This window comes from Microcaecilia unicolor, chromosome 6 (genome assembly GCF_901765095.1).
Source record: "Microcaecilia unicolor chromosome 6, aMicUni1.1, whole genome shotgun sequence".
NCBI lineage: Eukaryota > Metazoa > Chordata > Amphibia > Gymnophiona > Siphonopidae > Microcaecilia > Microcaecilia unicolor.
Genome location: NC_044036.1, coordinates 342,455,342 through 342,599,520, shown reverse-complemented (window position 1 = coordinate 342,599,520; position 144,179 = coordinate 342,455,342). Strand labels below are relative to the sequence as shown.

At 46.3% G+C, this 144,179-nt stretch overlaps 2 protein-coding genes across 7 annotated transcripts; one reads left to right on the top strand and one right to left on the bottom strand.

Annotated features, from left to right (window-relative positions):
• Positions 1-25,640: 25,640 nt before the first annotated feature.
• On the bottom strand, positions 25,641-83,558 carry TBC1D16 (TBC1 domain family member 16). 6 transcript variants are annotated; one of them, XM_030208611.1, is made up of 12 exons: positions 83,503-83,558; positions 69,514-69,747; positions 68,205-68,814; positions 45,107-45,304; positions 43,425-43,572; positions 34,995-35,162; positions 34,739-34,887; positions 34,398-34,532; positions 33,818-34,004; positions 33,546-33,725; positions 30,964-31,110; positions 25,641-26,206 (listed from the first exon to the last, which is right to left on the bottom strand). In XM_030208611.1, the coding sequence occupies exons 2-12, from the start codon at positions 69,683-69,685 to the stop codon at positions 25,964-25,966; spliced, it is 2,337 nt and encodes a 778-aa protein (XP_030064471.1). In that variant the 5' UTR covers positions 69,686-69,747; positions 83,503-83,558; the 3' UTR covers positions 25,641-25,963. The 6 variants fall into 6 exon arrangements, 5 of the variants coding, with proteins under 5 accessions (XP_030064471.1, XP_030064473.1, XP_030064472.1 ...); XM_030208613.1 differs by having other exon boundaries at positions 34,995-35,159; XM_030208612.1 differs by lacking the exon at positions 83,503-83,558 and adding an exon at positions 71,274-71,305.
• Positions 83,559-83,892: 334 nt separating this feature from the next.
• On the top strand, positions 83,893-143,480 carry CCDC40 (coiled-coil domain containing 40). The gene is made up of 19 exons (XM_030206607.1): positions 83,893-83,909; positions 89,028-89,094; positions 90,415-90,568; positions 92,759-92,931; positions 97,501-97,584; positions 98,469-98,688; positions 103,428-103,585; positions 106,914-107,036; positions 107,631-107,752; positions 108,833-109,076; positions 111,740-111,922; positions 112,464-112,709; positions 126,135-126,348; positions 128,602-128,771; positions 134,734-134,825; positions 134,939-135,059; positions 136,858-137,043; positions 137,362-137,520; positions 143,098-143,480. Exons 1-19 carry the CDS (start codon positions 83,893-83,895, stop codon positions 143,356-143,358), a joined length of 2,994 nt encoding a protein of 997 aa, XP_030062467.1. The 3' UTR covers positions 143,359-143,480.
• Positions 143,481-144,179: the final 699 nt, after the last annotated feature.

Here is a 144,179-nt window from a genome sequence, read left to right as displayed (position 1 = left end):
GTGGTTAGTGCAGCAGACCTTGATCCTGGGGAACTGGGCTTGGTTCCCACTGCAGCTCCTTGTGACTCTGGGCAAGTCAGTTAACCCTCCATTGCCCCTGGTACAAAATAAGTACCTGAATATATGTAAACCGCTTTGAATGTAGTTGAAAAAACCTCAGAAAGGCAGTATATCAAGTCCCATTTCCCTTATGACATCATAATATCAGAAGTGAGCCAAGTGTCGGGCAATCAAGCCATTGTGACATCACTGATGAAGTTGGCTCTTATTGGTGGAATGAGTGGAGGAGTAGCCTAGTGGTTAGTGCAGTGGACTTTGATCCTGGGGAACTGGGTTCGATTCCCACTGCAGCTCCTTATGACTCTGGGCAAGTCACTTAACCCTCCATTGCCCCTGGTACAAAATAAGTACCTGAATATATGTAAACCACTTTGAATGTAGTTGCAAAAACCTCAGAAAGGCGGTATATCAAGTCCCATTTGCCTTTCCCTTATGACATCACAATATCAGAAGTGTGCCGAGTATCGGGCAATCAAGCCATTGTGACATCACTGATGAGGTTGGCTCTTATTGGTGGAATGAGTGGAGGAGTAGCTTAGTGGTTAGTGCAGTGGATTTGATCCTGGGGAACTGTATAGGGCAATCAAGCCATTGTGACATCACTGATGAGGTTGGCTCTTATTGGTGGAATGAGTGGAGGAGTAGCCTAGTGGTTAGTGCAGTGGACTTTGATCCTGGGGAACTGTATCGGGCAATCAAGCCATTGTGACATCACTGATGAGGTTGGCTCTTATTGGTGGAATGAGTGGAGGAGTAGCCTAGTGGTTAGTGCAATGGACTTTAAGCCATTGTGACATCACTGATGAGGTTGGCTCTTATTGGTGGAATGAGTGGAGGAGTAGCCTAATAGTTAGTGCAGTGGACTTTGATCCTGGGGAACTGAGTTTGATTCCCACTGCAGCTCCTTGTGACTCTGGGCAAGTCACTTAACCCTCCATTGCCCCTGGTACAAAATAAGTACCTGAATATATGTAAACTGCTACTACTACTACTACTACTGCAAGTCGCTTAACCCTCCATTGCCCCAGGTACAAATAAGTACCTGTATATAATATGTAAACCACTTTGAATGTAGTTGCAAAAACCTCAGAAAGGCAGTATATCAAGTCCCATTTCCCTTTCCCTATTAAGATGTTTCATTGTATTATTCTGACATTGTGAGCATCATATCTATGTTAGTTGTTTGTTCTAATGATGCCTATTCAGATATTTCATTTTTATTGTGCTGACAATGTAAACATTGTATCTAAATTATATAAATGTTGTTCCATGCTGCCTAGTATGGTGTAATCATCTGGATTCTGCTGCCTTTTATCATATTTCTGTTAAATGAATGTTCTTTTCTGCTGTTTTAATATGAATAGTTCTGATACTGCATCATGTCACTGCTATTACTAGGATTTAATTTATCTATCTCCAAGTTTATCTCATAGATTGTATTTGGTTATTTCACTATTATTATACTATTGACACAATTGTTTATGCAAACCAGCTTGAGTGAATGAATCTCCTTGGAAATAAATTTAAAAAATATACTGCATATTGGAAGTGTCCCTACACATAGGGAAAGGGAAATGGGACTTGATATACCACCACTTTCTGCGACTACATTCAAAGCAGTTTACATATATTCAGGTACTTATTTTGTACCAGGGGCAATGGAGGGTTAAGTGACTTGCCCAGAGTCACAAGGAGCTGCAGTGGAAATTGAACTCAGTTCCCCAGGATCAAAGTCCACTGCACTAACCACTAGGCTACTCCTCCACTCATTCCACCAATAAGAGCCAACCTCATCAGTGATGTCACAATGGCTTGATTGCCCAATACAGTTCCCCAGGATCAAAGTCCACTGCACTAACCACTAGGCTACTCCTCCACTCATTCCACCAATAAGAGCCAACCTCATCAGTGATGTCACAATGGCTTAAAGTCCATTGCACTAACCACTAGGCTACTCCTCCACTCATTCCACCAATAAGAGCCAACCTCATCAGTGATGTCACAATGGCTTGATTGCCTGATACTTGGCTCACTTCTGATATTGTGATGTCATAAGGGAAATGGGACTTGATATACCGCCTTTTGGAGGTTTTTGCAACTACATTCAAAGCGGTTTACATATATTCAGGTACTTATTTTGTACCAGGGGCAATGGAGGGTTAAGTGACTTACCCAGAGTCACAAGGAGCTGCAGTGGGAATAGAACTCAGTTCCCCAGGATCAAAGTCTGACCGCTGCACTAACCACTAGGCTACTCTTCCACTCCTTGGGATTCCGGAATCTTGCTATTCTTTGGGGTTCTACATGGAATATTGCTACACTTTGAGATTGTGCCTGGAATCTTGTTAATGGGACAACACACTGTCTTTCTGTGGTTTTTGCAACTACATTCAAAGTGGTACTTATTTGTACCTGGGGCAATGGAGGGTTAAGTGACTTACCCAGAGTCACAAGGAGCTGCAATGGGAATCAAACTCAGTTCCCCAGGATCAAAGTCCGCTGCACTAACCACTAGGCTACTCCTCCACTCATTCCACCAATAAAAGCCAACCTCATCAGTAATGTCACAATGGCTTGATTGCCCATACTTGGCTCACTTCTGATATTGTGATGTCATAAGGGAAATGGGACTTGATATACCGCCTTTTGGAGGTTTTTGCAACTACATTCAAAGCGGTTTACATATATTCAGGTACTTATTTTGTACCTGGGGCAATGGAGGGTTAAGTGACTTGCCCAGAGTCACAAGGAGCTGCAATAGGAATTGAACTCAGTTCCCCAGGATCAAAGTCCACTGCACTAACCACTAGGCTACTCCTCCACTAGCAACAGTCCATGTAGAAGCCTGCCTTTGCAGATCAGCAATGCCGGCTTCGCAGGCTTCTGTCTCTGTGAGTCTGACGTCCTGCAGGTGAAATGACTTGAACAGTAGCTCTCAGGCTAGATTCTGTCACAGTCCTAACTCCTGTGGTACATTTGCATAACTTTATATACAATTGTACACCCCCCCCCCCCAAAATAAACAAACATTTTTATTGAAAACCTTGAACCTTTTGAAACTGTTCTTTTCTCTTGGCTATTTATCTAATTCTTTATGTGCATCAGAATCATTTTTATATTTTTGCTTTTCCTTCTTCTCTTTCTCCCATTTCCTGTCCTTTCTTCTTTCTGTTGCTAAGATGACTTTAGCATTGGGATTCTGCATCATTCTCGATTCCTCTCTTTCTTTTCTTCCACAAATCTGGCATTTAACAAAAATCACTTTTCTAGTCTTCTATCAACTTAGAGCTATTCAACATCTAACTCAAGCATTAATCCTTTCTTTACCTCACACCTAGATTATTGTAAAATTATTTATGCTGATTTACCTCACTCTACATCGGAGAAATTACAAACATTACAGAACACAGCTATCGTTTGGGGAGCGTGCCAGGTGCCCTTGACCTGGATTGGCCACTGTCGGTGACAGGATGCTAGGCTAGATGGACCTTTGGTCTTTCCCAGTATGGCACTACTTATGTACTTATGTACTTACATTATGCCGTGATGGCGCTCGCCATTTCCGGTACAGAATTTCAGATGGTATTACATTTCGGTGCATGCATATATGGTAAAAAAGAGTACATTTTGGTATTACATACACATGATTTTGCATTAAGGTGCATACATACATGGTACAGAGGAATGCATTATGGCATTGCATAGAGGTTTCTTAGTGATACAATGAGTTGTAGCATAACTTAGGTCATCGACTATAAAGATACCTTCTCCTTCCGCAGTAATAGTTCTTTTAAGACTTCTAAAGCTGAATTAAAAACTTGGCTTTTTCAACAGCCGTTCAGAGAGATTGTTGATTGATTGTAGCAGTAGCTACAGCATCCTAAGCAACCCTACTTTTTGATTGATCTCCCCCTGCCCATCCTTCCCTTTTCCCTTTTGTGTGATTTTTATACTTTCTCATGTTATAATGGAGTTCTTTCTTTCTTTCTTTTCGCCTGTACACCGCTCTGCTCTGCTGGTCCATTAGAGCGGTATAAAAAAGTTTTGGAAATAAAATAAAACAAAAACAGTAGCAGTACTAGAAAGAGTCCCCCCCTTCCCCCCCCCCCCCCCCCCCCCCCACAGGTCAGTGCACCACCGAGCAGCACACCAAAAAGAGATACTTCCACCAGAGGCCAAGCAAAACAAATTGCCACCCAAACTGAAAGCTTTCAACCAAAACCAAAACTTCAAATTTGCTTGTCTGAATGTGAACTAGTGAGGGCCACTAAGGATATCAGAACTTGCAGTTTGCATCACTCTGCTAAACCCACAGTATCCATAATAACTTAAATAATGAAAGACAGAATTTTACCTCCAAGCAAAATAACCTCCACACACATAAACCGCAGCTAATGAAAAGTGAAACTAAAAGCCGCAGTGCTTTTACAATGGCTGACTTTGAGGAGTTATAGCAGCCGTCACTCCCAGTGTGGCACAGACAGGCTAATTCTTAAGGAGTTTATCATCTCAAATTTATAGACTTAAATTCCTGCTGCAATTTTGTATCAAAGCATTTATTTCAAGCACTCTATTTGCCATATAAACTATTGTGCAAAATCATAACTGCATTACTTGCAATTGCAGTACAAAAATACAAAGGGCAGACCTCCCCCCCACCCTTTAGGACTACTTTACATTCTCAGTGGTCTAGTCAGAGCAGGAGCAATGTACCAGTCACAGGAGCCATTTTGAGAGCACTACAACCCTATACCACCAGGGATTCTAATACAGGGCTAACTCTTATTCAGTCCTTGGGACCCTCGGCTTATGTTTATGCTGACATCCAACCTTTAGCAGTTCATGAGTCTTAGGACAACCAGTCTTGGCAAGATTACATCCTGGATTAAGGATTCTAAACTCCTCAATCCAGCCCAATGTGAGGCATTTTGGATTTCTATCCACATTCCTACCCCTCCTGGGTTCTACCCCTGTTATATTTAAGAAGTAGATCTTGTCACTTGGGGTTATGATAGACCGCTCTCTTTTTCAGTAGCTCCCCCTCTTTCCAGAAGGGTTCAGAACTCTTGTTTTGCTCTTTGACAGGTCAGATCATGGAGACCATTTCTGGATCATAGAGATCTAAGGGGAGTGGTGAATTCACTACTCATAAAGTCAACTAGATTACTGTAATACACAACTTTTGAGTCTTCCATTAAACACATACAAGTAATTCAAAATACTGCAGTCAAACTTCTTTACAATGCAAGAAGGTTCAATCATGTTTCCCCTCTATTAACAGAACAACACTGGCCACCAGGCTCCAGTAGAATCGGGTATAAGAGACTCATGTATGAACATGGTGCTTATGTAGCCAATGTTTCAACTTCCGTCTTCTATGCTCATTCCATTGGAACTGCGGCTTGGCAACTGTACCAGAACACCAAGTATCCTGGCTCTGGCAGGAGTTTGCCATGCTCAGGTAGGGCACTTGGCTGAGAAGACAGAGATGTCAAAGGTCAACTGGGGTCTATGGCATTGCGATACATAGGACTGGCTAGGTCTTATGGTGGTTAGCTACACATTTAACACTGTGAGATGACATTAGGTAAAACATCTGTAGCACAGGATCACAGCTATCAATATCATAACCTTCACTTATGGTAGTTTTCTAGCCACATCTCTCCTAAATTTTTTTTGTTAATGCAACAAATAAAGCACATTACAAGTGATCTGAGCATCAGCAGAGTAAAAGCAGCCTCTCTGCTCTGGATGCAGTCTGAAAGAAGGGACTTTGTGGTCAGCTGTACAAGCCGATGGTCTTGGAGTATTAGCCAGTCACCTTAGAGTTTGATATCTTTCTCCCTGTTGAAGGAATATCACTAAAAATGAGGGTAGATCTCCAAGTGACACTGAGAACAGCAACGTTGTCCTTGCCTGTCTCCATGGTGATGCTCTATCTATATGAAGATCAGTATATCGTACGTGGCAGAGAGGATTTTCCATGCTCAGCGCAACACTAGGGTCTCCATGGAGATACTGTGAACATTGACAAGCTGACTTTTGTAATGTTATAGATTTTCATCAAATATTTTCTCATTGTGTAACCACAAGCAGTCAATTACAAACTGAAAAAAAAAAAAAACCTCCAAGAACACAAAAGCCCTGTATAATAAATACATTTCCATGAGCAGCATGGAGAAACACATTTAAATTGATGAATTTTTCTAGTTTTTTTTTTTTTTTTAACTTAGTTGCTGGCTCCCCTAATCTCACAGAATGCCAGTGTTTATAAGCTAAGCTCACTTCTAAATTTCATACTGAGATCAGGAACCATAGCAGCCGGTGCCGTGGGTGCTTGAGCACCCCCAATATTGAACAAACTCCTTGACTGTGTCTAGGGAAAGGTAATTTCCATTGGAATTAGCCCCCCTAATCATTTTGAAAAGTTGGCTCCTATGTCAGGAACCCATATCATGTGTAAAGAAAGACCCTGTTACCCCACTTTTGGCACAGTGCTCAGGTGTGAAGCCTGTGCTGGGTAAGGACTTTGAGAGGATAGAGGTGATGCAGACAAGGACTGCTTAGGAACAGGCAATTCTGATCGGACCAGAGAGCCCCAGGCAGGTCAGGTTTTCCCGGAATATCCACATTGAATATGCAGGAGATAGATTTACATACTAAGGAGGCAGTGCATGCAAATCTATCTCCTGCATATCCATTGTGGATATCCTGAAAACCTGACCTGCCTGGGGCTCTCAAGGACCAGAATTGCTACCCCTGGCTTAGATGGTACAGAGTCGGGAACACAGAGAGACTTAAGACAATCTCACTAAACCAGGGTAAACACAATGCACATTTTATGTGCAACAATCTCGGGCACAGAGCTGCGTTAAGGGGGTTTGCAGTATTTTCACAGCTAGCGTTGAGTTGTGTCAGCAGGGCATGGCATGGGCAGAGACTGAGTGTGGAAGTTAATGCATTGTGCTTACCGTGGACTAACTGCAGAGCTTACCCACCTGCAAAACAGGAGGCACTCCATCCATCCACATTAACCAGAAGCAGGTACAGCACATTTATCTCAATGTTAATGTCGGGCCTGCAATAGAAAAGAGTGGGAATGCCCTTCACAGGTGCCACCTTAAAAGATGCAGCTAAATGTGCCTTTGTTGCTTAAATGAAGAGATTTAAGGTTGGTGATCAGGGCACTCTCCAGATTTCTGTGGGCTAGTAAAATACCTATACTGAGATTGGATAAACTATATGGGATGTGGATGGCCAACCCAATCTGTATGGTTAGAATCAGGCTGAGACTGGCTATTAGAGGATGATGCTTTTACGCCTTTGGTCTGTGAAAGACCTTGGGTGGCAGTGCTACATATTAATTATATTTTGCATGACAGCTGTTCTGCAATTCCCCCTTCCCTGAGAAATAGTGCCTTAGTAAGACCTATACAGGAGGTGAGGAGGAAATTGTTTTGCCTATGAGGAGGTAACCCAATGTTCAGTGATTTATTGCCCATTGAGGGGACGCTTTTCCTCCCACATTACAACATAATTAGTGTAAAAAGTCCATAAACCACTACTAAATGGACTTGGGAAAAATCCACAATTCCAGGAATAACATGTATAGAACGTTTGTACGTTTGGGAAACTTGCCAGATGCCCTTGGCCTGGATTGGCCGCTGTTGTGGACAGGATGCTGGGCTCAATGGACCCTTGGTCTTTTCCCAGTGTGGCATTACTTATGTACTTATGTCCTCTACTTGGCTCACTTTTATTACATAGAGCAGTGATTTAACCTATTGTGATGTCATAGTGGCTCATTCCACCAATAAGAGCCAACCTCATTAGTGATGTCACAATGGCTTGATTGTATAGAATGTTTGTACGTTTGGGAAGCTTGCCAGGTGCCCTTGGCCTGGATTGGCCGCTGTCGTGGACAGGATGCTGGGCTCGATGGACCTTTGGTCTTTTCCCAGTCTGGCATTACTTACGTACTTAAAATCAAAATTGCTTGCTATTATTGAATTATAATAAACATAAACCATCAATGGGAAGATGGAGGTTTTGGATAATTGTGGAGGACTATAAAACTTAGTAGTAAAGCACAGTAGGGGATTCCAGTGCTGGGTTTAGTGGTGGTCTTGAAATGGCCTCCCAGTAGGGTGGAAGCTAACAGGGTAACAGAATGTGGACATATTTGGGACAGATATGGAGGGTAGTGGTAGACACAGGACTAACAGGTTGGGGAGGTGGAGAGCTGGTGCTGATTGAACTACAGGAATCTATAGATTCATCTACTCCAAGTCTTCAAAAACAGAGAGGAAGAATCTTAGTTAGGTAGATTGGATGGGTCTAGTCTCTATCTAACATCATGTATGATATTCTCATGTTACTTGTGTACAGACACCACAGTGACATCCAGACAGCATAGAAAGAGGTCCAGTGAGAAGTTCCACTTAAGGTTTAGTTCCTGATTGAAGATGTGAGTTTTGTGATGACACATCCATGGCTGAGGTGAATGTACTTCCCTGCATGAAACATCAGGCTGGCTATAAACATGGATGAGTCACTGCCAACACTCGAACTGTCTTACTCATGGTTCCTGGCTGACCACTTCTAAATTCTGCAGTGTGTAAGGACTATTTCTAGAGAAGTTAAAAAATTTGGGCTTGTTACAGAGGCCATGGCTATATGTCTGCATATTCCAGTGCGTCACTGCTAAGAAACTGCTGAAGAAGAAGGTCCAACTTCATCCTTTCAAAAGAGAAAATAGTACAAAAAGGTTTGTGAATACAGGACATGATGAACAGAGATAAGGCCGTTGTTTGCTCCTTGAGCAGCTCCTTCATGTAAAGACTCATGTGTCAATGACAATGGTAAAAGCACACCTCTATTATTTACACCTATACTGACACTACAAGAAGAAGACCGTCTCAGACAAATGTGATTCATTTCTTTGACTGAGTGATCAGAGAATTGGATCAAGGGAGAGCACCGGGGTCCTGATAATCAGAGGTAAATGAGGGCGCTAGAAGCATTTACAGCACGGGATGATCAGAGGGGGCTGACGCGAGCATGCCAGGAAACACTGCAGAGCTCATTTAAATTATATTTAAATGAGTTCTTTGGTATTCCGCCCGTATGATCAGAGCACTGTGCTCAGATCATATGGGTGGACTAGCACATTAACACTACACCAGCTCGGAGCTCACGTTAGGGTTAAGGATCTCTTCCACACCCTCCCCCCCCCCCCATCCATGTCTAGCAGCCTGGGCTGCCACAGTCCTGGGGGTCTAGTGGACCCCCCATCCCCCAATGACTAAGGCCTGCCCTGGTGGACTAATGCCCCCCCCCCAGATCCCTGAACATGGGGGATGGAGGTCCAGTGGACCTCCAGCCCTCCAAACCCCCCCCAGAGGCCCTGCTGGTCTAGCTCCCCTCCTCTCTGACAAAAGAGAGATCTGGAGGTCTGGTGGACTTTCAGCCCCCACCCTCCAGTGGTCTAGTGGCCCTGAACCCCCCTGAACCTTGAGATGACAGAGAAGGGAGTAGCACTCCCTCCTCCTTCCAGCACCACCTCCAAAATGGCAGTGCCCTGTCCTGTGCATTCTGGGGTGCGCTGGGCAGGGCTTCCCTATCATATAAGGGTTTCTTCCTTATATGGAATGGAAGCTCCACCCAGCACATCCCAGGATGCACTGGACAGGGCGCTGCCATTTTGGAGGCAGCACAGGAAGGAGGAGGGAGTGATACCTCCATGGAATAAATGCACAGGAGATGAGTTTCTTTCAAGTGAAAGGAAGCTCTGAAATGAGGAGGCATAGGATGAAGGTGAAAATGATAGACTCAGGAGCAATCTAAAGAAATACTTTTGTATGGAAAGGTTGGTGAGTTGATGGAATGGCCTTCTAGTGGAGGTGGTGGAGATGTAGACTGTATCTAAATTGAAGAAAGCTTGGGACATGCACTTAAGATCTCTAATGGAGAGGAAGGGATAGTAGATAGCATGGATGGACACGATGGTCTTCTTAATACGTAACCAGCACTCTTTCCTGCTGTACTTGGTGGGCACTTCTATTTGATACATTGGGGATTAGGAGAGGGCCAATTCTTTCCAATTCATTTTTGTTAAGATATTGGGGGTTGGGGATCCACTCAGCCACTACATTAAAAAATATTATTGTGGGTTGGAGGGGGGGGGGGAGTTCACTTAGCCCAGTACATCTTTTTTGATATAGTGGGAATTGGGGAGAGATCATTCAGCTGCTATATATTTTTTAATGGGAATAAAAAGGGGACAAGGTAGATGAAGAAGAATTTACAGATACCCGAAGCAGACAGAGCAACCTACGGTAACGGCTGCATTTCACTCCACCTCAGATCAAGAGTTAAATTCCCTGCATGAAGCTTGTGGAGCTCTTGAAGAGTCCTCTGCATTGGTCAGCTGCTTTGAAGAACCTTCAGTCAGATCTGACCTACCCACTATTCCCTTCATATTAGCTACAAGGCACAGGATGTCTTATCAGTGACATCAGTGTGCCATCCTCTCCCAGACGCTTACAAACTGCACAGCAAGTCTGTGTCACCAGATGTAAGGACAGCATCCTCCCAGGAGCTCTTCCTCAGCTGTGCCAGGCATCTCATCTAGCAGTCATTATTCCCTTTGTTAAGAAACTACGGATCCAGCATCCTCATGGTTGCTATGGCACATGAAGGAGACGTACAAGCAGTCAGGCACTTTCACTTCCTCTGATGCCAGGGTAACTGCCCAAGTTCCTTGAGCCCACCGCTAACAATCACATTCACCTGTTCTTACATCTTAACTTCCTATCTGACAAGTGCTGCCCTCAGCTTCAGGATCGCAGGAGGGCCACCAAGTCACTAAAGCCAGGAAGGCTTGCAAGAAAAGCCCTCTGCTTTTGTCTGTCAACAGAATAAGAGATACCAATTTTCTTTTAGGCTACTGCTGGATGAGGGGTCGAAAACCTCAGCTTTCACTTTGTGGCAGTCCATTTGGAAATAAGTCAATTGTCAATAAGAATTTTTGGTTGTTTTATGGATTGTCTGGATTCCTTGTTAAGTTTGTTTCTTTATTTACATATTTGATACCACCACCAATCATTACATCAAGGTGGTTTAGAAAATGGCCTTGATAAAATATGAGAGTGGCAGAACACACAGATGAAGAAGGCTTAAAAGGAAAATGAGTTCACAATTTATAAAGCAAAATGAGAACAAGACACAAAAGAATGGGTAATATGCAGCATCCGATAGAACTTAAGTGGTAATTTGAGCAAACTAACAACTTGGATCCCCATCCCTTCTTATTGTGCTACTAAATGCACAGGGCTGGCTCAAGGGCCCATGGCACCCACAGCCAACTTTTGGTTTGGAGCCCTCCCACTGGCATCCCCCCCCCCCCCCCGGCCTACCGTTAAAGGCAATTTCCCCCTCCTGAATGCTGACAGCATTTCACCTAACACTACCTGCATCAGCCCCTGCGTCTTCCCTCTGCCACGCCCTTGTGGAAACAGGAAGTTATGTCAAAGGAAGGATGGGGTGCAGCTGAAGGAAGACCAAGGGGCTGATGCGGGTAGTGTTTGGGAGAGGAAAACTGCCTTTAAAGGTGGGGGGGGGGGGGGGGGGGAAGGTGGCCCAAGACTGAAAGAGGAAGGGGATTACTATTTTTTTCTTTTCTCCCTGCACACGCAATGCCACCAGGTAAGCTCTGGACCAGTTTAATCTACAGGGCCAGTGACAACACAGGCTCAGTCATTTGGCACCCCTGGTGCAGAGCCTCATCTGGTCCATAGGTTAAGGCGGCCCTGTAAACGCCTGCCTGCCTCCATGGCACACCATAACAATATTTAGAGCTGGGGGCCAGGGCCACTCATAGGAAGGACCAGACAGCAAAGAGGAGGGGGAGGGGAGGCTTCGCCTCACACGCTCATAGTGTGGTCCTAAAGCAAGCAGAATCAAGCTCCTGTTTAGTGCAGGCATGTGGCACCCCAAGCGGCTGGCTATCTTCTCTAGGTCCACTAGTGTCTGGTGCAAAAGGAAGCAGGGGCTGGTGTAGGAGCCTTGAACGATTCATGCTAACATTAAGTGTGGGTGTTTTTATATACTGCATCGAATGTTGTATAGACAATTAACTTTGGGTAGGGATGGGAGGGAGGAAAAGTTGGCCAAAGCTTTCACAGCTGGAGGCTTCTGCTGAGGACACCTCAGCTTCCCTTCCTGGCACTGCTGTTCATGAAGTAAAGTCTTGTAAATAAAACACATGCTCTTTTGCTTTACTAGATTGAAAGCAATCTTTTGTTATAACTGTCTTTATTTCATTGGCCCTAACTTGATCACTGGAATTGTTCAGTTTATTTCATTTCCTAGACTAGGTTATACATATTTTGCATAAATAATAAACACATCAGGGGTGTTTATTTTGAGACTGCATGAGGCTGACTTTTTCCAAACATTGTCAGGATAAGCCCTTACACCAGGATACAGCATTAAACTGAAGAAGCCCTGTAAAGCAGCTGAAAAGCGGAAGGGTGTGAGAAACAGCACAGTCCAGTCAGCTAAAATACATCTCAAAGGCAACATGAGACCCTTCTCAATCAAAGAAAACCAAAACCTGCTCTTTAAAGATCAGACACTGAGCAGCTGCAGAAGACAGGCAGTGGACAGGTGCGCAGGGGGTAATAAACATGGAGGCTGCACTTAGGAATCTCATTCAGGTGAGGAAATCTGCCAGACCCCCACAGGGCCAGTCCCACTGAGCACCTTCAGTTCCCTTTCCCAGGATGAGGAAACACTTACATCACATTTCACTCCTGCCTGGTTCAGGGATTCAGTCCCCCCAGCAGCAGGTAACACTTAACAGGTATTGCACCAGCAAAGTGAGCCTGGAGCAGGGAAACCAGCAGGGAGAGCAATATTACCCACCCACTTGTGCCCTTCTAGCCTGCCAAGGATGGATAGCATAGGGCAAGCTCCTATTAACCCTCTGGTCCTGGAGAAAACAGGCTTCTCTGCTCAGGAGCAACATGAAAATATAAGCATAATATCAGGCTTGAGTATAAAGAGCAAAGCAGATCCCACTGCTAACCCCCTTGTGCTCCACAAAAACTGCTGGCATCAAGCTTTTTTTTTAACAGACAGCCAAAGTAACTGAAAGCACTGTGGTTCTATTCAAGAGGAGATTGAGAAGCAGGTGTACAGGAGACAGACACACACCAATTCTGGACCATCCTTCCAGCCCCTAAACTACATCATTTACTTCTGAAGCCAGGGCTGCTTCTAGTGGAGAAATAGCACTCACCGACTTGAACACCCTCTTCAGTTTGCAGAATGGTGGTTAGTGAGCCCAGGCAAATCCCTTAAGACCCCCTAAAACCTGTCAGCATGCTCTGTGGACAGAGGCCATTTAACCCCTTCACTGCTCTGACACACCAGATGGCTATTAGTAGTTCCCCCTTCAAACGTGCACCTAGAGAATGACACGGGGACAAAGTCTGTCCCCAACCCCACTCTGTCTAAGCAATAGTACAAAATTTCATTCCTACAAAAAGTGAGCGATAAAGCTGTGCAAAGGTGGAGTTTGAATTTATAAGGACAGGGTGGGGATGGAATTGGGAAGGGAACAAGCTTTGACCCCATATCATTCTCTACTTCAAATATATCAGATCAGCCAGTCAACTAAAAATAAAGATATCTAGAAACACAAATGGACATCGGATAAAGACACTACAACTTATCCAGTCTGTCCATCCACACCAACTACTAATCTCTACAATCCCTTCCTCTCCCTCAGAGATCCTCTGTATATAGAAACTGAGAAAATGATTCAGATAAAGACCAGATGGCACACCAGCTACTATCCATACCATCCCTCCCTCTCCCTCAGAGTTCCTCTGTACAAAGAAACACAGAAAATGACACAAAGACCATAAGACCTATCCAATCTGACCATCTACACCAACTAACCTCTACTATCCCTTCCTCTCCCTTAGAGATCCTCTGTGCCTGTCCCTTGCTTTCTTGAACTCAGATACAGCCTTAGTCTCCACCAACTTCATCGGGAGGCTGTTCCATGCATCCATCAACCTTTCCTTAAAGATTTACTTAGATTGCTCCAGTCTGTCCCATTTAACCTTCATCCTATGCCCCCTCATGTCAGAGCTTCCTTTCTGAATTTATGTCACAGAAGTATTTAAATGGCTATTATATCTTCTCTCTCCCACCTTTCTTCCAAAGTATACATATTGAGATCTTTAAGTCTATCTGTCCCCGTATGTTTTATGATGAAGACCACTGACCATTTTAGTAGCCACCGTGTGGAATGACTCCATCTTATACAGAAGCCCATCATCCTCTTTTTTCCTGCTGGCCATTCCTCTTCCTATGCACTCCAATATCCTTCTGGCTTTGGCCACCTTCAGATCATCACATACGATCGCCCCAAGTCCCGCTCCTCTTTCGTGCACAAAGGTACTTCACCTCCTACACTGTACTGCTCCCTTGAGTTTTTGCTGCCCAAATACATGACCCTGCATTTTTCAGCTACCAATTTCAAGACCATTATTCAAGTTTTGCTACATTCCACCCCCCCTCCCCATATTATCCACACCATTGCAGATATCTACCCTAGTACAGATTTTGGTATCATCCTTAACGAGACAAACCTTACTAGACAGCCCTTCACAATATCACTTACAAAAATGGATTAAGGTTTGATCCTTACAACAAGAGTCAACAACCTTTCCTCCAAGGGAACCTCACTTACCACTACATCCCACTCAACCAGTTTCTAATAAAGTCAGCCACTAGGGCCCACACTGAGCGCTCAGTTGATTTAGCAAGGAGGTCTGAAATAAGATCAGGGGCATACTGCACAGATACTAGGCATGAAGAAACCCATGACAGGAGGCGGCAAATCCCTGCTCAGTGCTCACCATGCCTAAGGCCAACAGCACCTGCAGCTGTCATTCATGTGCCACCAGGATTGCTAGACATTTCGCCAGTCATTAACAAGAGGCCTTAGTGCCCCAAACTTCTGCTTCCAATGCTTAGCCTCCTCTGGTCAAAATCGTTTCTGCCATTCCAGTGTTGCTATGGAAACAATGGCAGTGGCATAAGCAGAGGCCTCTCGGCTGCTTCAAGCACATACAGTTTCCATTCTTGCAATTATGGATCAGTAACGGCTGATGAGCAGGGCAGTTACAGGACCTAGACTTCTTTACTCACCTTTCCAAAGGAGCTGAAGCTTTACATTAAGGCACAGAAGATGTCTCCCTACCCCATAGAGCTATTTGCATTATTAGCAAATAGGTCACCTTCCATAAGTGCAGTAGTGCTTTAAGCAACACTAGACCTAGTGCATACCCCAGACAATGGAGGGTGATGTGCTTTACCCAAGGTCACAGCATCAGCATCTGGAGAAGTGGGATTTGAACTCCAGGCCACTCCTCCCATGTGCTACATTTATTACAGAGCATTAGGAAGCTAAGATGCAAAGAGCATTAAGATTATCACAAGTCCTTAAGGCATGTTAAAGGGCTGTTATGGAAGGTGAAGTGGCTGAAATGCTTCAGGTGGACTTTGCTTGCTTGTTTTTCTGCCTCAAGGGTTTAGAAAGAAAAGGGTACAAATTACATGCTTCCCATTAGCTTTATTCTTCCTGTAATGTGTATGCAGATTACTTCAAGGAAGGTATTTCAAATGTTTTAAAAAGGCAGCATCAGCACACAAACTAGCTTATGATAGTTTTTGCACAAATCGATACCGAGTTAATGAGTTGGAAAACTAGGCAAAACAGCTCTCCACCTTTTAACTCTTTGCATCACACAGAACACCGTTCTTTTGCCATGAGCTTGTTGTGTTGTGAACTCCTTTAGGTTGAGGGTTTTTTTTTTTTTTTAGAAAGATGGATCTCTGAGTCTACGTGCAATAGACTTGAATTACCTGTTATTAGGGGGATGCAGGACAAAAACGTTCATTCCATTTGGTTTTGTTTGTTGCTGTAATTTTAGAGGTTTAAAAAAAAAAAAAAAAACCAAATTTTGTTTTCTTCCTGTTTTGGGCTAAATGACATGTAGTGATATCTCTAAGAAGCGCCTACAAACCGTTTTGCACAAGCATCAACCTTAAATGTACCTTGGGGAAGGGGAGGGAGGGGGAATAGTGTGTGATATCAAGTTTTTGCCATATAGTACATGGGATACACACAGACAGTATCGCTTGCTTCATTTGCAGGTCGTGATAAATACCCGACATTCAAAGCAATTATGTGTTCACCTGTCAACAGTGAACAAATGCTGTAACACGCCTGTCTGTTTCTAAAAATATATACAGAAGTCCGGTCGTTTGAATTGCTAAGGGGTAGAGCAAGGGCAGGTGAAAACATTGCTAATATCCAGATGGAGGTGTTCAGGTAGACTAACACTAAATGAACAATGACCATACCATGTGCCGAATACAAAGAAGAAGTCAAACATGGCCTGTGAGTAGCCAGGGGTATCACTTCACCACCTGAATACTGGCTCCACATTTACAGCCTATGTTAATGCTCATTAGACACAGATGCCCCAGTGCAGGGCACTGTGAGGGGATTCATCATGTCACTCTGAATCCACAAAATGCAGAAGTCCATCCAGTGGTGTGCTGGAGCAGGCTCTCACAGGCTCGCAAGAGCCGGTTGTTAAGTTTTGAAGAATTTTGGGAGCCGGTTGTTAAAGTAGGGCCCTCCATGGCTACTTTAACAACTGGCTCCCAAAATGTGGGCTTGGGCCCCCTGCTGAATTATCTTTTACTTTGCTGGTGGGGATGCTGAGCCCTGCCGGCCGAGTAAATAGACTACTGCTGCTCCCCGCTCCTTGTTTCCAGCTCTGAGCAGCAGGCTGGGACTTCTCCAGCATGTGTGAGAAGTTTCAGCATGCTGCTCAGAGCAAGACGTTGGGAGTGGTGGCAGTCCATTTATTGGCTGCCAGCAAAGGTATGCCTAGCATGCCCGCACGAAGGGAGGGAGGAGAGAGAGTCAAGTGTTGCTCCCCCACCCCACCCCGGCCACCCCTGGCCCTTCCAACTGCAGAGCTGGCTACGTCCGGAGAAAGAGCCTGTTGTTAAAAATTTACCAGCACACCCCTGAGTCCATCTCTAACAGGGTTGGGCAACCACAGTCTTTGAGGGCCACAACCCAGTCAGGGTTTCAAGGTTTACACAATGAATATGCACAAGATTGATCTGTATGCACTGCTTCCATTGTATGCAAGAGAGCTCATGCATACTCACTGTAGAACATAAGAATAGCCATACTGGGTCAGACCAACGGTCTATCTAGCCCAGTTTCCAACAGTGGCCAATAGAAATCTTGGGGTTGCCCACCCCAATCTATAATAAAGAGGAAGGAATTGATCAGAACAGGCCTGTGTTACACTCCCAGGCTCCTATGGGCCACTGAAGTGTTTCAGAACACACCAGCTTTCTGTGGTTATGTCTGAGCATCTCAACCAGGAGTCACGAATTACAGCTATCAAAGTACAGAACATGAAAACGCAAACCCACATTTGGGGGCTTCAACCAAAATCTCCAGTATCAAGGCAAAACTCAAATGTTTGTTTGGACAAATGCCTGTACAAAGTCTCTGGAAAAGGCAGGGGGAATGAATGGTGTCTTCTCTGGCCAGGTCAGAGTCTCTCTTCTCGCCTGCCAGATCGAGGCAGTGGAGACGAGACTTCCAGCTAGTCTGCCCTGGCCAAGGTTCTAATTTCAATCTTGGTTCCTAACCTACCATACACGTTGCTTTAATTCGCTGTTATTTGTTCATAGAACACCTTTACCAAACCCAGAGGCACTAGGGCTGTTGCAGCAATGAACAGAATCTGCTAAAAGCAATTACTCTCGAGATAAGAGCACCCAGCTCCTACATGATGCATCACTGACAGTTATTCCTTCTCATGATGTTAAACATATAGACTTGCTGCTCTACAGTTGCCTCAGGCGCTACAGGGTTAATTCAGGTATGAAAAGGAAAAACCTGTGTTCCTTTCCAGGTTGCAGTGTGGGGGTAAGAGCTCAGTCAATGCAAACTGGGAATAAACAGACAGAAGGGCCAAGAACAGGCATAGGATTGTCCACCATTGGTGCGACCGTGTGCAAGATGAAAAACAGTGTGCAACTCAACCACTGCCACCTGAACACCCACCTTAGATATAACACCAAAGCGAGATTTGATTTTTAGCTACTCTAAGCACAGTTGTCTTTTTAGTAGATAAACTCATCTGGCCCACTTTGAGTACGGGATAAAAATTGAACTTATAGGCTTAGTAAAAGCCTTAGAAGGATGCTACAGTTTTACCTCAGTTTGAAGAGCTTCCAGGGTAGAGGACACCCATGTCTGTCCACTCACTGGTCCTGCCATCAGTCTGCAACTCATCCATTCCATATTATTTTAATTATAATTATAGAATGTCATATGTCACAGTAGTCACAAATTTACACACACAATAAATACATCAGATGGACAACACAGAGAGCAAGCTTTCCTTTCCTTCCTTCTGGAATTAGTGCAACACACCACACCATGCGCTCTCTGTCACGCTTCCAAAATATCAGTTCAAAGCTTTCTTCTCTCTTTCCCATCTTTTAATACATACCAGGTCAGTTTTGTTTACAGCTTTAAAGTGGAAACAGATATTTCATATTTCAAAGCAGAATACCCCCGCCCTTCAGGACAACATTTCTGTAACAAATATTCTCAAGTAAAGCTAAAGTTTGCATATGTGTGTGCAGGAGAGGCAAAGTACAGTCCTGGGATTTAGACCACGGCAGCAGCCTTTGATTATCTTATTAAAGTAGGTCTTCTATTACTGAGGTCATGATTACAGGGATGTTAAAGCCCAGTCACTTCCACTGTGCGGCAGGGCTTCTCGGGGCTTTACAAAGGCACAATAGTCACCTCTCCTGCCCCCATCGTCACGTACGGGATGGCAGGTCAGTTCCAAACCTTTTCGTAATACACTGGAACTCTCTCCACTGAAGACCTATACCTAGAATACCTTCTGAATTTAAAGAAAGAAAAAGTGCTCCAAAACAAAAACCCCAGCCTGTGAAAGAAGCATAATTCCTGTGCACTAAAATCAGGTGAAGCCAGAAGCACTTCGTGGCCCAGGACGCTGAAAATAAGCAGTGACCCAAAGAGTAAAAGCACAAAAGGATCAGGAAGAGAAGCAAATGCTGTTTATTCGGTGCAAGCTGGTTCACATTCTGGGACAGAGGTTTCGCCTGGGAAATATTGCCTGAAAGTACAACCTGGTTCTCCTGAAGTATCAGAATCACCTTCGGGTCTGACCCAATATCAGGCACAAGCAGACTAGAAAAGGTCCCTGACTGTGCTAGTGAACGACTTACAAACAGGGTGTGCGGACCACTCCACGTCAGACCATGACTCAGAGTGTGGTTAATACAATATGAGTTACAATACTGCAACAACCTTATTGCTTTAAAGCGCTGGTTAGCTCCTTCCTAAACGCTGTGCTTCCCTAGGCTGTAGTGCGGCGTGATATCATTTGGAAAAAAGAGACCAGGCTGTAGACAACGTGTAGGAGCGGCCCAAGGCAATCCTCTGCCTCTGCCCAGCCTGGCACCTCCCCCTTCCCTCCTCAGCTCACTTCCCCATGTTTACTTTTATTTTTTTTTTTTTCCAAAAGGTGGCAGGGATTCCCATAGGTTGTCCTGCCACTGGTCTCTTTGCTCTACTGTGTCCCACCTCTGAGGAAACAGGAAGTTACGTCAAGAGGCGGACCGCAGTAGGGAGAAGAGGCCGGTGCCAGGGCAGCCTAGGGAATCGCTGCCACTTCTGCCTTTTGAAAATGGAAAAAAATTAAGTAAACGTGGGGAAGAGGTTTGAGGAGGGAAGGGGAGTGCGCTGCCACTGGCAATATGCTAGCACATTCTCAACTTTTCAATAAGGAGACATTATGTCTTACCTGATAATTTTCTTTCCTTTAGTCCTACCACTCCAGGCCATTGGGAATAGTTGTGTCCGTCAACCAGCAAATGGAGACAGAGAAAGAAAAGTAGCTCTTTGTGATTCTCCCCTCACGGGTTATCACGCAGCCATGGAATGTCCTGTATATCAACTAGCCAAGCAATGGTGCTATTATAGCTGCACTCAACAGTCTGTTCATAGATGAACCGCTCTTCAAATTTTGCCAAATATAAAGTGGCTACTGAGGGAGCCAATGATGCCCCCATAGCCATCCCCTGAATTTGTAAAAAAAAAAAAAAAAAAAAAGTGTAATAACCAAATGAGTTAGTTGAAGCAGAAAATCTTTGAAGATCTGCTGGGGCTGAGATCTTTCATCCAATGCTGCTGCATTCAATTCTAAAGCTTCATCCTGAGGAATAACAGTATATAATGAAGCTATATCTACGGCAGGAAAAATCGCCAATTCTCATAATTCAATTTGCTGCAAACAACATACAAAATCTGTAGTATCCTGCAGAAAAGAAGTGACCTGACTAGCCAAAGGCTTAAAACAAATGATCTACAAATTTAGATAATGGTTAAAGGACAGAATTTTGCAAAACTACAATCGGGTAACCTGATGCGATTACAGACATCTTTATGAATTTTAGGAAGAAATCCAAGGAGCAACTGCACATTCCACAATCACAATTGAGCTTCCCTAGACGTTAACATAGAAACAGCGGTAGCAGCTTCCACCAAGGGCTTGATCTCTATTTATCTTTTAATAGAGACATTGGTGACATGACAACTGCTAAGTAGTATGTAGATGCTGGGATACTGTCTTTACATTATACAGTAGGTGACAGCCGCCGTACCCAAGAAAAGGCCCGGACCTATAAGATCTGATGTGTCCAATGCTCACTTGCAGTCCAAGGTGTGCAAGGCGCTCGCCAGGATAGGCATAAAGTCAGGGATAGAATGTTGGCAAGACAATCGACTGGTTCAGATGGAATTCCGACACAACCTTCGGTAGGAACTTAGGGTGCGTGCAGAGAACTACTCTGTTGTGATGGTGCATCCACTACTAAGGCCTGAAGCTCACTGATTCTACGAGCTGAAGTAACCACCAAGAATATGACCTTCCAGGTCAGATGACAGGAATCCAGTGGCTTGAAAAGAGCTTTCATCAGCTGAGTGAGAATGACGTTGAGGTCCCATGACAAAGGTGGAAGGCCAAGCAGGGCTGCAACAAGAGGCACGGCAGGTGCAAGCACCCTCAATGCCGATGCACTCTCAGGAGCTAAGGCCTGGATGCGCTCGAAGGCCAACACCGGGAAAGGCGGGGGTAAAGGCTCAGAGACAGGCTGCGGTCAAGACGGGAGGCTGGTCCTAGTTGCATGGAGACCTCTGCACCAGCACCTCTTGTATACAGGAGGAGCAGTCCTCCTGGTGCAGACGCTTCTCGGGTGCCGAATTCCTTGGCACCCCAGAGCTCCCAGCACCATGTGTTGAGGGAGATTGATGCCAATGATTCTTGGCCTTCCCCAAAGTCCGTCATCAAGGCTCCTCAGTGCCGAAGACTACGTCAAATCCTCCTGTTACCTCGGGATCAGGTCCAATGCAGGTCGGTTCTAAGAGCCTGTACAGCAGTTGGTGTTGAGGCAGGTGGAGACCCACTCGATGTACAACTACTCCCAGTGTCAACAGGTCTAGCAGCAATAAGTACCGATGCTCCTGATGCCGTTGAAGCTGGTGCACATGTAGAGGATTCGGACCAGGCTCCAAAAATCTTCTCACGCTGAGCCTCTCTGGACAACTGGGTCCTTTTCTTCATACGAAGACACAACACATAGTTGGAAGGGCTATAGTCAGGACCTAGACACCAAGAATGGGTGTCTGAACCACGGTACGACTGCATCAGGTTCAGCGCTTAAAGGCAGTGAGAACTTTAGTGGACATGGAAGGAAAAACTTCCGTAGCTAAATCAAACAACTCGATGGTGCCAAAAAAGGGGCTAAGCATCAGAGAAAAATGAAGGGATTATTAAACTGGAGACAAGGCCTACAAGCGGCCTGATGACACGGAAAAGAAAAGAAACTTAAAAATTTGGCAAAATTCACTAAAGACAATAAGGGGATTAGGGAAAGAGAGACCCCCCTGGCTCTAACCCCTAATAACAGGTGGGTTTGGAGCCATAAGAAGACACCAAAGAGAAACTGATGATCCCAAGAACCATCTGCTTGGAGACAGAGAAAGAAAGTAGGTCTTTGTGGTTCGCCCCTAATGTTCAGTATTTTCTTTGTCTCCATCCGCTGGTCAACAGACACAACTATTCCCAATGGTCTGGACGACAAGGAAAGATGGGTTAACTGTGTCATTCTGTACTTCCCTTCCTATGATCACCACATGACTTAAGCAGAGAGACAGACAGAACAGCTCAGCTATGACAGCAGAGAGCAAATCCTGGTGCGCTACCGACACTCATTGTGATCATTGGAAAAGTCACTATCTTGGTTCACTGCAGGAGCTCACTCAGTTAAGCTCTTGACGGCAGGGAGATAGTACCTGGGAAAAATGTTGTATCCCACCCACCCCCACCCCCAACCACTGGACTGAGCCCTGTGGCACCTGTGCCTCATGGTCTCCTTGTCAGTAGATGGTGTTTGTATTTGGACTGAGCCCTGTAGCGCCTTGGGAAAGCAGTAAATTGAAATACTGACTAATAAAATAACCCTTTTATTTCCATCAGCCAGGCCAGCTGCTGCTTTTCCCTGGGACAATACCAGCCCTAAACACTACCGTTAGGAGATTTTGGCTGCTGATGTCAGGAATGGCTGGGGCACTGCCCTGATCTGCCACCCAACACCTTAGGGCTTTTCATATTCAGCCTGGCTAATCTTTCTCATTACAGTGCAGGCTGAAAGCAGTCCCACACCTTAAGATTCAAATTTAGGACAAGATAACGTGTAATAGGTGACCAGTAATTACCTGATTGAACATAGTATGACAGGTTAGAGGTTCTACCCTCACTTCTTTAAATTTCACTTTTGAAGTGGCAGCCGACAGCCTCCTACAACCCGCTACCGGCCAAAAAGGGTGTCTTAATGCATGCCATGGAGGTTCTGAGCAGCACGAGCCTGCCACCGTTGACTGCCTTACGGTTTGCAAGTGCGATATGGAAACCTTTCCTGTCACCTCACTCTATACTTGGGGTGTCTGCCACTTGACCACTGCCCTGCAGATCCCCTCCCTATCTGACCACAGAAATTAAAGGTCTTCACATCAACCCTACACCATCCATGGGGTCTGTCCTTCCAATGAGTTGAGAACTTTGCTGGCTGAGTGGTGTAGACTGAGCTGTTTCAGCACAAGGTGCTAATCTATCCCTGCTTTTTCGGACATTATCTGTCTGCATTTGAACTTAGCTTCGACCTTTTGAGTGGTAGCTCAAGGTGAGTTACGTTCAAGTACAGAAGGCATTTTCTTGTCCCCAGAGGACTCACAATCTTAAATGTGTACCTGAGATCTTGGGCAAGTTAAGCGACTTGGAGGGGAATTCTGGGCCCACTGCACGAAGCATTAGGCTACTCTACCACTCCATTTGGCAATCAGCTTGCAAGATGCTCTGGACAGGGTTCCACAGAAGAACTGAAATTATGACATTTCTACATTATAAACTTAGAAAAACCCTGCTCCTGTCTCTATAGCAGGATGTGAAGGAGCAGCAGCAGCAAATCGTTAGCTATGTGAACTCTGGAGATTCACTAAACGCTGGTGATCACCTGCACTGGGACTTCTTCTGCCTCCGGTACCCATAATACCGTAAATCAGACATAGGAAACCGGTGCCTGCCAGAATATGCCTAACTGAGGCTCCCAGAGGCAGGCCTAACCTGGACGCGCAACCTGGGATCCCAAACCCTTTTCAATCCACTGGAAGGCCAAACCCGGCCCAGCGCCTAGGACCAGGACTGCTGAAAGGGTGGGGGGGGGGGGGGGGGGAAGATTCCTCAGGCTCAGCCTCTCAGCCTCCAAGGGGGGCCCAGTGCTGGCAATGTTTCGATGGAGCAGAAGCTTCTTCCTTTCTGCCTGCTCCCGTGTGCCAGGACCTGGATGACTGCATTAACTTTATAACCCGGGTCCCGGCATACAGGAGACGACAGACCAAGAGAGGAGCAGACTCCGGAAGGTAAGGGGGCGGGGAGCAGCGCGGCAGCAGCAGCCCAGGTGGGGGTAGGGGCGGTCTTGCCTGGAGCCCGGCTGTGTCACTCGGCGGCCCTGCCTAGAACAAAACATCCCCCTCCCTAAGTGCTCCAGAAGCAGCTGGAACTCATCATAGGGCAAATAACCAGAGGAGAGATTTCCCCACTCTGTGAAGTGAATTTTCACAACATTCAGAACCAGAACATTGTGGAACTGGTTACTGGACTTCCCAGCATCAGTGGGACATCGGGTTACCAAGCGACTGTTTCATGCCTGCAGCCAGCCTTGTAGAAAAACACTCAGTCCATCACCGATTCAAACACTGATAAATGGAGACAGAAAGCAAAAGGTTTTAGCAGAGAAGGACCTCCCAATGGGCAGCTGTGTTTTTGCACAAGGCCCCATTTTTCAGCCCTAGTGACTTATGCAAATGAGGGTCTGAATGTGTCTCCTGTACATGGCCCCACCCAAAGGCTGGTTACGAAGTGATATATAACAAGAGGGAGGTCACTGGACTTTCCAAATTGGACCTCTTCATACACTATCCACCACCTGGCTCCAGGTGCAGCTGAACTCACCCCCTGCTCCCAATTTCTATGCCCACCCTCACAGAATAAAGGGCAAACAAGCTGTGTCACCCTAGCCCCCTGCAACCCACTGGGACCTGTCCATGACTGTGGGTATCCCCTGCAGGCACAAGCCACAGCCCGCTGGGACCTTCCCGTGACCATGTGTATCTCTGCAGGCACAAGCCACAGCCCGCTGGGACCTTCCCGTGACCGTGTGTATCTCTGCAGGCACAAGCCACAGCCCGCTGGGACCTTCCCGTGACCGTGTGTATCTCTGCAGGCACAAGCCACAGCCCGCTGGGACCTTCCCGTGACCGTGTGTATCTCTGCAGGCACAAGCCACAGCCCGCTGGGACCTTCCCGTGACCGTGTGTATCTCTGCAGGCACAAGCCACAGCCCGCTGGGACCTTCCCGTGACCGTGTGTATCTCTGCAGGCACAAGCCACAGCCCGCTGGGACCTTCCCGTGACCGTGTGTATCTCTGCAGGCACAAGCCACATCTTCTCAACCCCCGAACCACAACCAAAGAATAGAGTCTGTGCTCTCTCTCACTCATGCTGGCAGGTCCTGCTAAGGTTTCTATAAATGTGGAGCAGTACCATGCTAATATACTTCAAAGTAAAAAGAGATGCACAGTAAAAGCTTCATGTAGATCTTTTGAAAATCTTTCTAATCTCTCTGACCTGACACCTTGTGTCTTCTAGTGTAGCTCATGCAGCACCTGAAGGTCCGAGTTCAAAACAATGCAAACTGAAGTCTTAAAAAACACAGAAAAAGGGTTTGTGCTGGCGAACTGCAGCCCCCTCCCTGCACAGGCGTTGAATACTTGCTCTCTTACGGGGGGGGGGGGGGGCTTATGTTCCCTATTTTGCCATATAATTTTCCTCCTGCACAGGCCGTTTGTCTGAGTCATTTGTGTGCGTGTGGCAGGTTCAACACCTGTTGCAGAACACTGTCAGAGGGCTCCCAACTCTCTCCCTGCAGGTCATCTGTCACTTTCCTTCGTCTTAAGTGACCCAGCCAAGCCCAACTTTCAATCCAAGTGTGGGGAATCCCCTTTGACTCTCAGAATATAAACGATGTATCATAGCTTCATTTGCTGCCTTTCCCTCCCACCCTGCATGCCATGGCTGGATTCCCGTGCATTACTTCTGGTAATGTTGCCAGCTGTCTTGTCCAACTATTTCCTGAAAGTGAAGATATCCCGTGTCTTCAGGCTCCTCTTTCCTTCACCAGGTTTGGGGGACAGGGCTTCCACGATCCCTCCGTACGGGCAGCTCTCATGCTCTGGATGGTATCCTGAACACTCCACAGCAGGGATGTAGCCGCTGTCCCACATTCCAGTACCACACAGCTTACAGAGATCATGGAGGCTGCAGGGGATCTTGGATAACAGGCGGAACTGATACAGCAAACTCCTGGCCTACAGGAAAAGAGAACATACAGCACATCAGTGCTCACCGGAAGGTAAGTGAAGACAGCTCAAATATTGGTGGAAGGGGGTGATGCATTTGTGTCCGAGGAGGGAGGAAGGGAAGGTAGCCTAGGACTCAGTCTTGTAATATATCTACTTTCAAGACAAGCTGAACAGGCTCACCATGGTGCAAACACCGGGTGCTACAGGACTCAGCCCAGACACATACATACATCGCTATCCACAAGGAGATCACGAGGCACAGGCGCTACGGGGCTCAGCTCAAACAGAAACATACACCATTACCTACGAGGGACCACGAGGCACAGACGCTACAGGGCTCAGCCCAGACACATACACCATCTACTCACAAGGAGTCCACGAGGAACAGGCGCTACACATACACCATCTACTCACAAGGAGTCCACGAGGCACAGGCGCTACACATACACCATCTACTCACAAGGAGTCCACGAGGCACAGGCGCTACACATACACCATCTACTCACAAGGAGTCCACGAGGCACAGGCGCTACACATACACCATCTACTCTCGAGGAGACCACGAGGCACAGGCGCTATAGGGCTCAGCCCAGACAAACACCATCTACTCACAAGGAGTCCACGAGGCACAGGCACTACAGGACTCAGCCCAGACACATACAACACTTACTCACAAGGAGACCACGAGACACAGGTGCTACAGGGCTCAGCCCAGACACATACACCATCTACTCACAAGGAGACCACGAAGCACAGGTGCTACAGGGCTCAGTCCAGACACATACACCATCTACTCAAAATGAGACCACGAGGCACAGACGATATAGGGCTCAGTCCAGACACATACACCATCTACTCACAATGAGACCACGAGGCACAGACGATATAGGGCTCAGTCCAGACACATACACCATCTACTCACAATGAGACCACGAGGCACAGGCACTACAGGGCTCAGCCCAGACACATATACCATCTACGCACAATGACACCATGAGGCACAGGTGCTACAGGGCTCAGTCCAGACACAAACCCCATCTACTCACAAGGAGACCACGAAGCACAGGTGCTACAGGGCTCAGTCCAGACACAAACCCCATCTACTCACAAGGAGACCACGAAGCACAGGTGCTACAGGGCTCAGTCCAGACACATACACCATCTACTCACAAGGACACCACGAAGCACAGGTGCTACAGGGCTCAGTCCAGACACATACACCATCTACTCACAAGGACACCACGAGGCACAGATGCTACAGGGCTCAGTCCAGACACATACACCATCTACTCAAAATGAGACCACGAGGCACAGACGATATAGGGCTCAGTCCAGACACATACACCATCTACTCACAATGAGACCACGAGGCACAGACGATATAGGGCTCAGTCCAGACACATACACCATCTACTCACAATGAGACCACGAGGCACAGGCACTACAGGGCTCAGCCCAGACACATATACCATCTACGCACAATGACACCATGAGGCACAGGTGCTACAGGGCTCAGTCCAGACACAAACACCATCTACTCACAAGGAGACCACGAAGCACAGGTGCTACAGGGCTCAGTCCAGACACAAACACCATCTACTCACAAGGAGACCACGAAGCACAGGTGCTACAGGGCTCAGTCCAGACACATACACCATCTACTCACAAGGAGACCACGAAGCACAGGTGCTACAGGGCTCAGTCCAGACACATACACCATCTACTCACAAGGAAACCACGAGGCAGAGGCACTACAGGGCTCAGTCCAGACACATACACCATCTATTCAAAAGAAGTCCACGAGGCACAGGCACTACGCACAATGACGATATAGGGCTCAGTCCAGACACATACACCATCTACTCACAAGGAGACCACGAAGCACAGGTGCTACAGGGCTCAGTCCAGACACATACACCATCTACTCACAAGGAGACCACGAAGCACAGGTGCTACAGGGCTCAGTCCAGACACATACACCATCTACTCACAAGGAAACCACGAGGCAGAGGCACTACAGGGCTCAGTCCAGACACATACACCATCTATTCAAAAGAAGTCCACGAGGCACAGGCACTACGCACAATGACGATATAGGGCTCAGTCCAGACACATACACCATCTACTCACAATGAGACCACGAGGCACAGGCGCTACACATACACCATCTACTCACAAGGAGTCCACGAGGCACAGGCGCTACACATACACCATCTACTCACAAGGAGTCCACGAGGCACAGGCGCTACACATACACCATCTACTCACAAGGAGTCCACGAGGCACAGGCGCTACACATACACCATCTACTCACAAGGAGTCCACGAGGCACAGGCGCTACACATACACCATCTACTCTCGAGGAGACCACGAGGCACAGACGCTACACATACACCATCTACTCACAAGGAGTCCACGAGGCACAGGCGCTACACATACACCATCTACTCACAAGGAGTCCACGAGGCACAGGCGCTACACATACACCATCTACTCACAAGGAGTCCACGAGGCACAGGCGCTACACATACACCATCTACTCTCGAGGAGACCACGAGGCACAGGCGCTATAGGGCTCAGCCCAGACAAACACCATCTACTCACAAGGAGTCCACGAGGCACAGGCGCTACAGGACTCAGCCCAGACACATAAAACACTTACTCACAAGGAGACCACGAGACACAGGTGCTACAGGGCTCAGCCCAGACACATACACCATCTACTCACAAGGAGACCACGAAGCACAGGTGCTACAGGGCTCAGTCCAGACACATACACCATCTACTCACAAGGAGACCACGAAGCACAGACGATATAGGGCTCAGTCCAGACACATACACCATCTACTCAAAATGAGACCACGAGGCACAGACGATATAGGGCTCAGTCCAGACACATACACCATCTACTCACAATGAGACCACGAGGCACAGGCACTACAGGGCTCAGCCCAGACACATATACCATCTACGCACAATGACACCATGAGGCACAGGTGCTACAGGGCTCAGTCCAGACACAAACACCATCTACTCACAAGGAGACCACGAAGCACAGGTGCTACAGGGCTCAGTCCAGACACAAACACCATCTACTCACAAGGAGACCACGAAGCACAGGTGCTACAGGGCTCAGTCCAGACACAAACACCATCTACTCACAAGGAGACCACGAAGCACAGGTGCTACAGGGCTCAGTACAGACACATACACCATCTACTCACAAGGAGACCACGAAGCACAGGTGCTACAGGGCTCAGTCCAGACACATACACCATCTACTCACAAGGAGACCACGAAGCACAGGTGCTACAGGGCTCAGTCCAGACACATACACCATCTACTCACAAGGAGACCACGAAGCACAGGTGCTACAGGGCTCAGTCCAGACACATACACCATCTACTCACAAGGACACCACGAAGCACAGGTGCTACAGGGCTCAGTCCAGACACATACACCATCTACTCAAAATGAGACCACGAGGCACAGACGATATAGGGCTCAGTCCAGACACATACACCATCTACTCACAATGAGACCACGAGGCACAGACGATATAGGGCTCAGTCCAGACACATACACCATCTACTCACAATGAGACCACGAGGCACAGGCACTACAGGGCTCAGCCCAGACACATATACCATCTACGCACAATGACACCATGAGGCACAGGTGCTACAGGGCTCAGTCCAGACACAAACACCATCTACTCACAAGGAGACCACGAAGCACAGGTGCTACAGGGCTCAGTCCAGACACAAACACCATCTACTCACAAGGAGACCACGAAGCACAGGTGCTACAGGTCTCAGTCCAGACACATACACCATCTACTCACAAGGAGACCACGAAGCACAGGTGCTACAGGTCTCAGTCCAGACACATACACCATCTACTCACAAGGACACCACGAGGCACAGATGCTACAGGGCTCAGTCCAGACACATACACCATCTACTCACAAGGAAACCACGAGGCAGAGGCACTACAGGGCTCAGTCCAGACACATACACCATCTATTCAAAAGAAGTCCACGAGGCACAGGCACTACGCACAATGACGATATAGGGCTCAGTCCAGACACATACACCATCTACTCACAATGAGACCACGAAGCACAGGTGCTACAGGGCTCAGTCCAGACACAAACACCATCTACTCACAAGGAGACCACGAAGCACAGGTGCTACAGGGCTCAGTCCAGACACATACACCATCTACGCACAATGACACCATGAGGCACAGACGATATAGGGCTCAGTCCAGACACATACACCATCTATTCAAAAGGAGTCCACGAGGCACAGGCACTACAGGGCTCAGCCCAGACACATATACCATCTACGCACAATGACACCATGAGGCACAGACGATATAGGGCTCAGTCCAGACACATACACCATCTACGCACAATGAGACCACGAGGCACAGACGATATAGGGCTCAGTCCAGACACATACGATATAGGGCTCAGTCCAGACACATACACCATCTACTCACAAGGAGACCACAAGGATCAGGCACTACAGGGCTCAGCCCAGACACATACAACACCTACTCACAAGAAGACCACAAGGCACAGGTGCTACAGGGCTCAGTCCAGACAGACACATACACCATTACCCAAGAGGAGACCACGAGGTACAGGAACAACAGTGCTCAGTCCAGACACACACATAAACCGTTACCCAGGGAGGCTGGACATAAACCAGTAACAAAAATCGAAGAGCTTGGCCCTGAACAGCAAAATCTCTTACCTTCCTCAAGACCAGTTCCCCGTTCATATGCATGGCCAAGTTGCTAAAATGCAACAACATCTGGTCAGTGGGCAGCTGCTGCTCGATGACATCGTCCCCATAAATGCAAATGATGGCCACACAGATAAAGAGATGGAAATAGTCTGTCTAGAGAGAAAAAGATTAATTGCAGGACATTATGAGCTGTTATGGGCTCCTCTGAAGTGACCGCACCCTCCTGTAGTACAACGGTGATTCATAAAGGTATTGTTAAGGGAGGAACAGGGCTACTGTACGTTCTAGAAGCATTGCTGCTTTGGCTATTTCACATCCTATCGGGGTCCAACCAGGATGTAGGACGTGTATCTCTGCACTGCACTGTAGATCCAGGGATGTGACCCTTGGAAGCATTGTCAACTCAAAATAGCAAAAGGTTTGTCAAGTCTTGGGGAAAAAAAATGGTCACTCCTTGCCGGGAACCTTTTGCCTTTCACCATCTTTCTTCTTACCATCCTGATCCCCTTCCCCAATTTTCTCTCCATCACATCTTTTGTTCACTGTATTCTGATCTGAGGGAGGGGTGGTAACTCCCCAAAACTAGTCAAAGTGTACAATAAAACAATCACCTTACACAATTTTTTTTTGTTTTAATTTCCAAGCCTGTAATACAGAGATATTACTGTCAGCCGGGACATATTTCACGTATTGCGAACGAACCTGTTACTATTCCCATGCCACTGTGGTTAAACTCCCTGCAATGACAGTTCTTAATGCTGCTCAATACTAACCCCCTCATTCTAGCACGTGAGTTTCTAAATCCACATTACCTTATGTAAAATGAATTTATCTTGTTGGGCAGACTGGATGGACCGTACGGGTCTTTATCTGCCGTCATCTACTACATTACTATATCTGCATGTTACAGGGTAAACTATAATCTTAGTGCGCAAATGCAGGAGGCCATTTATGGAGGGAGAACGGGCGTCTCCCACAATTACAAACACGTTACGTAAAAGTGGCGTTTACACACTCACGTGCTGAAACTTATGCCTGCCACGGTGCCAACGAGAGCAGCTCAATGGGGTTGGAGGAGTGGCCTAGTGGTTAGGGTGGTGGACTTTGGTCCTGGGGAACTGGGTTCAATTCCCACTGCAGGCACAGGCAGCTCCTTCTGACTCTGGGCAAGTCACTTAACCCTCCATTGCCCCTGGTACAAAATAAGTACCTGAATATATGTAAACCGCTTTGAATGTAGTTGCAAAAACCTCTGAAAGGCGGTAGATCAAGTCCCAATTCCCTTTCCCCCTTTCCCTTATGACATCACAATATCAGAAGTGAGCCAAGTATCAGGCAATCAAGCCATTGTGACATCACTGATGAGGTTGGCTCTTATTGGTGGAATGAGTGGAGGAGTAGCCTAGTGGTTAGTGCAGTGGACTTTGATCCTGGGGAACTGGGTTCAATTCCCACTGCAGCTCCTTGTGACTCTGGGCAAGTCACTTAACCCTCCATTGCCCCAGGTACAAATAAGTACCTGTATATAATATGTAAGCCGCACTGAACCTGCTATGTGTGGGAAAGCGCGGGGTACAAATGTAACAAAAATGAAATAAATAAAAAATGTTAATGTGTAAATACCGACTTCTGTTGGCATTATGTAACAGAATCTGGGAGTCTGGATCCCATTCTAGAAATCTGCTCTTAAGTGTCCAGCGTTTTGGAGCTTTTTACACAATTGCACTTCAGGGAGCAGCAGTTACCACATGTCACAGCACCCACAGCAGTGTGAGGAGTTGGCCTCATGGATTCCTGCTGTTCACAAAGTCACAGTGCTACCTGAAGGACAGGAAGAAACCGGAAAGTGGCTTGTCAGCCCCTACAAACTCACTCTTCGTGGAGGAGCCAGGCAATGGCAGGAGCTGGGACTGAACAAGGAACGGATCAGTCCATGAGGATCTATTAGCAACCGGAGCTGGCTGCTCTATGGGACATGATGCTGTGTTGCTAGCTCATTTTATGCTCTCCTCTGTCTAAATGTTACTACCCCTGTGATATGACTGGGAAGGGCAATCTTTAAGTTATGCACCCCGATAAAACCAGCCTCCACCAATATGGCTGGGGGTATCCGCAGTTGTCACAGTGTGTACACTTTTCACTGCATCATGGGGCACTTCTGTGAGCGTTGAGTTTTCAAATGAGCGCCAAGGCCTAATTGTTAGTGCCTCGGGCTGCAGACCTGGGGAACCGGGTTCGATTCCCACTGCTGCCCGACAGTCAGCGGTGGGTTGAGATGCTGAGGAAGGGGGTTCAATTCCCTCCGCAGCTCCGTGTGACCCTCCATTGCCCCAGGTACAATAAATAAGGACAGTGAGCCCATCAGGGACAGTGCAAAGTACCTGTAACAGAAATTGTAAACCGCATAGTCGCTTCAGGGATCACTTGCGGTGTATCAAGTGCTGAAAAAATAAACAAACAAACAGCCAGCACAGAGAATGTGGATGTGTTTAACATGCACTTTTGCGCTCGCTGTGCAAGCAGTCTGAAATAGTAGTGAGAAAACCCCATTCTCTTCCCCCAGCCGTACACGCACACAGAGGCCTAACCTGATAGTGAGCCCAGCAGGCCTCCCATATGTGCAGCGCTTCAGCATCTGGAAACTCGCGTTTAAAACACAGGAGAATCCACCGATGGCAGAAAAGCATCTGCAGGCCATCCTCCCCCAGGGAGAAAAGGTGCTGGTAAAACCGTGGGTCCATCAGCCGCAGCAGCTCCCTTAGGTACATCTGAAACAAGGCAGAAAGTGCCACGATGAACGCACAGTTCGAAGACCGGTACTCGAGGGACAGAGAGCCTAGTGGCCCAGCAGAAACCTCACCAGCTGCCTCTCCATGTCTTCATCCCGGGGAGAGCTAACAAAGATTGTGTTGTGCATCAAACCCACAAAGCACCAGAAGGAGTCCGATTCATCCAGCACCTCGGCAAGGATAGGGGCAACCAGATCGGACATCCCTTGAGAGTAGCCAATGGTAGGATTGTACATGGCATAGTTTAGCAAAATCCTCCTGCAGACAAGAGAAACAGAATGAGATGGTGACAACAGGCTGCTCAGGGCTGTGTACAGGACAGTTTTGCTCATAACAGGGGCCATGTCTCATCATCATTTTTCTTCCCAAGTAGCTGTCCTGTATACTCACTAATATCACACATTTTGGCACAGACCCTCTTACTGCAGGCGCTAATCATCGTTAGAATATATTCTACCAGCCCTGACTCGGGTCACAAACAGGCAGCTTGCCTTTCTAGAGCTAGACGGACATTTCGTTATGCTGATCAGACAGTTAATGTGACATTATTCAGACCACTGGAATCACACACTGTTTTTATAAAGAGCTCACAGGAGTCCGGTCTGGCTTTTGGTCGGAAGGTACGTGTGCCTGACCTTTAAGAAACATTACCGCATTGTCTCCACATTCGGGTTGTCCTCTCCTCTGAAGAACTGATTACTGCGATCTGTCCGAACCACATCTTTGTCAACTGTAAACTGAACGGTCCGCCAAAACTCTTTGTGCTCCTGTGGTGACATAGCTAGTCTGGACAGAGAAAGAACACAGAAAGTGAATAAAAAGCAGCGGAGATTCCCACTGCCAGGAGAAAAGGCTCTAAACTCAGATACAAGAAAATACTTCCGTTACGATGATGCAGCTTCATTGGCCTTAATGCAAACCAGATAAACAGTTAAGATTTTAGAACAAGGTCAGCACAAAGACCATCTGAAAATTCTAGGGGGTTCCCTTACCTCTTCTGCTGGATCTGAAAGTACTCCTGCCTCTTTTGCAGCCGCAGTGCCTCCCGCTCCTCCGAGGAGGATTCGCAGCTGTAATAGCCTAGAAGGAATGGCCACACCTCACCACGGATCGATACATCAATCCCCCCAAAGAAAATAGCCTTGGGGGAGAGAAGAAAGAACTTATCACTACAGAGAAAAGGAAAGGACTGCAGCTAGTCAGCAGGATTCAAAGCCGTGCTCACTGCTACTACACACCCCGACCCACCTTACGCAATTTGTACTCCTCTTCCACCTGCCCACACTCATTCAGGTGACACAACCAGGCAGAGACATCCAGGCGTTTGTACATGTTCTCTTCTGGGTGCGTCTCGGAGGAAGGCAGGTTCGGACGCCTGATGGAGAACTGCAGGCAAGACTTTTCATCCAGCACCTGCTGAGGGAACATCAGATGAGTGACCATCTGCACCCTGCATGCCCTTGCTTTTATGTTAAAAAAAAAAGTCAATAAAAGGGGGGGGGGGGGATTAACATTCCAAGAACTTTGTAGGCATTAAAAAAAACATCCCCAAAATAAAAAGCACCCTTTCAACCATCACAGGTAAATATATTATTTAAAATGCAGAGAACAGCCCACTAGAATACAAAAACAGACATCCAAAAGATATCCAGTGGCTATACTGATCCAAAATGCTCCTGCTTCTAAAATACAATTGATATTTGGAAGGTGAGGACTCAAGACTTCTGCTACCATAATTCAGAAAGCCAAACTCCTGCCACTGCAACCACACACCATCACAAACTTGTGTTTAAGGAGAAATTAAGTCCCATCTGATCATTTACTTTCCATTAGTCCTTCCCACTATTCCAGAACCTGTGGGGTAGTTGTGTCCATCAACCAGCAGGTGGAGACAGAGAACTGAAAAGTGAGCTAAGACATATCTTTCTTGGCATCCAGTCCAGCTCCTCAGTATTTATTTAGACAAGCCGTACGGATAAACTCAGAACACACACAACCACCTTAAACAATTCGCTAACGTAACACTAACCAGACAAGCAAACATATGTGGACCGCTCTCTCATCTCTGGACAGCTTGTAGAGAAGAAGAGAAATGCAGGAAGCAACATGCAAGGTGACCGTCATTATTTGGCCCATTACTTTGCACCAACTAAACATCTCAGAAACTTCAGGCGGGCCTCTGAATAGTGGGAAGGACTAATGGAAAGAAAATTATCATCAGGTAAGACCCAATTTCTCCTTCCATTATGTAGCTTCCCACTATTCCAGAGCCTGTGGGATGTTCAAAAGCAACCCCTAGAGTGTTAGGGATCCTGGCGTCACTGTCCCGAGGATCAAAGCCCTAAAACTGGCTTCCGAGCGCACCTCAACGTCCACCCTATAGTATTTGGGAAAGGTATGCAATGTCTACCATATCATCGCCTTACAAATATGCACTCAAGACAGTAAGGTAGTCTCTGCCCAGGATGTTGCCGAATGCTTTGTAGAATGAGCACACAAGGCCCGCTGTCGCGATAGTCTCCTTTGGCCATCTAGCAATTGTGGGCTTGGAAGCCACGAGGCCAAGCCTCTGTTTACCAAAACCACAAACAGTCTGTCTGATTTGCAAAATTCAATCGTGACTTCCAGATATCTAACGAGGATCCTATGCACAATGAGAAAATTCAAGGAAGAATACCGAGCCTCTTCATCTTCTCTGCAAAAGGACAAAAGCTACACAGATTGGTCAAGAGGAAATGCTGATACCACTTTTGCAAGAAAGGAAGGAACAATGCACATCTGTATTCATAAAGGCTAAATTAAAAAATTATACATACATTAGGTGACACCTTTTTATTGGACTAATTCAATACATTTCTTGACCAGCTTTTAGGAGCTAAAACCCTCTTCCTCAAGGCAGAACAGAATGAGCAAAAATCACATTAGCCAAAAACCTAAATGAATTACGGGGAGGGGAAAGCATTCACCTAACGGAACGAGAAGGATAAACTCACAGACACAACACACACCACACTGGAGGACTCTTTGGAAATTTGCTGTTAAGGCCTCCTTTAATTTAAAAACGAACACATACCACGGAGTGGACCAAGGAGACGCCTCTATGGGAGGGGGGGGGCACCTTTTGGGACCAGAGCTCTGAAGCAGGAAACTTTAACAGAACCCAGGAATATAAGACTGTTGAAATTAAAATGATCTGATGCTTCAGAACTGGTGAGAAAGAAAGCCTGAACTTTTGCTCAGGCCTAACGCATTAGGAACCCCCAAAAAATTCCAGTGCTGGTCACCTCCTGATCACCCAACCACCTCCCCAGCTTTTCCCCTTCAGCATGTTCTTTCAAATGCCTTTTATAGTTCATTTGTAGTTTCTGCTATTGTTCTGATCTGAGGAAGTTAGTAAGAAAATGGTTTAATAAGTCAGTCTAATAAAAGAGAATCGCCTTAAATGTATATACACTTCATTTCCAGACCTGAAATAGGGTGATTAAGTTGCTAGCAGGGTCATATTTTACGCCGTGAAAGAGCCTCATCTCTGTATTACATGTCTGTCTGAAGATGTGAGAGGGAAGGTGACAGTCCGTCCCATCCCCGGTCAAACTCCGTCCCATTTGCCACCAACTGAAAGGAGTCTGTTGTAAAAATAACGCCTGGGAGATACAGAAGCTGCCCACTCAGCTCCTCCTTAAACCAACCCATAGAAAGAGCAAGATTAATTATCCTCAATTAAATTGAATTAGAGTGGCAGCAAGCGCCTTCATCTTAAACTCATTTCGCTGCCTCCCACATGCTGCTGGAGAATAAAGCTTTCTGTGTAATAGGAAAGGCGGCAATAAATTTTATGCCATAGGTCACCCTTGGCTCCGCTGCCTGGGTAGTCACAAGCCCAGCACAAAATCCTATCTGACGTTTAATTTAAAAATCAACATTTGCTCAATGCAAAATGCAATGGGGGGGAGGGGAGAGAAACAGTGGGGCGTCAATCTTGCTAATGCTAAGCCACTGTAAGAAGCGCTGTTGAGAGAGAGAGAGAGAAACATGGCAGGCCAGCTCCTTGCATTATTTACAAGGGCTCTAATGCTGCTCCAGGCTGCTCTATCGCTATCCAGAGCTGACAAAAAGGAGCCCTGCTCCGGAGCATGCAGGACTATCTGGGGTGGCCATGTTTCTACCCGTCCAGTATAGCGAGCAGAGCTCTTCGCAGACACTCCTTGCTTTCTAACTTAACCGAGTAGCCAGCAGATTAGAAAGGATCTTCTCTATTTGCTCCGAAAAAGCCCAAGGAGTTCTAAATATATCTCTGCCGATAATGCTGACCTCACACTCTTGCATCGATTGTGACTTTCGGATGTAGGAAGACTCCTGCTTGCTGGATCATAGATCGCCTACTCTCACTCCAGTATTTAGCCTTCCAGTAAGGGGCTCCATTCATTGAGGTACTTGGGGGTAATGACTGATTGCCAGTTATCTTTCACAGACAATTTCAAGCGTTGAGACAAAGCTTTGTTTTGTCAGAGATTTTGAGGATTTAACGTTGCATACACTGTTCCGCTGTCTACTAATCTGACATCTTGACTATGGTAATTGCTGTCTATACTGGAGTCTGTAGCTCTAACGTGAAGCACCTACGCACACTTCAGAAAGCAGCAGAGCCTGTAGATTCAACTGTGACACTTCTCTTTCTACCACAGGACAGAACTCAACGTTTTAGCTCTTTATGAGAATAATCCACCCTATCTGTCCTTATTAACCGTTCTGTATTCAGCAGGACAAATACCAAGTCGTTTCATGATCAAATACACATCAACATATGCATCCAGCTTCTCCTACATCAGCGCACAACTTTGGAACACACTACCAAAAGCCGTGAAAACAACGTACGACCGCCTAAACTTCCGGAAATCACTCAAAACCAACCTGTTCAAGAAGGCATACCCCATCGACCCAACCTAAATGCCTAAACCTTGCAACATAACGAAACAAGGCCGGAACTGACATTGCACAACTCTTCCTCTCTACGAATCCCCAATGTGTCTACAACTCATGAACCTTATAAACTTATTCGACCACAATAACTCTATGCATTTGTTTTCTCTGCCGGAGTTGGCGAACGCCGCTACGGAACTATGTAAGCCACAGTGAGCCTGCAAATAGGTGGGAAAATGTGGGACACAAATGAAACAAATAAGTAAATAAAAATAAATAAATCATAGACTGGAAAGACCTACTCCTACCAAAGCCTGTTAATGTTTGGTTTTAAGCACAAGAAGTTGGTTTGTAAAAGGCAGCAGTGATGATTTAACGACACGTGTTATCCACCTATAGACATTATTCTACTCTAAATCTATTAGGTAACCCTGAAGTAAGGCGAATTGTGGAAATAATATGTGAACATGTTAGTGAGCAAAAATAGAGCGGCTCCAGTATTGGAAAACAATGCTGTGAAAAGGGAATAAAAATAAACTCCACGTGAGGGAATAACACCTAATGGAGGTACCATCTATTGTCAACTGGTGTTTTGAGTGCATATGGAAAGATGTCGTTGGGAAAAATAAATAAAAGGTGTATAATCTATGTCCATATTCAGACCTTGAGGTACTAGTGTTTGCATTTGAAAGATGAGCCGTTGTTATTTGGTCTGTTATTTTTCTTCGCCAGTTCCCTTTTAAAATTTAAAAAACAAAAATTTTTAATCCACAGAGTGACCCGCCATATGCCCATGAGCTACCAAAGGTGCAGATTCCATTTTTCTGTTAAGACAGCTACAATGTTCTGTTATTCGTGTCTTGATTAATCTCTGTTATTGACAGGGGCCTTGTATAATATAAAAAACTAGAACAATTACAATCAGAATGACGAGAGAGCTTATATTCACGTCCAGTGACCAGAGTCTTGAATGAAGTAAGCTCCAATGCATGTTGGCATACACTGCAAGTGTCCTGGTTGAATTTCTTCTGGATGACCAGAAGAAAGATCGGGGAGATTGGTTGGAATGAGTATCTCCATAAGATTTCTCTCCTTAGTATAAGCAATAACCAAACGTTTGTCTCTAAAGCAGGTGAGTCCTTCTAAAATATGTCAATGGTGTCTAATGGAGCACTGTACCTGGCTTGCAAAGTGTGAAAATCTGAGCGTGCATATAATGTCTGGTGTAGGTCGTTCTTTTCTTATATCAAGTAATGCTTCTCGGTCCTCGCTTGTGGGCTTTATTTAGCCTCTCTCAATGTGTTGTACTGGGTATCCCCTGCTTTTTAATCTATATGCCATAATGCTGGACTGCTCATTGAAATCATCATAGTCAGAACATATTCTCTTCAATCGTATGAATTGGCATGGGGTAGATTCTTTTTAAAGGTTGTAATGATGGCAGCTGTCGAAATGAAGAAAAGTGTTCCGGTCAGTGGGTTTTCTGTAAAAGAGATATGGTAAAATGATATTCATCTTTTTTAATGAGCAAATCCAGGAAGTTGATTTCCGATTCATGGTACTGAATTTTAGATTGTCATCCCGGGTGTTGAGCCAAGTAAAGAAGTTGTTTGATGTACTGGTGTCTCCTCTCCAAACCAAAAAAGATGTCATCAATAGACCTTTTGCAAAGGGCCACATCCTCTTTGTATAGATGATCTTCTAAAAATATTTTCTCAACGTTTGCAACATACAAATTTGCCAGATTTGGGGGCCTTTTGCTTGTTGATAAAGCAAAAATAATAATTGGTAAAGGCAATGCTAGCATATGTAAGAATAAGTCTGCTTGGGATTCATCTATGTGTGGTGAAGTCCTCAATGATCTGGAGGGCCTCTAGCTGGAGAATATTGGTATAGAGTGTCAAGTATATCTGTGAGGGCTCCATCAAATTCTTGTAGCAGATTAATCATGTGCGAAGAATCTTGGATATACGATGAAATCAGTGGCACAGAGGGCCTGAGAAAAAAGTCTACAAAAAATGACAATGGTTCCAAAACAGAACCGTTTCCAGAGATGATGGATCTACCTGGTGGTTCAGTGATGGATTTATCAGTCTTCAGTACTAAATAAAACAGTTGGAATGACAGGATTGGATACCTGAAGGAACCTACATTCTTTAGCAGTCAAAAAACCAGCTTTGGAGGCAACGTTGATAACAACTGTAATATGTCTTTATGTAAGGCCAATGTGGAATCAGAAGGCAATAGAACATAATATCTATCACTAAGTTGTTTCTCTATCTCCGTAATGTAATCTCTATGGTTAAGGATCACCATACCTCCTCCTTTATCCACTGGTTTTATCACTATCTCTGTGTTTTTGGCTAAACAATCAAGCGCAGATCGATCATCTCAACGAGATTGTAGAAATGGGGTTTGTCTCTTTTGTTCAATTGTCTTAAGGTCTTGTTCTACACAGGAGTTAAACACTTGGATCGGGAAGTCCTTTGGTCCAAGAGGTAGCCAGGTGGATGGATTTTTGACTACGGAAGTATATATACTGGGAAGTTTGGGGTTTTGTTTTTTTTTTGAGAGAAAGACTGTATGATCTGTATTTTCCTGGAAAATTTGAAGAGATCCACCCTGGTCCAAAAGGCATTATATTAAGCTGTAGGGATGAACGAGAGACCTTTTTGTAGAACATTGGATTCTGCCTCTGTCAGAGTGGTATCGAAGAGGTTAAAAATGGGAATATTCATCTCCAACTGTCCAGGCGACCTCATCTATTCAATGATGGATAGAATCTGCCTAGGCTCCTGACTCTTCTGTGTCCTCTTCCTCTGAATGGTAAATCTGTTCCATGCTTGAAGATGGTCTTGTGATGAATTTTGGAAACATGATTGTATTTCCCAATGCTCCTTCTGCCAAATTCTCCCTAAAATAGATGGTTGGGGATAAGACTGGCTCAGGTGATTGGTGAGATTGTTGTAAGCACTAGTGGATTAACTAAGACAGGTGTATTATTGGGGCTACTGAGGGGTGATGTGTACAAATCACCTGATTCACTTCGAACTACTCCAGTCCCTATTGAACAGTGTCGGAAGCAAGACTGTTGCGATCCTTCTCTGTCTGGCTTAGGCATTAACTCTTTCCCTTCTTTTGACTATGGTAAGGTCTAGCCTTTGAAAAGGGATAAACAGATCCCCTCTTATAATCTACCTCGTCCCTTAGAAATGTATTCCTTTTCACTTCTTTAAATGTCATGTTTAAATATATCTGACCTCTGGTTAACATCACTCCATGGTGCAACCACACCTTGCATATAGGAAGCCGCATCTTAAAACAGATAGAGCAGAATTAGGAAAGGTTTGAAGAAGGGCAACCAAAATAATAAAGGGGATGGAATGTCTCTCATATGAAGAAACACTTAAGAGGTTAGGACTCTTCAGCTTGGAAAAGAGATGGCTGAGGGTGGGGTGGGGGAGGGGGGCAATATGACCGAGGCCTACAAAATCCTAAGAAGTATAGAACGGGTAAACTTAAATCAATTTTTTACTCTTTCAAGAAGTAAAAAGACTAAGGGGCACTCAAGGAAGTCACATGATACTACTTTTAAAACAAACAGGAGGAAATATTTTTTCACTCAACGAATAGTTAAGCGCTGGATCTCATTGCCAGAGAATGGGGTATCATCAGTTAGTGTATCTGGGTTTAAAAACGTTTTGGAAAAGTTCATAGTCTGCTATTGAGGTAGACATGGAAAAAGCCACAGCTTGTCCTTGGGATCAGTAGCATGAATCTTGCTACTATTTGGGATTTTGTCAGGTACCTGTGACCTGGATTAGCCACTGTTGGAAGGAGGATACTGGGCTAGATGAACCATTAGTCTGACCCAGTATGGCTATTCTTACGTTAAGACAATAAAAGTAATTGTTTTTCTTGTTAATTTTCCCCTAATTTGGATCAGTTCTACTTAGGTCGTCCAGGGCAGCAAATATCTAACATTTTCCAGAAAAACAGTACAAGTCAATTACAAATGTTTGTTTGTTATTCAAATCTATTCATAAATATTCATGAGAGCTATCCTAATACCTCAACACAGAAGTAGCTCTGAAGGAGCAGTGTTGATCATTGGACCTAGGGTGGCCCAGCTCCTACCCAGCCTATCCGCCATGACCTCAGCCTTCTCACCTCACCCTTATTTCTGGCCCCAAAAAACCTCGTATCCCACAATGCAGAGGGGAAGCAAGGCTATGAATTAGGAAAGAGAACTCTGGCCAACATACAACATATCCTCCTGTATAAGTTAGGAATTTAGCCCTAAAATTAAGCATAAAAATCAAGTTTTATTTAAACAAAGGTAATACTGAAAGCCACCTTGCCTCCTCCCATGCCCAACATCTTCCCTTCCCCTCATTTTCTTAACCCTCCAGAGGTCAGTGTCTCCAATCCTCTCCCTCAATGAGCTGGGGGTAGGTGGTCCTTATATACTCGTCTTGTATTTGACTATTTTAAGCATATGGAGGCACTGCCAGATTGGTCTATGGACTTTTAAAACACTATCCCCCCCCCCCTTTTAATTGTGAATGGTTAATGTTGGAACCTTCTTCACTCTCTGCAAAATTCATACCTTTCCACCTCTTCCTCTACTGCTCCTTCACCACTAGGGTTTGGGTCCAGATAAAAGCTCTTCCTAAGGCATATGGTCCAGCACATTTCCACCTTCTCTGGCCCCCTCTCTCACGTTTTCTTGAGCCCTGCCCATCAAAGCCTTCTTACCTGGTCTTTGAGATGTATTTCACTGCAGTACTTCCACTGGTGGAACACATCAGACAATTTATCCAGGCCACCATGGTGGAAATGAAAGACCTTGTATTGACTTTCTCGACTGGCGACAACTAACTGGCCACTGGTGCACGCCTCATCACTGGGAAAAGAAAGCAAGCAGTCAGCATGAGGCAGCGACAGAATTCAAATCTGAAGGAAGGATTGGGTCCAGTCTGGGAGCAAAAAGTTACCACCCAGCCAAGGCAAGATGGCTTTCCTCTTCCATGCAGTCCTTCTGCAGCTGTCTGCAGCTTACCAAGTACTATCATTCCTGAATCTATAATTGTCAAGGTGGCTTTTCTTACAAAAGTCACAACCTAAACGGTGTTGAAGATGAACACAGACTTGTGCTAAATCCTGATAAAACCGTAATAAATTGGATTAATGCACTTCTTCCCCAACCAAACCTAAAGCCCTTTCTTTTTGATCTTACCCTTACTCCAGTACAAAGATTTCGATATTTGGGTGTGTTTATTGATTCAGGTTTAACTTTTACTGACCAGGTTTCGGCTGTAGTTAAAACAGGTTTTTTTTTGGCTTTAAGGAAACCATGGAGCTCACTTTCAAAGCACTTAGACTTATAAAGTTCCATAGATTACCATAGACCGCTATTAAATGGACTTGGAAAAATTCCGCATTTTTAGGTATAACTTGTCTGGAATGTTTTTACGTTTGGGGAGCGTGCCAGGTGCCCTTGACCTGGATTGGCCACTGTTGGTGACAGGATGCTGGGCTAGATGGACCTTTGGTCTTTCCCAGTATGGCACTACTTATGTACTTATGTCTAAATGCTTTGAAAATATACTCAAATTGTGGTAGACTTTGCTTCCTTTCATACTTTGGTTCATGCCCTACTTGGTCATCTTGATTACTTCGTCTATGTGGGTATTTTCTAAATACTATCTTCAGACCCTTCAGAACACAGCAGTTCGGCTTTTATGCTGAGCCCGAAAATTTGATCATTTGTCCCTGTTCAAAAACCTGTTCAATATCATATTTTATATAACATTTTGTGGCTAACACACAGAACATTTAATCTTGGTAGTCCCGAGCATTTGTCCTCACTTTTAATTCCACTTACACCAACATGACAACCCCTTAAGTTCCTTAATGCCCATCGGATGGTGTTACTGGGCTCTACACAAGCTCGTTACGAGACAACTCGTCATTATGAGTTTTTGGTTTTTTTTACTTTTTAGCCCCAAAACAATGGAACGACCTTCCACAATTCATTCTTGTGGAGCAGCCTTTTACTAAGTTCATTTCATTGTTGGAAACCCGTTTGTTTCAAATTGCCTTTAATAGTTGCTCCTGAGCCTCTGTGCTGGTCTTGGTCCTGTGTCTGTTTACTTTTAGTTTATGTTTCTCTTTCGGTTTGTGCTTGTGTGAACGGTTTTTTTCTACCTGGTGTTCTTTTCTTTGGATCTATGTAAACCGCTGTGATCTGTTTGTCAGTAGCAGTGGTATATCAAGCTTGAAATAAATTAAAAAGAAGACGCATTCCTCGCTGCCCTAGTTTGTGAGTAGCAAAGGAGAGGGAAGAGATGTGGCATAGAAAAGGTTAATGTGATGCCCAAACATGAAAACCCTCTTAACGTAAGCCATGATGAGTAGAGTGGAAGAAAAGTCCTCACCTAAAGAAAAGGCGGAGAGACCGCATCTGCCCCAAGTCCACCCTGAAGACGCCACAGGTCTGCTCCAAGGCCAGAACTTTCTGTTGCTCCTCCCATTTTGGGTTGGCAACTTGGCCGTTACTTTCCTGAAACTGAGAACTGGTGTCTGCACTGGAGGCGGAGCTTGTGGAGCAGGTCATGTGATTGTCACACGTTTCTCTGAAAAGCATAAACACATTAGGGTAGGGTTAGATTAGTATCGCAATTGGCAGGTTCTGTGGGCAAGTACAAACTTTGCGAGTCCTCCAAGGACAGGGAACTACCCTACTGTACCTGAATGTAGCTCACCTTGAGCAGAATCCAAATAAATGAATAAATTTATTAGACTCACAGCTGAATTTTAATGCATACGCTGCTACAATTGTTCAGGGATGTTTTTATCAACTATATTTATTTATTTTCAAATTTATATCCCGCTTTATACAAAGTGGGTTATAAAAAAAAAAAAAAAACAGCTTATGTCCAGGGATTTTTTTGAGGGGGTACTTGGGGGTAGTGAGTACCGGCACCTTTCCCATTGTCTGCTAAAATTGACCTGTGGACCCCAAGTTTTAATGAAAGTGCTCAGGCTCTACACACCAATTCTGCCTTGTCATAGATTCTGTGTCTGGTTGCAGGGGGCCTGGCTATTGTGGGGTGGGTCCCTCACTGATCACCCCACCTCTAAAGGGTGGCCTGGCATTTGAGTACCGGCACCTTTTATGCTAGAAAAAAATGCACTGCTTATATCAGACAAATTAAACAAAAAAGATCACAGGAAAAAGCAAGTCATACTTCACTTCATCTTATCATATTTCTGAACAAGCCTTCATGAAACAATGAGTCTTTAGTACTTTCTGAAATTGTGACATATTAATGCAGCATCTCAAATATCCTGGCAAGTCATTCCAGAGAAAAGGTGCAGCGACAGCAAACGCTCTTTTCTTCGTGTTTCTGCATAATGGTTTGTTGTAATATTTGGAACTCACAACGTGCTTTAGCCGAGACAGATCGCAAAGTGCGAGAGGGAACATACAGTTTCGAAATGTCTTCAAAATAAACGTTTGTAGATCAAAGAACATTTCTTACAGTGTGATCTGTAAGAAATTGGAAGCCAGTGCAAACTTTTTAGGATGGGAGTAATGTGACTGAACTTAGAGGCTGCATGTTACACATTCTGCAGAGCCTGAATTCCAGCAGATGAAATGCCCAGATATAATGAACCATAATAACCAATCCTAGTAAGTTATCAAGCTGTGTACAACTGCTCAAAAGTCAGCTGGTGGCACCATCTCTCTCAATATACTTAAGAACCAAACCTGAAAAAAAGCAACTATTGCTTGCTCTACTTGATTTTGCATTGACAACGTTAAATAGGAAATCCTAAGTTAAGAACACAGGTTTTTACAGAGAACTGAACAGTGCATTTTATCTATCGAAAAAGGTGCCAGTACTCAAATGCCAGGCCACCCTTCAGGGGTGGGGTGATCACTGAGGGACCCATTCCCCAATAGCCAGGCACCCTGCAACCAGACATAGAATCTTTGACAAGGCAGAGAATTGGTGTGTAGACCTTGACCTGTTCCATTAAAACTTGGGGACCATGGGTCAATTTTAGCAGACAATGGAAAAGGTGGTGGTACTCAGTACCCCCAAGTACCCCCTCAAAAAAAGCCCTGGAATTGAACATCCTGATAAAATAGCACCGTTGGTAGGGAAGGATCAATAGATCTCCCAACATTCAAGGCTTCTGTTTTAGCCAAGTTCAAGGATAATTTGTGATCTGCCATCCATTGATTAACGTTATCTAAACATTCTGACAATCATGGTACAGGATTTAGAGAATCAAACTCCAGTGAAAAAAAAAAAAGAATTGAATGTCATCAGCATACATTCTGTAGCAAACCTTCAAATTCTTAAAAACTGTCCCCAAAGAAGTCAGAAACACATTAAACAGCAATGCCTGAGTGTGCTAAGCCTTGAGGGACTCCACGTTTAATTGGATAGTGCTGAGATAGAGCTACGAATTCAAACCTAAAAGGTACAATCTTGTAGATAGGATTTAAACCATTGAAACGGTTCCTCTGATGCCCAGATCATAAAGAGGTTTTAATAATGTGTGGTTGACCATATCAAAAGCTGAGGTGACATCCAGCATGACACATGATCTATCTCTAATCTCAAGTCATTCACTACAGACACTAATAACATGTGTTAAGACTAAATCAATGATTCCTCCCTCTGATTTTCACGCAGTTGTATAAAGTCTTGATTAACTATTGTAACAGTTTGCACCTGGGATTGTCCTCTTCTTGTTTGCGAGACTTGGAAATGATACAACCTGCTGCTGTCAGACTAATTATGGGACTGGCGTGAATTGACCATGCGACCAGCTCAATGAAAACATTGCATTAGTTCCTAATACAGTTCGGATCACAATATTTTATTTATTTGTTGCATTTGTATCCCACATTTTCCCACCTATTTGCAGGCTCAATGTGGCTTACATTGTTCCGACATGGCGATCGCCATTTCCAGAGTGAGAGATACAAGTGGTATTACATTAAAGATCATGATTGACATAGTAGATTAAGCAGTTAGGTATAAAGAGTTCATATTCGGAATGAGGAATAAAGTGGTATTGCGTTAGAGTTCATTCGTGGTAGAGTAGACCTTGGTAGTCAAGTATACAGAGTTAGGCCTTGTCCAGTTCTGGCTTGAGTTTCGTTGTCTGGTATTAGGATGGATCATTTTGGTATGCCTTGTTGAACAGGTTGGTCTTCAGTGATCTCCGAAAGTTAGTTAGGTCGCGCATTTTTTTCACGGCGAGTGGTAATGCATTCCGTAGCTGCATGCTTATGTAGGAGAAGCTGGATGCATATGTTAATTATTATTTAATCCTTTGCAACTGGGGTAGTGGAGGTTTAGGAATGTGTGTGCTGATCTTTCAGCGTTCCTGGGTGGTAGGTCTATGAGGTCTGACATGTAGACCGGGGCCTCACCATAAATGATTTTATGAACCAGAGTGCAGACTTTGAACGTAACACATTCTTTGAGTGGGAGCCAGTGTAGGTTTTCTCTTAGGGGTTTGGCACTTTCGTATTTCGTTTTTCCAAATATGAGTCTGGCTGCTGTGTTTTGGGCTGTTTGGAGTTTCTTGATGATTTGTACTTTACATCCGGCATAGAGTGCATTGCAGTAATCTAGGTGACTTAGCACAATTGATTGTACCAAGCTGCGAAATATTTCCCTTGGGAAGAAAGGTTTTATTCTTTTGAGTTTCCACATTGAATGGAACATTTTCTTTGCTGTATTTTTCGCATGGTTTTCTAGTGTAAGATTTTGATCAATTGTAACTCCAAGTATTTTCAGGCTATCTGAAACAGGAAGGGTATAGTTTGGGGTGTTTATAGTGGTGGGTTTGCTCGTGTTGTGTTGTGATGAGAGGATGAGACATTGTGTTTTTTCTGCGTTGTTTTAAATGAAATGCATCCACCCATGAGTTCATGATTTGGAGGCTGTGATTGATTTCATTTGTGATTTCTTTTAGATCATGTTTGAACGGGATGTAGATCGTGACATCACCTGCGTAGAAGTATGGATTGAGGCCTTGGTTGGATAACGATTTGGCCAGAGGTGTCATCATTAGGTTAAAAAGGGTCGGTGAAAGATGTGATCCTTGGGGTACTCCGCATACTGGTTTCCATGGTGCTGACGTATTCGATTTTGATATCACTTGGTATGTTCTTGTGGTTAGGAAGCCTTTGAACCAACTAAGAACGTTTCCTCCAATCCCTGAAGTATTCTAGAATGTTTAATAATATTTTATGGCTTACCATGTCGAACGCATTGGACATGTCAAATTGTAGGAGAAGTACACTGTTGCCAGTTGCAATTGCTTGTTTGAATTTGGTTAGAAGAGTGATTAGTACTGTTTCGGTGCTGTGGTTGGATCGAAATCCTGATTGAGATTCATGTAGTATTGAGAATTTGTTCAAGTAGTCGGTAAGCTGCTTGGTTATCATTCTTTCCATTAGTTTGGTTGCTAGAGGGATAGATGCTACCGGGCGGTAGTTGGTTATGTCACTTGTTTTTTTTCTTTGAATCCTTAGGTATTGGGGTAAGTAGAATGTTTCCTTTACCCTGTGGGAAAAGTCCGTGTTGTAACATATAGTTCAGGTGCATCATGGTGGGGGAGCGGGGATGAGCCAGAGCGGAGCGTGGCCGCAGCGGCAGACCCGAGAGGACTCGGAGCGGCGGTGGGCGGCGGAGCGTTGACACTGCCATCATGGCCGACGCTCCCCCCCGTGATGGCGGAGGCAAGGAACGAGCATGGGGAGAAGCCAGCAAGGCACGCCACGGGTAAGGGGCGCGACAAGTATGATCTTTTGGTTTGTCTAATTGCAAATTTGTATAATATTTGTGCAATATAAATTGATGACACTTGTTTTTTAAGATATTTTAAAGTATTTCAAGCATTCTACAACTTTACAATCCCACTTGTCCTTTGCGGTCCAGTGGCGCAAAACTAGTGGTGTCTCCTGAGGGAAGATATGATAAAGGTCTATAAAATACTAAGTAGAGTGGAACAGGAAGACGTGAATCGCTTGTTTACTCTCCCAAAATACTAGGACTAGGGAGCAGGCAATGAAGCTACTAAGTAGCAAATTTAAAACGAATCGGAGAAAATATTTCTTCACTCAACGTGTAATTAAACCCTGGAATTTGCTGCCAGAGAATGTGGTAAAAGCAATTAGCTTAGCAGGGTTTAAAAAGGTTTGGATAACTTTCTAGAAGTCCATAAGCCATTATTAAAACGGACTTGGGGCAAATCCGCTGCTTATTTCTAGGATAAACAAAAAAACTATATGGCTTGACTTGCTCCTATTAAGGTATAGGTTACTACAATAAATGGAAAGAGGAGAAAGTCTTTCAGAATATTTGTAATTAGTGTACAGGTGGAGTCTCATATATTTAGTTGCACGGATATTCACATCTCTCCCTTGGTGACTCTATTAACGTGCACAGATTTAATCATTGACTAAAGCCACCTCCACCCTAAAGTTACAATTCATTGAACTTAACATACTAAAAAGTGCAAATATATATATAAATATGTGCAAAAAGACACTTAACTTGCGGAGCATATAAACTCCCTTATTCAGATTGAAGTGTGTAGAAGCCCCGACAGTGCCTGTTTCGCTACGCTTCTTCTGGGGGAACCCACACCATTTAACTGTGTCGTGTCTTAACGAAGCTCCTATTTCTAGGATAAGCAGCATAAAATGTATTGTACTGTTTTGGGATCTTGCCAGGTACTTGTGACCTGGATTGGCCACCGTTGGAAACAGGATACTGGGCTTGATGGATCTTCGGTCTGTCCCAGTACTTATGTACTCCTTTGTGGACCATACTTTACTCGGTCACTGGTAACAATGCGATGTCACTGCTGGACCTTTGCTTTGGAGTAAACTGCCTGGTAATTTATGCTTTTTGTGATCTCTGGATGTATTTAAAAGGAGGTTAACAACTGATTTCTTTTTACTGACATATGCCTGATGGTCGGGTCATTGAGGAACAGGTTCTCTGTTCGACATTTGCTGCACTAATTTCTGTTACCCACTTAGTTGTAAGCAGGATATAAATATTATAAATAAATAAATTTAGAGCTGGTCCCTCCAGAGGTTTGAAGAACACTGACAGAGTGGGCTGGGGTAGGAGAACAGGGCTCTGAGCTGTATCTGTGGATTTCAAAATGTTAATGTCATCAAGTCCAGCAACTTCCAAAAATGCTGTTTTCACTAAAAGCTGACACCCCTTCCCCCCTCCCCAATCACCACAGGATTTCCACTGGTAAAATAGCTCTTTGTAATCTTGTTCCTTTCCTGGAATATTTCTCTGCCTCTGCTTTTATGCCACATAGCCCAACTTAATTCTACAAAATCTGAAGGTGGGCAACGTTTCTTTACTAAAAGAATATATATATCTCTGACCTTATAGACCTGCCAGCAAGAAACACAAAAGGTTCTTCACGCACCTTCTTAAACCTCCACTATCCCAACTGTAAGGGACTTAAATACAAATCATTATATGCATCTAGCTTCTCTCACATCTGCGCGCAACGTTGGAATGCCCTACCGAATGCATTAAAAACAATACACGATCTAATAACCTTCCGGAAGTCACTCAAAACTAACCTTTTCAATGAGACTTATAATAAGAACCCTTCATAAGAGACTCATCATCACATCTGTATTAGAACTTATCAACAATGAACTCCGTAATTTGGTTACTTTAGTCAAACTGTTATCATTTTTCGCTATACCTTATCTCACATTTTGTATATCTGATATGTATTAAGTATTTCTTTCTCTCTCTAATTTTCTTGATACCTTATTCTAATATAATAATTTGCTCCTCCAACATGCCAATCTGTCTCACTGGGATCGTAACCACCTGCTGACGTCACTCCTCCAATGTTCTCCGTCCCCCCTCCCTCCCAGTTCCATGGGACCCTGGAACTAGGAGGGAGGGAGGGAGGGGGGCCTGGAACTCGGAGGGAGGTGGAGGGGGCAGGGGAGAGATGCTGCACATGGATGGATGGAGGGGGCAGGGCACAGAGGACATTGCCTGCATATGGATGAATGCATGGGAGACAGCATAATGCAGGGGAGGGAGGGGACCCTGAAACTCGGAGGGAGGCAGGGAGGGGACGACCCTGGAACTCGGAGGCAGGGAGGGGACAACCCTGGAACTCGGAAGGAGGGAGGGAGGGGGGACGACCCTGGAACTGGAAGGGAGGGGGGGCCCTGGCACACACTCTCATGCTCACACACACACACACTCTCTCTCACAGACACACTCGCACCCAGTCTCACTCTCTCTCTGGCACACACACACACTCGCACATTCACTCTCTCTCTCTCTCTCTCTCACAGTCACTCACACATACACTCTCTCAAACATACACACTCCGAGGAAAACCTTGCTAGTGCCCGTTTCATTTGTGTCAGAAACGGGCCTTTTTTACTAGTATACATTAATTGTAATAATACTCTGTTCATCTCATTCCGTTAATGACGATTGTCATTGCGGCATAATGTAAGGCACATTGAGCCTGCAAATAGGTGGGAAAATGTGGGATACAAATGCAGCAAATAAATAAATAAATAAAATGCAGAAAAAAGGGTCCCACTGTACAAATGGCTGGTGCAGCTGAATACCTGCAGTTAACTCACATGGAAAACGTGGTTAATTCCTTCCAGCGCATGTCAACTAGAGCACTGCTAATGGCCTCTAGCGTCTGCGTTTACTTTTGAGCTTCGGGGCCCTTCGGAATTATCATCACGACGGACCGGGAGGCTCAACAGTGTTATTTATAGCACCCAGCTGCCTCTCCTTACACAAACTGAAATTTAAGAGGTCCTAATTAGTTAGATATCCTGCGAATGCAGTGAACCGAGGTACTGGCGGAACTGGGTTCGATTCCCACTGTAGGTCCTTGTGACCCCGGCCAAGTCACTTAACCCTCCATTGCCCCAGGTAGAACAAAAAAGGCAGCATTCGATTGTCAGCCCACTAGGGACAGAGAAAGTACCTGCGTAAAATTAGTACGACACTGTGTATGTCTAATAGTGCTACAGAAATGATTTTGGCAGTTAATAAATAAAAACAAAACAAAACAGTAAACTAAGCTGTCCTAAAAACACTTGGAGAAATCAGGGGCAAAACCAGGATTAAGAGCCACATAAGATCCCCTGGCACCACACCTTTGAGCCTCCGTTCTTGAGTTGCAACATATCCACACCGTGAATCCTAATTAGGCGGCCCAGTGTATCAGTGCAATGTTGTATTTTTTTTTAGTTCCAACAATTTTTTTTATTGATGATGTAATAAAGTCTACATACAAAACAATCAACTAAGTCTGTCTACAAGCAGTTATCTATAACAAATACTAGGACTAGAGGGCATGAGTTGAAGCTACAGTGTGGTAAATTTAAAACGAATCGGAGAAAATTTTTCTTCACCCAACGTGTAATTAGACTCTGGAATTCATTGCCGGAGACCGTGGTACGGGCGGTTAGCTTGACGGAGTTTAAAAAGGGGTTAGATAGATTCCTAAAGGACAAGTCCATAGACCGCTATTAAATGGACTGGAAAAATTCCTCATTTTTAGGTATAACTTGTCTGGAATGTTTTTACGTTTGGGGAGCGTGCCAGGTGCCCTTGACCTGGATTGGCCACTGTCGGTGACAGGATGCTGGGCTAGATGGACCTTTGGTCTTTCCCAGTATGGCACTACTTATGTACTTATGTACTTATCAGCACTTACCCCCCTTCACCCTTCCCTCTCCCCTCCCCCCCTTCCACCCCATTTAGCTGTTTGAACGGAACACCACCAATCGTATAACCCAGCCTCCCCAGACCTGCTAGGAAGCCCAGATTAATAAGATGTCCTCTTCATTTGGGGACATCCCACGTCTCCAAAGCTCCAAGACTGAGTCCTCCCACGTTATACCTCCTCATGTTGTTCTAACAACCAACAGTGCCAGGCCAAAGCCAATAATTCTCCGTGACAAAACACTTCTTCCCTCCCCCCCCACCTTCCACCGCAATGTTGTATTTTATAACACGTTCATGCTTAAATAGGTAAAAAAAAAAAAAAACTTATTTGATGAAAAAATGGGAGGAAAAACCTCCTACAACTCTGGCTGCACAAGCTCCTCAGAACCAAAGTGTCCACATAGCACATCATGGGTTAAAAAAAAAAAAAACACCCTCCCTTATAAGCACACTTAATCAGGGAAAAATGTTTTTGTTTTTTAATTATGAATAATGAAAACACTTATCTGGAGCTCTGCTCGAAATCCATTCTGTTGCTGGCAATCAGTCTCCAAACAGTGAGGTCCCGACCGACCCGTTTCGCCAAGGCTTCTTCTAGAGACCACCACTGTACTTTCAATCTCAAATCAGAATATCGCTGCGAGACAGCCAGTGAGCCCAGTGTGTGCTCCTGATGTGCTACGTGGACACTTTGGTTCTGAGGAACCTGTGCAGCCAGAGTTTTATCACCTCCCATTTTTTCATCAAATAAGTTTTTTTCTTTATTTTTTATTACATTTGTACCCCGTGCTTTCCCACTCATGGCAGGCTCAATGCGGCTTACATGGGGCAATGGAGGGTTAAGTGACTTGCCCAGAGTCACAAGGAGCTGCCTGTGCCTGAAGTGGGAATTGAACTCAGTTCCCCAGGACCAAAGTCCACCACCCTAACCACTAGGCCACTCCTCCACATTAGGATTCACGGTGTGGTTATTGTTTTACAACTTGTTAGGATAGTGAACTGGATTGAATTGTACCTCACCCACATATAACATATGGTATAAAAGAGACTTGACTTAGAAAGTCCTCATATCTGACTCAGAAAAAGAACTGTGAAATGAGGGGCTGAAGGAGGAAGGATGCCTCTGCCTTCTAAAGGCACACAAAGCTTTCTAATCCACTTACCACACAATGCGCCCCTGAATGCTGCAAACCACATGCTCAGCTTGCAGCCACCAGGCTTCCACCCCACCTCCAGTATTCATTCATGAGAGCCCAAGCGCAAGCCCCCTTGAAAGGCTGGTCAGAAGCCCCCCACCCACCCCCACCTGTTCAGGCCACGACATCCCAATACGGAAGTCTACTGACACTAGAAGGCCCTCATCCATCAAAGCCATGCGGAGTCCCGACAATACCCTCGATCTGAAAATGTGGCTTTTATTGAGCTGAGAAATAAAATGAGCAGGAAGAGTCTCCTTGCCAAATCCTGATACCGGAGCAAAGCAAGAAATATGTGTGGGAAAATGTGTTGCATCCCTTCTGTTCCATCCAGAACAAAAAGTCCAGGCGCTGGGGGTCAGGCAGGGGATTCTCCAGCACCTTTCACTGATGCCAGCTTCCCGCTGTTCTGAAGACGCTGTGATCTCTCAGCAGCCATGGTGTCCAAATTCAGGACTCTTACCTTTGAATACACATGCAACAAATGAGGGCCAGGAAGCCTTCTCAACATTATTCTGCCCTTCTAAGAGGGTCGCCCCCTAGCGGGAAGAGACTAACTTGACAGTGACCCCACTACTTGATAAATGCGAGAGGAGGGGGGGGGGGGGAACGGTGAACTATGGGAAAAGGGATAGGAGGGAATTCCAGAAATTTGTAGTAGCTCTTAATATGGTAGATGCTTGGCAGGAAACAGACCCTTAGTGAGGAACTATAGACATATCTCTGCTGTCCACCAGACGAACTCACGTATTGATTTCACCTTCGTGGACAGGGAACTGGTGACAGCATCACTGGCAGTTAAAACAGAGAATTATGTGCTCGGATCATGCACCGGTGTAGGTGGGATTGCAGGAAAAAAAAGGGGGGCTCCAGGGTCTGTTATATTGGAGCTTGTATGATAGACTGTTGGATGACGCAAACATTGCGAAGAAAGTACCGGGCTGTTTGGAGGAGTCTCTACCTTCTAACTGCACAGGGGAGGCACAACCACAGGCCATATGGGAATGCGGGGCCACAAATTTATAGCTGCTTATCAAAAGAGGAAATCAATAGGTTATACACTCTTATTAAGAGACTGGAGGGAGCCCATAAGCTGGGGAGGAAGGACATTGGGACTAGACTGGGAAAAGAAAGGAGGTTGTTGCAGGATTTTGAGCTACAGGATGATCTGAACTATATAACCTACAGTTACTGAAGCAGCAGTCGCTTGAATTTGATAATAAGGCAAGTGGGTTACTTGCTTATCGCTTGAAAGTTCACAGGACAACATTCTGAGTATTAAAAAGCAGGATGGGGGAGTTGTTAGGAGGGAAAGGGAGATTAGGGAGCGTTTCGTAGAGGTGGCCGAGTGGAGGCTATTAAGCAGTTTCTTGAGTCGGTGCGTTTGAGGAAGATCTTCTTGGTTAAGAATGCTTCTTTTTTGGACTGGCCAATTACAGAAGTTCAGATTCAGCAGGCCCTTAAAACTATGAAGCCTACAAAGGCCCTTGAGGTTGGATGGATTTGGATTCACGGTTAAATTTTATAAGCAATGCGGGGAGCTTTTGGTCCAACTGTTGGTGAACTTGTATAATTCTCTGGGGAAGGGGCCTAAACTCCCCTATTTTATGTGACTAGCAGGGGTGTCGATCTTACAAAAATAAAGTAAGGATCCTGCAGATTGTGGCTCGTATCGGCCCAGCTCCTTGTTGGAAGTCAATGCAAAAATATTCACCAGGATTTTGGTTGATTGTCTTATGAGCTGGGTGCAGAAATTAGGGCACCCAGGCCAGTCCAGGTTTATACAAGGTAGACAGGCGGAGGACATATACAGCAGGTACTTAACATTATGGATAGAGGTAAAGGTCTCAACCAAAATTACTGCTACTGTAGGCCTACGCTGAAAAGGCCTTCGATCGAGTGGCCTGGCCTTTTATGTTTCAAGTTTTGGATAACGCTGGGGCAGGGCTCCGTTTGCTTGGTTGGATTGAGGCACTTTACAATGTTCCACTAGCGGCTGGCGGTCTTTGAGTTGCAGAGGGGCACCCGACAGAGATGGCCTCTTCTTCCAATCTTATTTGCGTTAGTGATTGAGCTGAGATTAAGGAAGTGGATGTGGATGGCATTGAGCATAAGCTGAATCTCTTTGCTATTACACAGCCCAGGAAATTGTTGGGGGCCGTGGTGAGAGGGTTGCAGACCTATGGGGTGGTGTTGGACTCTTGTTACTATGCATAAGTCAGAAATACTTAATGTCACCCTGGGTAGTGATGAGCTGGAGGCAGTACAGACACTTTACTCTTTTAGATGGGTTAAATCTTCATTCCGGTACTTGGGCGTCCCATACGGGGGGGGGGGGGGGGGGGGGGGGGGGGGGGGGGGGCGGAGACCAACTTTTTAAAATCTTAATTATACACCTCTTGTGTGTAAAATCTATCAAGATTTGGAGAACTAGGATAGGCTATGTGTATCGTGGCTAGGGAGGATTACGACCATAAAGATTATGCTGCTGCCCAGGCTTTTGTATCGTTTTCAGGCATTGCCCCATTCTTGTGGCAGCTCTAGACCTCTCCAGATGGCAGTGGTGCCTATCTAGGTTTTTTGGGGGGGCTGGGTAACGATAGCAGATGTCCATGGCCAGCATGTGATTGAGCTCGAGGGAGGAGGGGAAGTTGGTTGTGCCAAATTTACGCAAGTACTATCAGGATGCACAGATGAGGGCTCTGTTGGAGCGCAAGAGCAGGGCTGGAAGTAGTGGGTGGGGTTGGAGTATGGGAAGCCACCAGATGTCCCCCTGGTTACCTGGGGGAAGGAGGGGGAATGGTGAGGGTGGAGTCGGGGGCCTATATAGGCACTTGACCTTGCCTGTTTGGGCGCAAATGGGGACCTGGTTGATAGGGAGGGAAGAGGTATTCCTGGTACACACCTTTGTGTTTTAACCCGGGGAGGGATCAGGAGATTTTTCAGAGGTGGGAAGAGAAGGGGTTGGTATGCTTGGGACAAATTTTGGGCCTTACACGGTAAATATAAAACTTGAGGCCGAGAGGCTTATTTCCTTATCTGCAGGTGAAGCACGATATACAATCTACAAAGTGAAGTTAGGACAGGAGAAGACGGCTTTTGAGCTAGAAAGGGCCTCTCACAGATTTACATATGTTTGAGTAATAGGAGGAGGGTGCCACTGAGGTACACGAGACTGCGGGAGAATGATTTGGGAGGGGGTTTTCAGAGACTGAGTGGGCCGCTGTATGGCAGCAGGTGGAAGCTTTGGGAATTGCAACTGTTATTGTGGAAAACGGGTATAAAACACTGATTATGACAGACAGACAGGACAAGTAAGGGATAAGGGTTAGGGCAGACAGGACATATCAGGGAAACGTGAAGATTTTATCAATATTCTGGTATGTGATATCAATAAAATCTTCACGTTTCCCTGATATGTCCTGTCTGCCCTAACCCTTATCCCTTACTTGTCCTGTCTGTCTGTCATAATTAGATTGTAAGCTCTATTGAGCAGGGACTGTCTCCATGTTCAGGTGTGAAGCGCTGCGTACGTCTGGTAGCGCTATAGAAATGATAAGTAGTAGTAGTAGTGATTCGATGGTACGCCATGCCAACTTTGATTAGTAAGGTGTTAGGGGTTGGAACATATGTGATGGGAGTGTGGAGTTTTGGGATCATTTTTTTTCAGTGGCTATCCCAATTATGCCATGGGCAGTTTGCTCCCTCAGCTGAGGCTGTGTTTCTCAATACGCCATTAAACAGGGCTGACAGAGAAGGAGGAGCAGCTGATTCATCTGGGGCTGGCGACTGCCCCAAGTTTGCAGCAGGTAGTGAGTAAGCCGGATGGATGGTAGAATATAATAGGGTCCGCTCTTTTGAGAAGTGGTGATTACCAGTTCTGGATAGGAGAAATACATAGTTGGGGCAAAGGACAGATTAGGTTAGGTTACAAGAGGAAAGTTCGTCCTACAATAAGAGCTAAAGGTAATAGGTTAAACCAATCATGACAAAAAAAAAAATAGCTTTAACAATTAGGATCATTAAACTGGAAATCAAGATAATTAGCAAAACAGTTGAGATATAGAGAATACATGTTGTATAATTGCATTTTGTTAATTTGAATTTATGAGTTGTCATTGTATGCTTTCTTAAATAAATAAGTTTTCAATAGTTTACAGAAGGTCAATGTTGGGGGTGGGGGGTGGGAACGGGGTTTCAAGCCTGGAAAAATTGTTACTTGGGCTAAGGCGGGAAACAAAAGGCTGCTATTTTTGGTAGTGCAGGGGTGGCGATAAGGGCTTGTCAGATTGCTGAGTGGGACTTGCATTGAAGGAACCAAGTGTACCCGTCGCAAGTTTGTCTGTTATGGTCTACTCTTCTAATTATACCATTAAAAAAAAAAAAAAAAAGATGTATAGATCACTTCATCCATCTACAACATAACAAATTACAATCCTCTTTAACAAAGAGACACACAACAAAAGACTGCCTACCTCCATTTCACTTATCACCCTGAATAAACCACGTCCACCAGCTAACTTCTGCTTTGGGTTTTTTTTCCTGCTTTCCACCCGTCGGTCCAGTTCCCAAATGCAATAAGAACCTCCTGAATTTATTCTCTCATAAAGGCCGACTGCTAACTTAGCCGGAAAGCCCAGCACGAACATAAACGTTTTAAGCCTTTCCTCAACTTCTCTGTTCTCAATACATAGCACTTGCCTACTGGAAGAAACCGCGTCCGTTCAGACCTAAGAGACAAAACAGAAGGGCGAAGGGCGACTAAAATGATAGCGGGGATGGGACGACTTCCCTATGAAGAAAGATTAAGGAGGCTAGGGATATTCAGCTTGGAGAAGAGACGGCTGAGGGGAGACATGATAGAGGTATATAAAATAATGAGTGGAGTGGAACAGGTGGATGTGAAGCGTCTGTTCACGCTTTCCAAAAATACTAGGACTAGGGGGCATGCGATGAAACTACAGCGTAGTAAATTTAAAACAAATCGGAGAAAATGTTTCTTCACCCAACGTATAATTAAACTCTGGAATTTGTTGCCGGAGAAAGTGGTGAAGGCAGTTAGCTTAGCAGAGTTTAAAAAGGGGTTGGACGGTTTCCTAAAGGACAAGTCCATACACCGCTAATAAATGGACTTGGGAAATATCCACAATCCCAGGAATAACATGTATAGAATGTTTGTACGTTTGGGAAGCTTGCCAGGTGCCCTTGGCCTGGATTGGCTGCTGTCGTGGACAGGATGCTGGGCTCGATGGACCCTTGGATCTGCAGGGAGATGGGGTGTGAAAATGCTCCCTGTCCCTCGACTACATCTATGACCTAAACACATGATGTAAGGCAGAGGGGCTGCTGTGTATTCTCTCCCCTTTTCCTTGCATCACTTCAGCTCATTTTTTTTCTGACTGAGGAGCTGTTTTGTCTCCAGGCGAGAGGTACCAGCACAGGCCACCTGCTGATGCAACCCTGGGTCTGGCCACAAACACACACCTGCTCCCCCTCTGCTTTTTTTTTTTTCTACTGCTTGCAGCTTTTGCTCTCAAGCAGGTAATTTACTGATTGACTCCACAGGGAGTGAAGCAATAATGTGCAACAGGTTGGGAAAAGTTGCATCAAGCCAGAGCCTGCTGGGAGCTGGTGTTTTCCACAGCGCTTCAGAGATACAGCTCTGTACAATTTGCTCTGTCAGTCATGCTCCAAAAAGCACGTCTGCAGCGAGTTGTTGGGATATGTAATGGATTTCTTTTCCTTACACTCTACTTTTGCAATCCCAGCAAATAATTATTTTAATTTACTGCTATACAGCGAAAACATACTTTCTAAAAACACCGAAAATAAAAATCACCCCCGTGAACTCGGACATTTTTCTCTACAAATGTCCTTCCTAATTCTCTCAGTAGAAGGTACATTTCTTAATTCATCAAGCAATTTATTCCAGCCATCCACCATAACCACTGGATCTGTAAACTGTTTAATTATGTAAAGGAAGGTGGTACATAAGACAGTAATAAACATAAACCACTTGTCTGAAAGCTTTTTCTTTCACTTTTGCTTTACTAAATGAAATGGTTACAATGAGTTTCTCAGGGAACACGCAAGAGCACTCATGCGACACACCTTCGTGTAAAGCACACGCACACACGGTGTATTACTGCTGCAAAGAGCGCAAGCACTGCCTGCCCACAGGCTGAGAAGTGTGAATGCCACTTCCGAGAGCCCCTCACCCCGAGGATCCAGTCTGCATAGCCCAGAGATTTCCTCCTAACACATTAAGCTCCCTACAATGAACCGATGTTTTAAGAACAGGTTGCAGGGGTCATTTGCTTGATAACCTGCGCAGACGTATACGGTCTGTGCCAGAGCCGGTGGTTGGGAGGTGGGGCTAGTGCTGGACAGATTTATACGGTCTGTGCCGGGGCTGGTGGTTGGGAGGCGGGGATAGTGCTGGGCAGACTTCTACGGTCTGTGCCAGAGCCGGTGGTGGGAGGCAGGACTGGTGGTTGGGAGGCGGGGATAGTGCTGGGCAGACTTATACGATCTGTGCCAGAGCCAGTGGTTGGGAGGCGGGGATAGTGCTGGACAGATTTATACGGTCTGTGCCGGGGCTGGTAGTTGGGAGGCGGGGATAGTGCTGGGCAGACTTACACGGTCTGTGCTCGGAAAAGGACAGGTACAAATCAAGGTAAGGTATACACAAAAAGTAGCACATATGAGTTTATCTTGTTGGGCAGACTGGATGGACCGTGCAGGTCTTTTTCTGCCGTCATCTACTATGTTACTATGGGACTCATTTTCAAACACTTAGCCTTCCAAAGTTCCATAGGTTTCTATGGAACTTTGGAAGGCTAAGTGCTTTGAAAATATGCCTCTATGTAACCTCTGTCTCAGAGAAATTAGAACGTGAATAGTGCCAGAATGTGCAGCCGGCTCCCGGGTGGACCTCAAGTGTATGCTTGAAAGACTCAGCTCCTATCAAACCCCAGATTTCTGCCATCCTTCTCGGCCTACCTGCAAGTATTGTGTATATAATAATATGCCTGGATGGAGGAGGGGCACTTTTATGACATTACTCGTTGTTTAGACAAGGAAATGAGATGGCTACAGCTCCGAGGAAGCGATTGTGCGGGGTGAGGTAAGCCAGATTAAGGACATAGGCATCTGGATCGATTCAGATTTGTGGCTGGGAAGGCAGATCACGAGTTAGAAAACGAGGACCAGGTGATCCCACTGGCAAAAGCCCTTCACTAGCCGTGCCTGGGTGCCAGCTTTCTTCAAACCAGGGAGACTCTCTCTGTAACAGGGCCGTAGAGGAATTTATGATCAGAGGAGTTGAGGTCTTGAAAAAGATTAGCTTCACTTGTCACCTCAGTTGAACTCATGGGTATTCAAGCAGGCATTTTCACCCATTGGGGTACATAAATGGCAATCAATCAATCAATCAATCAATCAATCTCCTTCAAAGACACCCCATTTACCAGGGCCCCCAGCAACTTTGCTTTTCTTAAGCAAAGACAAAACCTGCAATGTCAACCCGCCAAAAACTAAGCAAGGAAAGGCTTCTAAAAGGGAAAGGGAATCATAGTAAACATAGTAAATATAGTAGATGACAGCAGAAAAAGACCTGCACGGTCCATCCAGTCTGCCCAAGAAGATAAATTTATATGTGCTACTTTTTTATTTGTACTGTCCTCTTCAGTGCACAGACCGTATAAGTCTGGCCAGCCCTATCCCCGCCTCCCAACCCCCAACCCCGCCTCCCAACCACCAGCTCTGGCACAGACCCTGTAAGTCTGCCGAGCACTATCCCCGCCTCCCAACTACCAGTCCCGCCTCCCACCACCAGCTCTGGCACAGACCGTATAAGTCTGCCCAGCACTATCCCTGCCTCCCACCACCGACTCTGGCACAGACCGTATAAGTCTGCCCAGCACTAGTCCCGCCTCCCAACCACCAGCCCTAGCACAGACCGTATAAGTCTGCCCAGTACTAGCCCCGCCTCCCAACCACCAGCTCTGCTATCCAATCTCGGTTAAGCTCCTGAGGATCCCTTCCTTCTGCACAGGATTCCTTTATGTTTATCCCACGCATGTTTGAATTTCGTTACCGTTTTCATCTCCACCACCTCCCGCGGGAGGGCATTCCAAGCATCCACCACCCTCTCCGTGAAAAATACTTCCTGACATTCTTCTTGAGTCTGCCCCCCTTCAATCTCATTTCATGCCCTCTGGTTCTACCGCCTTCCCATCTCCGGAAAAGGTTTGTTTGCGGATTAATACCTTTCAAATATTTGAACGTCTGTATCATATCACCCCTGCTCCTCCTTTCCTCCAGGGTATATATGTTCAGGTCCGCAAGTCTCTCCTCATACGTCTTGTAACGCAAATCCCATACCATCCTCATAGCTTTTCTTTGCACCGCTTCAATTCTTTTTACATCCTTAGCAAGATACGGCCTCCAAAACTGAACACAATACTCCAGGTGGGGCCTCACCAACGACTTGTACAGGAGAATCAACACCTCTTTTCTTCTGCTAGTCACACCTCTCTCTATACAGCCTAGTAACCTTCTAGCTACGGCCACCGCCTTGTCACACTGTTTCATCGCCTTCAGATCCTCAGATACTATCACCTTGATATACTGCCTCTCTGTGGTTTTTACAACTACATTCAAAGCGGTTTACGTATATACAGGTACTTATTTTGTACCTGGGGCAATAGAGGGTTAAGTGACTTGACCAGAGTCACAGGGAGCTACAGTGGGAATCGAGCCCAGTTCCCCAGGATCAAAGTCCGTTGCACTGACCACCAGACTACACCCCCGCTCCACCACTAGGCTACTCCCCCCAGCAGTGGTAGGAACTGGCACCATTTCAGAGACCTTTGGCCTATAAGATTTTACTGAAAAAAGAATTGGACCTTCCCGTGTTCAATAACTCATCAGCACCATAATTATAAACGGGAACGTTCTCATCTAGAGTCTGTTGTTCTCCAACACCTTTGTCCAACATAAATGCCTGATCTCTGCAACACAACAAGACTAAAGTACGTAATGGACATAACACAACTCCTCAGTTTTACGATTCCATAATGTGGCTGTGCCACATGAACTTTATCTAACCATAATATTGCTTTGTATTTGTTTACACCGGAGTCTGGAAACGCCTCTCCGGTACTATGTAAGCCACATTGAGCCTACAAATAGGTGGGAAAATGTGGGATACAAATAACAAGTAAATAAAATACTTGTCCATGTTAAAGGCTGCATCTCACTCCGAATGGTTCAGTACAACTTCTCCGATATAAAAAGCTTCCCTTCCTGATCTTTATTCTACTGCTATTATTGGGCCCCAGAAAAAGAAAAGGGGGGGCAGTGTTTAACAGGGAAGGCCTTTCTCCACCTAATACCCTCCTCTGGCAACGTACGTCTTCTGGAAAGAGTGCACAGCGGTCTCTCTTGGACATGCATTTGTGAAAAGACTGCGAGAAGGCTGGAAAACCTGAGGGCCAGCATTTCACACTCTGGATTTCCTCGATTTGATTGTTATTGTTGGCCCCAAAAATGTCAAGTTAAATCAAACACAGTTAGTGTAGAAACACAGCTACTGCCATTGCGTGCCAGACAGGATGCAGGAGACTGGATCTGGCATATCCAACTTCTTAATACTGCTCCAGTGAACAAAAAGAAAAACTTAGTGGGATGAGGGTGGAGACAAGAAACTCAAAGAAAAACGCTCGCTTTTATCCCTTCATTAGCCAGTTCATGGAGAGTAGGCGACAACGGATCTGACGGAGAAGAAACCCAGGTCCAAAGACAGCACCTACCACAATATGAAGAGGAGGAGGAGGAGAAGGAGGGACTGGCCAGATGTGTGTTATACATCTGTACTACACAAGGGCACATCCACTACTACTACTATTAAACATTTCTATAGCGCTACTAGACTTACGCAGCGCTGTACAAATGAACATGAAAAGACAGTCCCTGCTCAACAGAGCTTACAATCTAAATTGGACAGACGAACAGACAGCTAGGGGTGGGGAAATTGCAGTGGTAGGGGTGATAAGTGAGGGTGTTGAGTAAGAGAGTCATGGTTAGGAGTCGAAAGCAGTAGCAAAGAGGTGGGCTTTAAGCCTAGACTTGAAGACAGCCAGAGACTGAGCCTGACGTACCGGCTCAGGGAGTCTATTCCAGGCATAGGGAGCAGCGAGATAGAAGGAACGGAGCCGGGAGTTAGCAGTGGGGGAGAAGGGGGACGACAGGAGACATTTACCCAGCAAACGGAGTTCACGGGGAGAAGTGTAGGGAGAGATGAGAGCGGAAAGGTACTGAGGAACTGCGGTGATTTAACTAGAGCTGACATTGTGATGTCATAATGCCTCAGTCCACCAATGCCTAAGAGCCAACCTCATCAGTGATGTCACAATGGCTTCATTGTCCTATCCTTGGCTCATACTACTACTACTACTATTAAACATTTCTATAGCGCTACTAGACTTACGCAGCGCTGTACAAATTAAATGAAAAGACAGTCCCTGTTCAACAGAGCTTACAATCTAAATTGGACAGACGAACAGACAGCTAGGGGTGGGGAAATTGCAGTGGTAGGGGTGATAAGTGAGGGTGTTGAGTAAGAGAGTCATGGTCAGGAGTCGAAAGCAGTAGCAAAGAGGTGGGCTTTAAGCCTAGACTTGAAGACAGCCAGAGACTGAGCCTGACGTACTGGCTCAGGGAGTCTATTCCAGGCATAGGGAGCAGCGAGATAGAAGGAACGGAGCCGGGAGTTAGCAGTGGGGGAGAAGGGGGACGACAGGAGACATTTACCCAGCGAACGGAGTTCACGGGGAGGAGTGTAGGGAGAGATGACAGCGGAGAGGTACTGAGGAGCTGCAGAGTGGATGCACTTGTAGGTCAAAAGGAGAAGTTCGAACCATATGCGGAAGCGGATAGGGAGCCAGTGAAGTGACTTGAGGAGAGGGCTAACATCAGATATCCAATTTCAAGGATGTCTGTACTGAGTCTAGCCTCTCATTCTAACATGTGTCATATAACTTACAACAGTGTCCCAAACCAGCAGAGGGCACAGCTAAGTCTCTAACACTGCTACGGCAGCACTGTCTGACCTGCTCTGGGCTCTCCATCACATTACAGTACTCAGCCCTGCTGATGGACACACAGGAACACAACCCAAGACCCACCTGCTTAAGGGACAACCCTGCCAAAGTCACTTAACCCTTCTGCATCCTGGCAGTATCTGACCAGGGCTCCAATCCAAGACCTCTTCAGTAGGTGAGGGCTGATATCAGAGGAACAGCAAACCTAGACTGCAATCACTCAAGAGGAAGCTGAAGAAAAGCCTTTGATGAATTGATTTCCCGCAGGCACAGGCTCACCCTTTCCCAAGCCTCAAACTTCAAGCTGTTGCTGTGAGCTGCAAAGCTGATCCCTTTTGCTTCCAAATCCAGAGAACTAGCCCGTGCTGGGTAGAATAAGGAGTTGCAGCCTATGCTGTAAACAGAGTTTTATGCTCAAACCTCTCTACAAGCAGGTGAAATGATCCAAAAACTTCCACTTCTCTCAATGACCTGACACAGAACTTAGCCCCTTGATGAAATCAAAGCAGCTTGGGGGGGGGGCAAGAGTGTAGCCTTCCCTGGAGAACAGCAGGAATGGGGGGGGGGGGGGAATACGATAGACACTGTTCAAATACCTCAGCATGTAAAAGTAACACACAGGAAGCACATTTCTTTCTAAAAAGAGGGGGTTCTACAGTACGAGGTGACGATGCGACGTCCTGCGAGACAGTCACAGAAAGTGTAGTTGATGGATGGAACGGCTGGGATAAGCAAAGCAGTCACTGGGGTCCATGACAGCACAACAGGCCTGAAATCGGGCGTCAGATTCTCTGTCTGGCGTAGCTGCTGTAATTGTAGCGTCACAAGACTCTAGGCATGGAATCCTGCAGGATACCTGAACCAGAGAGACGCCACCAGCACGCCATTTTGAACTGACTACACAAGACGCCAGACTGAATGTTGTAGTATGCCGAAGTTTGTTCCGAAGAAGGAAACGAAACGGAGACTCTGACCAGCAGTCCCCTATCTTTATCTACTCATTCTGTCAGCTGTAATGGTTGTCTTTTGCTACTATTTAGGACAGTTAATAAGGATTGTGAACTGTTTTTCAATTATACACAGTTTTCTCCGACACTTTTATCACTTGATTTAAGTGGAAACTTCAGTGATGTAAAGGGGAGACAACTGAACGCCCCTTTATCGTGGCAAATTCATGTTTAGCTGTCGGGCTTGCTGAGCCTTTACTGATGAGTTTCCACTATCACGTAATAGTTTTTATGTCTTTCTTTGGACTCATATTTCCTTGGGTGGGTTTGTTAGCTGCTGTAATTAGCATTTCTCAAGCACCGACAAGCTACAAAGCAGCAAATATTTCATTCCCAGACACCAATGGGCCAAGGGAGTTGATTAAAGTCAAAGACAGAACTCGGCAGCCCTGAGTCTCAAACCTGTGCTGTTCTGTTTGTCTTAAATCTGACCCCCCCCCCCCCCCACCCCATGTCGTACAGGGATTTTCAGTTTCCCTGATGGTTACAAAGGAGTTAGCACATCATGAAACCAGCAACATACAGAAGTCATTCCTAGAAAGCCTGCAGCTTACAAACACTTGCAAACAATGGGTTTAAGCTGTCAGTCTGTCGAGGGATGGAAAAATCCTTTTTTTTTTTTTTTTGCAAACTGCACTATCAGCATTTCAGTAATGTCACTGTTCAGGAGCCACGTGATCAAAGGCCTTGAGCTGCTGCTCTACACTGCCCCCTGGTGGCCACACACATGACTGAACACAGTACAACTACGTATGTCAAATGCCAAAACACAAACTTGTGTTCACAGCACAAGCTTCTACAGTTATTAATGGGCCTGAATTCTCTTCCTGTGCTCTGGCCCTCCTACTGCTCCTCTGAAGCTTTACTAGGGCTCCCCATGACCCTCTGCTTCTCGCATCTCTTGCACTAGAGTTGCACAGAAAACGAACAGTAGAAGAAACAAGAATTATCAAGACGCTTCGTCTATTCGTCATGAGATTGGAGAAAACCCAGCACTGGCCCTGTATCAGCTCCTGGTGCTACTGCCAAATTTGTTCCAAACAGCATCACCTGATCCACTTTAAACCGGTCTGACCAGATTGAAGAACTGGCCCTGTTAACACAGGATTAAACACATGACAAGGAATGCTTTATTTAAGCAACTGCTCAACACCTTGGAGCAAATTTCTAGTATTCAGAAGAAAGTGTTACTGGTCCCACTCAAGTCTCCTTTACTAAGTCATCACATTGTATTTCACTTTTCCAAGACACTTGCTCAAAGCAGAAGAGTAAACATTATAGAATTCATCAATAAATACAAAAGAACAGACCCCAATTCCTCTGGGCCAGCTTAATGCTACCTAAAGCGGATCCAGCTTCATAACTGGTTATTGCTGGCAGGAAGGGTAGCAACACTTCTTGTTTTGACTTTTAGGGAAGATAAACCCACCTGCTGCTGCTTTCCAGAAACACGGAGCCGCTGCTTTCCCCCAGGGCTTCACCGATAGGAGAGAGACAGAAGGGAGAGGAAAAGGCCTCAGAGTCCGAATCGAAGGTACTGTCCCTGCTCACATCATCTGCAGAGAGATCCAAAGAGCCCTCATCCTCCCCCTGCTCTGTTCTCGATTCCAGCCCTTCCTCCGATAGCTCCGATCGGTTCTGCTCCTCCTGAGAGCTCATTGTCGATAAAATCCCTGAGTCGCTGTGGGATGGCTGCATGGGGTCGGCAGTAGCCTCTGCCGTGCAGGGTGGCTCATCACCTTGCCCGGCGTAGGTGGTGATGTGGATGGTGTTCTCGGCATGCTGAGACACCGCCAGGGTGTCGCCTTCTCTGCACATTAACATTGCTTTCTCTTCGGCGTGAGAGAGCTGTCTGTGGGTGGCTGTGCTGAGCGTGTGGCGGCCTCGCTTGCGAGGGGCTTTGCGCACAGGAGAACTTTCGGGAGTGATGTAACGCAGAGCTTCCTCGTCTTGCCTTTGGATACGAGAATTTGGAACCCAGGCCAGGATAAGCGTGGTACCCAGGACTTCATCCTTCTCCATGTAAACGCACAAATAGCCTAAGAACAGAGAAGTACCAGTTACCATTCAACAGCTGATGTAAAGAGAAGACGTAGGATTAATACTTGAGGAAAGGCTAAAGAGGTTAGGGCTCTTCAGCTTGGAAAAGAGACTAAGGTCTACAAAACGAGTAGAAGTAAATCGATTTTATACTCGTTCCAAAAGTACAAAGACTAAGGGACACTCGAGAAAGTTACATGGAAATATTTTTTCACTCAACAAATAGTTAAACTCTGGCACTCTTTGCCAAGGATGTGGTAACTGCGGTTAGCGTAACTGGGTTTAAAGAAGATTTGGACAAGTTCCTGGAGGAAAAGTCCATAGTCTGCTATTGAGATAGATATGGGGAAGCCATTGTTTACCCTGGGATTGGTAGCATGGCATGTTGCCAAGAACTGGATTTCTGCCAGGTACTTGTGACCAGGATTGGCCACTGTTGGAAACAGAATACTGGCCTACATGGACCACTGGTCTGACCCAGTACAGCTGCTCTTATGTCTGTTTTATTCGGATATTCAGCCCCGGCCCCTATTGAATGATGGCTTTCACCTCCACAGTCAGCATTTAAGAAAACGTGGACTAAACTGGCTGAACACTGACCAGTAAATGTTTGAAGTTTGGAGTGAATCACATCAATTAACCCCTTTGCTACCATAACTGGAGGCTAGCTGGGATACTGCCCTGTATAACCCGCTCACCTGGGTGATGCGCTCCTGGCCCCTGCAGGAGCTCCGGAGGGTGAACACATACATTGTTCTTGGAGTAAATAATTTCACTGTCCAGTACGGAGGACGAGGCACCGCTGGACTGCAGGGTCAGCAAATCCGAGGCTTTAGAAGAGGCACGTCGAAGAAGACGACCCAGAGACATCTCCAGGAGAGTGTTTCCATTATATGAAGACTTCCTACAAGAATCTCCTTACAGCTGAATATCTAGAACAAGAGACATAAAGACAGAGATGCTGTCAAAAAGTGAAAATGCAGCCAGACAGTACAAACCAGTTTCTCTCAGGAGCAGTGTAAATATTTTAGCGCCCAAGTGCTTAATGGAGGATGACGGCTCAGAAAGAATTAATATATCGTGTCTAGACCAGGGCATGATCAATCATCCAGATCCCACCTGGGGTTCCTGAGACAGGGACGCTCTTCCTCTGACTAGAAGACATACTTCGGAGCTCCAGAGAGCAAGGAGGGGGACCATTACGTAACAGGGAACTGCAAACGCTAAAAGTGAATACACAAGTTAAATAAGCCTGAGCTCCAGAGAGAGCCTGTTACATATCGGGAGATGTTGGAATGCAGGACTTAGCAGAAGAAATAAGTGTTGGGTCCGCTGGGAAACAGCGATCATAACACAATCGAATTTGACTTAACTGTAGTGAAGTGACTAAGAAAATCTACGGTAGCAGCCCTGTGACCACATGTTCATCAGATCCCCCATCCACCCAGGTCTGCAAAGGAACCCCACAACAGCACTAACACTAGCTAGAATTCAAGCCCGGAGTTTCTTCCTAGCAGGGAAAAGAACTTTTCAAGATCAAACTAGGGCAGCTCATCTACTAAGCAGGCACAGCCCTGGTACATGAAGCAGCCTCTGAAGACCAGAGAGGGATGAGGGCTCAGGACAAGCACCAACAACCCCTTCTGTAAACTATGAACAGACATGCCTGAGCGACGGGCTACGTCGTGATCCATCGAGCCCTACATCCTGTCGGTCTCTTGGACATTGGCAGCAGCTTGAAGTGGGGATCCCCATTACTCGATTCCACAGAGGAGCACATGGGAATGGATTCACAAGGAAAGCTTCAGCATTAAGTTGAGACTTTATCGGAGTGTGAAACAATATTTTGCTGGCTCTCTCTTGAGGTTTGCCTAATACTTTGGTCGTGCTGACCCAGAACAGGCCCCTACTGTACCACTTGAAAAATATCTGTTCAGGGATCTGTCAGTGGATCTGCACCCGCCCCAGGAGCAGAGCGTGCCTTCCCCCCCACACCCAGTTAAATCCCTCCCCCACCCCCGGTCCAGCGACTAAAACAATTCTGCAAAGTTGGGGGTGAGAGCGGCAGGGTAAGAATCAGAAATGTCTCACCTTTGTCCATTCCTACAGTCCAAAAATAAAGTGACCCTTTCTGACTGGGCTAATTTAGTAATTTTTTCATCAAACCCAAATCATTGTTCTGTTTTTAAAGTGTTGGATATGTCCCCTGGAGTCCTAATGTTATTATGCATAACACAGACAGTGGAAAGGGAGCATCAGGCTAAGAACAAGGGAAGCCAGGGTTCAAATGCTACCACCCCTCCTTCTGACCTCGAGCAAGTCAGTTCAGCCTGGAGGTGCTTAAAACTCGAGCATAAATAATCCTTCTGGGGCACGAAGGCGTCTGCTGTACCGGAAGGAACATAGTAGATGATGGCAGATAAAGACCCGTACGGTCCATCCAGTCTGCCCAACTCACCTAAAACAGCCCAAAACTGAAAAGGATTGCGATTCTTCTCACTTAATACTATTTTCAGTATACACCGCCTCAGCCACTATAGATATCAAGAACCAATAAATCTGTAACCTGTAGCGACTGCTTTTTAAAAACAAGGACTGCTAAGCTGGATGCGAGCAGGGAAATGACAGCAGGGCCGCAACCTGTTTATGCCTCTCTTGATTAAGGGTCTACCGATGGCAGAATCAGTCCAATTAATTCCCTGTTATCACGCTGGGTTTGCCAAAACAGCCTTAGCAGCCTCCTGTACCCACAGAACAATCCGGAATGCTTCAAGTTCCTTTTTATGCCAGTTTCTGATCTGCACAAGAGTGACTGCAGCAGCACCAAGACAGGGCAAGGAAACCGGAACTAACTTCCTGGTGCTGGTAAGCTCATGGTGGGGGTGATGTCGTCCAAGCGGCAGCTCTGCTCACTGACTGGAAAAATGCACTCTGGATATCTCGGGCCAGGCACATCCCATATTTACAAGACCTTCCCTTTTCACACACACAGCGAGAGCAGGAAAATATTTGCTGATCCAAGCAAACCTACAGAATATTTCCAAGTCAAGAGAGTTTCGTAAGAATTCTGGCTTTACTTCCAAATCATCAGGGCGGTCTGAGAAACGAGATGGACAAAGCATTACTCCATTAAGTACAAAGTGAGGTAGGTTCAGAGGAGCCCGGCGAGGAGGGGGAGAGCTGGATCTCACTGGTACCAGCTTAAACCAGAGGACTCTGGCCAGCTTATCTGTTAGTGTTTACCTATGCAGTAATCATAAAAACAAGATCAGAATTGCTTGAAACATATCATCACCATTAAAGTCTGAAGTTCTGAACATCTAAAATCACTCCCTACGTTCTGGACAGTGAAACCGTGGAATATGAATGGAAGAAACGGCGATTTTCTTTTAACGAATGCCATTCACACATGCCCCTGGAATCACCACTGTTAACAGACAGCACATGGGTTCTGATTCCTAAATAAGGCTCCAACACTTTAACTTACATAGTAACATAGTAGATGACGGCAGAAAAAGACCTGCACGGTCCATCCAGTCTGCCCAACAAGATAACTCATATTTGCTACTTTTTGTGTATACCCTACTTTGATTTGTACCTGTGCTCTTCAGGACACAGACCGTATAAGTCTGCCCAGCACTATCCCCGCCTCCCAACCACCGGCTCTGGCACAGACCGTATAAGTCTGCCCAGCACTATCCCCGCCTCCCAACCACCAGTCCCGCCTTCCCACCACCAGCTCTGGCACAGACCGTATAAGTCTGCCCAGCACTATCCCCGCCTCCCAACCACCAGTCCCGCTGCACCACCGGCTCTGGCACAGACCGTGTAAGTCTGCCAAGCACTATCCCCGCCTCCCAACCACCAGTCCCGCCTTCCCACCACCAGCTCTGGCACAGACCGTATAAGTCTGCCCAGCACTATCCCCGCCTCCCAACCACCAGTCCCGCTGCACCACCGGCTCTGGCACAGACCGTGTAAGTCTGCCCAGCACTATCCCCGCCTCCCAACCACCGGCTCTGGCACAGACCGTATAAGTCTGCCCAGCACTATCCCCGCCTCCCAACCACCAGTCCCGCCTTCCCACCACCAGCTCTGGCACAGACCGTATAAGTCTGCCCAGCACTATCCCCGCCTCCCAACCACCAGTCCCGCTGCACCACCGGCTCTGGCACAGACCGTGTAAGTCTGCCAAGCACTATCCCCGCCTCCCAACCACCAGTCCCGCCTTCCCACCACCAGCTCTGGCACAGACCGTATAAGTCTGCCCAGCACTATCCCCGCCTCCCAACCACCAGTCCCGCTGCACCACCGGCTCTGGCACAGACCGTGTAAGTCTGCCCAGCACTATCCCCGCCTCCCAACCACCGGCTCTGGCACAGACCGTATAAGTCTGCCCAGCACTACCCCCACCTCCCAACCACCAGTCCCGCTGCACCACCGGCTCTGGCACAGACCGTATAAGTCTGCCAAGCACTATCCCCGCCTCCCAACCACCAGTCCCGCCTTCCCACCACCAGCTCTGGCACAGACCGTATAAGTCTGCCCAGCACTATCCCCGCCTCCCAACCACCAGTCCCGCTGCACCACCGGCTCTGGCACAGACCGTGTAAGTCTGCCAAGCACTATCCCCGCCTCCCAACCACCAGCCCCGCCTCCCGATCTTGACTAAGCTCCTGAGGATCCATTCCTTCGGCACAGGATTCCTTTATGCTTATCCCATGCATGTTTGAATTCCGTTACTGTTTTCATGTCCACCACCTCCCGCGGGAGAGCATTCCAAGCATCCACTACTCTCTCCGTGAAAAAATACTTCCTAAGCTTACAACAGAGATTAGGAGCAGCAGGTCCAAATTCAGACTGAAAGTGGGAGCAGCCGAAAGAATACTTAGAGCACCTTCACACCAATACAATGCAAACTCCAGCTTGGGGGGGGGAGGGGCTGTGCGTTAATATGTCAAATGTTCACACCAATACAATGCAAACTCCAGCAAGGGGGGGGGGGGGCTGTGCGTTAATATGTCAAATGTTCACACCAATACAATGCAAACGCCAGCAAGGGGGGGGGGGGGCTGTGCGTTAATATGTCAAATGTTCACACCAATACAATGCAAACTCCAGCGTGGGGGGGAGGGGCTGTGCGTTAATATGTCAAATGTTCACACCAATACAATGCAAACTCCAGCAAGGGGGGGAGGGGGCTGTGCGTTAATATGTCAAATGTTCACACCAATACAATGCAAACTCCAGCTTGGGGGGGGGAGGGGGGAGGGGCTGTGCGTTAATATGTCAAATGTTCACACCAATACAATGCAAACTCCAGCTTGGGGGGGGCGGGGGGGGGAGGGGGCTGTGCGCTAATATGTCAAATGTTCACACCAATACAATGCAAACTCCAGCTTGGGGGGGGGAGGGGCTGTGCGTTAATATGTCAAATGTTCACACCAATACAATGCAATCTCCAGCTTGGGGGGGGGGGGGGGGAGGGGCTGTGCGTTAATATGTCAAATATTCACACCAATACAATGCAAACTCCAGCTTGGGGGGGGGGAGGGGCTGTGCGTTAATATGTCAAATGTTCACACCAATAGAATGCAAACTTCAGCAAGGGGGGGGGGAGGGGGCTGTGCGTTAATATGTCAAATGTTCACACCAATACAATGCAATCTCCAGCTTGGGGGGGAGGGGCTGTGCGTTAATATGTCAAATGTTCACACCAATAGAATGCAAACTTCAGCAAGGGGGGGGGGAGGGGCTGTGCGTTAATATGTCAAATGTTCACACCAATACAATGCAAACTCCAGCTTGGGGGGGGAGAGGCTGTGCGTTAATATGTCAAATGTTCACACCAATACAATGCAAACTCCAGCTTGGGGGGGGGGGGGGGGGTTGTGAGCTATTTTTCAATTCAATTCTTGTATACCGCTAATATCCCCTTTCCAGGGTTCAGTGCGGTTTACATTCTAGGTGACACAAAAAGCAGATTGTGTTAGTGTCTGGTTTGAGAAACGTTAGAGACCATTGGTGTAATGCGCGAGATTAAAAACATTAAAGGAAAGGATAATGGATGATACTAGCAGGTACAGGTTATGATCGATTGTTATGAATCAGTCTTTGGGAAGAAAAAGGTCAAATGAGTGGAGGAGTGGCCTAGTGGTTAGAACACCAGTCTTGCAATCCAGAGGTGGCGGGTTCAAATCCCACTGCTGCTCCTTGTGATCTTGGACAAGTCACTTAACCCTCCATTGCCTCAGGTACAAACTTAGATTGTGAGAAATATCCAGAGTACCTGAATGTAACTCACCTTGAGCTACTACTGAAAAAGGTGTGAACAAAATCGAAATAAATAAAATATTCACACCAATACAATGCAAATACCAAGTTTTTTTTGGGGGGGGAGGTGGGGGCAGTGGGAGAGCTTTGCAGTAATATATCAAAGGTCACTCTCTGGCCCAGACTTGGGACATCGAGTACATTGGTGTGGGGAGTCAGGTCGTTGGTCATCACTCAGTGGCGACACCTAGTGGCCATAATGGCCTATGATTGCAGGGTTCCAGAAGTAGTTCTTAACCATGGCCCCTAGGCCAGGGCTGTCTTTGGGGGGGGGGGGGGGGAGGAGGAAGAATAAATAATATAAAAGAGGGAAGAAAAAAAACCCCTCAGGTAGTTATAAATGACAGTGTCAGCCCTGGTTCTGACTAAACTGAAGCCCAAAAAAAACATTAGAAACTCAGGTTAAAAAATCCCCCCCCTCCCAGAATCCATTCCAAATCCTCGTACAGATGGTGGGGGGGATCTAGTACTCTGAATCATCACCTCAGGAGAGGGAAGTACCAGCAACACAATGAGCCCATAAACAGCCACCAGTTTCAGTCGCATTACCTCTAGGTGTTCTTCCTCCATCCGAAATAGACCCACCAAGAAGTCACCAAGCTCTCCGTCAAAAGTTCCAGCATTCTGACTCACTTGTCTATTTGCTGACTTTGAAAAAAATGTAACGTAAATTTTAACTAATAATGTATCAAGGGTAATTTCCTCAAGCCTGCATTTAAAACAACCATTTAGAGCTTTATGATCTGTCTCTTCAAATTTCTTCGATCCATCTTCCTTTCATTTGGTTCAGTTAGAAGAATATGGGAATTCTATTTTCCATATTGCAGGATCAAAGCTCTGGAATGCTTACCTTGCTCATTAAGATTAGAAATGCTTAAAAAAAAACCAAGACTGTGTTTCCCACCTATTTGTAGGCTCAATGTGGCACAGCCACACTAGGGAATCGGAGAACGAAAGAGTTGTGTTGTGTCCATTACGGGCTTTAGTTTGGTTGTGTTGCATTTAAGTTGGAACGGTAGGGTATGCCTTTTTAAACAGGTTGGTTTTTAGTGATTTCCGGAAGTTTAGGTGGTCGTACGTCGTTTTAATGCCTGATGTCAGTTAAGAGGTTTTCATTTTTTTTTAGTCAGTGTATTGTTGTAAATGTTAATGTTCTGAAGAGTTTTTTTTGAGCCGCTGAAGATTGTAAATTGAGTATACATTTTTTTGAATTAATCAAATATGCATTCTCATCCCAGGCATATACACAAAACAATTAGCACAATACACAACAAGCTCCCTGAATAACAACACTGGATGGTGAACTGTGTTTCCTAACCCTGAACTGTAGTCTCACTTAGTCAGTTGGGTTTCAGGATTGTCAAAATGAATATGCATGAGATTTATTAGAGATTCAGTGCATATGTAATGTGGCAACCCTGAAAACTTGGGCCCCAAAGCTGAAAGCTGATGGCATTCACATTATATGCACTGCGAGACATGAAGGCATATTTTCAAAGCACTCAGACTTACATAGGTAAGTACATAAGTAATGCCATAATGGGAAAAGACCAAGGGTCCATCGAGCCCAGCACCCTATCCACGACAAAGGCCAATCCAGGCCAAGGGCACCTGGCAAGCTTCCCAAACGTACAAACATTCTATACATGTTATTCCTGGAATTGTGGATTTTTCCCAAGTCCATTTAGTAGTGGTTTATGGACTTGTCCTTTAAGAAACCGTCCAACCCCTTTTTAAACTCTGCTAAGCTAACCGCCTTCACCACTTTCTCCTGCAACGAATTCCAGAGTTTAATTATACGTTGGGTGAAGAAAGATTTTCTCCGATTTGTTTTAAATTTACTACACTGTAGTTTCATCGCATGCCCCCTAGTCCTAGTATTTTTGGAAAGCGTGAACAGACACTTCACATCCACCTGTTCCACTCCACTCATTATTTTATACACCTCTATCATGTCTCCCCTCAGCCGTCTCTTCTCCAAGCTGAATAGCCCTAACCTTCTTAATCTTTCTTCATAGGGAAGTCGTCCCATCCCCACTATCATTTTAGTTGCCCTTCGCTGCACCTTTTCCAATTCTACTATATCTTTCTTGAGATGCGGCGACCAGAATTGAATACAATACTCAAGGTGCGATCGCACCATGGAGCGATACAACGGCATTATAACATCCTCACACCTGTTTTCCATACCTTTCCTAATAATACCCAACATTCTATTCGCTTTCCTAGCCGCAGCAGCACACTGAGCAGAAGGTTTCAGTGTATTATCGACGACGACACCCAGATCCCTTTCTTGGTCCGTAACTCCTAACGTGGAACCTTGCATGACGTAGTTATAATTCGGGTTCTTTTTTTCCCCACATGCATCACCTTGCACTTGCTCACATTAAATGCCATCTGCCATTTAGCCGCCCAGTCTCCCAAGGTCCTCTTGTAATTTTTCACAATCCTGTCGCGATTTAATAACTTTGTGTCATCAGCAAATTTAATTACCTCGCTAGTTACTCCCATCTCTAAATCATTTATAAATATATTAAAAAGCAGCGGTCCTAGCACAGACCCCTGAGGAACCCCACTAACTACCCTTCTCCATTGTGAATACTGCCCATTTAACCCCACTCTCTGTTTCCTATCCTTCAACCAGTTTTTAATCCACAATAGGACATTTCCTCCTATCCCACGACCCTCCAATTTCCTCTGTAGCCTTTCATAAGTCTAAGTGCTTTGAAAATGAGCCCAAAAGTGTCTGGTGAACGTGCACAAGAGTTTTGCGTTAAGTGCAGCTCTTGAGCACAAGTGAAGCATACATCAGTGTCGCTGGGCTTAGATTTAAGCGCCAATGTGTGCTTTCACTTTCGGGTTTGCTCGGATTCGCACACATTTGTTTCTCAGTACCTGCACTTAGAGGCAGATGCAGCAACCAAACGTAAAAAAATCAAAATCGTTAAAGTCCCTAACGATTTTAAAAAAACTAAGAATGCACCAAAAAAAAAAGTCACACATGCTCAGATTGGTATTGAAACGTACAATGTATCAAAGAATCACAATACACATCGGTAATCGGCCCCTAAATCATGCGCAGAGCAGCCAAGCGTTTTGCTAGCTGCTCTGCGCATGCTGCAAACGTAAAAACAAACAAACAAAAAAGCCACAACACATACACGTGGCTACCCGGTCAGCAAGATCCAAAAACAAAGGATCAGGAGGGGGCAAGGGCGCTCGTCCGGAGCGTCCTGTATGGACGGCCTTGTCCCCCCCCCCCCCCGCTGCTCCCCACTTTCCGCCCTTCTGACGTAGGTTACTTACGTAAGAAGGAGGCGGGGCCTAGGCCAGGGAAGAAGAGACGTCATGGAGACTCTGCGACCAACACAACAGATCTTCCTGCCCGTGCAGCGCTTCAGAAAGAGGTGAGAGGCGCTGCTCGGGTCGGTAATAGGGAGAGGGGTCTCGGTGGAGGGGGGGAGCGGTGTAGTCGACCTCAGGGGGGGCAGCAGGGGCGGGGCACGGGGCAGAATGACGGGAGGCAGAGTTAGCTTTGCAAAACACAAGAACAGGAAGGGAGGGGGACCGGGGCTGCTAGAATTCCGCTTTCTCGTGTGTGTGTGGGGGGGGGGGGGGGGGGGGGGAAGTGGCGGACAGTGGGGAGCATGGCCGTCCATACAGGACGCTCCTGATGAGCGCCCTTGCCCCCTCCCGATCCTTTTTTTTATTTGATGTGTTTTCTGACGTCCTTTGGACCAATCACAGCGCTTTTAGCTCTGCTAATGCGCTGGGATTGGCTCAAAGTTTCACTTTACGATTTTTCCTGGCACAGAGCTGTCCTAACGAGAGGTCCAGACCTCTCGTTAGATTTCCTGCCTTTTTCCTGGGTAAAGGCAATCGGAAAAGGTTAGTGCATCTCGTTTCAATGGGGTTTTTACACTAATTGCTCATCTCCATTCCGTTTTCGTTAGCTGCTAGCTTCCTCAGTAAAAGCCCTTTGATGCATGCAACGGATCAAATTTTCCTCGTTGGAGGGTCATTAAAGGCTCATTAAGCTTTAGTGCATCTGCCTCTTAGAGGTTTGCAAGGGCTTCCTTCTGCTTCCAAAACAAATCAAAACTGGAAGATTCTAAAGAGAAAATCATAAGAAAGTCTCTCTTCAACCCCCCCCCCCCCCCCCAATGCCAGCTCTAAGCTGGCGTTATTTTTCCAGCGGTAGGAGCAGGGTTTGTTTGTCTGCTGTTCCCCCAGCATGGAGAGGGCATTAACATCTGCTTGACATTTAAATAGCTACAAACTGTATTTATGGAATCACTGCTGCACACACTGTTTCCTGCACTAAAGCCCTCTGAGCAGATGTGCTAATCCTTAAGAAAGAAACTACACTGGCTCCCACTTAAAGAGCGTATCACGTTCAAGATCTGCACGACTGTTCATAAAATCATTTACGGAGATGCCCCGACCTACATGCTAGACCTCGTGGACCTGCCACCAAGAAATGCTAAGAGATCCTCCCGCACCTTTCTTAACCTACACTTCCCCAGCTGTAAAAGAGTAAAATACAAACTAACACACGCGACCAGTTGTGGAATTCACTCCCAAAGCACTTGAAAACGATTAACGAATTAACTAACTTCCGCAAATCTCTGAAAACCTACCTCTTTAACAAGGCCTACCAGGAGAACCCGTAACTATCTACGAAACAACACTGTTTACAAAATGTTTGACTTTATTGGTTTTGTTTGACGTGGTACATCATCAACAAAAACCGTTGAAATATATCTACCTTTATTCAGAAGGTATCTTTCTATAACCGCTTGACCAAATCTTCTGGTTTTCCTTGACTTTTGTATATCATCAACTGTATTCTTTACCCTGGTATGGCGATGCCATAACAGGTCTCTGTAAGCCACATTGAGCCTGCAAATAGGTGGGAAAATGTGGGATACAAGTGCAATAAATAAATTAATTAATAATCGCCTCTAGCGTGGGCATTAGGTTTTGAGCATTGGGGCCTTGACAGGGGGTGTACTCAGGATAAGGCTGGGAAAAAGAGATGAGAGTAACAGACAGAGTTGGGAAGGCCCAGACTCAAATTCTTCTCTGACTGGCGTTCCCTCCATCTCGGCCACATCACTTTCATTGCTTCAGGTACTACTTAGATTGTAAACAGGGGGGGGGGGGGGGGGGGGACTACAAGTTGTACCTTGTACCCCCCAAGCTTAACTCACCTTAAGCTTCAGTTTAGAAAGGTAAGAAATCAAATCTAAAAAAAAAATTCACTCCATGGGGGAGGAACCTGTTGATATTTGCTATTCGAAGTAACCACCAAAGAAAATGTGTATATATATCTATTTATAGAAGATAAAAAAAGTAGATAAACTTCTCACCACACATGTATACTCAATACGGAAAACAGATAACTCAATCTGCAGAAATGTGAGCAAAACACTGACTAAATTTCATTAAGGTACAGGGAGCAAATAGCCCGTGGGGGGGGGGGGGGGGCTCTGAACTTCCACCAGTTCCAGCTGTTAATGAGCCAATAGCCTGGAGAAGCAGGAGTTAAGGGTCTTCTCTGGGGCAAACCTAAGAACACAGCTGGCTCCAGTGTTACTATAAATCTCTACAAAATAAAACAGTTGCGGACCACCCCACAATTTCTCATCTTTTCATACCTCCAAGCTCCTCCACCGCCACCTTATACCCAGGACAAAGTAACTTTTCAATAAACACCAGAAATATCTCGGCTCCTAATCCCCTCAGGCAAAAGCCTCCTGAACACTGAGGCTAAAATAATCCATCTCTAGTCTAATCAGATTCTCTGGGATCTAAAGTGGGGAGGGGGAGGAGAATAGCTGGAGCATTTTCCTTTTTGTTTAATGTAAAACAAGTCTGGGGAGAGGGCACAGCTTACACTAGACCCTGGGGGGGGGGGGGCTCTTACACTGGACCCAGGGTGGGGGGGTGCAGCTCTTGCACTAGACTCAGGGTGGGGGGGGGCGCAGCTCTTTTACTGGACCCTGGGTGGGGGCAGTGCAGCTTTAGTACTGGACCCAGGGTGGGGAGGATGTAGCTCTTGCACTGGACCCGGGGTGCGGTAGGGGGAGGCACATATCTTACATTGGACCCAGGGTGGGGGGCTCATCTTGCACTGGACCCAGGATGGGAGGGGGCGTATATCTTACACTGGACCCGGGGTGGGGGGGATGCAGCTTTTGCACTGGACCCAGGGTGGGAGGGGCGCAGATCTTGCACTGGACCCAGGGTGGGGGGGATGCAGCTTTTGCACTGGACCAAGGGTGGGGGGGGGGCCCAAGCTCTTGCACTGGACCCAGGGTGGGAGGGGGCATAGATCTTACACTGGACCTGGAGTGGGGGGATGCAGGTTTTTCACTGGACCCAGGGTGGGGGGGATGCAGCTTTTGCACTGGACCAAGGGTGGGGGGGCCCAAAGCTCTTGCACTGGACCCAGGGTGGGAGGGGGCATAGATCTTACACTGGACCTGGGGTGGGGGGATGCAGGTTTTGCACTGGACCCAGGGTGGGGGGGGGGGGGCGCAGATCTTGCACTGGACCCAGGGTGGGGGGGATGCAGCTTTTGCACTGGACCAAGGGTGGGGGGGCCCAAAGCTCTTGCACTGGACCCAGGGTGGGAGGGGGCATAGATCTTACACTGGACCTGGGGTGGGGGGGATGCAGCTTTTGCACTGGACCAAAGGCGGGGGGGGGGCCAAAGCTCTTGCACTGGACCCGGGGTGGGGGGGCGATGCAGCTTTTCCACTGGACCCAGAGTGGGGGTGTGTGCAGGTTTTGCACTGGACCCAGGGACCAGGGTGGGGAGGGGGCAACTCTTGCACTGTCCCAAGGGACCAGGGTGGGGGGGGGGGCAGCTTTTGCACTGGACCCAGGGTGGGAGGGGGTGCAGCTCTTGCACTAGACCTGGGGTGGGGTGGCACATATCTTACACTGAACCTGGGGTGGGGGGGATGCAACTTTTGCACTGGATTCAGGGTGGGGGGGGATGCAGCTCTTGCACTAGACCTGGGGTGGGGTAGGGGGGGCACATATCTTACATTGGACCCAGGGTGGGGGGCTCGTCTTGCACTGGACCCAGGGTGGGGGGGGCGCAGATCTTGCACTGGACCCAGGGTGGGGGGGATGCAGCTTTTGCACTGGACCAAAGGCGGGGGGGGGGCCCAAAGCTCTTGCACTGGACTGGGGTGGGGGGGCGATGCAGCTTTTCCACTGGACCCAGAGTGGGGGTGTGGGCAGGTTCTGCACTGGACCCAGGGTGGGGAGGGGGCAACTCTTGCACTGTCCCAAGGGACCAGGGTGGGGGGGGGTGCAGCTTTTGCACTGGACCCAGGGTGGGAGGGGGTGCAGCTCTTGCACTAGACCTGGGGTGGGGTGGCACATATCTTACACTGAACCTGGGGTGGGGGGGATGCAACTTTTGCACTGGACTCAGGGTGGGGGGGATGCAGCTCTTGCACTAGACCTGGGGTGGGGTAGGGGGGGCACATATCTTACATTGGACCCAGGGTGGGGGGCTCGTCTTGCACTGGACCCAGGATGGGAGGGGGTGTAGATCTTACACTGGACCCGGGATGGAGGGGATGCAGCTTTTGCACTGGACCCAGGATGGGAGGGGGTGTAGATCTTACACTGGACCCGGGATGGAGGGGATGCAGCTTTTGCACTGGACCCAGGGTGGGGGATCGCAGATCTTGCACTGGTCCCAGGGTGGGGGGGATGCAGCTTTTGCACTGGACCCAGGGTGGGGGGGATGCAGCTTTTGCACTGGACCTGGGGTGGGGGCGCAGATCTTGCACTGGACCCAGGGTGGGGGGGGCCCAAAGCTCTTGCACTGGACCCGGGGTGGGGGGGGGCGATGCAGCTTTTCCACTGGACCCAGAGTGGGGGTGTGTGCAGGTTTTGCACTGGACCCAGGGACCAGGGTGGGGAGGGGGCAACTCTTGCACTAGACCTGGGGTGGGGTAGGGGGGGCACATATCTTACATTGGACCCAGGGTGGGGGGCTCGTCTTGCACTGGACCCAGGGTGGGAGGGGGCGCAGATCTTACACTGGACCTGGGGTGGGGTAGGGGGGGCACATATCTTACACTAGAGCCCGGGGGGGGGGAGGGGCAATGCTTTTGCTGAAGGCAGGTGACACCCATCAGCTCATTCCCCGGGTACCGCACGTGAAGAGGCCGCGACCAGTGTCCCGAATAGAGACTCCGTCCCCGCCCTTCCCCTCCGTGTCCCGAATGTGGGGTTTCCTTCCTCCTCCCCCCCCCCCTTGTCCCCGATGCGCAGCTGCCCCTCCCCCTCCTTTGTCCCAGACTTCAACCGCCCCGTCCCGGTACCTTCCGCTCCTCCCCGTTGTCCAGTGCAGTCCTAGTCCTCCTCCTCCTCCTCCTCCTCCTCCTCGCGCAGCCGCTCTCCTTCAGACCTGCGAGCAGGGGGAGGGGGCGGGGCGCGTGGGAACTCCCCGCCCACATGGAAGGTACCACTCTGGCTGCGGGGGAGGTGCACTCACTGGTTCCGTCCCTTTCCCCCCCGCTTCGGCAGCACCTGATGCATTTTCCATACAATTGGTACAACTTACACTGCGGCTATCTGAGCCCTGGAACCTCGGTGCCGCGGTTGCCCCTTTCCCCCCTCCCACCGCCCCCCCCGCACTCAGCCTCCCACTTGGTACGCTCCTCACTCAGCCTCGCTCTGGGAAGTTGACAGTGTTGCTTAGCAACGGGAAGATGGCGGCGCCCGAGAGGTGAGTGGTTGGTGGTTCTCACCTTGGCCAACACCCGCTCCCCCCCCCCCCCCCCCCCACCCTTTCCAAAAGCGGCTCCTGTGAGACAACTATAATCCTTAATATATCCAGAAATGTTCTTTAATGTCTTTTGCTTTAAAACTATCTTGTATTTCACCACCATAAAACCCAAAACCCTCTAAAACTAATTGTATATTCTCTTCTGTCTCCAGCATCCATGATGAATTGTAAGCCCAGGGCTTTTCTTGAGGGGGTACTTGTTCAGAAGGAACGGATCCTAAGGAGCTTAGCCGAGATTGGGTGGCAGAGCCGGTGGTGGGAAGCGGGGATAGTGCTGGGCAGACTTGTATGGTCTGTGCCAGAGCCGGTGGTTGGGAGGCAGGGATAGTGCTGGGCAGACTTATACAGTCTGTGCCAGAACCGGTGGCTGGGGGCGGGGCTGGTGGTTGGGAGGCGGGGATAGTGCTGGGCAGACTTATACGGTCTGTGCCAGAGACGGTGGTGGGAGGCGGGGCTGATGGTTGGGAGGCGGGGATAGTGCTGGGCAGACTTATACAGTCTGTGCCAGAACCGGTGGCAGGAGGCGGGGCTGGTGGTTGGGAGGCGGGGATACTGCTGGGCAGACTTATACAGTCTGTGCCAGAACCGGTGGCTGGGGGCGGGGCTGGTGGTTGGGAGGCGGGGATACTGCTGGGCAGACTTATACAGTCTGTGCCAGAACCGGTGGCAGGAGGCGGGGCTGGTGGTTGGGAGGCGGGGATACTGCTGGGCAGACTTATACAGTCTGTGCCAGAACCGGTGGCTGGGGGCGGGGCTGGTGGTTGGGAGGCGGGGATAGTGCTGGCCAGACTTATACAGTCTGTGCCAGAGACGGTGGTGGGAGGCAGGGATAGTGCTGGCCAGACTTATACAGTCTGTGCCAGAGACGGTGGTGGGAGGCGGGGCTGGTGGTTGGGAGGCGGGGATAGTGCTGGGCAGACTTATACGGTCTGTGCCTGTGCCAGAGCCAGTGGTTGGGAGGCGGGGATAGTGCGGGGCAGACTTATACAGTCTGTGCCAGAGCCGGTGGCTGGGAGGCGGGACTGGTGGTTGGGAGGTGGGGATGGTGCTGGGCAGACTTATACGGTCTGTGCCAGAGACGGTGGTGGGAGGCGGGGATAGTGCTGGGCAGACTTATACGGTCTGTGCCAGAGCCGGTGGTGGGAGGCGGGGATAGTGCTGGGCAGACTTATACGGTCTGTGCCAGAGCCGGTGGCTGGGAGGCGGGGCTGGTGGTTGGGAGGCGGGGATACTGCTGGGCACACTTATACGGTCTGTGCCAGAGCCAGTGGTGGGAGGCGGGGCTGGTGGTTGGGAGGCGGGGATAGTGCTGGGCAGACTTATACAGTCTGTGCCAGAACCGGTGGCTGGGGGCGGGGCTGGTGGTTGGGAGGCGGGGATAGTGCTGGCCAGACTTATACAGTCTGTGCCAGAGACGGTGGTGGGAGGCAGGGATAGTGCTGGCCAGACTTATACAGTCTGTGCCAGAGACGGTGGTGGGAGGCGGGGCTGGTGGTTGGGAGGCGGGGATAGTGCTGGGCAGACTTATACGGTCTGTGCCTGTGCCAGAGCCAGTGGTTGGGAGGCGGGGATAGTGCGGGGCAGACTTATACGGTCTGTGCCAGAGCCGGTGGCTGGGAGGCGGGACTGGTGGTTGGGAGGTGGGGATGGTGCTGGGCAGACTTATACGGTCTGTGCCAGAGCCGGTGGTGGGAGGCGGGGATAGTGCTGGGCAGACTTATACGGTCTGTGCCAGAGCCGGTGGTGGGAGGCGGGGCTGGTGGTTGGGAGGCCAGGGATAGTGCTGGGCAGACTTATACAGTCTGTGCCCTGAAGAGGACAGGTACAAATCAAGGTAAGGTATACACAAAAAGTAGCACATATGAGTTTATCTTGTTGGGCAGACTGGATAGACCATGCAGGTCTTTTTCTGCCGTCATTTACTATGTTACTAAGTACCGGCACCTTTTCCATTGTCTGCTAAAATTGACCCAGGGACCTCAAATTTTAATGAAAGAGCTCAGGCTCTACACACCAATTCTGCCTACTTACAGATTCTGTGAGTGGTTGGAGGGGGCCTGGCTATTGTGGGGTGAGTCCCACAGTGATCACCCCACCCCTGAAGGGTGACCTAGCATTTGAGTACCGGCACCTTTTTTGCTAGACAAAATGCACTGTGTAAGCCACATTGAGCCTGCAAAGACGTGGGATAATGTGGGATACAAATGCAATAAATAAATAAACAAACAAATAAAATAAATCATTTCTATAGCGCTACCAGTCGTATGCAGCGCTTTACAATTGAACATGAAGAAAAGACAGTCCCTGCCCAAAAGAGCTTACAATCTAAATCAGGACAGACAAATAAGGGATAAGGGTAGAACAGACAGATAGGACATATAGGGGAAAGGGACTACTGAAGAGAAGAAGACAAGATAAAGGTTACGAGCAAGTGACAAGTTAGGAGTCAAAAGCAACATCAAACAGGTAGGCCTTTAGCCCAGATTTGAAGGCGGCCAGAGATGGAGCTAGACGTAACGGCTCAGGAAGCCCAGAACAGCCTCGCTGGGCCAGACTAAGGGTCCGTCAAGCCCAACCGGATCCCAGAGGATAAATCCGTGCCGCTGATCCAGACACCAGAGCCGAAACGTGGCCATTGTCCAGCCATTATTAACAATCGACCGTAACCTCTCACTAGAGACCCAAGCAAAATCCACCATAAAGTAAATGTTTCTCTCAATGTGATGGAAACTCAAACGCATAAAACCATTCTTCCCGAAGGAAATATTTCGTAACCTGGTAAGGTCCACGGTATTAAGCCACGCAGACTACTGTAATGGAATCTATGCGGGATGCAAAGATCAAATCATAAAGAAACTTCAGACCGCTCAGGCTTATATTTGGAAAAACACGTTTTGACAGCGCCAAACCACTCAGAGAAAAATGTATTTATTTATTTTATTTTTGTTACATTAGTACCCCGCGCTTTCCCACTCATGGCAGGCTCAATGCGGCTTACATGGGGCAATGGAGGGTTAAGTGACTTGCCCAGAGTCACAAGGAGCTGCCTGTGCCTGAAGTGGGAATCAAACTCAGTTCCTCAGTTCCCCAGGACCAAAGTCCACCACCCTAACCACTAGGCCACTCCCCCACTCATTGCACTGGCTACCAATCAAAGAACGTATCACTTTCAAAATCTGCACGACTGTTCATAAAATTATTTACGGCGAGGCACCGGGATACATGACAGACCTGCCAACCAGAAACTCCACAAAATCTGCACGATCATATCTAAACCTCCATTATCCAAGCAGCAAAGGACTCAAATACAAACCCACCTAAGCGCACAACTATGGAACGCATTGCCAAAAGCAGTAAAAACTACGCTCGACCACCTACATTTTCAGAAAGCAGACCTGTTCAGAAGAGCATACCCCACCGACCCAACATAAAAATACCTGGACACTTGCGACACAATGTAACCAAAGACCGTAACGAATATTACCTGTCTCTTCTTCCTCCTTTTCCTCTCTAAGTTCCCCCCAACTGTACCCACCTTACATGTACCTCATTCTACCACAATATCACTTTGTATTCATTCATACCATGTATTTGTTCAGACCGTAATCGGTAACACCACATTGTAAGCCACATTGAGCCTGCAAAAGGTGGGATACAAATGTAACAAATAATAATAATAATTATTATTATAAAGTATTTCATTGGACTTCCATCTTCCTTCCAGGAGTTTCTATTACTTCAGGCAGAGTTTTGTCCTATCCTTTTTTTTTTTTTCTTGCTCAAACCCTTTTTAAAGAGGTGAGACAAACTGATGAAAAATACTTTCTCCAATTTGTTTTTCCCATCTGAAGAACCAGGGTTTCCAAGATATATTAAGTTAGTCCAATAATCTTTTCTCTGTTTTGATTTATTTCTATTTATTACCTTTAAAAGTGGATTAACATGGCTACCGCACCGCTTTACTTCAATTTGTTTTAAATTGACAACTTGTTAATTTCATGGAGTGTCCCCAGAAATAGTGTCCAGTGTTCCTTCCTGCTACCACAGCAACTTTCAACCACGGGCTTTTTATGTTCATGTTATTGCCGTTTATATAAATTTAAATATTTCCTTTGTATTTCCCTAATTTTTCACTCCCTCCCCCCCTTTTGGTTTATTGTGAGTGGAACAGGTGGATGTGAAGCGTCTGTTCACGCTTTCCAAAAATACTAGGACTAGGGGGCATGCGATGAAACTAGAGTGTAGTAAATTTAAAACAAATTGGAGAAAATTTTTCTTCACCCAACGTATAATTAAACTCTGGAATTTGTTGCCAGAGAAAGTGGTGAAGGCGGTTAGCTTAGCAGAGTTTAAAAAGGGGTTAGACGGTTTCCTAAAGGACAAGTCCATAAACCACTACTAAATGGACTTGGGAAATATCCACAATTCCAGGAATAACATGTATAGAATGTTTGTACGTTTGGGAAGCTTGCCAGGTGCCCTTGGCCTGGATTGGCCGCTGTCGTGGACAGGATGCTGGGCTCGATGGACCCTTGGTCTTTTCCCAGTGTGGCATTACTTATGTACTTATGTAAGGAAGATGTGTAATAATTTTCTTCTATTTTGATTCTTGTCTTGTTTTTCTTAGCTATCCATCTATGTTTCTGTAACAAGTGTGAACTTGTGATATTTGAAAAAATTATAAATAAATAAAAAGAAAACCTTCCAACACGGCATCTGCTGGTTTTCCTTTATACATGTGCTTATTCACTTCTTTTACTTCTGGCCTGTGCACTTTCTGGACTTTTATCACTTCTTTACTTACCTTTTACTTGTGTTACACGTTTGCTTCTTTTCCAAAGCTTTAAAACATTTTTGATTCTGATACTAATTTCTCAGTCAGTTTTTCTCAACTGATTTGCTTAGCCTTATAAGGCACAGAAAATATGAATAAAATGAATGTCTTGTTTACTGAAGGCTCGTTTCACTGAGTACTAAGAATAAGCTATAATATGTTGACAGAAAGATTTTAATTACCAACCAAAATATATGTGTTAAACTTTGTTCATGTCGTTTAAGATCTACACCTGATGTTGCAAATATTTTTGGTGATGAGGAGGAGGAGGAGCAATTTGCAAGTAATGAGGTAAGAGAGAACACACGTTTTCCGTTTGAACCTGACTACGAAATAGCCCAGAAATTGTAGAGGCGTATTTTCAAACCTCTTACACTTACAAAGTTCCATAGTAGCCAAATTATCTAAATTAACCTCAGCAAAAGAATCCTTCATTTTATTCACCTTAACCTGAAAATACTATACGAATGCCTCAAATTGCATGTCTGTAGAAAAATAAACTCATATAACCTGTGCTATATCAGCTTATTTTTCTAAAGTACGCATCTTCAAATCTCTGCTTAAAGCCCACCTCTTCAATGTCGCTTTCGGCAACTAACCTCTACATCTCTACCCAGGAAAGCTAGACTGCCCCAACTTGACATTTCGTTCTTTAGATTGTAAGCTCCTTTGAGCAGGGACCGTCCTTCTTTGTTTATTTTGTACAGCGCTGCGTAACCCTAGTAGCGCTCTAGAAATGTTAAGTAGTAGTAGTAGTACTTGCAAAATGAACGCTTTTTTTTAAAGGCCTTTTCTTTTTAGGTTTTTGCAGGCATTATTAGTGGACAAAATCTGCAAAAAGTCTGAAAAGAAAACCACTTAAAAATAAGTCATGTTAATTTTGCAATTAGCGCAATATCATAAAAATACACTGGTATAGTGTGCTGACACAAAATAGCGTGCAGGGGATAGGAGCAGTTTCTATTACAAAAACTAAGTGCTATTTTCTAAGTTGGGCACTGTTTATAGAATAACGCTTAGGGCTGGGATTTGTGCCGAGGATTTACATCAGCTGAATCCTGGTGTAAATCCCTGTGCCTGAATTAGATGCGGATCCCCCGAATTCTCGAACATAAGAACAGCCATACTGGGTCAGCCCAATGGTCCATCTAGCTCAGTATCCTGCCTCCAACAGTGGCCAATCTAGGTCACAAGTACCTGGCAGAAACCCAAATCGTAGCAACATTCCGGAATCCCAAAGAGTAACGAGATTCCGGAACCCCAAATTGTAGCACCATTCCATGCACTGTGTGCAAATCTTAGAAATGCCCCTGACCCGCCCATGACTACGCCCACTTTTCAGATCCACGTGGAAAAATTTCCGTGCACATCTTTATAGAATAGCGACTAAATTCCAATTATTGCCAATTAGCATCAATAATTGTTAGTGCCCAATTATCGGCGCTAATTGGCTCGTTGCGCACACAATTTGGCATGTGTCCAAATTTGCATGCACAATTTTGAGTGCTGTATATAGAATTATGGAGTAGTTATGTAAGAACTTACTATATATTGATGAGGAATTTCTAATATTACTTTTTTTTTTTTACTGTGCTTGTTTTCCATGTACAGTCAGGTGAAATTTCCCCCTCCGGGGTGGGAGATATCATATTCAAGTCGCATGACCAAGCGCAGCATCTAACTACGAGCAGGAGACAGACCTCCTCAAGAGCCAGCAGTCAGGCCTCTACTGTTACCGCAAAGGATGAGCTCTTTGCTGAGTCAGGTAGCTGCAATTGCTTTACCCAAATATACAGTGTTGTAACTTCCCTTCTTTAAAATCTATGGCCTTTAGCACTAGCCAAATGCTGAGCACCAAGTGCAGCAGATTGGCCCAGGGGCCCAGATCATGGTGCATTCCAGGTTGATCAGGGAGGTTGCAGTGACAGGTCACAGCCCCTGTGGGATGAGAATTTCAACAGTGGCCACATACCCAGGTCCACATTAGCCGGGTACAGGTAAGAGCTGCGGTTTACAGCCTCTGGCTGGGGATTGGCCTTGTGATGACAGGCTAAGTTGGGAAGGACTGTAAAAATAAAGGCAGTTGTGGATGAGAGCTTAGGTGACTAGCCCAGTCGGGACCACTTCTGACTGAGCTGCAAGCATAAAAGGAGAAAGGCCCAAATCAGTGAGGCTTTACCACTGTTTAATCCATTATTGACAGGAAAAAAGACTTTTCACTTCAATTTCCTTGTTACTTTTGCATTTCTCATGTAGTCACTGTAAGTACATTTATTCAGCATTGCAGTCAGATCAGTGGGCGGGTGCTTGACTTGTTCCCCAGGATAGCTTTGGTGTCTCCCATTATCTGATCTCAGCCTTTTGCCAGCTAATGGCTGATGCTGTCTGTGGAATCTTTGCCCTTCTCACTGCTGTAGAACTCTATTGCAATTCAGTAGTTTACCAAGTGTGAAACTCTTATCATTATCCCGTGCTTTAGTTGTCCCGTACCCATCGTCCTATACAGTCCACTCTGCCCAGCATGAGGAGAAAATCTTCTTTTCTTCTTGATCTTCCTCACTTTTAGTCTTTTCTTGGCTGCTACCCAGTCCCCTTTGCTCCCTCCTTCTTCTTCTCCAGCACACACTGTTCATGTGTCCATACCAGACCAGTCCAAAACATATGGATTATGTGCATTGACCACTGGATGGAGACAAAGAAAAAAAGGGCTGTATGGTGCCTTTAAGGCGTGAATTACACAGAACTATTTTGTTTCTCTGTCTTCATTCACTGGTTGATGAGCAGTGGACTAGTCTGGTAGGACTAAAGGAAAGAAAATTATCAGGTAAGACATAATTTCTGCTTAGCCTCTGACTTTCATCCAATCATTGCTCATCTTGCTGTGAAATGCATTCTTCTTTATCAGATCTTTCACCTCTTGATACTGTTTGGCTGATATTCAGTGCTATTTAACAGGCCAGGAACAGCTCCTGGCCAGTTAAATAACACTTAACTGGCTATCCGCGAATATTCAGTGAGAGATAGCCGGTCATCGCCCGCTGAATATTTGCGGTCAGCACATAGCGGCTAACCGGTTATATCGCGTGATATAACCAGCTATCCGTGAATGTCCAGCACTTCGCTGGCCAAGTTAAGTGGCCAAATTGACCCAGTGAAATAGGAAGCCTATCTTTGGCAGCTGTGAACTTAGCCAGACAGTGCTGAATATTGAATTAGCCAACTATGTTTATAACAGCCAAAAATAAACCAGATAGTCAATGCCGGTCACTGGAAACAGTACTACTACTACTATTTAGCATTTCTATAGCGTTACAAGGCATACGCAGCGCTGCACAAACATAGAAGAAAGACAGGAAGGAGGAGAGGAGGGTAGGTGGAGGCGAGTGGTTACAAGTGGTTACGAGTCAAAAGCAATGTTAAAGAGGTGGGCTTTCAGTCTAGATTTAAAGGTGGCCAAGGATGGGGCAAGACGTAGGGGCTCAGGAAGTTTATTCCAGGCGTAGGGTGCAGCGAGACAGAAGGCGCGAAGTCTGGAGTTGGCAGTAGTGGAGAAGGGAACAGATAAGAAGGATTTATCCATGGAGCGGAGTGCAAGGGAAGGGGTGTAGGGAAGGACGAGTGTGGAGAGATACTGGGGAGCAGCAGAGTGAGTACATTTATAGGTTAGTAGAAGAAGTTTGAACAGGATACGAAAACGGATAGGGAGCCAGTGAAGTGACTTGAGGAGAGGGGTAGTATGAGTAAAGCGACCCTGGCGGAAGACGAGACGGGCAGCAGACCTCCCACAGTCCAAATATGGGCCCCAGTGTTTTTAAGTATTTCAAAGAATAAATCATGCAGAGTAAAAGCAGCTAAGCATCCCTGCCGTTTGATGTTAGTTGGTAATATCTGTACTTTTCCTCATAGGGTACTTTAAGAATGTCTTCTTTTCCTGTGTTCTGTCTTCTGAGTGCAGGTGACACAGGGGTTACCACCTCCTCTGCCCATTCCGATACCACAGTCCTGCAGGTTAACCCACAGCTGGGTGACTCAGATAGTGAGGATGGAGACAGTGACAACAGCAGTGGAACGGAGGACAGTGAGGAGGAAGACGAGGAAACTGAGCTGGTGGTTCTGGACCCAGACCATGTAAGTGAGTCCAGGACTTTAAAACTGTATCATATCATTATTATACTAGTAAAAAAGGCCCGTTTCTGACACAAATGAAACGGGCGCTAGCAAGGTTTTCCTCGGAGTGTGTATGTTTGGGAGAGTGTATGTGAGAGTGACTGTTTGAGAGTCAGAGTGAAAGTGTGAGTGTGTGAGAGAGAGAGTGTGTTTGTGAGAGAGTGTGTGTGTGAGAATGAGAGTGTGTGCAAGTGTGTATGTGAGACACAGTGTGATAGAGAGTGTGTGTGTGTGCCCATCCATGCTCCTCTGTCCCCTGCCCCCTCCATTCATCCCTATCCAGCATTTTCCCTCTCTGCCTGAGGCCTGCCCTGCAATCCATATCCATCCATGCCCATCTGTCCCCTCCATTCATCCCTATCCAGCAATTCCCCTCTCCCTGAGTCCTGCCCTTCCAATCCATGCCCATCCATGCTCATCTGTCACCTGGCCCTCCATTTTTCCCTATCCAGCATTTCCCCTCTCTGCCTGAGGCCTGCTCTGCAATCCATATCCATCCATGCCCATCTGTCCCCTCCATTCATCCCTATCCAGCAATTCCCCTCTCCCTGAGTCCTGCCCTTCCAATCCATGCCCATCCATGCTCCTCTGTCACCTGGCCCCTCCATTTTTCCCTATCCAGCATTTCCCCTCTCTGCCTGAGGCCTGCTCTGCAATCCATATCCATCCATGCCCATCTGTCCCCTCCATTCATCCCTATCCAGCAATTCCCTTCTCCCTGAGTCCTGCCCTTCCAATCCATGCCCATCCATGCTCATCTGTCACCTGGCCCCTCCATTTTTCCGTATCCAGCATTTCCCCTCTCTGCCTGAGGCCTGTCCTGCAATCCATATCCATCCATGGCCATCTGTCTCCTCCATTCATCCCTATCCAGCAATTCCCCTCTCCCTGAGTCCTGCCCTTCCAATCCATGCTCCTCTGTCACCTGGCCCCTCCATTCATCCCTATCCAGCAATTCCCCTCTCTGCCTGAGGCCTGCCCTGCAATCCATATGCATCCATGGCCATCTGTGCCCTCCATTCATCCCTATCCAGCAATTCCCCTCTCCCTGAGTCCTGCCCTTCCAATCCATGCCCATCCATGCTCATCTGTCACCTGGCCCCTCCATTTTTCCCTATCCAGCATTTCCCCTCTCTGCCTGAGGCCTGCCCTGCAATCCATATGCATCCATGGCCATCTGTGCCCTCCATTCATCCCTATCCAGCAATTCCCCTCTCCCTGAGTCCTGCCCTTCCAATACATGCCCATCCATGCTCATCTGTCACCTGGCCCCTACATTTTTCCGTATCCAGCATTTCCCCTCTCTGCCTGAGGCCTGCCCTGCAATCCATATCCATCCATGGCCATCTGTCTCCTCCATTCATCCCTATCCAGCAATTCCCCTCTCCCTGAGTCCTGCCCTTCCAATCCATGCTCCTCTGTCACCTGGCCCCTCCATTCATCCCTATCCAGCAATTCCCCTCTCTGCCTGAGGCCTGCCCTGCAATCCATATGCATCCATGGCCATCTGTGCCCTCCATTCATCCCTATCCAGCAATTCCCCTCTCCCTGAGTCCTGCCCTTCCAATCCATGCCCATCCATGCTCATCTGTCACCTGGCCCCTCCATTTTTCCCTATCCAGCATTTCCCCTCTCTGCCTGAGGCCTGCCCTGCAATCCATATCCATCCATGGCCATCTGTCCCCTCCATTCATTCTTATCCAGCAATTCCCGTCTCCCTGAGTCCTGCCCTTCGAATCCATGCCCATCCATGCTCATCTGTCACCTGGCCCCTCCATTTTTCCCTATCCAGCAATTGCCCCCTCTCCCTGAGGCCTGCCCTGCAATCCATTTCCATCCATGCCCATCTGTCCCCTCTATTCATCCCTATCCAGCAATTTCCCTCTCTCCCTGAGTCCTGCCCTCCCAATCCATGCCCATCCATGCTCCTCTGTCCCCTGCCCCCTCCATTCATCCCTTTCCAGCAATTGCCCTCTCTTCCTGAGCCCTGCCATCCCAATCCATGCCCATCCATGCTCCTCTGTCCCCTGCCGCCTCCATTCATCCTTTTGCAGCAAGTCCCCTGTCTCCCTTTCATGACCCCCCTTGCATCCATGCTCCTCTCTCTCCCATGTCCCAGCCTGGGCCGCCCTCTTCTTCCCCCCCCCCCCCCCTTCGCATCCATGCTGTCGTTTCTCCCCTGCCCTGCCGCTCCCATTGTTGTTCTTTAGTGGCCACCCTCTTCTCTCCCCCCAACATGGTTGTTTTTTTTTTTTTTTCTTGTTTTTAAATTTACCTCCGTGCCGGTTCCGGCAGCGAAGCGTCAGGGAAGGAGGCGGCGCTCCCGACGTCTAGGTTTCCCTTCGCTGTGTTCCGCCTTCTTTTGACGTCATCCTTGACGTCAGAAGAAGGCGGAACACAGCGAAGGGAAGGCTAGACGTCGAGAGCGCCGCCTCCTTCCCTGACGCTTCGCTGCCGAGCGTTGCGATTGGTTGAGTGTCATTGCTCCGCCCTCGACGTCATCACGTTTGACGCGTGGGTGGGGCAGACACAATGCGATCTCACCCCCTTCACTTTAGAATGTTGGCTAACAGAGGCTTCATTAGAACGTTGGAGGTGCGTTTTATATAGAGAGATATTGAACAAAAAGAAAAAAACAGTTAAACCAAGTTGAACAGTACAGAAAGAAAGGTGCATAATTGTGAATACACACATGGTTTTCATTACCATCTTTATGCTGATGACTCTCAGATTTACATCTCCACCCCTGAAATCTCAACCTTAATCCAGGACAAAATCTCTGCCTGCTTGTCTGACATTGCTGCCTGGATGTCTCAACGCCATCTCAAATTAAACATGGCTAAAACTGAACTTCTCATTTTCCCCCTAAACCCTCCTCCCCTCTTCCCCCATTCTCTATCTCTGTTAATGGCTCTCGTATCCTCCCTGTCTCCTCGGCTCGTAACCTTGGAGTCATCTTCGACTCTTCTCTTTCCTTCTCTGCTCATATTCAACAAATCGCCAAAACTTGTCGCTTCTTTATCTTCAACATTAGCAAAATTCGCCCCTTCCTTCTGAACACGCCACAAAAACCCTTATTCACACCCTCGTTACTTCTCTCCTAGACTATTGCAATTTACTTCTCACTGGTCTTCCGCTCAATCATCTTTCTCCTCTCCAATCTGTCCAGAATTCTGCAGCTCGACTTATTTTCCGCCAAGATCGCTATGCCCACACTAGCCCACTCCTCAAGTCACTTCACTGGCTCCCTGTCCGCTTCTGTATACAGTTCAAACTCCTCTTGCTGACCTTTAAATGCATTCACTCTATGACCCCTCATTACCTCTCCTCTCTCATCTCTCCCTACACTCCTCTCCATGAACTCCGCTGTCTGAACAAATGACGTCCCCCTTCTCCTCCATCGCTAACTCCAGACTTCGTTCCTTTTGTCTTGCGGCACCTTATGCCTGGAACCATCTTCCCGAACCCATACGTCTAGCTCCATCTCTACCTGTTTTTAAATCTATACTGAAAGCTCACCTTTTCACTACTGCTTTTGGCTCCTAACCGCTACTCATTTCCTCTCCTCCTCCCTGTTCCTCTCTACCCTGTAATTCCCTTGCCTGTCTGTTCTACCTAGATTGTAAGCTCTTTGAGCAGGGACTGTCTCTCTATGTCAAGTGTTCAGCGCTGCGTGCGTCTGGTAGCGCTATATAAATGCTATTAGTAGTAGTCATGCAAAATAAATGTTATACCATCACTCTTTGGTACAGTACTGTGTTAGAAACCCCCCTGACCAGGTCAAAAGAAGCTCAACTCCCACCCCCACCCCCCCCCCCCATCATAAGTCCTGAAGGTGATCAGTCCGATAGAGTTTAAGATGGAGTGCAGTCTAGATGTGCTTCTCGCCATGTAAAACTGTATCATATTACGACTTAATTTTAGATTAGGTACTTCAAAAACAATTTTTGTACTGCTGAACAAATGGCATTTGTGAATGGTGTACAGGGATTGAGTACATGAGGTCTTATGAGGACATGAGGACTGAAATGTACAGCTTTAGTTTCTTTTTAAACCAAACTGATTTTTCAAGCTAATAAGGCAGCCAGCATTTTAGACTATGGTAAGATCGGTGCCGAAGCTTCGGAAGAAAAATAGAATGATCCACCATTAAGCAGCTCTTTCATGGAATTGGATGGGTCTTCAGACCAAATCCCTGAGCCCATACGCCAAGCCCCCTCCCTGCCCATCTTCAAGTCTTTGCTTAAAACCCACCTCTTCAATGCTGCGTTCGGCACCTAACTCCTACCGTTCAGCAAATCCAGGCGGCCCCAATTTGACTGCCCCTATCGGACCGATCGTTCACTTGTCTTTTAGATTGTAAGCTCTTTGAGCAGGGACTGTCCCTCTATGTTAAATTGTACAGCGCTGCGTAACCCTAGTAGCGCTTTAGAAATGTTAAGTAGTAGTAGTAATAGTAAATTGCTCTTCCGGATTAAAGCTGGGCCAGAGTTTTAAAGTGATCCAAACGTTCTTGTGCTTGTTTTGTAGCCTCTGATGACAAGATTCCAGTCTGCACTGAAGAATTACCTCACCAAACAGCTGCAGCCCTTGAACCTGGACGTCCATGAAATGGTACGTTGTATCCAAGGCTGGAACTGTCCTGGCAACTAAGGGAGATCCTATCATGCAGGCTGACAGCCTTGAAACGTCAAGGGCAAAACCTTGATCGAAAGCACCTTTAAACATTTCAGACTAACGGGAATAGGAAAGGTAGAAATGATCGTTGGATTGAAGACAACTCACCTGAGAAATGCAGAAGCTGGGGTTGTATCTTTCCATTAGACTGGGCTCCGAATGAGGGTTGTTGTTACATTTGTACCCCACGCTTTCCCACTCATGGCAGGCTCTATGTGGCAGGCAATGGAGGGTTAAGTGACTTGCCCAGAGTCACAAGGAGCTGCCTGTGCCGGGAATTGAACTCAGTTCCTCAGTTCCCCAGGACCAAAGTCCACCACCCTAACCACTAGGCCACTCCTCCACTCATTAAATATAAGTTTACAGATGAGGGGCTGCTTCTTAAGAGAAAGAAACTCTTTTTGTCAATTTGGGACCCCTAGATTTCTTCCTTCCTTCTAGGGCTTGGAGTTTCATTTTAAACACATTGCAACTCCATGTTAGGTTTGGGTGATTGCATTCCTGTGTTGCAAGTGAATCCCCCTGTGTGTCTGGGTTTTTTGTTTTTTTTGGAGAGGGTGAGGCTTATGTTGAGAGGCATTCTTGATTGGGGGAGAACTATAAGAGTCAAGGTCCTTCGTTCTCTTTGTCTTGTTATGACTTTTCATGCCTCGCAATATATTATGTTGTTCTCTTGTCATATGGTTGGTACTTTGTTATCGTTCAGAAAATAAGCCTACAGCCCTAAGTTAGATATTGCATCATCGCTGTGGCTCCTGAGCAGTGCTGTGTCCAGGTACAGGTGCCATTTCATATAACTGTTTTTTCTCTTCTCTCTCTAGTCGATATCCTTGAGGAGAACCAAGAAAGAACGCGAGGAGCTGGGCGTGATTCTCTATGGCCTGCAGCAGGAACTGGCACAGCTGCAGCTGGGCTTAGAGAAACAGCATGACCGCCATTCACAGGCAGTCACGCAGCGCAGGCAGTGGGAGGAGGAGCTGGAGGTCATCAGGGAGATGTATAAGAAGACTCGGGAGATGACCAATGAGGAGCGCAAGAGAGGTAGCGAATGAGACGCTGTAGGGAAGGGAGCAGGAGCGGGCTTTGCAGACTGTTGCATCCTAGTACAGACTAGTTTCTGTGGGACCTGGGCAAGTCACTTAACCCTCCATTGCCCCAGGTGCAAAATAAGTATCTGATATAATATGTAAACCACTTTGATTGTAATCACGGAAAGGATCACTCTGAAGTCAGTTCTCAGTCGCCATCTGCTGGAGACTGAGAATACTGACGATCTGGTGACTGCATAGGAGGAGAAGTCAGCTCTCAGTGGCCGATGCACAAATGGCCCTGTAAAGCACCACTCGCTATTTCCACCTCTGTAAAAATTACCGGAGGTGGAAATAGTGATCAATGCTCCAAAAAAAAATCGCATGCAAGTGCAGAGCAGCCATGCTTAATGTTTGGCTGTCCTGTGCATGCACAGCTTAGTGGGTGGCTGCTGTATGCATGTGTGGGCTATTTCCCTACCAAGCTGAGCTGCTCGCAAAAACAGTGAGCAGCACAGCTTGGTAGGGAAATAGCCCGCACATGCATACAGCAGCCACCCACTAAGCTGTGCATGCGCAGGACAGCCAAACATTAAGCATGGCTGCTCTGTGCTTGCTCAGAACAGCGCGTGCTGCGAGCATGTAGTTTTTCTTTTCTTTTTTTTGCAACACAAGATTCCCTGCAACCCACGACAGCCAGAGAAGTGCTGAAGACAAAAGAAAATAATAAAAGGAAAAACCATGAGGCTCACGAAATACCTTCAGCCTTTCCTGAGACTCCAAATCTTGTGCCACTGTACGCACCAGCAGGAGAGGTGCAGGGGAACCACATGCCTTCAGCTTTTCCTCCCTCTCCGCACCTGGACCGGCATTGCTCCAGCTTCCAACCCCACCGGCAAGTCAGTCATTCAGCAGTAAGTCGTCGCAGAAAGTGCTGAAAGCTGCCTGTTTCTGCTGGCTGCACCGGGGCCACCTCGCACATTTTTTTTTTAACTGCAAGTACCGTGGACAGGCTTCACAATGTTCTCCAACCTTTTTTTGTTCCATTACTTGCTGTTACATGTGGGACACAACACACGCATGCAAACACTGCAGACTGCTCCTCCGACAAGCCACTGACATGCTGTGGCTGCTCCAGACCTCCCGTTAAATTTCTCTCCTTAAAGGTAGGCGGGCTTTTCTGTGCAGCGCTCGGAAATGACTGTGCATCCCTTGGAATGCACATTTACATACTAATTATCTCATCGTAATATTTTAGCATACAATTAACGGCGAACGGAAAAAGGCTTGCAGAACCCCTTTGTGCATTACTCTTTGACTACAGTGCACGCTAAACCAGCTAGAACCGGTCAGAAACGCAACTCCTCCACATATATTCAGAGCTGTCTTATAATATATGCTTGCTATACCACTACCATGTCTTATCATTATCATGTCACCCAAGATCCTTCTGTACACTAAGAGGCTTATTTTCAAAGCACTTAGCCTCCCAAAGTGCTTTGAAAATATGCCTCTTTATGTCTATTTTCTAATGTATTTTCACTATTCATAATTATTGTAAGCCACATTGAGCCTGCAAAGAGGTGGGAAAATGTGGGATACAAATGCAATAAATAAATAAATAAATAAATAAGTTGTTACCCCGGTAAGTTTTGTGCATCAGGGCCTCAGTCGCTATCGGTCTAGATTGGTCTGGAGCACTGGTTCTCAACCTAGTCTTGCTGCACCATATACCTGGAATAGACTTCCTGAGCCGGTTCGTCAAGCCCCATCTCTGACTGTCTTCAAATCTAAGCTAAAAGCCCACCTTTTTGATGCTGCTTTTAACTCCTAACCCTTGTTCAGAACCCTTATTTTATCATCCTCACTTTAATATTCCCTTATCTCTTATTTGTCCTGTTTGTCTGTCCTAATTAGATTGTAAGCTCTGTCGAGCAGGGACTGTCTCTTCATGTTCAAGTGTACAGCGCTGCGTACATCTAGTAGTGCTATAGAAATGATAAGTAGTAGTAGTACTCTTTGGGATTCCGGAATCTTGCTGCTCTTTGGGATTCCGCACAGAATGTTGCTACAGTGGGATTCCGGAATCTTGCTATTCTTTGTCCTTATCCCTTATTTGTCCTGTTTGTCTGTCCTAATTAAATTGTAAGCTCTGTCGAGCAGGGACTGTCACTTAATGTTCAAGTGTACAGCGCTGCATACGTCTAGTAGCGCTTTAGAAATGATAAGTAGTAGTAGTAGTCTTTAGGATTCCGGAATCTTGCTATTCTTTGGGTTCCAGAATGTTGCTACTCTTTAGGATTCCGCACAGAATCTTGCTACTCTTTCAGATTCCGGAATCTTGCTACCCTTTGTCCTTATCCCTTATTTGTCTTGTTTGTCTGTCCTAATTAGATTGTAAGCTCTGTCGAGCAGGGACTGTCTCTTCATGTTCAAGTGTACAGCGCTGCGTACGTCTAGTAGCGCTATAGAAATGATGAGTAGTAGTAGTAGTCTTTGGGATTCTGGAATCTTGCTACTCTTTGGGATTCCGGAATCTTGTTACTCTTTGTCCTTATCTCTTATTTGTCCTGTTTGTCTGTCCTAATTAGATTGTAAACTCTGTCGAGCAGGGACTGTCTCTTCATGTTCAAGTGTACAGCGCTTCGTACGTCTAGTAGCGCTATAGAAATGATGAGTAGTAGTAGTAGTCTTTGGGATTCTGGAATCTTGCTACTCTTTGGGATTCCGGAATCTTGTTACTCTTTGTCCTTATCTCTTATTTGTCCTGTTTGTCTGTCCTAATTAGATTGTAAACTCTGTCGAGCAGGGACTGTCTCTTCATGTTCAAGTGTACAGCGCTGCATACGTCTAGTAGCGCTTTAGAAATGATAAGTAGTAGTAGTAGTCTTTAGGATTCCGGAATCTTGCTATTCTTTGGGTTCCAGAATGTTGCTACTCTTTAGGATTCCGCACAGAATCTTGCTACTCTTTCAGATTCCGGAATCTTGCTACCCTTTGTCCTTATCCCTTATTTGTCTTGTTTGTCTGTCCTAATTAGATTGTAAGCTCTGTCGAGCAGGGACTGTCTCTTCATGTTCAAGTGTACAGCGCTTCGTACGTCTAGTAGTGCTTTAGAAATGATGAGTAGTAGTAGTCCTCAGGATATACTCCGCCATTCAGGTTTTCAGGGTAGCCACAGTGAATATCTATAAGATAGACTTACATACAGTGGATACACTGGATGCAAATTTCTCTCATGCGTATTCAGTGTGGTTATCCTGAAAACCTGCCTGGCTGGGTGTGTCCCGAGGACTGGGTTGAGGGACACAATGGAATGTAAAATACACACATAACTTCCACTCTTATTTCACCCATTCTGTGTCCACGCACATATTACCTCCGGATAACTTTATAAGCGCGCAAATACTGCTCATCTGAACGCTGAAGTCACATAAACTTAATCCCCTAGAGCTATGTGATTGGGTGACACAGAAATATTTTTAAATAAATAAATTTCAGAGGGGGTTAGTGGAGAGGTAAGATCCCCCCTCCCCCCAGGTAGTTTCAAAGGAAGGCCCAGAGCACCATAGTTTCAGTAGGGGCTGAAAGTCCAAAAAAAGCAAGAGAAAACCACTGAATAAGTGGACAATCGAACTGCCCAATATTCAGTGGCCTGCCGATCAGAACCATACCCGAATCTTCAGTGGCATTCTCTAGGGGCGGAGCAGGGATCAGTCGGATACACAGGACCGTTATCGAGCAGGGACTGTCTCTTCATGTTCAAGTGTACAGCGCTGCGTATGTCTAGTAGCACTTTAGAAATGATCAGTAGTAGTAGTATCCAGATAAGGATCAGGGTAACAGTGTTGACATCACATGACATCATCCACCCATGCTCTTCTCGGACCCCTCCCCTGAGCATGCAGCTCTACAAATATGCACCTGCTTACACTTCTTGTGTTTTATATGTAAATCAGCATTTCATGTGCAAAAACGTTTGTACCTCTCAAAGAAGTGCCAGCCCCTTCTTCTACAGATAAAATGTGGCCAATTTTATTTGTTTAAGTGCTGAAAATACATGCCTAAGCAAGTTGTGCGTTCACCACCTGCCAGCAATCAGATAACTTGCTTTGATTAGCAGGGCCTATGCTTTTTATAATACATATTCTTATAAACTGTCCCCGAGCGCATAAGATAATGTTCTGCAGGATCAGGACCCTTATAAAACAGCGTTCTGGAAGAAGGCCTGGTACCCTGGCCAGATTATAAAACAACAGGAAAAAATCTGGCTAGTTGTGAATAAAGGCTGTGGCTAGAAGAACAAATGTGGCAGGCCAGATTTCATTTCAGTGAATAGATACAAGCCCAGCTGCAGAAATATTTGAGAATACCATCAATAATGAACCGCTGAGCAACCCAAAAGTCCCACAAATAAGCAGTAGAAAAATATACCCTTAAATATATAGCCAACAATTAAGGAGGGAGTGAGAAAAACTCTGGAGGAGAAAAAAAATGTAACAATGAGCAGAAAACATCCTGAGCTTTATACAAAATCTGCTGAGATTTAAGTACTGTACTGATGACACTCAACATGAATAAGACTAACTAATTCCTTCCTAGAATCAATGAAAAAAATGCTAATTGTGAGGACTAAGAGAAATCCTGTTTAGCAGAAGAAATAAGCAGCAAAGAAAACAGACCCCTGCCCCAAATTCTTTCCAGGAAGGGTGATCACAGGATACCAATAGGTGTTTGTTGTGTCTCCCCAAGTTCTCGTATTGCAGACAGAGGTGGAGAATCTGTCCCTGCGGCTTTTTTACGTTCAGAGCATGAAGAAGGACGTCCTGGCTGACATTGCTGTGATGAAACGGGTGGTGCACAAGGCCGAGATGGAGAGGATGAAAGCAGAAGATCAGAAACAAAAGCAGGTACCACCCATGAGAGAAAGGCAAAGTCCTGAGCTCTTGAAGAATACACAGACCAAGCTCTTTTCAAAGGCTGCTCCATATTTACTAAGAAGTCTTAATGTATATTCACACACTTTAATGTGATTTAATGCAGGTGCAATAACAGAAGCTCCATCACTCTTCTGTCTCTCTGTTTAATTTGAATTAATGTATGTTAGTCACTAATTAGAGCCCTTAATCAGTGAATTGTGTGAGAGTAAAGAGAAGTACATAAGTGTTGCCATACTGGGACAGACCAAAGGTCTATCAAGCCCAGCATCCTGTTTCCAACAGTGGCCATTCCAGGTCACAGGTACCCGGCAGAAACGCAAATAGTAGAAACATTCCATGTAGAACCCCAAAGAATGTCCCAAAAAACAACAAGGCAAACGATCTGCAAAATCCAATAAAGAGTGACAAGATTCCATGCAGAATCTCAAATCGTGGCAACATTCCATGTAGAACCCCAGAGAGTAGCAAGATTCCATTCAGAATCCCAAGTACATAAGTGTTGCCATACTGGGACAGACCAAAGGTCTATCAAGCCCAGCATCCTGTTTCCAACAGTGGCCATTCCAGGTCACAGGTACCCGGCAGAAACGCAAATAGTAGAAACATTCCATGTAGAACCCCAAAGAATGTCCCAAAAAACAACAAGGCAAACGATCTGCAAAATCCAATAAAGAGTGACAAGATTCCATGCAGAATCTCAAATCGTGGCAACATTCCATGTAGAACCCCAGAGAGTAGCAAGATTCCATTCAGAATCCCAAGTACATAAGTGTTGCCATACTGGGACAGACCAAAGGTCTATCAAGCCCAGCATCCTGCTTCCAACAGTGGCCGATCCAGGTCACGTACCTGGCAGAAACCCAAATCGTAGCAACATTCCATGTAGAACCCCAAAGAATAGCAACATTCCATTCAGAATCCTAAGTACATTACATGAGTGTTGCCATACTGGGACAGACCGAAGGTCCATCAAAGGTCCATCAAGCCCAGCATCCTGTTTCCAACAGTGGCCAATCCAGGTCACAAGTACCTGGCAAGATCCCAAAACAGTACAATACAATTTATGCTGCTCATCCTAGAAACAGACAGTGGATTTTCCCCACGTCCATTTTAATAATGGTCTATGGACTTTTCCTTTAGGAAGCCAAGCTCAGCCTGCTGCTGAAGGGCCTCCGATTTGTGTTAGTCAGCTGGTCTTTAAAGAAGAAATTCTTAGGTGGCGCCTACTTTTAGGCATCCCGATACCACGCAATGAGAGCATCTAGGCGCCCAGATTCCATTCTCGAATAGCAGTGTAACCTGATATTGGTGCGCCTTACGTTTACAAGTTCACACCTAAATCAGCCCTATATCTGGCATAAATGCGGCAAGAGTGTGTGTAACTTGCAGGATTCTCTAAGTTGTGCGCATATATGGCAGCCCAGCTGAGCTCTTCCATGCTCCACTCACGTGAATGCGCCATGCCACCTACGGAATAGCGCTTGGTCACTTTGCTGTGAGTTACGCTCAAACAGGCTGCTATTTTGTACATTGACATGCACATAAGGCGTGGGAACATGGTGTCCAGTTAGAGCATCGTCCTTAATCCTCCTAATTCTAATGTTTGGTGCTCAAAAGCAAGTTAAGCACTAAGATGAGGTGAAATGACAGGTGCTATTCTGTAACTGGGGCCTAAGGTGTTTTAGTGGGTAACTGAAAAGAGACGTCTTTATTGAATACTGTCGGGTACTAACTGCTGCGTTTAGGCAACTCATGCCAGCTGTATGGCAGGTATAAATGTAAGTGGTGATGGCTGAATTTTGGCACCTGATGACTGACTGCTGCTCAGTGTGTGGCGGCGGCCAAAAAAGCAAACAGGATGCTAGGAATTATTAGGAAAGGAATTGTGAATAAAACCAAAAATATCGCTCCATGGTGCGTCCGCATCTTGAGTATTGCGTTCGGTTCTGGTTGCCGTATCTCAGAAAAGATATATCAGAATTAGAAAAGGTTCAAAGAAGAGCGACCAAAATGATAAAGGGGATAGAGCTCCTCTCTTATGAGGAAAGGCTAAAGAGGTTAGGGCTCTTCAGCTTGGAAAAGATACAGATGAGGGGAGATATGATTGAGGTCTACAAAATCCTGAGTGGTGTAGAACGAATAGAAGTAAATCGATTTTTTACTCGTTCCAAAAGTACAAAGACTAGGGGACACTCGAGGAAGTTACATGGAAATATTTTTAAAACAAATAGGATGAAATATTTTTTTCACTCAACAAATAGTTAAGCTCTGGAGCACTTTGCCGGAGGATGTGGTAACAGCGGTTAGCGTATCTGGGTTTAAAAAAGGTTTGGACAAATTCCTGGAGGAAAAGTCCATAGTCTGCTATCGAGACAGACATGAGAAGCAACTGCTTGCCCTGGGATTTGTAGTGTGGAATGTTGCCACGATTTGGGTTTCTGCCAAGTACTTGTGACCTGAATTGGCCATGTTTGGAAAACAGGATACTGGGCTAGATGGACCATTCGTCTGACCCAGTATGGCTATTCTTATGTTCTTATGACTTATTGCTAGTATTATATAATACATTAGGGGTGCACAAATTATTATTATTATTAATATTATTATCTGCTGCATTTGTATCCCACATTTTCCCACCTATTTGCAGGCTCAATGTGGCTTACAATATGTTACAACAACATTCACGTTAATGGAATAAGAATTTCAGAATACAGATTCAGATAAGGTGCATAAGAATATCATGGCAATCATATTGACGGAATAAGAAATTCAGAACTATAACAAAGAGATACATAAGAATATCATGTAGAATTAGGAGTGTATAAATAGATAAACATACCATAACGATATCAGGACAAGATATAATATACAATGATGAGGATGTGATTAAAATGAACAAGTTAGAAGAATTCCAAAATAGTTGTATCTGATGTAATTTAGGAGTCAGATCGTTATGGGGGATCTGAACAAATAAGTCTTCAGTAACTTTAATGTGCTGTTAAACGATGCTACCTTAGTGCCCAGACTTTGGGCACCTAACGTTTAGCACACATTACAGAATTGCCCCTTATTGGGTAAATTCTCAAAAGGTCACCGAAATTTAAACACTAGGACAATGCACGTATTATCGTCCGATTCTTACATTAAGTTACACGTGCAACTGACCTTATTCTCTAACTTGCGCATGCAACTTTCTAGAATTGGAGGGGGGGAGGGTTATTCTTTTTCAATGTGCCCAGTTATGACGTCCTGCCTTCCTGTCATTTATAGAACAAATTCTTGCTGCTTTCTTTCTCAGGACCTGTACGTGGATCGCCAAACCAGGCAAGTTGTGCAGCTCAATGAGCAGATTGCCATGTACAACGTGCAGATTGCTGCTCAGAATGACGACAGTAAAGCGGCACGGACTACTATAGCCGAGGTATGAGGTGACATCTCCCTTCCCACCCTTAGCCTTATTTGCAGTGCTGCCTTTTCCTAGGTAGGGCCTTATTGTGTGGGTTTTGGAAGTTAGTCTTGCATTGTTAGGTTTTTTTTTGGTAGAGGTTTGCAATATTTCACAGTATGCCTGGTACTTAGAGGGTTTATGTTGCTGCTACTGAGATGACACTAGAATCAGACATTTTTTTGTGTAGTAAGTTTTATGGGGAAATGAAAGCCCGTTGATACATTAATGGTTCTTTACTTTGATCTATCCATGTAGTCTAAATCTTTCTATCCTTCCTTATAAAAGGCAATTCTTGTCAGTGTCTACCTGGATCATAGAAAGAAGCTCTGTTGGGTAATGCAAACAAAATTATTGTTGCCCCCTGTTGGAGAAATTCCTCCCCATGTCCATGTTTACATGGCAGGTTTATCTGTGCCATAAAAAGCAGAATCGGGATCCTATGGCAAGCCTGTAACTCAGAGACACACTCAGGCACTCTGTTATCCACGAGATAGATGTTCATGTACTGCCTCCGTCATTCACAGATTTTCCTTGTACATATCCTGAAAAATGGCTCTTTTTTTGCAGGCCAACATGGAGATTGACGCCATCATTGTGGAGAAGAAGCAGCTCCTACAGCAGTGGAACAGCAGCCTGCTGGGGATGAGAAAGCGGGATGAGGCTTTAACTGCTGTTCGAGAACTGCTGAGGTAGGGCGTGAAACAGAGCCGCTAAGCACCAGTTGTGCAGCTGGTGGTGTAAATGAGTTGCACCTAAAGCTGGTGATAGTATTCTATAAGTTACCTGCGCAGCTGCAAGACTTGCTCTGCCCATGTGACGCTTCCTCTGCAGTTGCCCTATAGTGTTTCTAGAACAGCTTGTAGGTACTCATAACTACAAATTACTGCCAATTAACCAGTGGCTTAGCTACTGGAGGGGGCTGCCCCCCCCCATACTGGATCGGGGGCCCCTGGTTTGGCTGGCGGGGGTTCCCAACATTGCCTGCTTGAGCGTGCGACGTGAGGGGAAGCAGGGCAGGCAATGTTTGGAGAACAGCGCTGGAGAAAGACCAGCTGGCGGGGGTAGGGGACCCCTGCCAGTCAAGGTATGTAGGGTTGCGGTGAGGTGGGAATTGCGGCAGGGAGGCAGCCCAAACTGTTCCCCCCCCCCCCCCACTTGGGGCTCCAGATCCCCCAAATGTTGAGGTCTGGCTACACCCCCTTAATTAACACCTCTTAAGGGCTCTCATTGGTACTTAATATAACAATTAAGTTAGGCGCAAGTGCTACGATTCTGTAGTTGGAAGTTTGGATGCAAAACTTTATAGATATTATGGCCAGGGGGGATCAGTTACAAAACGATAAGCACCAAGTGGGTACATCTATATAATGTACAAACATGTAGAGATCAACCACTTCCAGCATCAAAGTCCAAACAAAACCATCACTGCAACCCACAAGGAATATGCATGAGGTAGATTTGCATATGATGAAGGTAGAGCTTGCAAATTTCTCTCAGACTTATTCATTGTGGATATGCTGAAAGCCTGACTGGCTAGGTTGTGTCCCAAGGACTGCGTTGAGAACCACTGAATTAGAGGGCTATTCAAACACCAGGTGCAGTTCCTGAATTGTTACCGCAACCAGTAAAAACATCGTTTAAGCCGAACCTGCTCAACAAGGTCTGAGCATCACACAGTTCTGTTCCATGATTAAAACCATTTGCTCACAGCTGTGCGATTGTCGCCTGATATCCGGATAGTCTCAGTTTGCTTTGCTCTGCTCCTACAGTGAGGTTCACCATCTTCTGCGGACCATGGAATCCGAAATCGAGGGCTTCAAGCGGTCTGCCATGAAGGAGGAAGAGAAGAATGAACATCTCGCCATTGCATTGAATCGTGCCGAGAACGAAGTGAATATGAACAAGAAACTGCTTACGCACTCTCTGAGCAAACAGGAAGCCCTAAAAGTAGATTTCAGCACGTACACACGCACGCTGCATGAGACGGAGCACGCCCTGAACAAAGTCGTCATGGTAAGAGCAGCCTGGGGCTGAGATGCACCGAGAGACTCTGCTTCACTGAAGTGGATCTGACCTTCCATGCAGGAGGTCAAAGATGTATAAAGTTACTGGGCTTATTTTCAAAAGTGGCATAAGTCTGTATTTGCACGTTTTTCCCACAATAACGTCCAAATCAGTATTTTTGAAACCTATTTTTAGACGTTTTCCTTTGAAGTCCGCCAGAAATGCGTCCAAATCTTAAGAGGGAATGCCAGAGGCGTGTTCAGGGTGGAACTTGGGCGCAGTGTTGTAGGAAGGGGGGTGGGAGGGGCGGTCCGCCCCGGGTGCACGTGCTCGGGGGGTGCCGGCCCCGCTGGTTCCCTGCTCCCTCTGCCCTGGAACAGGTTACTTCCTGTTCCGGGGCAGAGAGAGCAGGGAACCAGCGGGGCCGACGCAGCTCCGAGTGACTTGCACTCGGGGCGGATCGGCCCTCCTGCAGGTAAAAATGCGGTCCTGGGGGGGGGGGGTTGCGCTCCTGGGGGGGGGTGCGCCGTGCTGCACCTGCCATTAGCCCCCGCTATGGCACTGCTTGGGCGTTCCTAAGATTTAGACGTTTTTCAGCCATAATGGAACAGAATGAAACCGTCCAGGACTAAAACTTAAACGTTTTGATCTAGACCTGTCTTTATTACGAATAAGGCACAAAAAGATGCCCTAAGTGACCAGATGACCACTGGAGGGAATCAGGAATTACCTCCCCTTATTCCCCCAGTAGTCACTAACCCCCTCCCACCCCCCAAAAATGTGATGAAAAACATTACTTGCCAGCCTCTGTGCCACCCTCAGATGTTATACTCAGGTCCATCAGAATAGCATGCATGTCCCTGGAGTAGTCTAGTGGTGGGTGTGGTGCACTGCAGACAGGTGGACCCAGGCTCCTACCGCCCCCTACCTGTTACACTTGTGGAGGAAACTGTGAGCTCTCCCACATATAGGTTCCCCCTTCACCTGTAAGGGCTATGGTAGTGGTGTACAGTTGGGGGTAGTGGGTTTTGAGGGGCTCATGGTGAGATGTGTACCTGGGAGCAGTTTATGAAGTCCACTGCAGTGCCCCCTAGGGTGCCCTATTGCTGGCCTGGGATGTCAGGGAGACCAGTCTACTAAAAATGCTGGCTCCTCCTACGTCCCAATGGCTTGATTTTTTGCGTTTTGCACTTGGACTTTTTTTTTTTTTAATGGACCAAAAAAAACCCTCAAAAATGTCCAAAAGACAAAACGTCCAAAAGACAAAATGTCCACAGTGTTTTCGAAAAAAAAGATAGACATTTTTCTTTTTCAAAAATGACCTCTTCCCTATTTAGATTCTGGACTTTTTTTTTCAAAATGTCCAAAGTCGGACTTAGACGTCATATCGAAAATGCCCCTCTATGTCTCCTGATTCTTACAGCCACCTTCTTCCCGTGGTCCGTGGGTGGAATTGGCATGCAAGCAGCGCTATAGAAATGTTAAGTAGTAGTAGTAGTAGTATTTAATTTATGTGGCCCGCAAGACCGTGGGAAATATACACAGAAAACACCAACAACCAGAGTTTTCCTGATTTTTAAATACTGTATTTTGAGTTATAACAACACGGGCTCTCCACCATTGGTAGATTCGTTAAGATGTTACCTTGTTACTATTGTCTGTTATGAAGTTCAGGAAAGGGGGGAGGGAAGAGGGCTAATTTTGTCAAAATATGTACTAGACTCGCTTCGTACTTTAGGAAAATGATAAAGGGGATGGGACGAATTCCCTATGAGGAAAGGCTATAGCGGCTAGGGCTCTTCAGCTTGGAGAAAAGGCGGCTGAGGGGAGATATATGACAGAGGTCTATAAAATAATGAGTGGAGTGGAACGAGTAGACGTGAATCACTTGTTTACTCTTTCCAAAAATACTAGAACTAGGGGACGCAATGAAGCTACAACGTAGTAAATTTAAAATGAATCGGAGAAAATATTTCTTCACTCAACGTGTGCCAGAGAATGTAGTAAAAGCAGTTAGCTTAGTGGGGTTTAAAAAAGGTTTGGATGACTTCCTAAAGGAAAAGTCCATAAGCCATTATTTATTTATTTATTAAAATGGACTTGGGGAAAATCCACTGCTTATTTCTGGGATAAGCACCATAAAATGTTTTGTACTTTTTTTGGATCTTGCCAGGTATTTGTGACCTGGCTTGGCCACTGTTGGAAACAGGATGCTGGGCTTGGTGGGCATTCGGTCTGTCCTAGTATGGCAGTTCTTATGTACATGCTTTTCTTTACTCAGTAAATATATTTCCAGTAAATACTATATTTCGTAAATATTACAGTAGCCACTCTAGCAGTTTTCTTCTAACATTTTTAATTAAATGTTTATTTATTTTATCACAGAAGGTCTGCGGAGCTCTGTGCATTTCTAATATTGACATTACATGATATTGCAGTCCGCTAGGAATCATACTGACATTCATTTATTTATTTTTTTTATTAAAACATTTCTTATATGTTGCCTGTGTATAAATCTAGGTGGCCCTCTGTGTATAAAGGTTGCCCACCCCTGACCTAGAAGCACACTATTCTGGAAATCATGGTGTTCAGCACCGCTATAACCACTGACCCAACAGAAGGAGAACTCTCCTGAACTCTTCCTATTTCCTTTTGTGTTGGTTTTCTCTCAGGATCGGTCATTGCGCTGGAGTGAAATATCAGCCGTTCGCAAACAGATTGAACAAGAGTCGCAAACCAAAATGGCGATGAAGAACCAGATACTGGAGAAGCTGCAGGAGAAGATGGTGTTGCATAAAGCAGCCAAGTTCTCCTTACTTATGATTGAGAAACTTCGTAAACAGAAGTTTGAACAGGTACCCGAGTCCAAAGGCTGAAGGGATTTCTGCAGTAGCATTGTATGTAAAAGAGGCAGAATGAGATCTAGGGTTGGGCCCCTCACAGCTTCTCCTTAGTGCAGTGGGGCTGGACTGCCAGAGCTGCTGCTGTAACCACGCTGTGGACATTGCTGGTGGCTCAGTGGTTCATTTCTTGTGGTCAGATCCTTTGCTGCATGGGCCAGCCATGACTGAGGATGATTTGGAGGTAGCATTTCCAGTCCTTGGGAAGTCCCAGCTATTATGCAACAGTGACACCTAGAGGCTGAATTGTAAGGCTCTGGACTCCTCCCCCCTCCCCCCAGCCAAAGATTGGCACTGCAACGATTGGACTACTGAGTTAGGAGGGATATAAATAAAGTAAAAATTCTCAGCTAGCTGCAAATGAAGTTCACAAAACCAAATCGCAGCCCTTGTTCCAACTGAGCTGGAAGCCCAGAGGAGGACAGACAAACCTGTGCAGTGTTTAACAATCAGGATCCAAAGGAAAATCATTTCTTTATGCTTTTCCCCCCTTTAGGAGATGCAGTTTTCTAAACTAGAGAATGAAACAGCCAAGATGGTTCTGGAGATCAACCATGTTAACTCCAGACTGACCATGCTTCAGAAGACACTGTCAGAGCTGGACCAGGAGGTCCAAAGCATAAATGAGACAATTTCTCGCAGCGAGAGTGAGATTGCTAAGCGCATTGTCGTCATTGATCATAAACAGTCTGCCATCAATCTTCTCAGCAAGCAGATCGAGTCAGCCATGAACCGCATGGGGGTAGGTTGCTTACCAGTCACTAATGCTCACAATGGCCATTGGTTGCCCTCTAAACTGACTGACTATTGCCCATGGAGGGATGGGGGCTCCCTGACATTGACTAACTCCCATGAAGTGGAGGGGGGACCTTCCTGCCACTGACTAACTATTGCCCATGGAAGGAGGGGGGCTCCCTAACATTGACTAACTCTTATGAAATGGGGGGGGGCCTTCCTGCCACTGACTGACTATTGCCCATGGAGGGAGGGGGGCTCCCTGACATTGACTAACTCCCATGAAGTGGAGGGGGGACCTTCCTGCCACTGACTGACTATTGCCCATGGAGGGAGGAGGGCTCCCTGACATTGACTGGCTATTGCTCTTGGAGTGGGTAGGGGGCTCCCTGCTTTCTATGGGGTAAGTTCATTATTGCCTTCATTCAATACGAATATTGAATTTCAGAGTGATGTTTCTACAGTTAAAAATGGTGCATTTATACTTGTTACAGGTATTGCAAGCCAGCTTCTCTCATTATCAGCTTCCATTCTAAAGACGTACCACTATGCCACTAATGAGAAAGAGTGAATTCTCAAAGCTCACTAGACGAGCAGGGTTTCTGTCAGCAGCATAGCCGGAACACAATCTTTGGAGAGCCCAGAGGTCTTGAGGAGAGGGGGTACTAGGCATACAGCTTTTTCCACCCCCTCCCTTCAGCATATGTCACTGAACTATGGCATCCAGACAGTTGCAGTGAGAGTCTATCATGCTACTCGTCACTGCTCTGCCTTTAAACCCTCACGGGCAGCACATCTCGCTTATGATCTATGTGTGCACCATCCCAGCCTAACACTGGAGGTCTGTAGCTCATGGATCTCTCCTGCTCGTGAGCCTTTGGGATCCCCACCAGCCCTGCTAATGCATGCTGAGGAGGAGTTGGAGGGGCCTGAACTGCACCCCCGGGAATCATTTTTTAAAGCACTTTATGCATGTAAAGCCTATTTCACACATAGTGAAAGGATCTTATAAAATGTGTAGAGTACACACGTATGAAAACGAACCCCGAAAGCAGACACAGGCGTTCATGGCGGCATTTTAAAAACGTAGTGTGCTTATAACCAAAGGCGGATTACAGAATGAATACATATTAAAATACATTACATAAACATCATAATAACAATCACCATGTCATTCCTTCTGTACAAATAAAAAACCTGCACATCTAAACACCTATCAAAAGGAAAGATAAAATGTTTGTACAAAAATTCTTGTTTTTAAAAGCTTTTAAAACTGCTCAGTACTATGACACACACTTATTATCCCCAGCAATCATACGGGGATATTATGACGCTCCTTTTTTAATCTCCAACGTATTAGATCAATTCGGCCTTTTCTTCTTCCCCCAGCATTGAATATTTTTATACATTCATTTATTATTGGAGTGGAGGAGTAGCCTAGTGGTTAGTGTAGCAGATTTTGATCCTGGTAAACTGGGTTTTGATTCCCACTGCAGCTCCTTGTGACTCTGGGAAAGTCACTTAACCATTCCCTTTCCCTTATATCACATACATAACATAGTAACATAGTAGATGACGGCAGAAAAAAAGACCTGCATGGTCCATCCAGTCTGCCCAACAAGACAACTCATGTGTGCTACTTTTTGTGTATACCCTACTTTGATTTGTACCTGTGCTCTTCAGGGCACAGACCGTATAAGTCTGCCCAGCACTATCCCCGCCCCCCCAACCACCAACCCCGCCTCCCATCCACCGGCTCTGGCACAGACCGTATAAGTCTGCCCAGCACTATCCCTGCCTCCCAACCTCCAGTCCCGCCTCCCACCACCGGCTCTGGCACAGACCGTATAAGTCTGCCCAGCACTATCCCCGCCTCCCACTACCGGCTCTGCTATTCAATCTCGGTTAAGCTCCTGAGGATCCATTCCTTCTGAACAGGATTCCTTTATGTTTATCCCACGCATGTTTGAATTCCATTACCGTTTTCATCTCCACCACCTCCCGCGGGAGGGCATTCCAAGCATCCACCACCCTCTCCGTGAAGAAATACTTCCTGACATTTTTCTTGAGTCTGCCCCCCTTCAATCTCATTTCATGTCCTCTCGTTCTACCACCTTCCCATCTCCGGAAAAGATTCGTTCGCGGAATAATACCTTTCAAATATTTGAACATCTGTATCATATCACCCCTGTTCCTCCTATCCTCCAGGGTATACATGTTCAGGTCAGCAAGTCTCTCCTCATACGTCTTGTAACGCAAATCCCATACCATTCTCGTAGCTTTTCTTTGCACCGCTTCGATTCTTTTCACATCCTTAGCAAGATACGGCCTCCAAAATCACAACATGACTACTGCAATGCCCATTCCGCAACGTGACCTCAAAAGACTACAACTCATCCAGAACACTGCAATTAAACTCATTACTGGACAGAAGAAGCATGATCATGTTACACCACTCTTAAAAGGTGCTCACTGGCTACCAGTCTCCTCCCAAGTTATCTATAAACTGCTTCTTCTGATATATAAACCTTGAATCTTCAGGGAGCCTTTCAGTGTATTTGACCCCTTATTGTCCCTCCCGTCTTCTAAGTTCGTCTCAGAAGGATCTTCTAATTGTCCCTTCCTTATCTGCAATTCCTATTCCACTTTTTTCAGTTCAAGCACCCCAGCTTTGGAATCATATCCCTATGTCTGAAGCACCTTCCAACTTTGGCCCAGTTCAAAACAGAATTAAAGACATCCCTTTTCTTTTGGAGGCTAATGAGTGCTAACCAGGATGTATGAAACACTGGTGATTTTTGCCTGACCCTCTCCTTTCCTATCGTTCTTGTAGCTCCTCCCAGTTTCCTTTTTTGTGAGTCTATGTGATATTTTGTCCTTACTGTGCTTTTCCTATATCCTCTCCTTATTAGATTGTCATCTGCTTAGCCACACTGTTGATTAGCGGGATAGTAAATCTTTTAATAAACTTGAAACTTTCATTTGAAACCTGCTTACATTCAGCATCTGATCTGGCCACTGTCTGGATAGCAGTAATATTGAGAGCAGTATCCATGGATAAAGTTAAGCCATCAGGATAGTGCCACTGATTATCCATGCAGAGTCCCAGCTACTGCAAATATCAGGATGTTTGTATTTGAATTTTGGGTCTCTAGAATATATGGACAAATTCACAGCGTCTACAGGGCAGATGAATTTGCTCACTGTTGGGCTGGTTCTAGGAACTTATTTTCTAAAGACATGTAGGCGCCTATCTGGACTTCTCTAGGCCACCTGTTATAAAGTCAAGCTTTAACCCCCTCATTCTATATCATGTCACCTAAAGTTAAGCGTCAATTCTGCACACAGGATATAGAATTACTAGTGCTTATATACTTAAGCATAGATTTGGGCTCAGCAGAATTCTATAACTTAGGGCCCTATTTACTAATGCTAGAGACACCCATAGGAATATATGGGTGTCCTCTAACATATAGCACGCGCTAAAAACACTAGCGCACCTTAGTGCACAAGCTACCTTAGCCTGGAAATGCAAGGGGCGGAGCACGGGTGGGACGTTCACAGAGGTCGGAATATGAGTGGTGCGTTCACAGGTGGTGGAGCATGGGCAGGGCATTCACAGGGGACGGAGCATGGGTGGGACGTTCACAGAGGTCAGAATATGGGTGGTGCGTTCACAGGTGGTGGACAATGGGCAGGGCAGTCACAGGGGGTGGAGCATGGGTGGAATGTTCACAGGGGGTGGGCATGGCATTCACAGAGGTCGGAATATGGGTGGGGCGTTCACAGGTGGTTGAGCATGGGCAGGGCATTCACAGAGGGCAGAGCATGGGTGGAGCTTTTACAGAGGGAAGAGCATGGGCGGGCCATGGTTGTGTCAATCACTTTCATGCATAACTGCTGCATTTAGGCTCATGCATTTACACCTGCTATTGATATGGAATAAGTAGGTATGCCTAAATCTAGACGTTAACTGCTGACTTATTCTAGTGTCTAAAGCAGAAAGTACATGCATAGCCCAGGATTCTATAAATGGCAATTAAAGTTGTGCACGCGCAACTTAATTGTGTAATGAGCCAATCAGCACCTATAATTGGCTGCTAACAACCAATTATTGGCCTTAATAGGGAGATATATGCATTCTATAGCGTGTAATTTCAAGGGGGCGTGAACAGGGGCATTCCCAGAATTTATGCGCATTGTTACAGAATAGATTCAATCAGCGTCTAACTTAGTCATAATTGCTGGCATTTACGCTTAGCGCTTTTCTATAAAGGGCACAGATCCTGTATACAATAGCTCTCAGCATATACATTTTTCAGCACCAATCTATTTATAATAAATTATATTATTATTATTATAAATATTTATTTACTAGATTATAAAATCTAGTCCATAATGCTGTTATAGAATCGAATCTTCCCGCGCAAGGTGAGCGCCTGAATTGTGGCGTTCAGCTACAGAAAGCAAGAAACAAGTAAGGAAGCGCATTATGCAAACAGTTCTGTTATCGAGGGATCGATGCAGAGAGGCTGTGGGCTGGAATTCAAATGCAAACCTTTTTTAAAAGCTAAAGCAAGCGTAAATTGTCGCTTGGCATTTAAGCTCTAGAAACACTTCAAACTGAAATGCTTTTCTTCTGAGATATGCTAATACTTGGGAAAGGTTTTTCTATATTAGTGGTTCTCTAAAGCTGTCCTGCAGAAGCACCAATGAATATGTATGAGAAAGATTTGCATACATTGCCTCCATTGCTTGCAAATTAATTTCATGCATGTTCGTTATGGATAATCTGAGAACCACTGCCATACACAAACAGCTTTACAGCAGATGTCCAATGTTTCTCAATTTGCTTCCGCAGAAAACTGCATCCCAGGGTGGACACTCAGGCAATGCCCAGAGTTGCATCTCTGTGAGATGCGGGGACTGGGTGGTGCTGAGATATTCTTTCAACCGCATCTAACTAACAGTGAAAGCCATCTTTTTTTTTTTTATATGGAGTGGAGGAGTAGCCCAGTGGTTAGTGCAGTGGACTTTGATCCTAGGGAGCTGAGTTCGATTCCCACTGCAGCTCCTTGTGACTCTGGGCAAATCACTTAACTCTCCATTGCCCCTGGTACAAAATAAGGACCTGAATATATGTAAACCCCTTTGAATGTAGTTGCAAAAACCTCAGAAAGGCGGTAGATCAAGTCCCATTTCTCTTTCCCCCTTTCCCTTATGACATCACAACATATAATACCTCTCACAATACCTACCTAGCTCTTACTTCTAAATTTACCTACCTTAACTTATTATCGACTTTATCTAAGATCATGTAATGACTGCATCATAATAACACTCTGTAAGCCACATTGAGCCTGCAAAAAGGTGGGATAATGTGGGGTACAAATGCAATAATAATAATATCAGACGTGAGCCAAGTATCGGGCAATCAAGCCATTGTGACATCACTGATGAGGTTGGCTCTGATTGGTGGAATGAGTGGAGGAGTAGCCTAGTGGTTAGTGCAGTGGACTTTGATCCTGGGGAACTGAGTTCGATTCCCACTGCAGCTCCTTGTGACTCTGGGCAAGTCACTTAACCCTCCATTGCCCCTGGTACAAAATAAGTACCTGAATATATGTAAACCGCTTTGAATGTAGTTGCAAAAACCTCAGAAAGGCGGTAGATCAAGTCCCATTTCCCTTTCCCCCTTTCCCTTATGACATCACAATATCAGAAGTGAGCCAAGTAGAGCAATCAAGCCATTGTGACATCACTGATGAGGTTGGCTCTTATTGGTGGAATGAGTGGAGGAGTAGCCTAGTGGTTAGTGCAGTGGACTTTGATCCTGGGGAACTGTATTGGGCAATCAAGCCATTGTGACATCACTGATGAGGTTGGCTCTTATTGGTGGAATGAGTGGAGGAGTAGCCTAGTGGTTAGTGCAGTGGACTCTGATTCTGGGGAACTGAGTTCGATTCCCACTGCAGCTCCTTGTGACTCTGGGCAAGTCACTTAACCCTCCATTGCCCCTGGTACAAATAAGTACCTGAATATATGTAAACCGTTGCAAAAACCTCAGAAAGGCGGTATATCATGTCCCATTTCCCTTTCCCCCTTTCCCTTATGACATCACAATATCAGAAGTGAGCCAAGTATGGGCAATCAAGCCATTGTGACATCACTGATGAGGTTGGCTCTTATTGGTGGAATGAGTGGAGGAGTAGCCTAGTGGTTAGTGCAGTGGACTCTGATTCTGGGGAACTGAGTTTGATTCCCACTGCAGCTCCTTGTGACTCTGGGCAAGTCACTTAACCCTCCATTGCCCCTGGTACAAAATAAGTACCTGAATATATGTAAACCGTTGCAAAAACCTCAGAAAGGCGGTATATCATGTCCCATTTCCCTTTCCCCCTTTTCCTTATGACATCACAATATCAGAAGTGAGCCAAGTATGGGCAATCAAGCCATTGTGACATCACTGATGAGGTTGGCTCTTATTGGTGGAATGAGTGGAGGAGTAGCCTAGTGGTTAGTGCAGTGGACTTTGATCCTGGGGAACTGGGTTTGATTCCCACTGCAGCTCCTTGTGACTCTGGGCAAGTCACTTAACCCTCCATTGCCCCTGGTACAAAATAAGTACCTGAATATATGTAAACCGCTTTGAATGTAGTTGCAAAAACCTCAGAAAGGCAGTATATCAAGTCCCATTTCCATTGCATTTCCATCTAGAGGCCAACAAAATTTCAGTTTCATTTTTGGTTTCAGCATTGAAACTGAACCAAAATTCAGATTTATTTAGTCTTAGTCTTGTTTCATTTTCAGCCAAAAATGCCAGTGCATTTTCAACTGAAACTGTTCTGTGCAACCCATAGCCCCCACTCTCTCCCCCTCCCAGAATCACACATAGGCCCGAACCACACCTAAGACCCCCCCCTCAGGCCTGCTGCATCATTGGTGGTCAAGAGGGTGGAAGGGTGATCCACAGTCACTCCTACCCATGTCGGCTACATTCTCAACATGACTGCCGGGACCACCAGTGGCAGTCTGGCTATACTACTGTGGGAGGTCCCAGCAGCCATTTTGTCAGTGGAGCCGGTATGAGCTGGAGAGTGACTAGGTATTGCTCCTGCCCCAACTAGCCACTAGACCACCAGTGATACAGTAGGACTGGGAAGGGCCTGTTTATGGTTTCAGCTGAACCTGAATGGCGAGTTTCAGTCAAAACAGGAAAAAAATGGTTTTGATTACCCTCTATAGCCATCTAAACAGTGGCGTAGCCAGACCTGACATTTTGGCTGGGCCCAGAGCTAATATTGGTGGGCACTATATATATATACATACGTACATACATAGAGAGAGAGGGGCATGAGTAGTGTTTCTTGGGATACTACAAATTACACAATGTTAAAAAAAAAAAAGTACTTTTATTACCTGCAGTGCTTGTCTGAGCTCCTGGGCTCGAACAAAGAACTTTCCAGGCCTACCTCCTCGCACTAGCTAGCTCAATGCTCCTCACCTCCTCAACCCTCCTCGCTGCAACGTACACTGCGTGCGTGCACGTGCAACTATTTTTTTAGCCTGATGATCTGGCGGAGTGAGAACGAGGCTGCTGAGAGCGCCACCGTGTAGATCAGCTGAGGGCGCTGTAGCTGCGATGAGACGAGCGCTGCCATTCAGGCAGCTTCGCTCCGGAACGAAGGATGTTGGATCACGGATGGGCGGACCTGGAGGGAAAGTGTCTGGGCCGCAGGACAAACTGGGCGGGCCTCAGCTAAGTTTGGGTGGGCCTGGGCCCACCCAGGCCCACCCGTAGCTACGCCCCTGCATCCAAATGCAGGTTGTAAGGTCCAGGGTTGCTTGTAGCATGCATGCTTTATGTTAAATTTCAAAGACAGCGAGTGAGGCATTCCTTTTTGAGTGCAGGTACTTGGGAGACGGCAGATATAAATATTAGCCCCGAATGTGAAAGCTGTTTTAATTAGTTCCCTCGTGTGTATGGTTTCTTTCCTATTGCATTTTGTAGTTCTTTTCTATGCTTTTTGGTTTTGGTTGTAAACTGCTGTGATTTATTCGTCAGTTTCAGCAGTATATCAAACCTTGAATGAGTGAGTGAGTGAGTGAATGAATAAACAGAAAGAAATGATCAGGAGGCTGTACTTATACCTCCCAATAAAGAGCTTCCCAGTTCACATCATAAATGCAAGCTGTTCAAGACAAAACTACGCGCTCTGGGAGCTAGCGAGGGCCGATAATCATTCCAGATGGACCTCACCAGTTTTCTTCTTTTAAAAGTGTGATTGGCACCTCTTAATTGCAGTAATATAAAATTCTGAAGTTGAAGTCTCCGTTGCTAAAAGGATGGAACGGAAGCCCCAACCCAGTGTTGCAAAATGCATTTCTTCCCAAGAATACAAGCTTTCCACACAAATAACTGTGTAGTAAATTTAAAACAAATCAGAGAAAATTTTTCTTCACCCAACACATAATTAAACTCTGGAATTCGTTGCCGGAGAACGTGGTGAAGGCGGTTAGCTTAGCAGAGTTTAAAAAGGGGTTAGACGGTTTCCTAAAGGACAAGTCCATAAACCACTACTAAATGAACTTGGGAAGAATCCACAATTCCAGGAATAACATGTATAGAATGTTTGTACATTTGGGAAGCTCGCCAGGTGCCCTTGGCCTGGATTGGCCGCTGTTATGGACAGGATACTGGGCTCGATGGACCCTTGGTCTTTTCCCAGTGTGGCATTATTTATGTACTTATGTACCCGCCCCTGTTAAGCAGAATACTTCACCTCGATTGAAAATCGCTCCTAAAGGTAAAGGAGAGATATATTGGCCTACGATTTTAGTAAGATAGCCAAAAATACGTTTCCAAAAGATATAAATAGGAGGGCATCGCCAAATAGCATGATAAAATGTTTATTCTTGGCATTTAGAGCAGATTGAAGATGACATGGCCCCCATGTGACACACTTGCCGCTGAGTAGCATAATCTTGCAGGAGCACCCAAAACTGTTAAATCAGCGGCATATACAGTGGCTGGAATATTTGCTATGGATCGCCTAAAATCAATAGTCAGACCAGCTCCCAGATCAGCCACCCATCTATCAATGATTACCTGGAAATCTACCTGTTTAAATTTCTGAAGAAGTCTGTTATGGATAGTGAGAATCTAACCAGGTTCTTAAAGTTCTGCCATAATGTGTATCAAGTACTGTGGCAGGAAGGTCTGCAACGTAGGCGATACGCAAATAAGTGTATAGGAAATCTGAAAAAGCCAGTATAGTCTCTCCACCCTCCCCTCCCCCACTCTGCTCCCAATAAAAAAATGTCGCTGAATCACAACTGGGGGGAAAATTCAACATTGTTCCGTAAAGGAAGCAAACCTGAAGCACAGGGATCCTGATTCCATAATCTTGCTACATCCTTCCACACAGCTCGGAGAGGACCTAAAATACTCATTTTTAAATGTGAAGGAAGCAGTTTGGCAGGTGCAGGTAATAAGAAAATAGGACACCAAAGGGTTAAGAAATCCCGTTCATATGTTATCGGGGTATAATCATGAGATCCGAAGACCCAATCTTTGAAATGACACAACAAACATGCTTTATTATAGACCCCCCAAATCCGGAAGCCCCAAACCTCCCCAAGACCATCTACCATATAAGAGTTGCAGTGCGTTTTTTCAAGCAAAACTTGGGAACCATGGTTCAATTTTAGCAGACAATGAAAAAGGTGCCGGTACTCAGTACCCCCAAGTACCCCCTCAAAAAAAGCCCTGAAGAGCTGAAGCTTCAATTTAGGTTTTTTCCCTTGCCAAAAAAACCAGAGAAAGTAACTGGGACAGCGACTTAAGGTCCTTTTTAAGTAAATATAAAGGAAGCAACTGCAAAACATATAACCATTTAGGAAACAAAGATATTTTATACAGATATCCTCCCCCCCTCCCCCAGGATAAAGGCAGATTTTGCCACTGTGCTAATTTTGTTTTAGAAAACGGTAACAGTTTCTGCACATTAAGACTGTATAAGTGAGAAAAATCTCCAGTTAGATATATGCCTAGATATTTAAAGACCACATTGGTCATTAACTGAAATCCAGAAAAATCGCCATACATTGTAACATAGTAGATGACGGCAGGGGCGTAGCCAGACAACAGATTTTGGGTGGGCCTAGGCAAGAAGTGGGTGGGCACCAAGTGTTCTCCAAACCACCACCACCAAAAAAATATCTAATCTGGCAGGAAAACGCTTCTTTCCACCTTGGCAGTCCGCAGAAGGCATGCGCTGAAAACTGAGCATTCGCAGGTTCCAGTATTGTTGAGAGTAGCGTTTTTGTTACCATTAGGCGGAAGTCTTCAGCTGACGGAGCTTTGGATTCCCACCAGCTACCGCTAAATGTGCGCTACTGTTGGGTGGGCCTGAGCCCTAAGTGGGTGGGCCCTGGCCCACCCAGGCCCACCTGTGGCTACGCCACTGGATGACGGCAGAAAAAGACCTGCACGGTCCATCCAGTCTGCCCAACAAGATAAACTCACATGTGCCATTTTTTGTGTATACCTTACCTTGATTTGTACTTATCTTTTTCAGGGCACAGACCATACTCTCAGAAGCTCTTCAGCAAGGCCACCAATGACATTTGTGGGTGGGTGATATGGACTAACATATCATCAGCAAAGGCCACAATTTTAAATGTAGAGTTCCTCAACGAGACCCCTTTAATATCTGAATTAGAGCTAATTACCCTAACTAGGGGATCCAAGGTTAAAACAAATAGTATAGGTGACAAGGGGCAACCCTACCGAGTCCCATGACAAATCCGAAAATGGTCTGTTACCAATCCATTAATGCTCAACACTGCCTTGGGGCTGTCATACAAAGTTCATATCACATCTTGAAAAAAATCCCTGCATATTATAAGTATGTAACGTAGCATACAAAAAGTCCCATTGTACTTTATCAAATGCTTTTTCGGCGTCGAAGCTGATTAATAAGGATGGCAACACCTGGTGCATCACTACATCCAACGAGGTCAAAATTCATCTGACGTTCTGAACACAATATCTACCCTTAGCAAACCCAGCCTGAGGTGTGGTGATCAACTTTGGCAACACTCGAGAAAGCCAATTAGCCATGATTTTAGCTAACAATTTCGCCTCATAGTTAATCAGTGAGATTGGGCAATAAGATTCCACCTTGGTAGGATCTCTACCCGGTTTAGGAAATGCCAAACTTTGTGTGGTCTGAAGGCTATGTGGCAGTTTCTGGTGCCCCATCATCTCGTTAAAGACCACTATCAACGAGGTTAAAATCTCCTCTTTCAGCAGTTTGTAAAATCCTACCCAGAAGCCATCTAAACCCAGGGCTTTACACAACACACTCTGATTATTTGCATCCGTCACAAATAGCCCGATCCTGAGGAAGCACCGTTGGCAAGTCCAATGCACTCAAATAGGTATCCCCCGTTAACCCTAGCTCTGGCGGGGCTGCATGGAGGCTCTCATAGAAGTGTCAGTACTGCTTTAAAATGGCTCCGTCATCATGGAGGTTAGTCCCGTTACTATTATGAACAGACGTTACTGTTTGAAGTCCAGTTTTATTTTTAGTCAGCCGGGCCAACAGCCTCCCTGTTTTATTGCCAGACTTATATAGTTGAAACTTATTGTAAAGACTTCCTTTTTTTCCCCTATATTTATTAGTTTTCAAAATAATTACAGCAGAACTCTTGCACAAGAAATATTGTGAAAGAAAACATATAAAATTATATTCCAATTAGAAAAAAAGAGTATATGTTTTTTTAACACTATTTAGCTCACAATTACTGAGGGGGGGGGGGGGGGGGAGATTACAGAGAATACAATACCCAGGGAGCTAAATAGGAAAACAAATAAAGCAGAAATTCAACTGTAAGCAGGTTTCAAACATAACAGACCATAATTTCTTCCAGCCTTATACAACACAGGCCCAGGGTACTGGAGCTATTCTCTCAGAGGCAAATATCTTAATATTCAGAAACTAGTAAAAAAAGGCCCGTTTCTGTGAGCCATGAAACGGGCGCTAGCAAGGTTTAGCTGCGGCAGTGTCGGGATGGCGCAGGACGGCAGCGTGGGGAGGGTGCAGGCGGGTAGTTTTATTTTGCGGGCGGCAGCTTCGGGTTGCCGGCGGCTCAGGTGTTCGGACGGCACTCCTCCCCCTGCGTAGCTCGGTGTTTGTCGCTGTGCGTCAGGGGGGGGGGTGGAGGCCCTGCGTAGTCCGCTGTTTCTCGCAGTGCTTCGGGGGGTAGCGTCGGAGGGCAGTGGAACTGACGATTGGCTGAGTGTCATAGCCCCGCCCTCCACATCATCACGTTGTGACGCGAGGGCGGGGCATACACTCATGGGAACTTGCAACTACAAATTTGCATTTAGAATGTTGGGGTTGTGAATTATGTGTGGATGGGGCGGGGCTGAGGGTGGGTCTATGAGTGAGAGTGAGAGTGAGTGTTTCCCTGCCACACAGTGAGGTTCTGAACGTTGGAGGTGAGAATTATTTATATAGATGATCTAAGCTGTTGAGGAATAAAGAAAACATCTTGTACATTTTCATATTTCACTGGACACTTGCAAGGAAACTGTAATTGAAACACTGCTAAAGTTTCTTGGCGCATTGCCTAAAACAATTTTCACCTCTCTGGAGTAGCCCTAGAGAGGTCAGGAAAAATCCCCCAGATTTGAAGCCTTCCTAGCTCTCTGATGTAAAAACTCGTTAAGATTTAACTGCGATGTCAACAGCTTGGCTTTGTTTGCTGGTGTAGGGAAAAGTCCAAATCGTTGTCCATAGGCTCTAACCTGTGATTCTAATTTGTTCAATCCATTTTAACGCAGTTAGTTTACTTTGAACATTTGGCACAAGATGTCCAGTCCAGTCTTGCGAACATGTAGCCCAATACGTGTGCTGAGGGATCTAATAGCCGGTCACGTACCTGATGGTGTCCTCGCAAATTTCTCAACCTACACTTCCCCAGCTGTAAAGGACTAAAATATAGGCAGATGCACGCCACCACCTTCTCCTACTTAAGCACGCAATTATGGAATGCATTGCCTACAGACCTGAGAACAATCGACGAAGCAACTGTCTTCCGCAAATCTCTGAAGACTTATCTCTTCAACAAAGCCTACAATGAGAACCGATAGCCACACTAGTCCACCTCACCAAACCCACTCAGTTAAGAAAGCCCCCCTCCTACAATTACCCTATTCACTCCCCGCCTTCTTCTTTCTTCCCTCACTTAATTTCTACACAATACTAAATGTATCTGCTATCCTGTAACGACAATGTTTACAGAACTATGTAAGCCACATTGAGCCTGCAAATAGGTGGGATAATGTGGGATACAAATGCAATAAATAAATAATCAACTTTCTGATTGCACGCTATTCTGTCATCAACTTTTACTTTTGCAGGGGGAACCACTTGGACCCCTTGAAATCCAGATCAAGAATTTAAATAAAGATATTGAGGACTGCAGCTCGCAGACCATCTCAGTGCAGGAGTACTGGCTGAGGCTGCAGAACGAGCTGGTGAAACTGAGTCATGAGCGTGAGGAGCAGGAGGCTGCGGTGGAGATGTTAAAGAAGGAGCTGAACATCAAACAGCAACAGAAAGTCCGCCTGGAGAGTGAGTGCATTTTTTTAACTTCCCTTCAAAAGGAGGCATTTTGTGCATCCCACTGGTGACATGGAGGGGCATTTTCGAAAGTAACGTCTAAGTTGGAATTTGGACGTCTTTGTAGAACATCCAGATTCGGAGGCGGGGAAAAGGTCATTTTCAAAAAAAGATGGAAGTCCATCTTTGTGTTTGAAAATACCTTGGGCGTCCTTGGATTTGGACGTCTTTGATTTTCGGCCATTTTCGAAACCAAAGACGTCCAAATTCAAGCCATTTGGATGTGGGAGGAGCCAGCAGTGCAAGTGACTGTAGCCCTTCTTTGGCTCAAACAGGAGGGGAGGAGGAGCAGAACGCTGATCAAGGCTCAAGCTGACATTGGCATCTCCCATAGCCGTTGTTTCTTGCAGCTCAGCAAGAGAAGTCAGCGTTCTTGGGGCGAACGCTTCCACAATCATAGCCTGCCGGTAAGAGGATATCACTTGAGATTCAGCAGGAAAAACTCAAGGTTTCCCCTTGCGCTTCTTCCCCATATTAACAATAGTGAAGTGCAGAGCGAAGCTTCCCCGTGCCCTCTCTCAGGCAGCCATCTTAGATTCTCCCCGTGGGACCTAGTTTTTTTTTTTACTATACTCAGGAATTAAAAATCCCAGTGGAAGACCATTTTCCCCATTACAACTGACAATTGGAATCTCTGCGTTATAAAAAATGGATACATTCAATGTCTAAAATCATTTGCCCTGCTCCAAGTCAATGCAGTGTTCTTCAGCAGAAATCAAAATCCTCCTCCTGGCTAATGCAGGGGCGTAGCCAGACACCCAATTTTGGGTGGGCCTGGGCACAGAATGGGTGGGCAGAACATCCCTGTCCCACAAGTGATTTGGTCTCTCCTTCTCTCGCCTGCATGCCATAGGGTCTCTCAAACATCCCCCTCCCCGCATACCTTTTAAATAGCAGATTTTCACCATTTTCACCAGCAGCGAGCAGCAACTAATACGCACTGCTCATGTTGGCCCCACAGCCTCCCCACTGACGCAACTTCCTGTTTCCGCATAGGCAGGAATATGTCAGAGGGAAGGCTGTGGGGCCAGTGCGAGCAGTATGTATCAGTCTCTGCTTGCTGCAGGCAAAGATCTGCTATTTACAAAGTATGTAGGAAGGACAGTTGTTGGGACTTTTCGGCTGGTGGGGCTTGGGGATCCCTGCCAGCCACATCATAGGTGTGCTGCTAATGGGTGGGCCTGAACACAAAGTGGGTGGGCCAGGGCCCACCCAGGCCCACCCTTGGCTACGCCACTGGGCTAATGTCATAGAAGAAGTTCCACACCATCAGAAAAATCAAGGATTTTTTTTCCAAATTTTCTTAGTATTCCTGTAGACCGGTCCAGATTCTTGGGTTATGCACTCCTACCACCAGCATCTGGAGACCAAGAACTGACTGGTTAAATGACACTTAACTGGCTATCTGGCAATATTCAGTGGATCAGTAGCTAAGTTTGGCTGCCGAAATAGCAGGCCTATCTTTGGTTGGTTTTAACCAGCCAGCGCTGAATATGGCTTGGCCAGTTAAGTTGAAACTGCCCATCATTGAATGTCCAGTCTTAGCGCCGACCGCAGGAGTCAGCCCGGCTACCTCCCGCGGTCTGACTATCGGGCCCACAAAGTACCACAGGTTACTATGGTATTTTGTGAGGACTAGGACTATTTTGAGGGCCCTAGGACTAGGGGGCATGCGATGAAGCTACAGTGTAGTAAATTTAAAACGAATCGGAGAAAATGTTTCTTCACTCAATGTGTAATTAAATTCTGAAATTCGTTGCCAGAGAATGTGGTAAAGGCGGTTAGCTTAGCGGAGTTTAAAAAAGGTTTGTACGGCTTCCTAAAGGAAAAGTCCATAGACTGTTATTAAATGGACTTGGTGAAAATCCACTATTTCTGGGATAAGCAGTATAAAATGTTTTGTACATTTTGGGGATCTTGCCGGGTATTTGTGACCTGGATTGGCCAGTGTTGGAAACAGGATGCTGGGCTCGATGGACCTTTGGTCTTTCCCAGTATGGCAATACTTATGTACTTATGCATGTCTAAGGGCTTTGAAAATGAGCCCCTATATCAGCTGTGGTGTAGCAGACACTTTAAACCAGGAAATTCAGTGAATTTCCGGGCCATAATTCTGGCAGCAGTCAGCAAAATGCTGAGTGTTGCCAGTGGAATATGGACCCCCTCGGTTTTTTCCCTGCTTTATTGTTTCTCATTTATTGACAGATGAGATCCAGCAAGAAAAAAATGAAAAGAAGGACATTGAGCGTCACATGAGGAACCTGTCCAATGATATGGCAAAGCTGACATCTCTGCTGGGCAAGAATAACTGCACAAAGGAGGAGCTAGAGCAGAGCAACCTGCTGATGGAGACCGACTTCATACTTGCTCTCAAGGTCAGTTCTGGGAGGTGGCTTCTTATGTTCATATGCTCTCCTCTGATTAACCTAGTCACTGAGCTGCTCATTATTGTCTTATCTACAGCCAAGGGTAGGTCCCTTCCATGGTAGGCTTCAAGTTGAACTTTGGAGGGCCAAACAACTTGCTCAAGGTCACAAGGAGTGGAATTTGAACTCTGACCAGTGGCGATCCTAGGTCGGCTGACACCCGGGGTGGATCGCCGCTGCACACCCCCCCCCCCCCAGGTGCAGCACGACACCCCCCTTCTGGCGCATCAAACACCCCCCCTGGCGAATCAACCCCCACTTCCGGCGCATCAACACCCCCCCCTGGCGAATCAAACCCCTCCTTCTGGTGCATCAACACCCCCCCCCTGGTGAATCAACTCCCCCTTCTGGCGCATCAACACCCCCCCCCCCCCGGCGAATCAAACCCCCCCTTCCGGCGCATCAACACCCCCCCCCCGGGTGCCTTCTTGGCTGCTGGGAGCAGCCACACGCCTGTCAGCTCCGCTGGCCCTGCTCTCTGCCCCGGAACAGGAAGTAACAGCAGCGTGCACCCGGGGCGGACCACCCCCCCCCCCCCCCCTTGGTACGCCACTGACTCTGACTTTCTTTGTTCTCAGTCTTCTGCTGTAACCACCAGGTGGTTTCTCCTAATCCAATCTCTACTCAGTAATCCCTCAACACCCGTACTCTGAGGATTTCTCCTCCCATCAGTCTCTAAAGAGGAAAAAACTTCCTTCTTTTAACCTTGCAGTCACATCTAAAGAAGGCATCTGTATGTTCTGGAAAGTTCTTCTGGCTTTTTTGATGATCCAGAGTAAGGTGTCACAGTCTCCGTGTTAGTCCAAGGAGAGCTTGTTCTGACTTTCTACACCATCTTTTACTTGGATCGTTTTTGTCTGCTACTGGAGCAGAATGTTCTTCTGCAGCAGAATCTCAGATCTTACAGGTCCCGAGCTTCTGTGACTCAGCACCCCACCACTACTTTCTTTAGATCTCTCTTCCACCTTCTCTGATGGTTCTAGCAAAACCCTGACTGGGGTCTGATCCTAGCCTTGAGCCCTGTCTCCTCCACAAAACAGTAATTCCATTACTTAGCTTCCCACTATTCCAGAACCAGTGGGATAGTTGTGTTCATCAACCAGCAGGTGGAGATGGAGAACTAAAAACTGAGCTGAGACGTATCTCTCTTAGCATCCAGTCCAGCTGCTCAGTATTTTCTGTCTCCAGCAGGTGGATTGACACACTTTTTTCAGCCACTGGTTCTGAGTGATTTGCTCCTGGTCCAGTTGGTCAACTGGTTCCCAGTTGAGCTTTGTGGGTGGCTTGAGTCTGCAGTCATATCAAGAGGTCTTCAGATCCCTGTCTCTAATGCCCCGTGAATTTACTTTTTCCTTCCCTTCACCTCTCCCCTATTCCCTTTGGAGCTCTCCTTTTCCAGCACAACAACTTTAAAGAAAAAAAAAGGCAAGAAAGAGGTTTTCTGGAGAGTGTGGGACAGAGTATGTGTCCTCAGTCATCTGTGGTAAGACTTGCGGAGACTATGAGCTTGGGGGCAGCAGCTGGCAGTAATAAATCCGACTAAAATTTGACTCTGCAAGTTCTATTTGGTGTAGGGGAGGGATCCTGACTCACTGCTTGGGACACGTTGTGCTGCACTTGTGACAGTCGCGGTGAATGGTGACTCTTGCAGAGGCAATTAAGCAGTTTTTCCCATTGTGGGACCCAGTGGCCGGTGTCAATATACTGCACTGTGTGCAAGCCAGGAATCCTACGGGATATGGTGCAAACCGTTAGCAGCTGCAAATCTTCAGATTTGGCGCAACATCCGAATATACAGAGGACTTTGGCCTCTTTGGCAAAGCCGGTGCACAGTGTGATGCAGGCGAGCGCAGGAACGGGTGCCATTTTGTTGGGGCCAACTGGCAGTGAGGAACAGCATCTGTCTGAAAACACGCGGAGCACAGCTGCCATTTTACAACTTCAGGGCCCAACAGAGCATTCAGCTGCATCAGGATCTTTGTTTCTCCAGAGTTTATACTGCTCTTGTACCAGGTCTATTTACTGAAGCAGGGACAGTCAGAGCTACTGCAGGTGCTTCAGTTTCTTATCCTGCTGCCCCTCTGGCTCCTAAAAGATCTCGTTTAGACCTCCATGTTGGGCAGATGAGGTTCTCTGCTTCTCCCTCTTTATTTGATGTGGCCTCAGTCCAGGAGTGTGCTGGTAAATTGTTAACAGGGGTCTCTCACCAGCAAAGTAAAAGAGAATTCAGGAGGGGCCCAAGCCCACATTTTGGGATCCATTTGTTAAAGTAGCCATGGAGAACCGGCTCCCAAAATTCTTAAAAGCTTAACAAACGGCTCTCAAGAGCCTGTGAGAGCCTGCTCCAGACACCACTGCCTCAGTCTGATCAGATAAGCCATCATTGAAGGAAGATCTCCCTCCTGAGGAGGGGGATGATTCGAAAGTATTGAAGTTATTTCATAAAGAGGAGCCTCAGTACTCTTATTTCTGACGCACTTTCAGTGCTTTCCATTGAAGAGAAAATCTGAATAACTTGGTGAAAGAACTGGGGGAAACTAAATCACTGCGGTTATCGGAAGATAAGCTGAAAGCCTCTGGTCACCCATTTTCAGGGGGCTCTCAATCGCGATTTTGAGATAGCATACGGTACCGGCCTGGTTGTCAGCAATATGGTCAGAAATCCCACTTTCAGGCATGCTAATCTTCCTTTCGTGTGGACAGGAAGTCCTCCTCTCAGCTAGGGCACCCAATGCCTCCTGGGCTTCGCAATGATGTGAGGCTGGTCCACTCTTCTCTTCCTCCAGTGGGAGAACATCTTCAGGAGTTTTGGGAGGAGTGGGCCAAAATGGTATCAGACCAGTGGGTTCTAGATATTCTTACAGAAGGTTACAAGTCGGAGTTCTCCCACCCGGTTGCTCCTCTCTTCTTGCAGTCTCCTTGTTGAAAACGAACCAAGGTGGTCAAGGTTCAGGCCACCATAGATTCTTTCAGGTGCTCCAGACCATTGTTCCAGTTGTCCAGGCCAAACAGACACAGCAGATACACCATCTACTTTATTGTCCCAAGGAAGGAAGGCACCTTTTGTCCAGCCTTAGATCTAAACCACTGCCTCTGAATGTCTTGCTAAGAGCAGTCATAGCCTCAGTTAAAGTGAGAGAATTTCTCACCGCTATAGATCTTAAGGAGGCATACTTGCATATACTACTACTACTACTACTATTTAGCATTTCTATAGCGCTACAAGGCATACGCATATGGCCATATGGCATACCCATATGGCCACCGTATTGGAGGCTTCTACATTTTGTGGTGCTGGGCCATCACTTTGAGTTTAGGGCTTTGCCCTTCCGTATCACCAAGGCACCAAGAACGTTTACCAAGGTAATAGTGGTGGTTGTGGTGACCTTCCTTCTGCATCACGGAATCAGAGTTCACCCATATCTCGATGACTAGCTCATTCGCGTGTTTTCATATTCAGACAGCATAGTGGCGATTGCAGTTCTCCGTCTTCTGCAGTGGTTGGGTTGGGTGATCAGTTTCAAGAAGAGCAGACTAACTCCATTGCAGATACTGGTGTATTTGGGCGTTCTATTCCACACAGCAAGGGAAAGGATCTTTCTCACAGAATGCAGGAGGTTGAAGCTGTTTCAACAGATCATCTTCTCCTCAGTCATGGCAGGATCTGGGTCTACATCTAGGTTCTGGGTCAATAACAGTGGCGATGGCAGTGGTGCCATGGGCAAGGGCTCATATGCGGCCTTTACAGGAGTCTCTCCGCAGCCGCTGGTCTCTACTGTAACAGAAGTATGACCTTCGTCTTCCTTGGACGCTGGTTACCAGACGGAGTGTACACTGGTGGTTGTCGCCCAGGAATTTGACCATTGGAAATTTTATGTGTCTCACAGGTTCTGGAATAGTGGGTAGCTATATAATGGAAGGAGAAATTAGGTCTTACCTGATCATTTTCTTTCCATTAGTCCTTTTCATTATTCCAGATGCCCATCCGAGGTTTCCAAGATATTTATTTGGTACAAAGTAATGGGCTAAATAGCAACATTCACCTTGCATGGTGCTTCCTGCATATCTCTTGTTTTCTACAAGTTCTCCAGAGGTGAGAAAGGTACACATGTGTTTGCTCGTCTGGTTAGTGTTTGGTTAATGAGTTGTTAGTGAGGAGTAGCCTAATGATTAGTGCAGTAGGCTGAGAATCTGGAGAACTGGGTTTGACTTCCTCTGCATCTCCTTGTGACCCTGGACAAGTACCTTAGCTCTCCATTGCCCCAAGTACAAACTTAGATTGTGAGCCCACAGAAAGGTGATATATCAAATCCATGACCTTTCACCCTTTACCCTTTAAGGTTGTTGTGTTTATTCTGAGTATTATCTTCACTGCTTGTCTGAGGAGCTGGACTGGATGCCAAGAGAGAGATTTCTTAGCTCAGTTTTCATTTTATATTTGTTTATTAAAAGTCTCTATCTCCACCTGCTGGTTGATGAACACAACTATCCCACAGGCTCTGGAATAGTGGGAAGCTACATAATGGAAGGAGAAATTAGGTCTTACCTGATGATAATTTTCTTTCCATTAGTCCTTCCCACTATTCAGAGGCCCGCCTGAAGTTTCTGAGATGTTTAGTTGGTGCAAAGTAATGGGCCAAATAATGACTGTCACCTTGCATGGTGCTTCCTGCATTTCTCTTCTTCTCTACAAGCTGTCCAGAGATGAGAGGGAGGTCCACATATGTTTGCTTGTCTGGTTAGTGTTACGTTAGCGAATTGTTTAAGGTGGTTGTGTGTGTTCTGAGTTTATCCGTACGGCTTGTCTAAATAAATACTGAGGAGCTGGACTGGATGCCAAGAAAGATATGTCTTAGCTCACTTTTCAGTTCTCTGTCTCCACCTGCTGGTTGATGAACACAACTATTCCACAGGCTCTGGAATAGTGGGAAGGACTAATGGAAAGAAAATTATCAGGTAAGACCTAATTTATTTCTGTATGTGTAAGGACTGAAGTTCTTGTTCTGAGGGATCTGAAGTTAGACAGTGTAAAGTCCATATGTAAGGAAGGAATGGGAAAAGATGGTTATATGTAACAGAGAGCATAGTAATTAAGATGTCTAGGTAAAGCAGTTAAATCCTTTCACATGCCTTTTTGAGGTGCCTGCCTGTGATATATTACTCAGATATGTTTGCAGTGGCGTAGTGAGGGGGGCTGCCACCCGGGGCGGTTCGCCGTTGCAGCCCCCCTGGGTGCAGCACGATGACGTACCCCCCCTCGGCGCATCGACACCCCCCCCCCCCCCGACTCAGTGCCTACCCTCTTCCGTCCAACCAGCTCCCCCTACCTTTAAAAAAATATCGGAATCCGAAGCGAGGCGCAGCGCCTCGCGCCTGCACGTAAAAGAAATGTGCACCGTCTCATCGGGCCTTCCCTCGCTCTGTTTGTCCCGCCCTCCGCTGACGCAACTTCCTATTTCCGCAAGGGCAGGACATACAGAGCGAGAGAAGGCCCGATGAGACGCTGCACATTTCTTTTACGTGCAGGCGCGAGGCGCTGCGCCTCGCTTCGGATTCCGATATTTTTTTAAAGGTAGGGGGAGCTGTTTGGACGGAGGAGGGTGGGCACTGGGTGGGGGGGGGTGTTGATGCGCCGAGGGGGGGAGCTGGCAGGGAGCACCCCCCCCCTGAGCTGACACCCGGGGCGGACCGCCCCCCCCCCCGCCCCCCCTTGCTACGCCACTGTATGTTTGTGGCCTCTGTCACTGGTGGAATCATCTGCACTCAGTAGTGAACAGGGAGCAGCAGGTCTGCTTTACTGTATTCCACACTTTGGACTTCTTTAAAAGTTTTGTGTTCTTGCCTTTGGTAGTCAAGCAGGCAAGTACCTTCTTTTCATCCTTAAACTACAACATGCCCTTCTAATGTACAGAGCGCAGAGAAAGAATCTATTGAAATGCAGGAGAAACGAGACAGCCTGCAGGAGGAGAAGGAGCGAATGCTGAACAACCTGGTAGAGGCCGAGTGAGTGCAGACACTTTCATTCATTCTAACACCTGCATCTCATGCGCCTAATTTATCAAAGAGAAATAGAAAGCCTTCCCACCTCAGCTCACTTTCCTGGCCTTCCCCTGTAGGCATCAGATCATGCTGTGGGAGAAGAAAATCCAGCTGGCCAAGGAGATGCGCTATTCTGTAGATTCCAGCTTTGAACACGGTGAGATCCGAGCCATGAAGGCAGAGGTCCGTCAGATGCAGGTAAGCCGGAGTCCAGTCGTTGTGTCAGAGGCTGTGAAAGCTACAGACAGCACACTTCAGTGTCCCCTTATCCTAGCTCTGCTCAAATTAAGTCTTTTTCATAAGTCCATTGCATCTCTTACTCTGCAAGGGCAACATTTAAATTGGTCTCAGGTCCAGCATTACTGACTGATAATGTTTGGGTGGGGGGGGGGGGGGGGGTTAGGAAATGTACATATGAATGTGTAGATGTGTGTGAGAGAGTGCGTTATAGAAAAAGAACTCTCTGGGGAGATTTTCCTTGGAATTTGGCAGATAAAAGACCGGTCTGCACATTTTCCATTTCATTTTAGTTTTGCTGAGGAACCTCTGCCTTTGTAAATTTGGATTCCTTCTCTGCTCTGCTCCAACAGCAATTGAATAACTGTGCATTTGCCCTAAGCGCCTAATGTATAGGGGTGCGTCATGTAAGTGGCATCGTGCTCATCTCCGAGGCACACCTTGGGTGGGACATGGGCGTGTCTCCCACTGACACATACACCTGATAGAATACTTGCTACATTTACTTGTGCCCAGTTAACACCAGCCCTTATGGCCTATGGATTCCCACTGCAGCTCCTTGTGACTCTGGGCAAGTCACTTAACCCTCCATTGCCCTAGGTACAAATAGGTACCTGTATATACCATGTAAACCACTTTGAATGTAGTTGCAAAAACCACGGAAAGGCGAGATATCAAGTCCCATTTCCCCTATCCAGTCTGCCCATCCATGCCATCTGTTTTCCATATCACTCCCTTAGAAATCCTATGTACTTGTCCCAAGCTCTCTTGAATTTAGATACCGTTTTCATCTCCACCACTTCCACCAGGAGGCCATTCCATGACTTCACCACCCTTTCCGTGAAAAAGTATTTCCTTAGGTTACTTTTTTTTTTTTTGTTACATTTGTACCCTGCGCTTTCCCACTCATGGCAGGCTCAGTGCGGCTTACATGGGGCAATGGAGGGTTAAGTGACTTGCCCAGAGTCACAAGGAGCTGCCTGTGCCTGAAGTGGGAATCGAACCCAGTTCCTCAGGACCAAAGTCCACCACCCTGACCACTAGGCCACTCCTCCACACTTCTGAGTCTATCCCATTTCACCTTCATCCTGTGCCCCCTCGTTCCAGAGCTTCGTTTCAATTGAAAAGAGACTCACCTCGTGTGCATTTATGCCACAGAGGTACTTAAGTGTCTGTCTCATATCTCCCCTCTCCCGTCTTTCTTCCAAAGTATACATATTGAGATCTTTAAGTCTGTCCCCATACGCTTTATGATAAAAGCCACTGGCCATTTTAGTAGCCGCCCTCTGGACCGAATCCATCCTGTTTATATCTTGTTATTTATTTACAAGACAAGATCTCACCAGCCCGCGGCGCGTGATTTAAGCCGGCAGGAGCCTCTTTTGGCCACTAAAATTGGTTTGAATATTGACCCTCTACATGTTTAATTTTTCAGCCGGCCAAACCCAAACCCTTTAAAATCTCTGCATCCCAGCCATGTGTACATGGCTGTATCAAATTACCATCTACACCTGCAAACTAAATGCCATTATTTCCACATGGAGACATTTCTAAAAATACCTCCTCAGCCTAACATCAGCAGCAAGGCTGTGGCAAGAAAGAAACTGGTTTCCTTACCCTTGTCTTCTGTTCTTTTCATGCACATAAGGAGGGTGAGAACAGCTAAGGTGTCACATGAAGAAGGTCAGCTGCTTCTAGTGAAAAAGCATTTGAGAAGGTTTGTTTCATGGAGTCTCTCTGTCTCCCCTCCAAACTGTAGCTGAGGTATGCGCAGCTGATGAGGCAACAGGAGTTGATCATCCGAGACATGGAGGCAGTCGTTGCCCGTAGAGAGGCGATTGCAAGGAAGGGGCAGACCAAGGGCAGAAGAGAGAAGCACCTGACCACCACTGACCTGCACCTCAAAGTTCAAGAGCTGAAGAAGAAGATGCAGGAGACACAGAAGGTGAGAAACAATCTTGTGTCACCTGCGTATTTCGTTACCGGTTTTACCTACACAGATTTACAGCATTTTCCAAACATTGTCAGATGCTAACGTTAGTCACCTGTGGCTCCTGGTGTCATGTTGGAAGATCCAAACATGTATCCCAGGATTGGACTGCAAATGCCTGCCCCCTCCCCTCAACACATGCTGTTCCACTGCAGGCAGGAGCCATCTGGGTCTGTGCTGGGTTTATCTGTGGGAGGTTTCTGTGTACCTTTCAACCTCACCTGACCGAGGCCCTTTCCTCCCTAAGAGTTTCTCCTTGTTGGTTTGCTGTAGAATGCAGAAGAATGCAATGGGAAAATGGGAGAATTACAGGAAACCCAGAAATCACTCAGTGCGACCATTGCAGAGAAGCAAGTAGGTGTTGCCAAACTACAAGCGGACTTCAGCGCCCTGGAGTCAGACCTAGAGAGGCTTCAGGAGAAGAAACGACAGGTAGTCTGACCATCTTTATATAGGACAGAACACTGAGTCTTATCCTGGGTAACTAAACCACAGGGAAATAAGTACAGTAGCTTTTGGGGGGGGGGGGGGGGGTTAGAGGGTTCCCCATACAATATACAGTGGGGGAAATAAGTATTTGATCCCTTGCTGATTTTGTAAGTTTGCCCACTGACAAAGACATGAGCAGCCCATAATTGAAGGGTAGGTTATTGGTAACAGTGAGAGATAGCACATCACAAATTAAATCCGGAAAATCACATTGTGGAAAGTATATGAATTTATTTGCATTCTGCAGAGGGAAATAAGTATTTAATCCCTCTGGCAAACAAGACCTAATACTTGGTGGCAAAACCCTTGTTGGCAAGCACAGCGGTCAGACGTCTTCTGTAGTTGATGATGAGGTTTGCACACATGTTAGGAGGAATTTTGGTCCACTCCTCTTTGCAGATCATCTCTAAATCATTAAGAGTTCTGGGCTGTCGCTTGGCAACTCGCAGCTTCAGCTCCCTCCATAAGTTTTCAATGGGATTAAGGTCTGGTGACTGGCTAGGCCACTCCATGACCCTAATGTGCTTCTTCCTGAGCCACTCCTTTGTTGCCTTGGCTGTATGTTTTGGGTCATTGTCGTGCTGGAAGACCCAGCCACGACCCATTTTTAAGACCCTGGCGGAGGGAAGGAGGTTGTCACTCAGAATTGTACGGTACATGGCCCCATCCATTCTCCCATTGATGCGGTGAAGTAGTCCTGTGCCCTTAGCAGAGAAACACCCCCAAAACATAACATTTCCACCTCCATGCTTGACAGTGGGGACGGTGTTCTTTGGGTCATAGGCAGCATTTCTCTTCCTCCAAACACGGCGAGTTGAGTTCATGCCAAAGAGCTCAATTTTTGTCTCATCTGACCACAGCACCTTCTCCCAATCACTCTCGGCATCATCCAGGTGTTCACTGGCAAACTTCAGACGGGCCGTCACATGTGCCTTCCGGAGCAGGGGGACCTTGCGGGCACTGCAGGATTGCAATCCGTTATGTCGTAATGTGTTACCAATGGTTTTCGTGGTGACAGTGGTCCCAGCTGCCTTGAGATCATTGACAAGTTCCCCCCTTGTAGTTGTTGGCTGATTTCTAACCTTCCTCATGATCAAGGATACCCCACGAGGTGAGATTTTGCGTGGAGCCCCAGATCTTTGTCGATTGACAGTCATTTTGTACTTCTTCCATTTTCTTACTATGGCACCAACAGTTGTCTCCTTCTCGCCCAGCGTCTTACTGATGGTTTTGTAGCCCATTCCAGCCTTGTGCAGGTGTATGATCTTGTCCCTGACATCCTTAGACAGCTCCTTGCTCTTGGCCATTTTGTAGAGGTTAGAGTCTGACTGATTCACTGAGTCTGTGGACAGGTGTCTTTCATACAGGTGACCATTGCCGACAGCTGTCTGTCATGCAGGTAACGAGTTGATTTGGAGCATCTACCTGGTCTGTAGGGGCCAGATCTCTTACTGGTTGGTGGGGGATCAAATACTTATTTCCCTCTGCAGAATGCAAATAAATTCATATACTTTCCACAATGTGATTTTCCGGATTTAATTTGTGATGTGCTATCTCTCACTGTTACCAATAACCTACCCTTCAATTATGGGCTGCTCATGTCTTTGTCAGTGGGCAAACTTACAAAATCAGCAAGGGATCAAATACTTATTTCCCCCACTGTAAGGGTGTAATGGTGAGATGTGTCCACTGTAGTGCCCCCTAGGGTGCCCCACTGCTCTGCCAGGATGTCTGTGTGGGTAGTCTACTAAGAATGCTGCCTCTCCCCCCCCCCCCCCCCCTACATCCCTATGGCTTGTTTTTGTGCATTTTTCCCTTTGAGGGTGCCCCCCCCCCCCCGAAAATGGGCCTAAAAGATAGATGCACTAAATACAAAAATATGTGGCAAATGGCCGTTCTCAAAACAAAAAGTTGGAAGTTTTTCTGGTTTGAAAATGGCCATGTTCACTATTGGATTTTTGGACTTTTTTCTCAAAAGGTCGAAAATTGGATTTCCATTACGTAGATTCCCACTATTCCAGAACCTGTGGGATAGCTGTGTCCATCAACCAGCAGTTGGAGATGGAGAACTGAAAACTGAGCTGAGACATATCTAAAAACAAAAGAACATAAGAATATCCATACTGGGTCAGACCAATGGTCCACCTAGTCCAGTGTCCTGCTTCCAACAGTGGCCAATCCAGGTCACAAGTACCTGGCAGAAACAAAATTAGTAGCAACATTCCATGCTACCAATCCCGGGACAAGCACTAGCTTCCCCCATGTCCATCTCAATAACAGACTATGGACTTTTCCTCCAGGAACTTGTCCAAACCTTTTTTTAAACCCAGATATGCTAACTGCTATTACCACATTCTCCGGAAGAGAGTGAAAAAATATTTCTTCCTATTTGTTTTAAAAGTATTTCCATGTAATTTCATTGAGTGTCCCCTGATCTTTTTGAACTTTTTGAAAGAGTGAAAATTCAGTTAACTTCTACCTGTTTTACACCACTCAGAATGTTATAGACCTCAATCATATCCCCCCTCAGCCATCTCTTTTCCAATTTGAAGAGCCCTAACCTCTTTAGCCTTTCCTCAGAGGAGTTTCATCCCCTTTATCATTTTGGTCACTCTTCTTTGAACTTTTTCTAATTCCGCTGTGTCTTTTTTGAGATTTAGTGACCAGAATTGAACACAATACTCAAAGTGAGGTTGCACCATGGAGCGATACAGAGGTATTATAATATTCTTGGTCTTATTCTCTATTCCTTTCCTAATAATTCCTAGCATCCTGTTTGCTTTTTTGGCCACCACCACACACTGGACAGAAGATTTCAGTGTATTGTCTACAATGACACCTAGATCTTTTTCTTGAGTGCTGACTCCTAACACAAGAGGGTGCAATGATGCTCAGCTGAAAATGCAATTGGCCTACTTGGTGGATGCTATTTATGACATTATGGGTTATGGCCTGCAGTATGTCTTTGGCAGTCACAGCACATCGGCAACTCTGGTTGTGGCGTTGGGCAGCGGATGCAGCATCAAAGTCACGTCTAGTTAAACTGCACTTTCGGAGCAAGTGGCCATTTGGAGAAGATCTCACTAAGTTGGTGAAAGAACTGGGGGAAACTAAGCCACAACGGTTGCCAGAGGATAAAACCAAAAGCCTCTGGTCGTCTGTCTTCAGGGGGCTCTCAATCTGAATTTTGAGACAGCAGACAATGCCGGTCTGGTTGTCAGCAATTTGGTTACACATTCAGGCATGTCAATCTTCCTTTCATGTGGACAGGAAGTCCTCCTCTCAGTCAGCTAGAGCGCCCAGTGCCTGCAGAGCTTTGCAGTGATGCGAGGCTGGTCCACTCTTCTCTTCAGGAGTTTCGAGAGTGGGCCAAAATCACATCAGACCAGTGGGCTCTACATATTCTTACAGAAGGTTACAAGTTGGAGTTCTCTCACCCGGTCACTCCTCTCTTCTTGCAGTCTCCTTGTCGAAAAGGAACCAAGGCAGTCAAGATTCAGGCCTCCGTAGATTTCTTGCTGGCACTCTGGGCCATTTTTCCAGTTCCCCAGGAACAAGGCAGATACTCCATTTACTTCATTGTCCCAAAGAAGGAAGGTATCTTTCATCCGGTCTTAGATCTCAAAGGTCTAAACTGCTGCTTCTGAGTGTTATGATTCTGCTAAGACAGGCAGGGGAATGACTGGGACTCGCTTCTGATTGACCTGCTAGGGATTGAGCTGACGTCTGAGGCAGCAGACATCAGATCTATTTAAGCCTACCTCTCCCTCCCAGTCAGCTGAAGCCTGTTACCTTCTTTCTGTCTGTGCTAGTAGCACACCATGCTTTCTTGGGAGTTGTTTACTCCTCTCATTGCTCGTAGTGTCTCTGTGTGTTGGTTGTTCCCAGCGTATGCTTGTTTGTTTCCCTAGCTAAGCTGCTTTCCCTGATTACCTTGCTTCCCTGCACCTGTGGGTGCTCTCTCTGCTCTGTCTCTGTGTGCTGGGTGTTCCCAGCGTATGCTTGTTTGTTTCCCTAGCTAAGCTGCTTTCCCTGATTACCTTGCTTCCCTGCACCTGTGGGTGCTCTCTCTGCTCTGTCTCTGTGCTGGTTGTTCCCAGCGTATGCTTGGTGGTTTTCCTAGCTAAGCTGCTTTCCCTGATTACCTTGCTTCCCTGCACCTGTGGGTGCTCTCTCTGCTCTGTCTCTGTGCTGGTTGTTCCCAGCGTATGCTTGGTGGTTTTCCTAGCTAAGCTGCTTTCCCTGATTACCTGGCTTCCCTGCACCGGTGGGTGCTCTGTCTGCTCTGTCTCTGTGTGCTGCTGAGTTCTGGTAGGAACATTGTTTGTGTTTTTCCTTTGTTAGCTTTAAACCTTTGATTATGCTTGTCGGCAACTCACGTCGCTGGGTCCTGAATGTGGAGATGAATATTCTCAGCAGGCACTCCTTGCACCCGGGAAAATGAACACTATCCAGCCAAGGTTTTCAGCTGATAGTGGATCCATGGGGTTCTCGGTTTCTGGCTTGCGGGAAAGCAGGCTTCACAGGCCTTGTAGGCTCATTCTATAAAGTGTACAGCAACATCCTGGGCAGAGACTACCTTCCCGGCAGATATTTGCAAGGCGGCAACATGATCAATGTTGCATACCTTTGCCAAGCACTACAAAGTGGACATTGTGGCGCCCTCGGAATCCAGTTTTGGGGCTTTGGTCCTCAGGGCGGCAGTGCCAGGATCCCACCCACTCTAGGGATTGCGTTTGAATATCCCCCGGGTTCTAGAATAGCGAGAAGCTATGTAATAGAAGGAGAAATTAGGTCTTATCTGATAAACTTTTTTTCATTAGCCCTTCCCGCTATTCCAAAGGCCTACCCGAGATTTCTGAGATGTTTAGTCAGTGTGTAGTAATGGGTCAGATACCAACTGTCACTTTGCATGGTGCTTCCTGCATATCTGTTGTTCTCTGAGAAGTCTATTTTGTGTTAGGTTAGCAAGTTGTTGTTGTGTTGTGTTTATTCTGAGTATTATCCTTACTGCTTATCTACATCAATACTGGATGGCAAGAGAGATATGTCTCAGCTCAGTTTTCAGTTCTCTATCTCCATCTGCTGGTTTATCCCCAGGTTCTGGAATAGTGGGAAGGACTAAGGGAAAGAAAATGATCAGGTGAGACCTAGTTTCTCCTTAGACATTATATTGAAAATACCCCTCTACATCTCCCTCCATGGTAGCTGGATTAGATATTAAAGTGTTACATAAGGACCTGATTGTTTGCCATTTTTATGTTACTGTGATTCTCCTTTAACGTTAGGTTCTGCAATATCACAGTAATGCCATTCTGCATTCCTCCCCCCTCCCCCCATAGCTTTTGAAAAATAATCTTAGTTTTTTTTTCTCACAGAGGCACAACTGAGCAAGAGAAGAGTTTCTGTAAATGAGGTTTTTCAGGCCTTTTGGTCTTGTGCTTCTCCACTGGGTGTTGCAAGTTCTGCTTTGCTCTTTTGAATTTTATTAATCACTTTGTTGCCTATTCCTTCTCGCAGAACCTTGCTCAGATTGTGGGCTATCAGTCCCGACAGAAGCACTTGCAGGCTGTGAAGGAGGGGAAATATGTACTACAATACCGGAGCCAGCAAGCGCTCGACAATGAGATGTACAAACAGATGAGCCGAATGCATACGATCAGTACCATCATTCACCAGATCCAACAGGAGTACCCTCAGTACCAGGGATCACTGCGTGCCGTGAACCTGGCACTAGATGCCCGACTGGGGGCTCCCGAAGAGACGATGGACACGGCTTAGTGAGTGAAAGGCTCAAACCAGCTACTATGCCTGCTCCAAAGAAAAGAGTTTATTCAGAACTCACCAGAATAACTTGTCAAGAAGCATCTGCTGGGCTTCAATAATGCATATTATTTAAGGAATAAAATAATCCTCTGATTATACTGTTATGTTATGTTGGAATAAAAAGGTCCCTCACCCCCAAAGGTATCCTGTACATTTTCAGCTCTCACATCCTCGCAAGCTCCTTTACATTTCTTAAATACATTCAGACTGAGGCTGGGGCTCCAGAGCACCAGGAAGGTCACGTGTGAGTCCAGTCTTGGGACACTGCAGCCCGCTCGGCCAGGCCAGAGTATGCATGTAAGTATATATTTATTTAAAACGTTCAAAGAGCCATTTAAAAATACTACTACTACTTAACATTTCTAAAGCGCTACTAGGGTTACGCAGCGCTGTACAATTTAACATAGAAGGACAGTCCCTGCTCAAAGAGCTTACAATCTAAAGGACGCGTGAGCAGCCAGACCGATAGGGGCAGTCAAATTGGGCAGTCTGGAATTCCTGAAAGGTAAGAGTTAGGTGCCCAACGCAGCATTGAAGAAGAGGTGGGCTTTAAGCAAAGACTTAAAGATGGGCAGGGAGGGGGCTTGGCGTAAGGACTCGGGGAGGTTGTTCCAAGCATAGGGTGAGGCGAGGCAGAATGAGCGGAGCCTGGAGTTGGCGGTGGTGGAGAAGGGTAACGAGAGGAGGGATTTGTCCTGTGAACGGAGGTTTCGGGCTGATAACGTTGAGATCACCAACGTTGAGAGTAGAATTCAGGCATGTAGGTCTGGATGTGC

Coding starts and splice junctions, on each gene's coding strand:
- TBC1D16 (XM_030208611.1), bottom strand. CDS start 69,685: ATGTCTCTGGGTCGTCTTCTTCGACGTGCCTCTTCTAAAGCCTCGGAT. Junction 68,815..69,513: donor GCCAGGAGCGCATCACCCAG/GTGAGCGGGTTA, acceptor CTCTGTTCTTAG/GCTATTTGTGCGTTTACATG. Junction 33,726..33,817: donor AAGACATGGAGAGGCAGCTG/GTGAGGTTTCTG, acceptor GCCTTGTTTCAG/ATGTACCTAAGGGAGCTGCT.
- CCDC40 (XM_030206607.1), top strand. Junction 135,060..136,857: donor CAGAGGTCCGTCAGATGCAG/GTAAGCCGGAGT, acceptor TCCAAACTGTAG/CTGAGGTATGCGCAGCTGAT. Junction 137,044..137,361: donor AGATGCAGGAGACACAGAAG/GTGAGAAACAAT, acceptor GGTTTGCTGTAG/AATGCAGAAGAATGCAATGG.